Source organism: Saimiri boliviensis, chromosome 3, assembly GCF_048565385.1.
Source record: "Saimiri boliviensis isolate mSaiBol1 chromosome 3, mSaiBol1.pri, whole genome shotgun sequence".
In the NCBI taxonomy this organism is placed as follows: Eukaryota; Metazoa; Chordata; class Mammalia; order Primates; family Cebidae; genus Saimiri; species Saimiri boliviensis.
In genome coordinates, this window is record NC_133451.1 from 148,642,105 (window position 1) to 148,745,939 (window position 103,835).

Sequence of the window (103,835 nt, forward strand, 5' to 3'; positions counted from 1 at the left end):
TATTCCTACTCTTTGTAAGAACAGGTGAGTGGAGGTGGTGGCTTCTTTTTAAATAAAGGAAATTTTCAGTCTCATAACCACTTGTTTCTCATTCAACACTGTAAATAGGTAACTAGCAGTTAAAAAGTCAAGAAAATCAAAACTTTTTTCTGTATATTCTTTTACTTATAGCAACACGGTAAAAAAAAATAAGAAAAACATTTAATGAGCATGAATGACTTACGTTAGGGAAGGAGAATATGGAAAGAAAGAAGTGTCAACAGATAAGTTTACAACAATTTCAATGTTTTTTATTTGCTTACTTAACATTCCAAACAAAATGACATTTTACACTATTGCTTTTACTTAAGAACTCAACTGCCTTATCCAAAGTAAACAAAAATCCCAATTCCTTTAAGTATCCAAGTGGTACTTTTTCCCCCAGAGAAAGCTACTGCTTAAATATTTTTTAAATACTTTAACAGAAACATAGAATCGTCCTGTAATAGTAAGATAGTAGTTGGGTCTCAACTGTACTACATTTAAAACTTTTCCCATTAAAAACTGAATATAGGAAAAAAACCAAAACACCTTTGGTCATGATTCCTCTCAGATTTTTAACAATTCCACCAATCTCCATTAAAAATTGCTTTTGTAGAGAGGTGTATAAATATGAAAATGGAAAGTAAGCCTCTCCACGCCTGTTCAGAGAGAAGTGGGCTAGAGCATTTATCCTGAGAAAAGAGCTGCTGGTCCCCATTATTTCAAGAAGGATAATAAACATTATGGCCCTCCAAGTCAAACCTCCTATCTTCTTTGCCACGATCATGTGGAACCTTTTCTGTTCTGGCTACAAGCATCTTTTCACACTCATGGGATGCTTCTCCTTTGAGCAAATCTTTGATGAAGTTGTATCCACTGAATGTTCTCAAAGGGGAGAAAGAGTGCATGAGTAATTACAATATTGGAACAAAAGTGAAGAATACATATATTTTCACATAGAAAAAATACTTACAAATCCAAGTAGCTCCTAAAAATAGAAAAAAATCAGATGGACTTTTTTTTTAAGAAAAAGATTGTTTTCTAAACTGTAAATGGTGCCAGGAAGACACTGACTTTTATATCTAGCTACATCACTGTATTTATGTACACAGAGAGGTTGATATAGCTTCACTGATCCCCCCTGATTTCTCCCATTTCTTTAAAGATTGTCTTTGAGACCCTATTAAAACCATAACTATTAAATTTATAGACTATTCCAGTCACTGGCACACTCTCTTCAACCTGGCACATACAAAAATTCATTTCAACATTTATTTATTCCTTTGATGCTAAAACTAACATAATTTTTAGGCTACTTAAAGTGCCATAATATTCTATCACTACTATGGCATTTTACTAATTATTACAGAAATAGGTAAGATTCTAAATGTGGATTTTAAGACTACATAAAATTCCAACTACATATGTCAAAAGGGAAAGTAGGAAGGCAGACACAATTTTTCTTTCGATGTATCTCACTATCATGAGTCTGAAGGCTCATGCTGCATTCTAATTTACAACTGACATTGGTGACATTTTGCTTGGCTTCTAGACTCAAACCCTAAAATTTGTTAGTGGCTTTTAGATCAATTTGCTGTAAAACTATCTGAAATGCTTGCAGATTATTTTAAGTCAAAACCAGAATGTTATCTATAATGTACAAATGGAGGTGGATTTAAAGAACATATTATTGCATAAACTTTATAATGATATTTTCTTAATATCATCATAGCTTTTCTTCCTAGAAGGGAAAAAACTTAATTACTTAAAATTTTCCCCTTCCATACTTGAAGCATTTTTAAGTACACTGGCAAAGGTTTAAATCAGTTCAAGCTCTCAGCTGTTAAAAGATCAAAATACAAAGATAAGCATTTTCAGCACAAACATCAAAAGATGAACAGAATTACTTTCCATGTAATAGTGAACACCTTAATAAAATGAACTTGCCAGGATTTTGTGACAATAAAGCATGAAAATATTTTTTAAAAATTAAGTGAAGATATTCCCAAAGTTGAGACGTCCCCTACAAGAAACCAATTTTCAACTTCCTGTAATAGCAAAAAGCGAAATTGTCACTGTTATAATAAAGTGAACCAGATTTTTAAAATAATTTTATCTTATTGAAAAACTAATTTTAACACATGCACTTTAAATGTACATGCTATACAACACTGCATCCTATTTTCCAAGTGGATATGTCTTACCACTCTTTGACAAGTTTGAAAAGAGAGAGGTCTGCCAACAGACATGAGCAAACACTGAAAAAGTCTCAGGTCTTGCTCTATCACATATGAACTAGTCCTTTTAACGCTTGATATATACCACATTAAAAGGTGTGCTAAATATCATCATGTTTTAGATCAAATTATGTCTTTAAAAGGTTGGCTTCTGTAGGATTCAAGGATAACTTGAACTTTCCTGACTTTAAACCTTAGTTTTGCTATCAGTACAAATGTGTAAAACACACCAAGAAGAAATCATTCCCGTAAGATTCTCATCACTATATAATCCTTGACAGCACTTGCTGCTCTCCTGAGATTTTAGGAGAATAAAACTATATAAAACGCACAGTCGTCATGTCATCTTCAAGCTACTTTAGTATTCCACAGACCGTTAACATAAAGTTCATACATGGTTATCTAAAAACACCATGGAGTCAAAGAGAAGCAAGAGTTAACAGTAAGTCAAATAAACCAATGATGTTTAACTGAGATTTTTTTTTAAATTTAAGTTTTCTTAAGTTTCAAAGACAGTTTTATTTAAATAGAAACTGTCTTTAATAATCTTTTTGTCTTTTATATGAACAAGATTTTCTCAGCAAATAATCTCTTTTCATAAACATACATTAAGTAGAGAAGCCTGATAAAAGGCTTCACGCCAAACACTAATGTTCTTTTCTACAACTGACAAAAAGCAAATACTGAAGATGAGAAAATGTCTTTAAGCTTTCAAATAACACCATAGCATTTCAAAGGGTGTTATTTAAAAACAAAAAAGCTGGTCACCAATACTTTCATTCTCTCATCACTTATGCTCAATAATCACAGAAACCCAAAAGGAGGCCATGATTCTTTATTCTCTCTGCCATATCTCTGCTCTATTTGCTGCTAATGAAGCAATGTTATGGCATGTAATTAAGATGCAAACAAAGAAAACCATAAACACTCTTGCTGTTAATTAACCCAGAAATAAAATCATACAAAGAAAATTAAAAACAGCCATTTCCAAACTAAAAACCAAAAAAACTTAAAGAACTTTGAAAAAGATACCAACTTGATCCTGCAACACATAAAAATGAAAACTGATTTTACACATTTTAATCTACCAATTTAATACAAATACCTGATTTATACTTTTACACTAATGGGCTAAGTCCCAAGTTCCAAACTGTAGTTTGCATGACTCTACAGAGGGAATCTTTGGAAGGATAAGGTACCTTTGGAGAACAGTGTATAAATAACTGTAAACATACACTGATTGTCCACCAGCTTTCTTAAATAGAATTTCTGAAATATTTTTGTAGGAAATTATATATAAGAGTGTAAATTGATCAGATAATTTCTATTACAACATATAAATTCTGTTGAATGTGCAAAATGTGGTAGAAATAGAAGATACAGTGGATGATTTATACTTTTAAAGTAAGTGCTACATTACAATCCAGTAAAAGTCCTTTAATCTTTTCATGAAACTTCTCTCTATATAAGTTGAAATACATAATGCTTTCTGGTTTTTCTTCAAACCAAAACTTGTCAAATTCATAGACAAGATAACCTGCAGTTAAAGAAAAACAAAACATATAGTCCTCAAAATTGAAATCACATTCAAACCATCTCATTTTTACGAAGTATATAACTATCCTTTAAATCTCATATTAGAATAATCAAAAGTAATCTCAAGACTATTGGAGGCCTGAGGGACTTAATAAGAAATGTTTCCAGATGTTCAAAATAAACAGCAATTTCAATAAACAATTTAGTGTACATTTACTCTTTGTCTCAAAAATCAACAACATCCTTCAAGCTTATAAGATGTAGTACTTTCAGTCAGGAGCAGTGACTCATGTCTGAACTTTCAGCACTTTCAGAGTCTGAGGTGGGCAGATCACTTGAGTCCAGGAGTTAAGAGACCAGCCTGGACAACATGGTGAAACCCCATCTCTGCAAAAAAAATACAAAAATTAGCCAGGCACGGTAGCATGCACCTGTAGTCCCAGTTACTTGGGAGGCTGAGGTGAAAGAATCACTTGAAACCAGGAGGTCAGGGTTTTAGTGAGCCGTCATCACATCACTGCACTCCAGAGCCTGGGTGACAGTGAGAAAAGATGTAGTATTTTCAAAAGATACCTTGAGAAAAGTTTCCTGAGAAACCCCTGAAGCACAAAAATAAAAGTAATGAGAAAATGTTGGATAAGGCTAAAGTGTAGGAAAGCTATTTTCTACTCGATTTCTAAATCTAAGAGTTATTTCTACTTTTTTTCAATGAACTAGCAGCATCTTTTCTTTTTTAAAAAAAATACATCCCCTCCAAATCAGCTTAATATTTTTCATTTTCAATATCCTCATTATGGTAGCCAAATTAACCTTCAAAATGTTAAAAGCATTTCATGAAACTGAACTTGTTTATATATACACACATACATATATATATAAGCTTAAATGTGAACTTAAAGCTACCCAACATCAAAATATCAATCAACAAGTACATAAACAATGGGTAGCATATAATGAAATATTGCTCAGTAATAAGAATAAATGAACTAATCAATTAAAAAATTAAAAAAAGCTATTAATATGCACAACAAATTATGGAGAAATAAAGCAGACAAAAACGAGTAAACACTGCATGTTTCCACTGAAATACAATTCTAGAAAATAAATGCAAACTCATCTATAGTGACAAAAAGATTGTGGTTGCCTCGGATGGTACAGGAGGGGCAAGAGGCATGGATTACCAAGAAGCACATAAAAACTCTCAGGGATGGTGACTATATTCACCATTTGGATCATGGGAATGACTTCACAGGTATATACATATGTTAAAACTTACCAAATCATACATGTTTATCAGACATGTATAGTTTATCATGTCATATATATGCAGTTTATCATGTACTTTAATAAACTGTTAAAAAGTAAAAAAATAAATAAATAAATAAAGCCATCCAGTCCTACTTTGTATGCAACCAAATGTACTTACTGAATTATTTTTTAAAATATTTCTACAGTGTTCACTAAATGCTCACATGCTGTCAGAGCAGCCCTAGGATACAAGTACTATGTTGTTATTCCCATCTACCAAAGCAGAAACAGAGGTGCAGAGAAGTTAAATGGTGACCAAATTACACAGCTTGTAAGTGGTCTCTGTTGCAAAAGCCAATGGCTTTATACAAAAGGATGGCTAGACTATCATGATTGCCTACTATGAAAAAAATGGAAACCTCATTTTAATAATATTGGTCATAAAGTAAACATTAATGGTTAAAAACATCATATTCCAACACTGAAATATCCGTTCATAAGAAAGCCAGTTTAAGAAAGATTTTTGGATTATTCTCAATATATGATAAAACAGATTTTGGTCAACCATGATATACAAGTAAAATCAAGGAATGAACTCTGGAGAAATATCATCTGCTATCTCTATACCCCATACAATGTTAGGGATATACAATAAATACATTTAGAGATTAACATTCTGTGTAGTATGATAAGGCAGATAGCTATCCAAATTTTATGGCCATACCATTTGTTTTAGTATTTCTGGTTATTAGGTTTTAGATATTTACAATTCTTATGTCCTTTAAATTGGTTTTTCATTACTGTCAGTAATGTAGCCCATTCAAATGACTACGTGGGCCTGGAACAAACTGCTCAAGTTAAAGCACTAGGAACTTCTTGCTTCAGAGTGAGGCTGTTGGTCTATAATATAAACCAGTGTCAGAGAAAGACTAACTTGAAGAACAGAGACTATAATAGCTAAGGTGATTTAATGTGACATCAGGAAACAGCAGGAAAAAATACTGAAACTCTAGGAAACTGGCAGGCTATCCTTGGCATAAGTCTCCCAAAACTTTGCAAAACGTGATGGAAAAGAGCTGTTTTCCATGATGTAAATATTTTTTCCTTGAGTCCAGAAGTTTGGAACACTTAGACTCTGAGAAATCACCACACGAAATGTCTAAACCTGAAATTCCCTGCATGTATCTACTATAGAGGTTAGGGATAAGAAAACCACAGGAAAGGGGATTAACTGTGAACTTGAATGAGGGATCTTACTGGGGTGATAACAATGTTCTAAAAGGGGATTATGATGATGGCTACACAATTTAGTTCATTCAAATTCATTTAAGTGTAGATTTAAAATGGGTAAATTCTATGGTATATAAATTATACCTCAATAAAGTTGTTATTGAGGCATAACTTTTTGTTATACAAACTTGAGGTGTTACTATTTTTTCTGGAACCAACAAACCAGAAGTCCAGGTAAAATTGTGACCCTACAAAACTAGAATGGAGACATGCTAGACAGGAATATGCAGAAGACAGAGGTCCTGAAATCCTGAGCCCTCCTGCTGGACTAGCGGTTACTTTCCAGAATCACAGCAGATACCTGCTCACAGCTGAGATATACAAGATGACAATGGAGCTGAGAAGCTAAACTAACAGTATTTCCAGCCTTTCCTACAAAGGATGCATTAAAAGAAAGGCAGAGAGGTCAAAGGAAAAGGGGGAGATGAAGGCAGATCGCAGGGAAACAAAAAATGTGGAAACTAATCTCTTAACTGTTCTTTCTTCTGGAGAGAAACTAAGACCTTGGAACTAATTTTTGCAAACTAATTGAGCCCACTCCTCTAAAAAAAAAGTATGTACATTCAAAAGATAAGGTTTCAAATTATTATCCTAGTTAGAATAGGTTCCTCCTAAGAAGAAAAGCAGAACCTTACTTAAGATGTAAAGCTTCCAGTGGTAATGGGTATAAAAATCAATTTTCTGGGAAACTTCTGCTTAAAAGTACATAGGTATATGTGAATGTGCATTTTAATGTCTCAAAAAAAGTGAAAACTATAAGCTTCACTGTTTTCAGGATGATCTACAGCTCTTATATGAGCTGACGGAAGGCAACTGAAAAGGTTCTCCAATGACTTTTCTACCTCAGATATGACACTTTAATGTCCTTCCTATAGAGGAGCCAGCCCAGATGGTATGAGGCTGCTGAAGAGCAACAGTTCCCACAGATCCTCAAGTGTCCCAGTTTTTAGGGGAAAAAATACTGCACAGAGGTCATTTTGCACTGCTTTCTAACCTACCATTCTCCTGTATATATTGAGATATGGGAAACTGCTTAACTGTTTTGGGAGTTTTTAAATTTTTTAAAATATATATATTTATGTTCAATAGGTAGCTATTGAACAGGGAAAATAGTTCATTTAAAAAAAAAAAATCAGAGGCAAGTTAGCAAAGTCCCAGCAACAACACTTTGGAATGGTAAAAGAAAGCATCTCATGCCTGCTAGAAATCTTCAGTACACTTGAGTAGAATCATCAATGCTGTCCTTAGGGACCTGAAACCTGTCCTGCCATTTAAAAACATGTTGCCAGGTTCATCCATGTCCCTACAAACTGACACAAGAGCAGAAAATCAAACACCGCATGTTCTCACTCATAGGCGGGTGTTGAACAATGAGAACACATGGACACAGGGAGGGGAGCACTACACACTGGAGTCCTTTGGGGGGAAATGGGGGAGGGACGGGGGGTGGGAAGGTGGGAAGAGATAGCATGGGGAGAAATGACAGATACAGGTGAGGGGACGGAAGGCAGCAAACCACACTGCCATGTGTGTACCTATGCAACAATCTTGCATGTCCTTCACATGTACCCCAAAACCTAAAAATAAAAATAAATCTAAAAAAAAAAAAAAAAAAAAAAAAAAAAAAAAAAAAAAACATGTTGCACTGGCTCCTACTTTGTGTAGGAGAAAATCCAGGAGAATGTGGCATCAGAAAAGTCATGATAATAACCTGTGGTCATTTATGCCCAGTGCCACTAAAAGGATCAAATAACATGAAGAAAAAACATGGCAATTGTATTAGGCAGCAAAAAAAAAAAAAAAAAAAAGGTGTCTGAGAAAAGTCAGCATCATCAGAGTCGTGGAGAGAGAAATCAAATTGGAATTCAATAAAAATTGGAGATGAAGAAATGTAAAACAGCACTTATTTAAAAGTTTCTTAAAGAAAAGGAGCAGAGAAATGAAGTAGTATCTGGAGGTGGGCACCGCACTGGGGGAGGTTTGGATTCTGAAGATGACAGCTCCTCACTGAATGCAGTGACCCTGATTCTCTGCTACAGCCCCAGGGCCTAGAACAATACCTGACACACAGTAAATGAATCATGAATGGAAGGTACAGAGGCAGGTGTGTAGTCTAACTGATTAGTAATGAAGACAGAAATGGCTAATTGAAAGAACAAAGTCTCTGGTAAGACTTCCCAGAGAAGAGCACGCCTAAACCGAGATTTGGAAGATGAGAAGACATCACCTGGAAACAACAGAGGGAGCTGGAATAGTGTTCCAGGCTAAGTGAATGTCACTTGCAAAAGCATAGAGTCAAAACAGAGCATTATACATTTAAGCAACTAAAAGAAGATGGGGATGCCTCCAGTATAGACTTTTTGGGGGTAAGAGAGGGGCTAGTATATGGCAAAAGATGAGTCTGAAGAGGTTATCAAGGTTCAGATTATGCAGGGTCTTATAATGGGAATCCTTTGAAGAATTTTTGGCAGTAGAGTAAAATGATCAGATTTTCATTTTAAGTAACTATACTTTCAATGTGGAGAAGAAATAGAAGAGAGTTACCATAAACAGACAGCTAAAGACTATTACAGTAACCTAGTAACAAAGGCCTGATACTGCGCAGTTACAATGGGGATGGAAAGAAATAGACAACCACAAGAGAAAGTTAAGATGCAGACAAAACTGGAATTAGAGTGTAAGTAAAGGCAGGAAAGCTTCTGTGAAAAAGAGACATGAATAATACTTTCAACAATGGAAATGAAGAAATTATGATTTTGCCACCTATTATCTAAGTCGTTCCTTATATGCTACCAACATGCAAATGACATTCTAAAACCACAAAAAGATCAAGAAAAATAGTGGGTGAAGATAAACTAGATCTGAAATATTCGCTTCTGAACAATAGCTTCAGAAGTTGGATTCCTTCAATTAAACCTTCAGTATTCAAATATTGTTACTAAAAGTGAATGGAATAGAGAGAGTAAGGACAGCTTTAGGAACAGTTACTAAAGTACCCCTAACTTACAACAAGAAAATTTGGCCTTGAAATTTAAGTTAGGGGGAAGTGAAAATTTCCTCTAAATTAAATTTCCTTCCAAAAATAATAAAATAATCTGCAAACGGTCTGTCCTTAACAGCATTCATTAACCAGCATCCGAGAGGGAAAATTCATTTTGTAGTTAGCTGGAAAATGAATGCCTAAAGAAAAATTACATGAATCTTAGATTTGTCTACATGTGAAATATTATCTTTTATAATCAGCAAATATAAAAACTGAAGCACAGAATACTCCTGGGGACTCGTCTTCCACTATTTTCTTGTTTTTCAAAGATCCTAAGTAATAAAATTATAAACATAAGTTATATACTTCATAGAGACAATAGATTAAAATATATATTATACTTTCCTAGCAGTTTAAGAATTATTTTAGAAAGATCTAGTTTTAACTCATTTTAATACTCACAATAAAACTGATGAAAGTGTTCCATTGTTGGTATACCAGGAACAAAGTTATAGAGATGAAACTTCAAAGCTTCACTCTTCAATAAGCTATAAGCCATCTCTGTAAGATTGATTCCAACTATTGCATAAGAATACCTATGTCAGAAACATTACCAGTTATACCAGCTAGTCAAATAACTCATAAAATAACTTAAAAATTATGCACAGTATTAGTAGAAATTGATTTTGCTTCAGGTTTAACACAGTATTGATATTATGATAATATCTACATAGTAAGAAAAATATACTAGAAAGAATTTAACTTTTTTGCTTTTTAAAGCCTGTTTATTTTTCTGGATATAATCTAAGAAATAAAATGAATGCTGTGTTCACATGATATCTAAAGCTAAAACTCTTAAATAAAAAAGGAGTGGGGGAGACTACATACCCCAAATCTCATTGATTTCTAAAATATAATGGACAATCTGATATTTTCTTCTTCATTATCATGGTATTTTTATGATCTAACATTGTTACTATGCTTTTTCAAAGATTAGATACCATCAGAATACTTTAAAAAATAACGATAAGGCTAATAAAACCACATCAATTTGCATTTCACTTTACAATTTTCAAAGCTATTTCCCCATTTTCCTACTGCTTTTCCAAACGATTTCCTCTTCCTATCTTCAAACCTAGTTCTCAAAAAGATTTTATAAGGGCCCTTATCTCCATTGTATAGATCAACTATAGCTTGTGATAAAAAATATACTGAAATACATACAAAATTGGTTTACAATCACATTTTTCCTTAAAAAATAATGTATCATGTAATATCCTTTATAAAGTTATTAAAACATCTCATTTTAAGAAATATCTTGATATATCTTCAAATTCATTAAATCATCTAATCATTGTAAATGCAAGAGATTATGGGTTCTTTAATATACTCAGCTTACCCTAATTTTGGATGATTTGAACGGGAAAGAATCTGATGAGCTTCACTAGTGTAATTTTCACTGAAATACCTAAAAAGTTTAAGAAAAATAATCAAACTAATATACACCATTCAAATGTATGATATATAGAACCAATTTAAAAATCTACTGTCAAAATGATAGTCCCAGTGCTGCCATGACCATTCCGATGTCTATCTCAAATCACTTCAGTGATTCACAAATGCTTCTGAATCAAAACTTCCCAAGCTATCGGGCCTATCTCGTAAAGAATGCAACAATCTTGCATGTTCATCACATGTACCCCAAAACCTAAAATGCAATAAAAAAAATAAATAAAAAATAAAATAAAATAAAATGAATACAGGTCGTTGACAAGACTGTACAGTATTTTAATAAATAGGTAACATAAAAAGAGACTACCTTAAAAAAAAAACAAAAAACTAGAGTTCTTTTTGTTTCTTTGCCTGTTCTCTTTCTATAAAAGAGTCAATATGTACCTGTTAGGACATTCTTCCTTTTACTTAGGGTTCATTTCTTCTGCTACAATATAAGACTGTATTGTTTAGTGCCATTTTCAGTGCAGTCAGAAGGGAGTCAACAATCTTTTTGCAATGAGAAGCCTCCTTCATCAATCATATAACTAAAATACTAACTATAAACATTAAGTATTAGTAGTACAAGAGAGATGTATATCTATTGTATATAAATATATATTAGTAAATACTAAACTATCTATTTTTAGGCACATACATCCTTTTGGCCTATAACAACATCCTTTTGGCCTATAACAAATCTGTTTAATCTTTGGATCACCTCAGAATGACAGACACACACACACAATGACTGACTAGATGCTCACGTGAGGATAAAAAGAATAAAAAATAAATTTCCATGATTTATTTACATTTTAAAGGACATAATCCTTGAAATTTTCATAAAGCATAGAAATTTCTAATTAACGCTTCCCTCTTTATTCTTTTATAGAGTATTAATAGACACTTCCATATTTCTTCACTGGCTCTAGTTTTCAACCTATTACACCAGGGGCTAACTTAGAAGTCCATGAATCAATGATAATTTATGGATGAAGGGGAATCCAGAAACCATCCTACATTATGCCCAACATTTTCTGTGTATGCATTTTCTGAGAGAGCATATATAAAGCTTTCCTCAGATTCCCTATGGGATCTACAAACATCAAAACAGTTTAAAAAGTTTGGCTGAATGCAGTGCTTTCCTAAGTGCTCTAATTTTCCTACTTTATCCCTAGTTGACTCTAAAATGCCTTTAGTTAACTATTTATGTTTCATTTTTGTAATAATTTAGCATTACATTTTAATAGTCAAACTACTCTTAAAATATTCAATCTGTAAGATAGAACAATTTTTAATTTCCTTCCTGAATTTAGTTAGCCTCTACCTTAACAGTATCAAATGGTGAAAAATATACATCTATATACAATAAGAAAAACCATGAATATCAACCGAATTTAACCAATTTCAGGATTTTTTCACAGTAAGAATTATCCAAACTTTAATAGGCTAGCCTTCCCATTCTAGACATTTTACAGTCTATAAATCACAATTTCATGAACAGACCCAAACACTACAATTTGTACATTTGCATATCATTATAGGAGGAAATTAATCTTCCAGGTTATCTTCTAGAATAGTTTTGGCTATCAATTGTGATTTGAGTTATATATTTGGGGATTTCATACATGTAGCTAATCATAAGTATTAAAGAAGATAAAGGAGAGAAAGTCCATAGGGTAGTCTATACGTATAAAGTCAGGAATGTAGGTAGATCAGTTGTCACAGGTGGTGAAGAACATATATGAAGAGACTTTATTATCACCTTACTTGGTTATATTTCCCAAAATAGAATCACAGAGCCCAGAGAGAAAAAGCAGTAGGAGTATACATAATTCTTTAAAAGGTATCAAATGGAGATCAGAAAGAAAAAGGAGAGGAAAGCATTGATAAGTAAAGAAATCACACACACAAGTATATTTCCACCAATGTCTCTTTTTTTTTTTAAAGACAGGGTCTTGCTTTGTCACCCATGCTGCAGTATAGTGTCGCAATCATGACTCACTGTAACCTTGAATTCCTGAGCGTGGGCAATCCTTCTGCCTCAGCCTCCCAAGAAGCTGGACTACAGGCAAATGCCACCACACCTGGCTAATTATTTTTGTAGAGAGAGGGTCTCACTATATTGCTCAGACTGGTCTCAAACTTCTGGCCTCAAGTGATCCTCTGGCCTCAGCCTCACAAAGTGCTGGGATTACAGGTGTGAGCCACTATGACTGGCCTCCAATATCTTCATATTGTTGCCAACAACATTAGCAAATACTTCTAGCATTGTAGTTATTAAAATTCAGAGATAGTATGAATCAACTAGATCACTTTTTATTAGAAGTAACTAGATCAGAGATTACATGTAATTTCATTTAGCGAAAAAAAGAAAGTCTACTTTCACTTACACAAGATTGATTAATCCAAGTATGCCCATGCCTCTGAAGTCCGTCTTGGGATCATCACCCTGGAAACCAATATCAGCCCACTGCTTGGAGATTCTAGCCTTTAACTTCTTCGTGGGCATTAGAAGATTCCAAAGCTGTACAAACATATTTCCATTATTAAGACATTTTCCTTCTTATGGCTTATAACTAGTAATTTAATGCTATCAAATAACTTCTGTAGATAAATCATAGGTTAAACAAAGACTTTATCTAGAACATTTTTCAATTATCCTAAAACATGCAGCACATTTATTCCAATTAATAAGACTGCTATAAACAACAGATTTTGAAAAGGTAACAAACAATTCACAAAAATCTAAAACAATGACATGTCTATTTACTAATTAAAACAGATATGCCCAGAACTGGTAAGCAGCTTGCTTGAGAAAAATATGGTATTTTAGGAACTTAGCCCTTGCTTCAGATACTGTATAAATAGGCTCTATTATAATGGGTGGGTTATTAGTCCCTAATCAGAATGATAATAGGTCTAAGACAGAAGGGCATGAAGAAATGATAACATTCCAACTTGTTTTACAAGTTTTCAGTTTAAAAAAATATGATTTGGTTTTAAATAAATATCTTTAAGGACGAGGATTTGAGAATAGCTATCAAATATTACATACCAACAAGCCAATGCAAAATAAAGAAAACTTATTGTCTAAATTCAATATCACAAGAATCCAATGAAAGAAACTTATAGAAGTTGACTAAAAATGGTTTGTGAAAACTTGCAAAACAGAAATACTTGCATTTTTTTTCCCATTTCATTACCATTTCAGGCATTGTTCAATAAAGACCCCTAATGAAAGGAGTATTCTGTTACCTAAAATAAAATGAAGACTTGTGACCTTGCCTTAAAACAGGGTCAGGATTCTGGGTCTGAAGCAAATCCAATCATTAGATTAGATTTACTTGGTCACACTTTTATTACCAACACATGTGACTTGCTTACATTAGCCTCTCTCCATGAATTCTGCAAGGAGTTTGATTATGCCACTGATAAGGCCTCAGTGATGTGGTGAGAGCCACAGTGTAGAATCACTAGTATTGAAAATGTAATATGCATGAATATTGAATTTCTGGGTTCCATTCCTGGAGATTCTAATTTTGTAAGCATAAAGTGAAACTTTGGATTCTACATATTAAACACTAGTTAACCCTGGACTACACCTAAAGAAGATGGATTACATAGCTCTTTACTCAGTAAGACTGCTGAGTATGTGTAGTATAGAACTGAATTTCACCACGAAGCACCAAGGTAAAATTCCCTAGACTGGAAGGTTAGGATTTGTACTTTTTCCCGAAAGTGTAGCAAGGGCCTAACATTAAGGGAAAAACAATGACCATGGGGACAGAAATAGTTAATCCTCAGTGCCAGGTACTATGTTAAATATAAAAACTCCATCCATATGATAACCCTTTGAGATACACATTTGCACTGTCCTCATTTAACAAAATATACTTTTCCTGAAAAAAAAAAAAAAAAAGGTTTTATTGTTTGTAAACTTGTGTCTCTTACAGTTACTTAGATAGTATCGTTTCTTTCCATAGTACTTTTCATTATAACAAACTCCTAATTCTAAATGTAATGTGCTATTTTCTTTAACCATTTTAAAATAAAATTGGAATAGGTGTAGAGGATGGATGGGCAAGAGATTCATCTCTGTTCCAGACCCTACCATTCCAGTACTAACAGAAATTGCTTCATCTCCCTAGTCCTTAGAATCTTTATCCCTCAAATGAAGGTACTAATCTAGATGATCTGTAAAACTTACTCTAGGTCTATTACTCTTTAATTTTGACACCTCATTGGACTTAGGCATTTATACTTCAGAAAAAATAGAAAAATTCTAAGTAAATAATTTTTACTTTCTTAAAGTTTAAATCTATTGTGGCATTACTTGGCAATTAACATTCCCTAAGTCCCAAAAGATTGGACGTAATAACCCGAAAAGGGATACACACATTTGCAATTTGTAAGTAGCTGAAAATGCCTAACTTACATAAGCAATTTGTATAAAAAGTAGGAGAAAAATCTGAAACTTGTGGACATGCACTTTTTGGTTGAAAAGATCTCTCTTTATAGATTTTTATTTCAGAATTTAAAACATTAAAATTTATTTGAATATATTTATTCATATAAATATGTATTCATTATATATTTATAATACTTATCAGAAAATTATAAAAATAGCTAACTAAAAATCTTTCCATATCAATGAAATCCAGCATAATAAAATTCTCTAAGGGTAAAGAAACTATATAAGCCTAAGTATATAAGCCTCTAGAATTTCACAGAGACTTTACTTAGCTAAAGCCTGATACATTTTTCTAGCGGCCAACAATTCCGCATAAAGAAAACAGAAATTTACCTTCATGAGTAACTCTTCATGTTGTAGGTTGTCAGAATCATATGGCCTTTTCCTCACACTTTCTACATCCAAAAAGAGCTGTTTATAACCAGTTATCTGCAGTAAGCACATCTTCATGCAGATTTTAAAACTAAAAATGATAAAATTAGTTTTTAAAAAGCATACCTTCTTATCACAATAAAGTAATGTCTTTCATAGACTGTGGTTTGTATGTCTATTTAGAAAGCATTTCCTGGCTTTCAGTTTAAAACAAGACCCGACCAAAAGCCTCCTTAAACACAAAACATTATGCAAAGTATTGCATAGGATACAAGGCTCTAGATAGAAGGCACGACATGGTAGGAATGGCAAACTTCACAACTGTAAGGATTTGTGAAGGATTTTCTCTTCATGTCTTCTCTGGGCAATTCTATACATTCCTAAATCTTTATTGCCAGATACCACCAGTAGACTTAATTTTCCAAGTATATATAAAACAAATAGCTCCACAGTAGGTTATCTCAGCTGTAAATACAACTGTTTATCTTCCCTAACAAAACATGCTCCTTCTTTAGTCTCTAAATCTATTAATGACATTGCTAACGATTAGTTCCCCAAGTTACAACACTCCAAGTTCTGACCTGCCTCTCTCCATCAACAATGTGTCAAAAGATCCCCACATCCTAATCCTTTCTAGCTCTGAAATGCCCTTCAAAGCAATCCTCATATCACTCTTTCTGCTACTGTATTTATGCCTTTGTCATTTCTTGCCTGAATGACTCAAGTTTCCTATTCTTTATTCCTTCTGCCAGCCTCTCACATCATCAAATCTACTCTCCATCTTCCTAAAATACCTATCTAAAAACGTAGCTTGTTTTTGCTTAAAAACCAGAGGACAACACCTACATCCTTCAGTATGGCATACAGGACTCTGCAATGTATCATTCTAGCATTTCAATCATTTCTCCAGCCACCACTCTGCTCATATTCAATGCTCCAGCTACAAATGACTCTGTATCACTCCAGATACAAAAGTATTAATATTTCTATGTCTCTGTGCCTTGCTGGCACTGTTCCCCTACCCTTTCAGTAAGGTCCAGTTTAAATGTCATCTCTGTATGGAACAGCCTCATAGTTCCCTCCTAGATCCTTGCTCATCTCAGCTGAAATAAATTGTTCCTTCCTCTATATTCACATAGAAAATGCTGAATGAAGGAAATAATGTGAAATACTATGTCAACATACCAGCACTGGGAACACAGAAATGGAATAAGTCCTCTTCTAATGGAATTTAAAATTTACAGGGGGAAGGAAAAGAGTTAATCAATGACTATAGCAAAATGGGTTAAATGGTATGATAGCACTGCGAGATGCCACAGCAAGGCACCTAACTCAGAATGGAGGAACCTGGGAGGACTTTACTAGAGGAGGATATAGGAACTATATTTCAAAGGACATAGTACCTAAAGTTATTAACCTGGGAAAGTGATGGTTAGACACCTTGAAGAAGGCAGATGATATAGTGGCATTCGTACTGGATTGGAAACCAAGAGACAGAGGTTCTAGTTCTAATTCTATCACTGTCCTCTCTGGATCTCAACTGCTCATCTTGTGAAGTGACAGCACTGAATCAGATCATCTCCACAAACCCTTCAGGTCTAAAGTGTTACAGCAGTGTGTGATCTCCACACCTCACAGGCTATAAATGCATAATAAAAAAGAATAGTGTAAAAACAGCACACCTGGAATCCTTCTCAGGGTTAATATTCTTTTCCTTCATAATATCTTCTACACATTTGTCCACTTCATTCTGAACAACACATGTCGCCTTCTGTAAAACCTATTTATGTGAAAGAAAGCCAAATGAGAAAAATTCTTTATAGCTGAAAAAGAAGTAAGTTTTGAGGCATTTTATCAACCTTACAAAGTTGACATTAAAATGCAAAACAAACTCAAGTTTGTTTCCATCAGCTTATTTCAAATTTTCTCTAGGGCTAAACTCATACAGTTTTATAATTTAAAAAAACAGCAACATGATGTATCAGAGGAAGCCTTCCTCAACTGAGTCAACAGGTTCTCAGCTGATGAGTTCTTAGCAAATGGGCTGACACCAGTGTGTTTATGAAGCAGATATATTAATTACATAAAATGTTAAAAAATCTTGAATGTATAAGTTTAAAAAATTAAATGAAGAAAAGAGTTAAATTTCATAATCTTGTTTCCAGAGATCACCACTAGTAACAAACACTGACAAAACCAAAATCAGATCAAATTTGAAAACTGTAGGAATTTACTGTGCATACTGAAGAACAGTTCACAAACTGAGACTTCAAATAAAAACTGATAAGACAAATAAAAATAGAGGTCTTAGTTTAGATACACCCCAAGATGAGAGAGAGAGAAACAGAGAGAGAGGCAGAGAGAGAGAGAGAGATTGATTGAGATTGAGATTTCCCCAGAGAAAAGTAAAAGGTGAAAAGAAAATGGTCAAAGATCTATTAATAGCAATCCATAAAGATACAGATATGGTCAACAAAGTCTAGTTTGTCCAATCCTGAGATAAGAGGGGTACAGGAAGTGTACTGAAGCTTAAATACCAGTGCTGGTAAAAGGACTACCTTCACCATAGATAGTCTTTCGCCATACCTTTTGCATGTATTACAAACTCCTAAAACGTTAAAAATCCAGTTCGATGTCACCTCCTCTGCGAAGTCTTCCCCAGCTCTAGAGTTACCTACTTCCTTTTACAGTCATACTTCAGTTAGAAAGTACTTACCACACTATATTTTGTTTCTCTATGTTCTCTACCAGCATTTGTCTCTCTTATTTAGTCTTATATCTTGAGCGTCTAGCATAGCACAGTACTGATTATATGCTCAAAACTTGGTTAAATATATTATGAATAAATGACTGATTGAATGAACTTGCCCAAAGCATACATAAATTTAGGGCAGAGTTAAGATGAGAAACCACATCTAGTTTCTAAGCAAATACTCTTTTCTATATATCCTATTCCATTAATTTTTTTAAAAAATGATTTATAATTTAAATACAGTGAAAGACACAGATGTTTGATCCATTTTAACAAATACATACGTCTAGATAATCCACATTCCTACTAAGATACAGAACATTTCTATCATCCCAGGAAGTTCCTTTATGCCCCCCCTTTTTTTTTTTTTTTTTTTTTTTTTGAGATGCAGTTTTGCTCTTGTTACCCAGGCTGGAGTGCAATGGCGCGATCTCGGCTCACCGCAACCTCCGCCTCCTGGGTTCAGGCAATTCTCCTACCTCAGCCTCCTGAGTAGCAGGGATTACAGGCACGCGCCACCATGCCCAGCTGATTTTTTTGTATTTTTAGTAGAGACGGGGTTTCACCATGTTGACCAGGATGGTCTCGATCTTTGACCTCATGATCCACCCGCCTCGGCCTCCCAAAGTGCTGGGATTACAGGCTTGAGCCACCATGCCCGGCCTATGCCCCTTTTCAATTAATTCTTCCTTCAAGAAGCAACCACTGTTCTGATTTCTATCATCATAGCTTAGCTATGTGCACATAAATGGAATCCAAGTATGTACTCTTTTGTGTCTGGCTTCTTTTGTTTAATATATGTTTCTAGAATTCATCCACTTTCTTACTCATAGTCACATTTTTTAACTTATCTGTAATTTGCCCCTTTTAATTGTTGAGTTGTATTGCATGAATACACCTCAATCTGTTTATTCATTCTCCTGGTGCTAGAAATTTGCATTGTTCCCAGTTTGGGGCTATTGTGATTAAAGCTTTGTTTGAACATTCTTTGTTATACATTTATGAACATTCTTTGTTATACTTTTGGTATCTATTTTCATTTCTTAGACATCTAAGAGCAAAATTACTAAGATATAGGGCAGTATGTGTTTAAAATTGCCATAACTACTTTCTAAAGTGATATCATCTTATACTCAAACTGGTGTTTACATCATCAGTGTCATTAGTCTGTTTAGGTAATTTCATTACCCCATTCTAGTAGATATGTAGTATCCTCTCATTGTGATTTTAATTTGCATTTCCCTGATGACTAATAATGTTGAGCACTATTCCAAGTGTGTATTCACACACTCACACACACATACATATGTACCTTTGTCAAGTGACTGTTCAAGGCTCTTGCCCATTGAAAATTCTGTTGCCTTTTTATTAGTTATAAAAGTTCTTTAATAGATACAAGTCCCTTATCAGATATATATGCTGCAAATATGTTCTCAGGTTGTGGCCTGCTTATTTCTTTTCTTAAAGGTATCTTTAATAAGCAGTTTTATTTTGATGAAGTTTAACTTTCCAATTTTTTTTAAGTGGTAGCATAACCCAAGGTGAAAGATATTCTCCTAAGCTTGCTTTCAGAAACTTTTAAAGTTTTAGTTTAAAGATAGGTCTAACATCCATATTAAATTAGTTTTCATGTATGGTGAGAGATTAAAGGTGAGGTTGGTTTTTTCCCCCATATATATCCAGTTGTTATCAATGCTGTTTGTTGAAAAGATTTTCTTCTCCTCATTGAATTGCTTTGATACCCTTGTTAAAAACTATACAACATCTTAGGTGTGGTCAATTTCTGTTCTCTCAACTCTTATATTCACCTTTTGACTGGAAAGTCTTAAAGTCAGGTAGTGGGGGTCCTTTAGAAGATTACTTGGGCTATTCTAGGTCCCTCCCATTTCTTTATGAACTTTAGAATGAGCCTTTCAGAATCTTCAAAAGTAATCTGCAGGGGTTTTTACTAGAACTGCATGGAATCCATACATCAATTTGGGAATTAACATCTTAATAATACTGAGTCCTCCAATGGATGAATATGGTATACGGTTCCATTTTCATCTTTCTCAGCAATCTTCTCTGGGAGTTTTACTGCAGAAGCCTTACGTATCTTTCATTAAATTTAGCCCTGGATATTTTATGTTTTCTGGATGCTTTTGTAAGTGGTAATGTTCTTGTTTTATTTTCCAAAAATTAGTTGCCAACATACAGTAGTATACCATGTCCTGTAACACTACTAAATTCATTTACTAATAATGCCAGTAGTTTTGTAGATTTCTTAGGATTTTCTACATTCACAAAGTATGTCATCTGTTAACATAATTTATTTCTTTCCAATCATTATGTCTTATATTTCTTCTTCTTGCCTTACTGCACTACTTAGGATCTCTAGTATGATACTGAATAAAAGCACAGACCGTACATACATTTGTCTTGTTCCCAGTTGAATGTGGAGAGTATTCAATATTTCAGTGCCTTTCACAGCTTTTCATAGGTGGAGAAAGTTCCTTCTATGACTAGTTGAGATTTTTTAATGATGAATTGGGAATGAATTCCATCAAAACAGTTTTTTAGTATCTGCTAAAATGTTCATATTTTTCTGATTTACTCTGTTAATATGGTTAATTACATACATTGATTCCAAAATTCAACAAGACAGGCTGGGCACAGTGGCTCATGCCTATAATCCCAACAGTTTGAGAGGCAGAGGTAGGCAGATTACCTGATATCGGGAGTTCGAGACCAGCCTGGGCAACATGGTAAAACCCTGTCTCTACTAAAAATACAAAAATTAGCTAGACATGGTGGCATGCACCTGCAATCTCAGCTACTAGAAAGGCTGAGGTGAGAGAATTGCTTGAACTAGGGAGGTGGAAAAAGCACCACTGACTCCAGCCTGGGCAACAGAGCAAGGCTCTCTCTCTCTCTCTCTCTCTCTCTCTCTCTCTCTATATATATATATATATATATATATATACACACATACATACACACACACACACACACACACATATATAAACTCAATATGACACATCATGACATATTATCCTTTTTATGTATTACTGGGATCAGTTTGCTAGTATACTGTTAAGGACTTTTGCACCTATATGCATAAAGGACATTGAATTGTAATTTTCATATACTGTCTGTGTCTAGCCTTAGTATCAAGGTGATATTAGCCCCATAAAGTGTGTTCCTTTCTATTCTGTTTTCTAGGAGTTAATGTAATAGTGGTATTATTTCCTCTTCCTTAAATGTTTAACAACACTTCACTAGTAAAGCCAAGATTGGAGATTTGTGCAAAAATTTTAAATTGGTTTCTATTTCTTTTTTAAGTATATGGTTATTTAGATTTCTTTTTGTGTTAGTTTTGATAAATTTTCAAGGACTTTGTCCATTTCATGTAAAATGAAACAATTTACTGACATAAAGTTGTTCATAGTATCGCCTTATTATACTTTGAATGACTATAGGCTGTAGTCATGTCCTTTCTATCATTCTTCACATTGGTAATCAGGGTTTTCTCTCTTGCTTCATTGGTGTTGCTACAGGACTATTAATATTTGTACTCTTTTCAAATAATCAGCTTTTCAGTTTTTTTAAAATTTCTATTTTCATGTTTACAATCTCATTAATTTTTATCTTATTTTTATAGTATTCCTTCTTTTACTTATGTTAGCTTTAATTTGCTCTCTTGCAGCTTCTTAAACATAGATAATTAATTTTAGGCCTTTATGAGCTGCTTTTGTACACTCCACAAATTTTGATGTGTTGTGTTTTCATTTATTTTCCCCTTGTGAATTTTTTGACCCAAGGGTTACTTAGATGTTTAATTTTCAGATATTTGGGGATTTTCTTATTTCTAATTTAGCACTGCTGGGGGCAGAAAACATACTCTGTATGAGTTTAATAAGTTGAAACTTATTGAGGCTTATTTAAAAACCCAACATATGATGTTCTATACAAATGTTCTCTGTGTACCTTAGAACATGCATTTTGTATTTGCTAGGGACAGCATTCTATAAATCTTAACTATGTCAATATGGTTGATAGCACTATTTAAATCCTATATATTTCTTCTGATACTTTTAGGGTTTCTTGCAGTTCTGTCAATTATTGAGATAAACGTGTTAAATTTTCCAGCTACAATTGTAGATTCATATATTTCTCCCTTTAGTTCTGTCCACTCTTGTTGCATGTATTTGGGAGCTTTGTTAATAAGTGCATAAATTTTTAAGATTTGTTTTCTTGGTAAATTAATCCTTTATTACAAAAAAAAAGTTTAGTATTGGGTAGTACTTCAAGTGTACGTTTTCTGAAAGCCACAACAGCTTTTTTATACTGTTTGCATAATATGTTCATTTACTTTCTATTCATGTTTGGGATATGTTTCTTGAAACAACAGTTAATTGGCTATTGCTTTTTTATCCATCTGTCAATCTCTGGCTTATTCTCTAATCTTGTGGTAAGTCTTTAGTTCATCAAAAACAAAATGAAGGCTGGGCGCAGTAGCTCATGCCTGTAATCCCAGCACTTTGGGAGGCCAAAGCGGGCAGATCACTTGAGGTCAGGAGTTCGAAACCAGCCTGGCCAACATGGTGAAACCCCATCTCTTCTGAAAATACAAAAATTAGACAGTTGTGGTGGTGGAAGCCATAGTCACAGCTACTCAGGGGACTGAGGAAGAAAAATCGCTTGAACCTGGGATGCAGAGGTTGCAGTGGGCCGAGATTACGCCACTGAACTCTAGCCTGGGTGACAAAGTGACACTCCGTCACAAAACAAACAACAAACAGGTAGATGGAGGATAAATGAAGAAATACAATTCACTCATTTTTTAAGTTCTCACGTATTCGACTACTTTGAAGACATTTTCAATACTGGAATATATAATACTTAAAGAATTTCTTAGGATAGCGACTCCAAAACTTTTTTCTTTTAACCGCAAACCAAGCAAGCACTCAAAGACCATCTTCTCACCCACATTTGTTTTTTAGCTAAAGAAGAAATAGGTGATAATGAAGAATGGTGGAACCACATATATGAATCATATATTTTGTAGGAAAATAATATGCTTATGCATATAATTTTATTATAAAACTATTTAATGAACATAAAAGTAATGCAATCTTTTTATTATATCTACCTTGATAGGTTACCAATTAGATGACTAGCACACATTTACAGGCAATAAACATCAACAGTGACTTTCACTACACAAGCAAATTTGAGGAGACTATATATACTGTTGAGTTAGTATATTCACAGAGTGTGAATGCTTCATTTTTGAACTATAGTGCCTGTGTTGCTATATAAAGGTCAGGTACTTAATGTCTAGAGTAAGTGTCCCCAAACTTTTTACACAGGGGGCCAGTTCACTGTCCCTCAGACCGTTGGAGGGCCGCCACATACTGTGCTCCTCTCACTGACCACCAATGAAAGAGGTGCCCCTTCCTGAAGTGCGGCGGGGGGCCAGATAAATGGCCTCATGGGGCCACATGCGGCCCGCGGGCCATAGTCTGGGGACGCCTGGTCTAGATTTTGGAAAGGTAGAGGCCCAAAAATGCAAATGTGCATCACTATAGCATTAAAAGAAAACTAAACAAATGCCATAAAACTTATTTATTATTCAACTATTCAACAGCTACATTATTTAAAACCTAAGATGGCAGTTGGAAAAAAAAAAAAAAAAAAAAAAGATAGCCACCAAAAACACTAATAGATTGCCAAAGTATTCCTCCCGAAATTTTGGAAATTCAAATGCCTGTATATGCATAAGTACAGTGGAGCTTTGCAACACTGTCATAAATTGCATGGCAGTCAGACTTCTTAGCAGAATACTGAATTAGACTCCTCAAATTCAAGTAAGTCATTAATTTTTGTTTATAAATCCCAAAGTTTAGTAATCCTTAATATCTAATGGATAGTCCCTAATCTAAAATATAAGCAAATGAGACTCAATTTTTGTTTTTATCTATTTATTTATTTTATTTTGAGACAGAGTCTCGCTGTTGCCCAGGCTGGAGTACAGTAGCACGATCTCAGCTCACTGCAACCTCTTCCTCCCAGGTTCAAGAGATTCTCCTGCCTCAAGCCTCCCAAGTAGTTGGGATTACAGGCATGAGCCACCACACCCAGCTAATTTTTTGTATTTTTAGTAGAGACAGTGTTTCACCATGTTGGGTCAGGAGATGGAGACTCAATTTTTAACAAAGAAACAATGTACACTGTGGGACAGTTCACAACCCAACAGGATAATAATTCAAGATAACTTAAAATCACTTTTATTCATAGAAATCATTGGTAATGCTAAGTAATCTGAAGTACCAAAGAGGCTTTCATGAACATCAAACTTCTAAAATGATTATGGTATATTGTTGGCTTAATTCTATTATCATTAGTATTATTAGTAACCATTATTTGTTGAATACTTATCATGTATTGGCATTCTCTCAGACTGCTTTAATAGTAATATCTCTAATTTCAAAACAATGATGTAGGTATAAATATCTTTTACAATGAGAAAATAAGTTGACAACTAGTAATTAATATCAGGATTCGAACCCAGACTTTTTCATAGAATAAAAATGTAATTAGGTAAACCAAAATATCACAAAATAAGAAATAGATTTACCCTACAAAGTAAACGGAATATGCAAATTAGGTGTAATACACATAAAAATTATATTTTTAAATTGATAAGACTATCTCTGTTTATTGGAAAGTTTGTCTTGGATTTAAAACTTTAAAAGAATAAATCATAAGTGATTTAATTTCAGTATTTACCCATTTGTTGACCATTCTCTTTGCAGGATGCCCTCCAAAATACTATCAGCAATTTCTATTTTTGAATAATAAAGCTATAGCTTCATTTTAATGTTTACTTTTCAAGAGAACTTTTTAATAGCAAGCAACAGAGGTAAAAAAAATAATAAGCATTTTATTTTTCTTTAACTTTTAATGATTAAAGTCCCCAAACACTCTAGTCTACATTTACCTCTTTCTTCTCTAAACTTCTGTTTATAATTACATTCAATTCCAGTCTTTCCTTTTGTGTATCCCAAAGACTCCATTTGAATGTTGAACATATGGTAGTCATTCAAATCCTTGAATGGATTTGACCAAGACACTACAGTTCTTAAATGTAGCATCTTACGTACTGTTCCACTTAAGCTTGGCATGACTTTACTACATATACAACCTCATTAATAAATTCTGTGACCAAAACTGCTGTTACAAATGCAGTAATAACAAGTACACTGACAGATGTGATACTGAGTCCCTAGTTCCAGAACCTGTATAGTAAATTAGTATATAAACACTACAGACTCTATTCTGAAAACAAAGTAAATTTTCATTTACTTATTCTTTATCCTTTTATATTTCTTACTTATTCATTCATTCACTCAATAAATATTCACAGTCCTTAACACATTCCAGATACTGTTTCAGGTACTAGAAAAACATCAGTGAACAAAACAAAATGTATTTTTCTTTTCAGGAATGGAAAAGTAAGTAAAATATTTCATATGCTAGGTGATGGTCTGTGCTATGGTGAAACAACCAAGGAAAGGGAATGATAGAGAGAGACAAGGGTGTACCCTTAGGTAGAGAATGGTCATGGAAAATCTCATAGAGAATGTCATAACTGAGGAAAAACCTGAAAATGAGGAAGTGAGCTAAGCTTTTAAGTGGAAGATAATTCTAGTTACAGGAGAACTGGTGCAAAGGTCATAAACTAGAAGCATGCTGATGTGTTTGTAAAATAATAAGAGCACAGTGGTGATGACCAGTGAGCAAGGCAAGAATAGTAGTAGATAAAGTCAGAGAATAATGAAAGGGGCCAGAAAGAGTTTAGTGGACAGCAGTGGTAGCGTTGGTCAACTTCCAGGCTGAGAGATGTCAGAGTATTTGAAGAAAACACTACTGAAGAATTAAGGTTGGAGGCTGGGGATTGTGGGTATAATATAAAGAGCTCAGCTATGGTTTCACTTTCTTTACAATGTCTCGGCTTAAAGAAAACTGGCTTCACAGAACAATTTATTCTAGAAGCTTCAGCACCCAAATAGTTCCAAACCAACCTGTTTAAGGTCAGTTTGAAAAATGCACACACTGTTTCCTATGGAAACAAAGAGCAGTTACAATCCACAATAGTTCCAGATAGCATACTAATATGCTATCAGTGCCTCAATTCACTGCTCCCACCAGCAGGAACAGCTACAGAACTACCACCTGAGAATATGCCAGAAATAGGATCAGAACCAGATCAGAAATTTTGGGGATGGGGCCCAATAATCTGTGTTTTAACAAGCCTCCAGAAGATTTTGATTCATCCTTAGGTTTAAGAACAATTCTTGTAATGAACCAGAAATATAACACCTCCTCAAGTACATCTGCTACAATTTATAATATTGTTATTTTGGGAAACTGCATCCTATGTTTCAAATAAAGGAATTATATAAATAGATAAGGTAAATAAATTTTTAGAACTAGCAACTTGTTAGCTTTCAGGACCTCCATATTCTCATTTTTAAAAAACATACTGGCTGGGCATGGTGGCTCACGCCTGTAATCCCAGCATTTTGGGAGGCCAATGCAGGAGGAACACCTGAGGTCAGGAGTTTGAGACCAGCCTGGCCAACATGGTGAAACCCTGTTTCTACTAAAAATGCAAAAATTAGCCAGGTAGGGTTGTGGATGCCTGTAATCCCAGCTACTTGGGAGGCTGAGGCAGGAGAACTGCTTGAACCCAGGAGGTGGAGGTTGCAGTGAGCCGAGATCACACCACTGCATTCCAGCCTGGCTTACAGAGTGAGACTGTCTCAAAAAAAAAAAAAAAAAAAAAAAAAAAAAAAATATATATATATATATATATATATATATATATATATATATATAAACCACTCTCTAACAATTCTGAACAAAGGAGTGTAACTCTGGACTCTCCCCCCAAATATTCACTTATATGTATGAGTTACTCTTACATAGACCATTCTTAAAGAGTATAACTAAATCATGAAAGTACCTAATTTAAAGGCTACTCTCCAGAACATAACAGATATGCTTGCAACACTCAAGAAGGTCTATTTTATTTCTGACATGATTCAGTACCTCATATCACTAGATAGTAGCAAATCAACATTTTTGACCTTGAGCCACATTTTACATCATGACCAAGAACAAACATTTATGTGGATGTCTAAAATATATACAGATGCACACATACATATTAAAAATAATTATAATAGTATAAAAAATTCCTAAAACATATTTAACCATATTATGACCAGTGATTTCTAAATATTTTCTATTCTATTACTATTACTGTTTAATACTAGTTGTGATCTATTATGGGATTTCAAACAATGGTCTAGATGACCCATATTCTATTCTTGCCACATCAAATAATTTATGTGTAGACAAAATTGTGAACTACAACAGGGAAGTAACAGCTTCTGGCAGACTGCATTATTGGTCCCAATTCTTCATTACCCTGTGATTGAATTATATAACCTACTTCCTACCATAGCCTTACGGTGGGCATATCATATTTCTCCACCCCTTGACTTGGCTTGGCCACGTAAGTTATTTTAACTAACAGGTTGCTAAAAGATAGGACACAAAGAGACTTAAAAGATGTTTGTGTGGTTGGGCCTTCAGTTATCCATGGTAAAGACATTCACCAGATACCTGCTAACCCCCAACGTGAGTCCCAGATGAGACAAATGGAGTGGACAAGAATCTGGCCCCAGCTTGAAGTAAGACTTCTCCAGCTGACTCATAGACATATAAGCAAGAAACAGCACATCGTTTTATGCCCCTGAGATTTTATAATAGTTTGTTACACAGCAAAAGCTTAACTAACACACAGCATGAGTTACAAATTATTTTAGCCCAAAAGGTACACAACCCAGGGTTTTCTTTATCCTAAGTTGCTTTTCTCTCATCTAATCTATCCTGAGGACAGGCTAAAAGAATACTTTCACCCTAAGGTCCTGCTTTCCCAAAAGCTATCAACTTTTAAAGCAAAATAAGCAAGTTACAACCTCAAAACAGGACAAATTATTCAAGTATTTTCTTTGAAATACACAAGAAAAACACACATACATAGAGAAATGTTTGAAAACAGAATATTACCTCTAAAGGGGGAAAATTTCACTCAATGCTCTTTATAGAAAACACTTGTCTAACGAGGCATTTTATTTTTTTAAGAAAAAATATGTCCAAGTTAAGTTTTTTAAGAGTTATTGCCTTTGTATTATCCTACCTTATTCTTGGAGTATGTCAAGGAATTTTCTGAAATGACAAAATAAATAAATAAATAAAGATGTTACTATTTGAGTGCTATTTGTAAATTACTCCATAATAAACAACTAGTAAAAATATAAAACCAGTAATAAACTAATAGTTCAGGAGATATAATTTCTACATAACAGCAAGCATTTTAAAATTTAATCTTACAGTATAAATCTGATTTCAAAAAGCTCAACCAAACACAACAACAGTCCAAAGAGGTGACACCAACCTCATTACCTGGGATCATCTGTTTCTGTGTAGACCCCAAAGTGTCTTACTAATCCCTGCAAATTCACCCATGACTGTGTCACAACAGCTCAGGTCCCAGAAACTCATCTTAAGACTATGATGCAAGTGCTCTCTGCTGCATTTGCATTTGTTAGCCTGAGCATTTAGATCTGAGGTGATAGCAACCTAATCAACAACAATGGAGTAACAACTTCAGATTATCTGGTCAACCATTCTGTCACCAGATAAATAGCAAATAGCTTCTCCATTCTTGGTTTCTATATCAAGAATGACAGGAACATTTTTATTGGTCTCTTCAAAAAATTTACTGGCACATTTAAGAATAATCTCCTTTTCTCAATAATTTGAAAAATTTAAGAAAAATGCTTTTGCCACAAACGAATGCCTTTATACATATATTCTTCCCCCACACTATAAAACACCAACCCATACTGTCTGAAGAGATTTCTTATCAAGAGGTACTTTGTTCTTCTGAATGGTCAAAAGAGCAAATCAAAAGAGCGGCAATAATGTAAGTCAGCCATGAAGCTGTAAGAAAACTAGGAAAATTAATCAACCAGCTGCCCGTGAGGCAGCATCTGTCTGTCATTCTTCCAATGTTGTCTTGGATACAGATTCCAATTGCCAGTACTCCACTCTCTCAACCTTACAGGGGTTGACTTCTCAGTCAAAGCACACTTGGTCAACACAAAAGGAAATCTGGCTAATTTACAATTTTCCATTTAACATAGAACATGAGCTACAGCACTTTCCTCATCTTCCTTACCCTGGCTGAAAAGAAGTGACTTCAAACCACAGTTCTTACTCATCTGTGTTCAAATTTTAGAGTAATATTTTCAATGAAGCACCAGAAACTGATCTATTTTAGAAGGTAACAGAGCAAAACTGTTCCACAGAAATATGATGCAAGCCAAAATGTGAGCCATTTGTGTACTTTAAAATTCTCTATAGCCACATTAGAGTAAAAAGAAAGATAAAATTAATTTTAATATATTTTTAACCCAACATATGCACAATATTACCATTTCAACATAAAAAGAATATAAACAATTACTGAGACTTTTTTTCTTACAAAGTCTCTGAAAAGCAGTTTTTATTTTACACTTACAGCATACCTCAATTTAGACTAGTCACATTTCAAATGCTCAATATAATGTGGCCACTGGATAGTGAGAATGAGTCTAATAATCTTTCCCACGGACCACTGGATACCTAATTACTGTCCTTTCATAAGTAACAGTAAGAAAGTAAAAGACGGATGAAGATGCTAAGCATAAAAACGGATCTAGACTGAGGAACTCATTCTTCCCACCATTTGAATGACATTTTCAAAGGGATTGTGTAAGTATAGAGATTTTTCACCAGAAAATAGGTTACAACTACAGTCTAAGGAATTACTGATAAACTTCAGGAGTCAGAGAAGATAATTCTTTCCACAAATAAGCAATTAAATAATCATTCTTTTTCTATAAAGTCATACAATTTTAGAGCCAAAGGAGTCAAAGTGGGATTTCAAAGCATATGAAATTCAGTTTAACTGAGTTGTTAGGATACACAAGAAATACATCTGTCACTGTGAGTGATGAGAAAAACATTCAGTTAAGCTTTTATTAGTATTTTTTCTTTTTCAGATAACATTACCTATCCTGTGTGTCCTTTGTGCACCTACATAGGTATCAAATATTCGCTGCAATTCACACTTTCCAGTCATCTGTCGTAAGAGCCATTTCATCCAAAATCGAAAAAAGTGCCCATAGAAGAACTCCCACAAAGAAACAAACATTTTTTTTTTCCTGGAAGAAGGAAATATACAAGACAAACTTAAATGACCTTAAACTGAATTTTAAAATTAAAAAAATTAGTTTATACAACTGATCAAATCTCAAATCATGTTAGTATCTATTATTCCATTGTGTTTGTTTTGTGACAGTGTTTAATTAGGCATCTAAAAACAATGGCAGGTGTAATATATACCACTTAATTATCACTTTTTCAAAACTAAAATTCAAACAACTTAGTCAAACTATTCAATGGCTTGACAGAACAAAATAATGGCTTGCACTTTTTGCTACATAATTGTATTTCACATCTAAGTTTCCTAATTTCTCATCCTTTGAGAATTGGGCTCAATAGTTCAAGATCAAAAAGACCTCAATTAATCAACAATTAAAATATACCAAAATATCAGAATTGTTTTTATACAATACGGTCTTCTTATCCCTTGTGGATAATTCGCTACAGCTGTCCCAGTCAGGTGATGCCATTAAATAAAAACACTACTTATGGCTAACAAACTTAAGTATACAAATTGAACACGGAGTATATAACACCTTAGCTCATTCTTGATTTTCTGTTCAATAGGTCAAGGGCAGAAATACTAACAAGTTTTGTTGTTGTTTTTAAGTACACACTCGATACAACTGGATCTTATGTCATAAGAAAATGCTTCAGCTTCTAAATGAGAAAGTCGGGGAGATACTAGTGAGGGGGAGATACTTAAAAACAAAATTGCTCGTCTCCTTCCTGCCTTAAACATTCCCACAGACACGTCATCTCTGGACTCGGGCCTGAGGGACTGTCACACTCCAAGTCCCCGCAGGTCAGTGCAGAACCAGCGCATAGCCAGCTGGGTTGATCAGTATCTTCGAAACCAATCCACCTAGTCCGCGCTCATTATGACAAAAGGTGCGCAACTGCCCAGTGGGGGAGACGCACGCGGCGCCAGAGCACCCCAGGGGTCTGGGCGTCGCTGCGCCGACCCCCCTAGCTCGCCGCCCGCGAATGGGAGGCCAGGGATCGCACAAAGACCTGCCGGCCCAGGCGCCCTCGGGTTCCCGCAGAACCCCGCGGGGCTCGCCAGCCCGCGCACTCTCAGCGCAGCCGCACCGATGCAGCGCTGGGCAAGAGGAAAAGAAACAGCAGCCACCTCACAGGAGCGGAAGAACTAGGGAAAGCAGGAGCTGCCTCGGTTTCCCCACTGCAAACAGCCGGCAACGGAAACGACGGAACTCTCCCTGCAAGCACCGCGACCCGGAAGTCAGGGAGCGAGACCGCGGACCAGCCTACCCCGGGCCACTGCCCGTCCCGCCCCTCCGGCCTCTTCTGATTGGCCCGCGCTCCACCTATTGCTAAGACTGGAAAGTGGTCGAGCAGAGCTACTGTGGACGCCCGGACGGTTTCCCCGGCAACGGCGGCCAGGAGTCCAGCCCCGCACCAGAGTAGCGTCTCTTAGAGCTGCGCTGGAGGCTTTTCCCTCCTTAAACCTCAGGTCCCTCGCGCTGCTGGACAGTATATACTATTCCTAGGCTCCAAGCGCGGAAGAAACCTCGTGCTTATGGTATCTTATAGTGCCACGGTTAAAAAAGCGCTTTCATCTGCATTGCATCTTAATTTTGTAAAGTAATTATTAATGGCCCCACTTTATGCATGAGAAAAGGGAACCGGTTACTTGACTGTGGCCAAACACGTGACAGATAAGGAAAATCCATGTGTTGAGAAAAGAAGTTTGGACTTTATCCTACAATACTGTATATCTGAAAGTTAATTTATCAAATGTGTATTCCCTAACTGGTTGTTTTTGTTGAAAAAGTAATTTTGTGATTACTTTTTTAAAAACCTCAAACAATAAGTTTCTTAATTCAACAAGTATGTGTTGTTTGTTAGCTCAGGCAGTGTTCCGAAAGGCAGTCAAACACTAAACAAACAGGTAAATATTTAATATGTCAGATGCTGCTAAATGTTAAAGGTATTAGGGGTTGTTAGTTAAGGGGTAATGGGGAGTCTGTGGGGAAAAGTTATTACATACTGTGTGGTCAAGGAAGTCTCAGGATTAACGTGGCATTTCGGCCTTATTGAATAAAGTAACGGAGTTTACCGTGGGTGTACCTGGAGGAAGAGTGTTCCAAACACCAGAATGACAAATGCAAAGACCTTGAGTTGGGAGGTTTTTGAAATGTTTGAGGAAGAGCAAGAAGGCCCATGTGCCTGGAGGAGAAAGAGCAAGGAGACTAGAATATAAATAAAAAGACAACTGATACTGAAAAAAAACTTCCCCATTCACCAAAACTCGTGGTCCCTCAGTCACCTTGCTCAGAAGCAACCAAGCATTACTTTCTTGTTTCTACTTCCAAAAATATATGCAAGTGTATATATGTATATTCCTTCCAACTCCTTGAACTGAAGCAAGTGCTACATACTTTCCCCCATCTGAACCAGCATTTTAAAAATGGACTAATTGTAGAACACTAGCCATGTGCAGGGTGCATAAACCATCATCCCTTTCCCCTAGAGGCAACCAACAATGAACGTGGTAATGAAGTCTGGATAGACACTATAACAGTAATATCACAGAACCTTAAATCTTAAAGAGAACTTAGAAGTACCATCTAATTTAATTTGTTAAATTGTAGATTAAAACATTTAGAAAGGCAAAGTGCACAGTTAATTTGGCAAATTGAGATATAAACTAACTTCTATTTCAGGACGCTCTCTGTTATTCCATAAACTTTTACACAGTAGAAGGTGAGATAATTCTATGTATAATCTTTTTGCCTTTTCAGACTGCTACACTGAGCATAGGCAGTGCAGGAGAGGAACTTTCTGCTCCTTGTTTTCCTGCTGCCTGTTGGCCCACTTCCATTCATATTTTTCCCCAAAAGAAGAGAATGCTAATATGTTCTGTCAGAACATGAGAAATTGATTAAACTTCATTTATTCAAAGCAGGTTCACCGTACATTAAAATTTCTTATGCATACCAATTGCCTCTTCTCTTTTCCACTATTCACTTACATGTAACTGGCAGATATATTAAACCAATCTTGTTTCTCAGGAAAGATTGTCCATCTCTATTTCTTATTCTCTCTGTTTTTTGTTTGTTTGTTTGTTTGGCTACCTAAAGGGTAATTATATTCTAAGATTAAGATTCTGGTTTCATAGAGAAAGTGGGACCTTCTCCACCTAAGTCCCTAGGTCTCTCAACCAACCTATGTGCATCTGCCTGGACTTATCAGATACACCTACATATAAACCAAAGGCAATAGTGGAATGAAATTTGGAACGAAAAATATATTTTTGAGTAGTACTGAGGAATCTCCACTTTCTTGAATTCTCAGAATAAACAGCAATGGAACTGCTGATTTTAGAAACTGCTTAATGGAAACAGTTCTTTGGTATGACTACTAATCATCAACTTGTTGCAGTGGTCAGTATTTGATCCACAGAAGACCTAAATTAAATATCAATGCCCCTTTTGGAGTGTGCGACATCTGAAATACCTTAACTTTATACTGAAAATAAAAACTTTATATGCATTTTGTTAACAGGGCTCTGTGGAAGCATTAAACATATAAAGGGCAGTGGCAACCCAGCTTGGTTTTATGATAATCAATGTTGAGCTTCCCTGAATTTTATGCCTCTGCCCCTAACTACTGTAGACATTGTGATGAGGGGAAACTCTTCATGATTCCCCGTATGATAGTCCTAGTGAGAAAACAAGGATTCAAATACACAGAATGCCAAGGCAGATTTGTTCTCACAGCTACTGATCATGAGCTTTGTCAACAAAAAGAAAGTTTAAGCTGTTTAGAAGAAAGTTAATGGGCTGGGGTGGAGATAGTAACCAGAATAAGAGAAAACAACACTGAATCAGGTAGAATGATTTTTAAAACTTTTTTGAAGGATGGGTGTGGGAGGGAATAGAGAAGGAAGAAATTGACAGGATCATTACAAAGGGTTTGACAGCACATTAACAATAGCTTAGAGAAAGGAAACCTACTCTAGCTCCTGCATCCACTGTACCTAAGTTACCCTATCAGATCTGTTCTAATTATCCCAACCTCGATGAGTTTAAAGGCAGCAAGGATGAAAAAAAAAATTGGAAAATGAAGTGTATTTAGCACAGGATAATGATTTTAACTTGTCTATTAAGGTTGTGGGTAAAAGGATAAATAACAAGGGAGGCCTGGGTGCAGTGGACATGTCTGTAATCCCAGCACTTTGGGAGGCTGAAACAGGAAGATCTCTAGAGCTCAGAATTTCAAGACCAGCCTAGCGAGACCTCTTCTCTACAAAAAATAGGAAAAAAAATAGTCAGGTGTTGTTGTGCACACCTGTAGCCCCAGCTACTTGGGAGGCTAAGGTGGGCGAATCACTTGAGTCTGGGAAGTTGAGGCTATAATGAGCCATGATGGCATCACGGCACTCTAGCCTGGGCAACAGAGTGAAACCGTGTCTCAAAAAATAAAAAGAAAAAAAGAAAAAGAAAAACTTGAAGGAGAAGAAATCCTCATATGACCTCTGGTGGGGGTTCCAAGATTGTGTGATATAAGTTAATGTTGAATGGCAGAGGATAGTGAAAACCTTTTTTGGAATTACTGGATGTACCATAATCATGATGTAAAATGTACCATAATAGCAGGGGAATAAAAAGACAATATTAAGGTATGAAAATGGAAGTTTGGAGTATATCGAAATGTTACAGTAGGTAGCACCAGAATCACTACAAAACTACAGATGAAGAAATAAAAAACAAAAATCCAATTTCTGTCTTTACCTGTGTTGATGAAAAGCCAGACTCAGTAAAATACTTGAAGATTATTTATTCTGAGCCACAAGTGAGGACGATGACCTGTGACATACTCCCAGGAGGTCTGATAACAGGTACCCAAGGTTGCTGGGTTACAACTTGATTTTATACATTTCAGGGAGACATAGACTTCAATCAATACATGTCAGGTGTATATTGGCTTGGTCCAGAAACGTGGGACAATCTGAAGTTATGGGTGTGGGGGGCTTACAGGTCATAGGTAGATTCAAAGATTTTCTGATCGGTAATTGCTTGAAAGAGCTAAGTTATTATCTAAAGACCTGGAATCAACAGAAAGGAGTGTCTGGGTTAAGATTAGGGGTTGTGGAGACCAAGGTTCTTATTACGTAGATGAAATCTCACAGGTGGCCACCCTTAGAGGCAATAGATGGCAACTGTTTTCTATTTAGACCTTTAAGAGACGCTAGACTCTCCGCTAATCTCTTTAGGATCAGAAAAACACCTAGGGAAGGGGATTCTCTACAGAATGCCAATTTATCCCATAAGAAACAGCTGTGCAGGGCCATTTCGACGTATTTTGAGATAAAATACTTTGATACTTCTAGAGCCTGCTTTATCTGTTGTGTGATGCCATGCTAAGAGTAAGGTTGGAATTTGGTATCGTATTGCTACAAAGAGTCTGCTTTTTCAGTCTTAAGATTTCTGTTTCAATATTAATGCTTGTCAGTTGTGCCTGAATTCCAAAGGAGGAGGGTATAATGAGGCACATTTGACTCCCCCCCGCCACTTCCCATCATGACCTTATCTAATTTTTCAGGTTTCTTTGAAATCCCACTGACCAAGAGGAGGGGCCATTCAGTTGGTTGCAGGGGTCTTAGAAATTTATTTTTGGTCTACACCTGAATATGTAATTCTCATGGATGTGATGAAAGCTCTTGTCTTTACCAGCTTAAAGCCAAGCAAAATGTCTTTAAAAGATAGAGGAGTCTGCCCTCCACTTGGTTTTAATTAGTCAGGCAATATGGAAGCCCTGAGTCTCACACACACTCCTCTTTGTAGTAAATAATCAGGGAGTGTTAGATTCTGGAAGGACACAAGAAATATTATCTTTCATTAAGAAACAATGGGAGGGAAAGTGCTAATCTCCACGAATGCTTTCTATTAATCCTGTGTGACCCAGGAGAAAAAGAGCAGGCTTTGGAGATAACAGTTAACTATTATGATTTAAACAAGGTAGTTCCCATGATTTAAACAAGTGTCTGTTGTGCTAGGCATTGTACAAGTTATACAAGAGGTCCAGCAAGATAAATATGACTGTTTTTTTGTGTGCTACATTAGGCTAATGTTATCCTCTTGATCTTACTCAGAGACATCAACCACAGTTTGCTTGTACATGAGAAGGAATATAACATATCTTTAGGGTCCTTCCCCAAGGATATCCATCTGCTCCAACTCGCTGCTACAATTTGGAGGAATTAGATTTCAACATGATCATTATCAAATTAAGTTAATTCATTATATTGATGGCACTAGGAGGATTTCCTGCTTTGAGGGAAAAAAAACCTCAGAATTGGGGCCTACAGTGGCAAATAAGATGAGTGGGATGGTTAATCAATTCAGCTGAGATTCAGTCTAGCCCAATCCATAAAATTCGTAAAAGTACCTTTGGGTCACCAGAGATATTCTACAAACGGTATTATGTTCCCTTTAGGACTCTGCCAATAAAAAGAAAACCCAATATCTTAAGGGACTGTTTGACAAGCTATGAAAATTTGTAATGGGCAGTGGCCCAAATATGCTAGGGGGACCTCAGGATTCCAGCACATTCACGCATGATTTTAGAAGTTTCTGACACTGGAATGCAGTACATGCAAATTAGAGGCTTTGACTAAAATATAATACTACCACCTTGTGGCGGCCACTGGGATTTTTTTGACACAAGAAGTTCCTGATAATGGGGCTAGAGAGCCCATTTACTGGCAAGCTACTGGACTCCACTGAAAACAGTCCCCATAACTTAATATCATCAAATTATATTAAGATCTGAACTGCCTATTATATCACGAGTGATATAAAAATTAGGTTGTAATAAAGAGAAATCTGCACGATACAATTTTCAAAAGAATTCATGTCACGAGAGGTGTCTCTGGGGAATTATAATCCATACACAAGGAGGTAGCATCCTTGCTTTAGAACTAGCTAATTAGCAGACCCCTTCTGTTGCTGAATGATCTAAACCTCATGACTCTCTACCAAATAAAACATTTTTTTGGGTTTATCCATGAGAGTTGCTGTATAGCAGGACTGCCAGTATAAAAGTCTGCTATGATTTGCTATACCTGGTAAAAACCAAGTCAAATAACACAACAGTAAGTTCATGCAATAGACTGAGTTGAGAACAATGTTCATGACAGTGGAAGAAGAACAACTTAGTTTTTTTAACCTCAGGGCAATGTTTGGATATTTACAGTGTCAGATAGTAACTAATTATCTAGTAATGTGGTCAGAAATTTGATTTTTTTTTTTTTTTAAGAAATGCTGTCTTGCTCTGTCACCCAGAGTGGAGTACAGTGGCACAATTATAGCTCACTACAGCCCTGAACTCCTGGGCTCAAGCACTCCTCCCACCTCAGCCTCTCAAGTAGCCAGGATTATAGGCACGAGCCACCATGCCCAGGAATCTGAGAATCTTGCTAAGTTAACACTAAGAATACCCCAGTGCAGGAGATTTGACTGTGGAAGGCCCCATGGGATTTCCATGGAGGACGATAGTGGGTCAAACAGATGCCCACAATAATAATCAAATTGATTCAAAAGATGAATAAAATGTGAAGATGATCACCTGCCATTTCCTAGAAGTAGTCACCTCGGCAATTTAAGTAGGCACAGTGATGCCAAAGCCATGCAAGAATGGATGAAATAATTATATATTCCACCTCTTCCTTACTAAGCCACTAATATGGTGAGAGACAGATGAATGCTAACCCAAAAATAGCCATTTAAAAATGCCCTTTGGGAAAATCTCCTGGACACAGAAGTCTGAGCATATGGGCCAATGGACTATACAGGATTACTGTTTGTAGCCCCCCAGAAGATTCAAATAAGTTTAATGTATATGTCATCTTGGGCTAAGGCTGTAGCCACAAACACTATCAAGGACTTGGAACAGGGTATTATACAATCATTTGGTTCGCTATCACACATCTCACTGTACTAAAGAAGGTATTCCATATAGCCACTGTGCAGAAGTAGCCCCTTCCCCCAGAAAGAATCTCAACATGATTTGGGCATGTCAATAACATGTTCTACCTATGGAGTAATTGTCAAATTGATATGAGAACAGATAATTGAAATATTTGTTATTAAAAATACAGTATAAAACACAGGCCATGAAGAGCTGGCTGGCTCATTCAGGTGACTGTGTGCTCTGTCCAAATATGAGGGTAAGTAATGGAGAAACAGATTTAAAAAGGCTTTTAGGTGCTAGAGGAGGGAAGGAAGTCTCTCTCTCTCTCTCTCTCTCTCTCTCTTCTCTCTCTCTCTCTCTGTCTCTCTTGCATTTGGGTGATCTAGTGGAAGGAAAAGTTGCTGCCCAAGACACAACTTCTATTGCTTTGAACATACATGTACATATTTTTCAGGAAACCCCTATGCTGGGTAGTGTCTTCATATCATGTGGCCAAACAAGGATTGGCCATAAGTTCATCAACTTCCCCCACTCACCTCATGTTGTGGGAATATAACTATGTTGTACTTGACCAAGGCAGCCCTGCCACTTCTTCCCAAGAACGGACAAAAGGCAGGGCCCTGGCAAGCTTCCTACTGCTGTCTTCTCTGTGGGTTGACAATATGACTGAACAAGAGGCCCCTGCCTAGGAGACCACGTCTGTATTCTGACAGGTGACAAATGGAAAAAAGGTGAAATATTAAGATAAGAAAAACAGGAGAACAAATAAATGATGTCACTGGGGAAAGTACTGTCACTCTGTACCCTCTTGAGTGTCTCAGGGTGAGAGAATAATAAACCTGTGGCTCAGGTGTAAAGCCACATCATGGTTGATGATGGAATAAACCTTCAGAACTGTTCTCCCCGCAAATCAAATTAAAGCTGATGTACATGTTTGACCTGAAAATTCTGCATGTAATCTGGAGAAAAACTGTGACACAGAATCCCTGAACCCCTGTCTGAATGGTAGCAGGCTGGCACTGTTTCTCTCAGTTGTATTTATGGGTTATGCTTATTTTTTAGTTCTTTTCTAGGCACTTTATGTGGGTTCCCAGATTTCATTAGGACCAGGACTGTGCATGTCAATAACATATCCTATCTGTAGAGTAATTGTCAACTTGATATGAGAACAGACCTCCTGGGGCTATGTCACAGGTCATGGTCCTCACATGTGGCTCAGAATAAATATCTTCAAGTGTTTCACTGAGTTTGGCTTTTCATCAACACAGATAAAGGCAGAAATTGGATTTTTGTTTTTTATTTCTTCATCTGTAGTTTCGTAGTGATTCTAGTGCTACCTTAATATTGTCTTTTTATTCCCCTGCTATTATGGTACATTTTACATCATGATTATGGTATAGCCAGTAATTCCAAAAAAGGTTTTCACTATCCTCTGCCATTCAACATGAACTTAATATCATACAATCTTGGAACCCCCACGAGGGGTCATATGAGGATTTCTTCTCCTTCAAGTTTTTCTTTTTCTTTTTTTCTTTTTATTTTTTGAGATACAATTTCATTCTGTTGCCCAGGCTAGAGTGCCGTGGTGCCATCATGGCTCACTATAGCCTCAACTTCCCAGACTCAAGTGATTCGCCCACCTTAGCCTCCCAAGTAGCTGGGGCTACAGGTGTGCACCACCACACCTGACTTTTTTTTTTTTTTCCTATTTTTTGTAGAGAAGAGGTCTCACTAGGCTGGTCTTGAAATCCTGAGCTCTAGTGATCTTCCTGTTTCAGCCTCCCAAAGTGCTGGGATTACAGACATGCCCACTGCACCCAGGCCTCCCTTGTTATTTATCCTTTTACCCACAACCTTAATAGACAAGTTAAAATCATTATCCTGTGCTAAATAGACTTCATTTTCCAATTTTTTTTTCATCCTTGCTGCCTTTAAACTCATCGAGGTTGGGATAATTGGAACAGATCTGATAGGGTAACTTAGGTACAGTAGATACAGGAGCTAGAGTAGGTTTCCTTTCTCTAAGCTATTGTTAATGTGCTGTCAAACCCTTTGTAATGATCCTGTCAATTTCTTCCTTCTCTATTCCCTCCCACACCCATCCTTCAAAAAAGTTTTAAAAATCATTCTACCTGATTCAGTGTTGTTTTCTCTTATTCTGGTTACTATCTCCACCCGAGCCCATTAACTTTCTTCTAAACAGCTTAAACTTTCTTTTTGTTGACAAAGCTCATGATCAGTAGCTGTGAGAACAAATCTGCCTTGGCATTCTGTGTATTCGAATCCTTGTTTTCTCACTAGGACTATCATACTGGGAATCTATGCATGAGGAGTTTCCCCTCATCCAATGTCTACAGTAGTTAGGGGCAGAAGCATATAATTCAGGGAAGCTCAACATTGATCATCATAAAACCAAGCTGGGTTGCCACTGCCCTTTATATTTTTAATGCTTCCACAGAGCCCTGTTAACAAAATGCATATAAAGTTTTTATTTTCAGTATAAATTTAAGGTATTTCAGATGTTGCACACTCCAAAAGGGGCATTGATATTTAATTTAGGTCTTCTGTGGATCAAATACTGACCACTGCAACAAGTTGATGATTAGTAGTCATACCAAGGAACTATTTCCATTAAGCAGTTTCTAAAATCAGCAGTTCCATTGCTGTTTATTCTGAGAATTCAAGAAAGCGGAGATTCCTCAGTACTACTCAAAAATATATTTTTCGTTCCAAATTTCATTCCACTATTGCCTTTGGTTTGTATGTAGGTGTATCTGATAAGGCCAGGCAGATGCACATAGGTTGGTTGAGAGACCTAGGGACTTAGGTGGAGAAGGTCCCACTTTCTCTGTGAAACCAGAATCTTAATCTTAGAATATAATTACCCTTTAGGTAGCCAAACAAACAAACAAACAAAAAACAGAGAGAATAAGAAATAGAGATGGACAATCTTTCCTGAGAAACAAGATTGGTTTAATATATCTGCCAGTTACATGCAAGTGAATAGTGGAAAAGAGAAGAGGCAATTGGTATGCATAAGAAATTTTAATGTACGGTGAACCTGCTTTGAATAAATGAAGTTTAATCAATTTCTCATGTTCTGACAGAACATATTAGCATTCTCTTCTCTTGAGGAAAAAACATGAATGGAAGTGGGCCAACAGGCAGCAGGAAAACAAGGAGCAGAAAGTTCCTCTCCTGCACTGCCTACGCTCAGTGTAGCAGTCTGAAAAGGCAAAAGGATTACACATAGAATTTTCCCACCTTCTACTGTGTAAAAGTTTTTGGAATAACAGAGAGCCTCCTGAAATAGAAGTTAGTTTATATCTCAATTTGCCAAATTAACTGTGCACTTTGCCTTTCTAAATCTTTTAATCTACAATTTAACAAATTAAATTAGATGGTACTTAAAAGTTCTCTTTAAGATTTAAGGTTCCGTGATATTACTGTTATAGTGTCTGTCCAGACTTCATTACCACGTTCATTGTTGGTTGCCTCTAGGGGAAAGGGATGATGGTTTATGCACCCTGCACATGGCTAGTGTTCTACAATTAGTCCTCAAATATGTATCATTTCTATATATTGGGAACATTTCATGTCTTCTATTTTCAAACATGCAATACACTGTCATTAACTATATAGATAGCTACTCTGCTATCAAATATTCCTTCAATTTAACTGTATGTTTATAACCATTAACCAACCTCACTTCATCCTCCTTACTGTTTTCAGCCTCTGGTATCTATCATTCTACTCTGTCTCCATGAAATCAACTTTTTAAGCTTCTACATATGAGTGAAAACGTGGATATTTGTCTTTCTGTGTGCCTGGCTCATTTCATTTAACACAATGGCCTCCGGTTCCATACATGTTGTTGCAAATGATATAATTTCATTCTTTTTTATGGCCAAATAGTATTCCATTACTAAATGATTGTGAATGTTATTTAATCTTAACCAACTTGAACAGCTATTATCCATCCCCCTCTTACTGATCAGGAAGCCAAATTTAGGGAAGATTGAAAACTCTTCCAAACACTATATTGTTAGTGAATGGTGACACTGTTTACCTTCAAACACGGTGTAAAAAGTAGTTAGATTTTTAATGTGGACATTCTATTTTCCTTTCTAATAGTGCTGTACTCCTTAATCATACTAATTTCTTGAATCCAGAAATGAGTAATTGGCCTATTTGGGGGAGAGGGAGATGTTTTGGAGAAACACTATCATTTTGATTTCAGTTTAGGTGATGTGGCAGAGATGGATGGCTGACACTCAAGGTCTGTAATCTGCTTGTGTGGCAGAGGTGTGGAGGGGAAGCAGCTACCCAACCAGGATCTATAGTTTCCACTTCTTTTGCCTCTAGTTTTCTCACTAATGTAATCTGAACAGAATTAAGTTGTGTCAATTCTGGTCAAACTTTCTTCTACACATGCTTTTTCCTAATCCTTTAGTGGGATGAAGAGGATTTCTAAACCCTAGAGGAGAGGAGAAACCACAGAACAGAAGGGGCTGTGCCTCTGATCATGTGGAAAGCTACAAACCAAGTGGAAATGCTGGGATTAGACATTCCTTGAGCAAGGAAAAACAAAACAAAACAAAACAAAATTCTATTAAACCATGGAGATTTAGTTTAGTTGTTCCTGGAGCTGGTATTAACTAATTAGTCACTGATATGTTTAAACCAAAGCCAGGAAGCAAATAAATAGCGAATATGAAGAAAATGTGTTTACTTGGATTTGTGATTTGTATTATATAAAGATTTGATTTATAATGGCATGTAGTTTATATTAAAGTGCCAAGTGTACAGAAATTTTAAAAAAGCAATAAGTTTTCCTTTCTATTCTTTGGATATAAAAATGTTTATCCAGTTACAGTGTCGCTGCATTTAAAGAATTTGTCACATGAAGTCTCAGTGGTTTAAGTATTCTTCTATGCTTAGCACCATGGTCTCTTCAGGTTTTCCACAGAGATGGACTATGTGGATAAATTAAAGCACTAGTTTTAGATAGCTCTCCTGGTTTTCTCCCTCTGATACCAATGAAACTACTGACACTCAGAAGCAATTAGAGCTCAACTTAGAAAGATTCAATAACTAGAAGCTCTTGACTATTAAATTAATTTTCCTTAACTTAGCAGTGGAAATGATCCCAGAACTTTCATTTTAGGCACATATACTTATCCTAGTAAACCTATGTACAACTGCAGTTTTTCTTTATGCAACGTTGGCCTTGTAAACTATTGAGATGATTAAGCTTATCAAAATTTGATTTGGTTCCCACTGTTTGCACTGACTCTACCCGCAAGGTTTATGTATGCAATCTTGTTTCAATTATTTATTGTTTACTTGATGGCATTAAAGTCTCTTTTAGAAATTTCTTTCTTTCTAATAGACAATAATTATATACATGTAATGGGGTATAGTGTGAAGTTTTGATGCATGTATACATTGCGCAATGATCAAATCGGACTAATTAACGTATCCATCATGTCACATGCTTATTTCTTTGTGGTGAGAACATTTCAGGTTCACTCTTTTAGGACTTTTGAAATATATATTACATTATAATTGGCTATAGTCACCATGCTCTGCAAGAGATCATTGGAACTTATTCCTCCTGTCTAACTGAAACTTTTCCCTCTCTGCTTCTCATGCTTCCTTGTAGAAATGGTAAGTCAGCTTCTGCCCACAGACAGGTCTTTCTAGGGCTTGTCTATCATGCATGACCACACAGCAAAGAAATAAGGGAACCCTCTTTTCTCAGGCATCTAGCACAACTATCCTTCCCTAGACCTCCATAACCACTGATACTAACACATGTAAGGGCATTTCTTAAGACAACTACCATTAATTCAATCTGCTTTGAATATATTTCTCCCTCAACCATGGGTGTAACTTAGAATCGTTTTGGAAGTTCCTATCCACAAGGACCTAGGGATAGATATCAAAATGAAAGACAGAGACCTTACATCACACTTGTCCAACCCATGGCCAGCATGTAGCATGTGGCTCAAAATGACTGTAAGAAGAACTATGATGTCACTGATAAAATCAAGGGGCTCTGGGAAAACAGCTATTAATAGCTTGATGAGGAAATTTGGACATCTTGAATCTGATGTGGGACATCCCAACTTAAGGGCTGGGTAGGCGGTTGAAAATGCAACACAGGACCTCAGGAAGGCAGTGAAATGCCAAGTGTGAAGATACCTCTTTGTGCTGAATAGCTTCCTTCTCCCACCCTAATCTCTAGTTTTCTCCAACCTGCTCCACAGTCTAGAAGAACCTCCCCAGGTTTGTACCATCTAGTACATCAAGCTGAAGTTCCCTGTCTTCTGGTTTTCAGCACAGCTCAGCCAAAGGCAAGCGCCGACAACAGACTGAAGGGGTGAAAGAGAACACAATTGAGGTGTCTCTTTCTCTGGCTCCTTGTTTTGAGATCCAGCTGGGTCCCCGCTCAGTGGAAAGTCTCAGCTCCTAGTAATTAGCGCATGAGGACATGCAGGCTATAATGGCATCCTCAGGCTGGCCTATGTTCAAATCTTTCTTCCCTCTTAAGGGGACGGAAACGAGCCCTTCCAACGTGGAGTGCTGATTTGAAGGAGAATGTTTATAACCAGATTGCCAGTGAATCCTCAATAAGAGGAGTGATTAGAGGGGAGAGGTCAAGGAGCCCATAGAGAGTCTCATCCTACTGAGGTTCTAGTGTTTCCCAGATGGGGTAAAAGTTTGATAAGCTGCTCCAGGAAAGTCGCCTAACAGTTACTGCGCAGCCATCACGGGCCAGGCAATGGGGCGCTTTCCCTACTTTGCCGCTTTTAACGACCAGCAGCCCTGGCCAACGGTTCATAGCACGCGCTGAACCCTAGAGCAGGAAGCAAAGGGTGCAAAAGTTCTGCGGGAAGGCGGCTTCCCGGGGCGGGTGTGCTGGGGACCCACGCGGCACCGGGGGGAGGGGGATCCGCGCGCTCACCCGGTCCCGGGCGCTACCCGCCACCTCCGCCCGCCGGCCGCCCGCAGCCCGGCCGGCGCCATGAGGATCAAGCCCGTGAACCTGCCGATCGCCCTGGTCGCCTTCGCGCTCTTCAGCTTCTCCTGCTTCTGCATCTACAAGACGACTCAAACCAGTAAGCAGCTGGGCCTCCTCCCGCCTTCTCTTGCGCCTCCGGGGCTTCGGGGCTGCAGGAACGCTGGCGAGGCGGGGTCGGCGAGTGCGGGGGCGATGCTGGAGGCTGGCGGCGGCAGCGGGAGTTGGCCCTGGAGGCCCGCGTCGGAGCCTTCCCGAGGCCAAGGCCACGCTCGGGTCAGCGGCGGCTGTGCTGCAACCCGCGCCCCAACCTCCTCCTCCCCGGCCCCGCCCAGCCGGCGCGCGCGCTTACAGATCTAGCCCCGAGGACCCGCCGCTCCGTTTCTTCAAAGGTTGAAGGGCCCCATCTGTGCCCTGCTTTTCCCTTCTCCTCTTCTTCCTTCTCGAAACTGTGACTGTCAGACCCCAAAAACTGCTCTTACACAGCCAGCATCTTTCCTCTTTCGTGGTCTTGATTACATCACCAGGCCACGCTTCCTGCCTCCCTGGAGTGTTTTTTTGCGGAGCTGAAAAGGGGTGGGATGAAGGAGAGGGACGTCACTGACCAGCTACAGCCGTGGCCCAGCGCCTGGACTTCGATGGACCGCCGGGCTGCGTTCCGCTCCGACGCAGAAGATGGAATTCCTCCTGGCCCATAGAAGTGCCAATTTCAATTTCAGATAAACAATCATTTATTAGCATAAAAAATGCATGGGACGTAACTATTCTAAAATATGTGTATCTTGTTTATTTGAATTTCAAATTTAGCCAGGTGTCCTCTATTTGATCTTTCAACCCTAGTTGTCCGCAGTGTAACATTTGAGCATTCAAGTAGTTGAATTTTTCAATTTTAAGACTTACGAACGCTGTAAATGATGAACCCAACGTTCCAAGGTTGCTCTTGGTTGTTTTCAGTTACATTTTCATTTTTATTATTGAACACATGAATGACTTAGGTGCATACAAGATAATCTTGGTAGGAGTGGCTGAGGTTGAAGTTTGGGAGGGACTTCATGTTTTAGTCTTCAAGTTAATACTAGATTTTATCATCATATACACCAAATATTCTATACCCTACTTGTTTCAAAGACTAGAAATGTGTATTAATTTATCTGTGCTATAATATTTCTACTGATCTTTATAGTCATTTTACATATTTTCCCTCCTCTTCATTTTCAATAAAGAACATTATTCAAATGTCTTTTTTTATTTTGCCACAATGAGCAATAAGCACACCTGTAACAAAAACTAAATGATTTCTTGTAATTAGAAAGTAAAATGAAAAGTTTTGTAGTAATTTTTTTTTAGATGAAATTTTGTTCTTATTGCCCAGGCTGGAGTGCAGTGGCACAATATCGGCTCACTGCACTGCAACCTCTGCCTCCTGGGTTCAAGCAATTCTCGTGCCTCAGCCTCCTAAGTAGCTGGGATTACAGGCATGCACCACCATGCCCAGCTAAGTTTTGTATTTTTAGTAGAGATGGGTTTCACCATGTTGGTCAGGCTGGTTACAAACTCCTGACTTCGGGAGATCCACCTGCCTCAGCCTCCCAAAGTGCTGGGATTACAGGAGTGAGCCACCACACCCGGCCTAGTAATTTTGGAAGGTAATTTAGAATGTGAACCTCAGAAGAAGTTTTAATACCACTAATGATTTTATAATGAAACTGAAGACTTTGAGATCCTTATAATCATTTTGGTGTGTTTTCTAGTTATGACAAGGAAAAAGAAGTTTGTTCCTCAAAGATTTATATTTTCATTATTCATATGTTCAAGTTCAGAAACAAGATATAGTTCTTGAGAATTAAACACTCTTAAAATAACAGACAAATCAGATTTTTCATTTTTTTAGGTATATGTTTCTGCTCTAAAATAATTAGGATATCAGTCCTATAATGAGATGTCCTTACATCAACAAAAGAAAACACAGACTTCACTTGGTTTCTGAAGTAATGATTTTTATAAAGCACCAAAAATAGTCCCAATGTCTTAAAAATTAACCTATAGTTGTTATTTCTATCAATGAAAATTTGGGAATGTTTATTAAAAGATGGCCACCACCTAGTGTTTTATTCTTTCTCCCAATTAAATTTTGCTGGGTGCAGTGGCTCACACCTGTAATCCCAGCACTTTGGGAGGCCAAGGTCACAAGCTCAAGACCAGCCTGGCCAACATGGTGAAACCCTGTCTCTACTAAAAATACAAAAGTTAGCAGGGTGTGGTGGTGCATGCCTGTAAACCCAGCTACTCAGGAGGCTGAGGCAGGAGAATTGCTTGAACCCAGGAGGTGGAGGCTGCAGCGAGCCAAGACAGTGCTACCCTACTCCAGCCTGGGTAACAGAGTGAGATTCTGTCTTGGAAAAACTAAAAACCAAAAGAAGAAGAAGAAGAAGAAGAAGATATTAACTAAATTTTATGGGTAGATAACCTTTTTGCTCATTTCTATAAGCTCATAGTATTAACAGTTCATAATTTGACCAATAAATATGCAAGCTGTATGAGGACAGAACGTGTTTCCTATTTTTACCTGTTTTGCTGTTTTCACTACTGCATCCCAGCATGTGGAAAACTACATGGCATGTAATGAGCATGCTAAATATTTGATGAATAAATGAATGGTTGAAATAATGAAAGAATCAATGAGTTTAATAACTACCTATTCATATCATAGGCACCAAGTGAACAGCATCAAAGAACACCCCCTTCCTTTCATGAAGCTTACATTCTTCTTAGGGGAAATAAACAACAAACACATGACATAATTACTATATGATATTAGATGTTGGCAGAGTTAGGGAAAGGTAAAGTGCTGTTTTAGACAGAGAAGGATTATCTGAGCAAGTTACATTTGAGCAGATTCCCAAATGAAGCAAGGAAGCATCATATGTGGAGATCTGGGGGAAGAGTATTTCAGGCAAAAGGAAATGCAAATACAGAGGCATTTGGTATAATCTCCTTGATTTGTTTGAGAAACAGCCAGGAGGCCAATGTGAACAAGGAAAGTGATAGTATTATAACATGGAGACCATATCTGCATTTTATTCTGAATAAGATCAGAAGCCGTTAGAGTTTTGTGCAGAAGAGTAACATGATCTCACACATACATTGAAATGATTATTGGATGTGTGCTATGAAAGAAAGAAAAGAATCATGGATGCTCCAAAAATTTTTAACTTAAACTAGGGTTTCTCAACCTTTGCACTGCTGACATTTTGTGTTGGGTAATTCTTTGGGGAAAGGGGACTGTCCCATACATTGTAAAATGGTTAGCAGCATCCTTGGGTTCCATCCAGGAGATGCCAGGAACAGCACCCCTCTCTGTTGCGACAGTGTCTCCAGGCATTGGCAAATGTCTCCTGAGGGAGAAATCATCCCTGATTGAGAATGAGTAGCTTAAATAATTAGAGAAACGGGTTTGCCATTTACTGAAATGGCAAAGATTGGGGTTGAAGCAGGTTTGAGGGTAAGTCAATATTTCTGTTATGTATGAAGTGCCTACTAGAGATTCCAGTGAAAGAGTTGAATAGGGAGTTGGCTATATCAGCCTGCATCAGGATTAGCAGTATAAACTTGAGAATTGTTACCATATAGTATTTAAAGCCATGAAATGGGATGAGATCACCTAGCGAGTGAAGGAAAGGAGTAAGTCTTGGGAAATTCCAGTATTTCAAAGTCAAGGAAAAGCTAGAAAACTGAAAGAGCTAAGCCAAGAAGAAATTTCAAGGAGTAGAGTGTAATAGTGTGAAATAATCCTGAGAATGGTCTCTAGTGTTGAAAAGCCATCTCACCCATAATCCTTGAAGTTATCATTCCCACATTCTTGGTGAATGCAGCAGGGCCTTGATCTGAATTTGAGTGGGTACTTCATCCCAGTCAACCAGAGATGATAATGAAGGGAACTGTTTTGCCAGTGCATGTCATGGAATTCTAGTGTCCTATTTTCCATGGGCAGTGTGGTGGCTCATCACTGCATTTAAGCCCAAGAACATCAGGTGACCGATTCCAGATTTTCTTCTTTGTGAGTGTTTCCTGGGTAATGCAACCAGTCTAGGAGCCCCTAATCATCTGCTAGCTACCTCCCTTGGAAAAGCCAACATTCGCCCTCCACTGTCATTGACAATCCTGGCCCTGTGGCCGGCCTGCTACTACTCTTGCCTCTGGCCACTGCCTCAATGTCTCTCACTCCAACAAGAGCTGGCAGTTTGGTGGAAGAATTGCCAAAAGAAGAAATACTATCTCTTTTCATACACCTTCTACTATAGCACAACTGCCTCCCATTGGGAAAATATAATGAGAATACCACTGGCAAGGAAATCTGGGACAAGCAACAGGGTTCTAGTTTTGATCATACAAAGGAAATTTAGAGGGGCCTATAAAGACAGAGTGTCAACAGATACAATTTCTAGAAAGTCCAGGAATGAAGAAAACTAAACAGCATCTTATATCGGGACATACATAAGTGTGATAAAATTACATTTTAAAAATTAAAGGAACAATAAGAAGATACAGTTTGGGAGAGTACTGTAGTACTGTAGTAACATTATGAGATGGGGTGGGAGAGGAATCCGCAGGTGGAAGCAGCGGCATTGGGTAACTTTCAGTTATTAGTTTGGATGATATGCTATTAATATTACATTATGTTGCAGAACTTACCTATGTATTACATGTCTTCTTCTGTATATATCATTTTTAATTGATTAAAAGAATTTATATAGTGGGAATAAGGAAGCAAGAAACTGGAAATGATAGACATACAGTACCCAATTCTCTTCAGGATATAGAAACCATAAGACTTTATTTTTGAAAAAGTTCACTTGGGATATAAATACAAATGTCTTTTTATTTTTCCAGTAACTCCTCACATGTGTTCCATTGAGCCCCCTTTTCTGCTTAGAGGTTTAGAGAGATAATGAACATTTATTCTGTGTCCTTCTTGGTCACTTTTGGTTATTCGGTCTCATTCCTGTTTTTAAAGACCCAGTTTCATTATTTTTAAAACTTTAATCTCCTAATCAACTTAAAACTTTCTTTTCCTTTCTCTGTTGGACAGGCAAAACTCATGGTTCAAGGAAAATGGAATGGCAGATGAAAAAATGGCAAAACTGTCACAAACATTAGTGGCTTAAAACATCACTTTATTTGTTTGTTTGTTTACTGAGACAGTCTGGCTCTTTCGCCCGGGCTGGAGTGCCACAGTACCATCTCCGCTCACTACAACCTCCACCTCCCAGTTTCAAGCAATTCTCCTGCCTCAGCCTCCTGAGTAGCTGGGAGTACAGGCACATGCCACCATACCTGGCTAATTTTTGTATTTTTAGTAGAGATGGGGTTTCACCCTGCTGGCCAGGATGATCTTGGTCTCCTGACCTCAAAACACCACTGTTTTTAAACTCCTGATTTAGTGATCAGGAATTCACACAGGGCTCCACTGGTCAGTTTGTCTGTAATTCGAGGTGGTATCAACTGGGACATTTGAAGCTGAAGACTCTACTACTAAGTCTTTTTCTCTCACAACTCCGGCATCTCTCTCTCCTCTCCCCACACAGCGGTGCATCCTCCAAAGCCTCTCCTCATGGCTTCGGTTTGTTTCTCACAACATTGTGGTCTTAGCAAAATTATACTACCCCCACCCCACCCCATAAGGCAACTACCTTTTAAAAGGCAGGAAGTGGAAACTGCCAAGCCAGTTAAAATCTATACCCCAAACTAGTACTGCATTACTTTTGCTATGTATTAATATAGTGAGAGCAGTCACAGGATGAACCCAGATTCAAGGAGGTAGAGAAATTGACTTCTTGATGTGTGACAGGGAAGGTCACAGTGCACACCATTTGACCTGGAAACCATCTTTGGATAAACAGTCTGCTGCACTGCCCTCCTCCTTTCTTGTGCTTCCCTGTGGTACCGAGGTGGGAAAGAGCTGGGGAGGCAGAGGTTTTCTTCCATGACATCAGCCTGGTGGTTTCAATTTCTCTGGAAGACTCTTGTATGTGGCAGACAGCTAATGCTCCTGCAGAGGTAGTTTGTGGCTGCTTCTGGGGGCTTGCTGTGGTGTCTCTGCTATCTATTCCCTTAAGAGATATCCATCTCCTGCTTGAATTCTTCCTCCCTAGCTCTGCTTTTGTCACAGCCCCTTGTTGCTGGGATTCTTCTGCCTGGCGGATGACCTTCCTGCAGACGACCTGCAATATTCACTTGAGCCACTCACGTCTTTGCCGCTTCAAGCTGCCTGCCTGCCGGCTACTTCATATGCTCCCCCTATTGCTTAGCAGCGTCTCTCCCTTCCTCCTGCCCCTTTTCGTCTGGCAGCATGAGGACTTTGGTAGGTCTAGCAGTTCCACAATTTTCAGGGTAAAAATGCTCCACAGCCGCTGAATTAGTGAAGAGAGGACTCATCCTAGAGAACCCAACTGTAATTCTTGGGGATCTCTCTCTCTCTCTTCCCTTCCTTGATGGAGGGAAAACATCCTCATCCCCATCCAGATGGGGGAGTGCTTCACCAAGGTGTATGACTTTGCGGGAATATGCCAACAAAATAGATTGTTATTACTGTCCATGGGGCAGAAAAGGAGCTCCCAGATGCAGCTCTAAGTCAGCAGAATCCAAAGTCCAAATGTGGCCTCTTCAAGAGAATAATTGAAATGTCTTGTGGAATTTAAAATATATGTACAACAACAATGCATACCAGCAATTACAAGAAAAGGCAAGAGGGGGAAAGTGGAGTTAAATTGTACTAAACTTGTGGAACTATTGAGAAGAATGTAAGAATTTGTATTTGACTATTAAGTCAAGGATTCATGTTGAAATATCTAGCTGAACCACTAAATAATAGTATAATAACATAACTATATACTAACTCTACTAAATGTGCCAAAAAAGAATTAAAATATTTCCTGATTGAATATACAACAAAATTGAACTTGATGATTACTAAAAGAGACACAATTGAATTTTAAAGACAGACATTTTTGAAGAAAGGGGATGGAAAAATACATACCCACAAACCCAAACCAAAATAAAGTTGATGTAGCTGTATTCTGTTATCAAGCAAATGGGCTTGTGGCCCAATGTATACAGAAGCCAGTAAGTTTGACACTGGCTTTTGAAAAAAAAAAGGTTTTTTGTTTTGTTTTTGCAAAACCAGCTATCCAGGAGATCAGATGCAGGCTCAAATCTGTCTTTCATTGGGTCTGGGCCAAGTTTTAAGGGGTCATAGGAGATGGGAAAAGATTTAGGAACATTGGCTTGGCAGAGTCTAATTGGAGGGCTTCCAATCTGGCCGTTGACGGTAAGGTATGTTGAGGCAAATTTCAGCTCCATATCTTCTGGGCCAACAGATCCCTCTCATCTGAAGAAGTTCCAGTGTTCAGGTTCAGGCTGCTTGACTCAGAGGGAGGATTCAATGGTTTTGGGTGTGTTTAAAGGTCACAATTTTGCTATTGCACTTGCCCAGGCTATATGAATTGCAGTTTTGGGCTCTGTTATACCTACAAGGTAACTAGACATTTTTCAACGGGGTAGGTCCAGTTTGGGCTGGTCTTGTGGTTATATTAATATCAGCAAAGTAGACTCTAAAACAAAGTGCAGCATAAATGTTGAATAAACAGAAAAACCATTAGCAATTGAGAAAATGCAAGTTTAAAACATGAGTAACCATTTCATACTATTCTGTTCTTTAAATTAGGAACTTGGACATTTAGTGAGAATATGGAGCTTTGGGAACTCAAACTTCCCTTGGAAGAGTATATATTCATTTGCTTCTGTTATGAAACATATGCCTTTCCTATGTCTTAGGAATTCTACTAGTAGTAGGGTTAAAATTAGTGTACAGCCTTATCCATGGTTTATGGCCAACATTTGTTCTCACTGATCAGTACCTATCCCATGCATGTTGTTAAATACTTTAAGTAACGTCTCTACCACCAGATATATCCTAGGGAAGCCCTTGAACATGTTTACTAGGAGACATGTACCAGAATATTCTTGGTGGCATTTCTTATAATTGTTATCAACAATAGAAGAGACAAATATGTTGCAGTATATTCAGTACATTGGAACATTTTACAGCAGTAAAAATGAATGAACTACGGCTTGATTCATCAATATAAATAAATCCCAAAAGCATAAGTTGAGCTAAAAAAGCAAGTACAGAGTTTTATTTGTTAATGTATAAAACCAAGTGTAAATCATCTCGCAAAAATAGTAAAACTATAAAGGAAAGCAATAAATGATTAATACAAAATTCAGGATTCTGCTTATCTGGGGTGGGGAGGAAGAAGAATTGGATTTGGGAAGGAAACAGGTAGAATATCTAAGGCTAAGGTAGTTAGCGATGGGCTCAGGAACGTTCATTTTTATTATCCTTTAAACTATCTTATATACTCTTTGTAATGTCTAATATATTTCATAATAAAACCTAACCCATAGAGGGGCCACTCATAGGGAATTTAAAGGGCTTAGTACATAGTTTGATTTGATTATTGCAAAGCATACTTGGTGGGGGGTGCGTAATCGCCTAGTAATTGTCTTAGGTATTCTTTCTTTGGAAACACATTGGGTACAAGCAAACTAATAATAAATTTAAAGTGGCCTGCCAATGCTTTAACATTATACCTTTTCCCCTTCTATTTACTCCCTGAGTGACTTACATACTTTCCCAAAGATAAACTGTAGTAGGCCATTCTTGCATTGCTATAAAGAAATATCTGAGATTGGGTAATTACATTATAAAGAAAAGAGGTTTAACTGGCTCCTGATTCTGCAGGCTGTACATAGTGCCAACATCTGCTCGACTTCTGGGAAGGCCGCAGGGAGCTTTTACTCAGAGCAGAAGGCTAGGCTGGAGCAGGTAGGCACATCACATGGCAAAAGCAGGAGTGAGAGAGAGCGGCAGGGAGATGCCACACACTTAATCAGGTCCCAAAAGAACTCACTATCATGAGAACAGCACGAAGCCATGAGGGATCTTCTTCCTCCATGACCCAAATACCTTCCACATTGTGGATTACAATTCAACATGAGATTTGGTGGGGACATATATTCAAATTATATCATACACCATACCATTTCATACTCTATGCACTTATGGTGTTGTTTTCTGAGGCTGGAATGCCTTTCGCTTTCTTCTGTTGTAGGCAAGCTTCTATATATACAAGTTCTCAAGTCTTCTCTCTTCTCTGAAACCTTCTCCACCTCCCTCTCCTACTCCTCAGTTCTCCTTAAGAATGAATCATTCCTGTGGCACTTTGAGGATAATTCTATTTTAACAATATATTATAATTAGTAATGTTTAAATACATTCCCACATCCCTTGCAGCCTGATTGTTAGGAACCAGATTTTATTTATATCAGTTTAATTTAGACCAGGAACCGGATTTTATTCATGTTTATTTACCTACCACATAGCACCTGACAAGTATTTAACGGAAGAATGGAAATCTCAGCATGCTTCCTGTTACTGGAGGTGTTTAGTGAATGAAATGAGGTCAAGTCACGTTCATGGCCATGTTGTAGAGGACCTGGTAGACCAAGGCAAGTAAGCACTCAGGGAACCATTTATTGTCTTTGAGCAGTGTTTCCAGAAGATTAATCAGGATTGGAGGTGAAAGACCAATCAAGAAGCAATTATAATAATGCAGCTAAAGGCAATAAAGCTTGAACTATGGTAGTATCAATGATGATAAAGAGAAAACCATGAAAGTGGTCTGTAACAGTGCTTCTCAAATTTTAATGTGCAGAGCATTCACCTGAGAATCTTATTAAAATGCACAATCTGATTCTAGGGTGAGGCCTGAGAGCCCACAGCTAATGCTGGAGATTTATGCCAACAAGCATGGTAGTCAGGTGGCTTGGAAGCACCTGAAATGCAGCTAGTGAGTGCAACTAGGAAACTGCATTTTTTATTTTATTTTAACTAGTTTGAGTCTACATTTAATAACTGAAATGGTGTAAAATATTTCTCCATTAAGCAAAATTGTACTGTTTTGGTAGGATTACATTTCACTGCAATTATTAAAATTTAGCATCTGAATTGAGATGTGCTGTGAGTGTAAAATACAGGACTTAGAATATTTAGTACAAAAATGTAAAATAGCCCATTGTTCACTTTCTTGTTGAAACAATATTGTGGGTATATTGTATTAAATAAAATATATTGTTTAGTTTCACTTGTTTCATTTGTTTCTTTTCACCTTTTAAAATGTGACTACTAGAAAATTTTAAATTACAGATGTGGCTTGCATTTATTTCTGCTGGAACACAATGCCTTGAAGACTTGCTGTGAGAGGCACAGATAAGTGGCACTTAGGATCTAGCCTAGAACCTATTTTTAATGGGCAGAAGTTGCATTCATCCATTGCACACTTGAACTGGTGTTTGTTTTCACAATTTCATTACAGAGATGCCCAATTGACTCAAAGCATCTAATTATTGTTTATTTCAAACCTTCACAAAATAGTGTTATAACATTTCATCTTTACTAAATACCTGAGTATATATGCAAGTAATATCAATATTTTAAATAGAATACTGATGAATGAATTACCAGGGAAGAATGTACAAGAAGTAGATCTAAGATTAAAGATTATATCCTTTAACATTTCTCTATAGTTGTTGCTGTAAAAATACTGCTTCCTCTAGGGAAAACTTTCTTTTTTCATGTTTACCAAATTGATCCCTCAGGGACTGGCCTACAATGTAGAAACCCACATAGGTTGCATCACCCATGATACATCAACTCAGAACAATGCAAAGAAAACATTACCTGGGAAACCCTAATAACATGAGCTTAAATGACATCTCCCTCTAAAGTTTGTAAGCATCTTCAAATAGAATTTACAATATGAATATTCAAGGTTTATCTGGATAGTTGCAGCTCTTTTGATTAAAGCATGGTTTAGTTTAAGAATCACTAAAATCATTTCTTATACTGACAAGTCCATTCATTTCATTAATTTATTTATTCATTAAGCATATATTTGTATAAGAGCTATCAGCAAGTCACTGTTTCAGATAGTTGGAATTGAGTAGTAAAAAGTTCTTGCTGCTCTCAAGCTTACATTTTAGAAAGCTCTGGAATGAAACATAAAAGCAGTCAATACATAATATGAGGTGAGGTGGTGATAAGTGATTTTTACAGAAAAGAATAAGGGAAGGACAAGGGTGTGCTATCTTACAAAGGATGGCAGGGTAGGCTTTCTTAGCAGAAAACTGAATGAAATTAGGGGGCTCCTGCCATAACAGGATATGTGATAAAACAATGAAAGGATATGGTGGAAGAGCATTCAGTGCTGAAAGCACTGCAAAAGCCAAAGCCCTAAAGTGAGAGTGTTTGGTTCCTATGAGGAACAGTAAGGAGGCCGGTGTGGCTGATGCTGGGCTCCCTCAGAGTGAGGTAGGAAGGGCAGGAAATGAGACCAGGGAGGAACTCAAGGACTGATCAGACAGGACTTTGTGAGTCATGGTAAGGACTTTGGTTATTTTACTAAGTGTGATGAGAAATATTTTGGAGGGTTTTGAGCAGGGGAGAGGAATTATACAATTTTTGCCACAGACTATCCACTTGTGTGGTCTTGTTCAGGCAAAACAGATGAGTGAAAAAATGGTAAATGTTTCAATCCAAATGTATCACCATTTTTTTTTTTTTTAAGAGACAGGGTCTTGCTCTGTTGCCCAGGCTGGAGTGCAATGGTTCAATCATGGCTCCACTGCAGCCTTGAACTCTTGGGCTCAGGTGATTCTCTCACCTTGACTTCCCAAAGTGCTGGGTTTACATGTATAAGCCATCATATCCAGCCAACATGCTGACTTTATTTCCTTTGAATACATACCCAAAAGTGGAATTGCTGCATTATGCAGTAGTTCTATTTTTGTTTTATTTTATTTTATTTTATTTTATTTTTTCAGACAAAGTTTCGCTCTTGTTGCCCAGGCTGGAGTGCAGTGGCACAATCTCAGCTCACTGCAACATCCACCTCCTGGGCTCAAGTGATTCTCCTGCCTCAGCTTCCTGAGTAGCTGGGATTACAGGCGTGTACCACCATGCTCAGCTCTTTTTTGTATTTTCAGTAGAGATGGGGTTTCACCATGTTGACCAGGCTAATCACCAACTCCTGACCTCAGATGATCTGTTTGTCTCAGCCTCCCAAAGTTCTGGGATTAGAGGTGTGAGCCACCATGCCTGGCCCTATTCTTAATTTTTTAAAGAGCCTCCATACTGTATTCCATAATGGCTATACTAATTTATATTCCTGCCAACAATGTACAAGAAAGAGTTTCTTTCTCTCCATATTCTCACCTTTGGTCTTCGATAATAGCCATTATAACAGGTGTGAGGTGGTACCTCATTGTTTTAATTTGCATTTCCCTGATGATTAGTGATATTAAGCACTTTTTTATATAAAAACTTGGCCATTTTTATGTCTTGTTTTGACAATATCTATTTGAATCTTTTGCCAATTAAAAAAAAATTTTTTTTTTTGCTTTTGACTGTTTGAGTTTCTTATATATTTTGGATATTAATCTCTTATCAGATGTATGATTTGCAAATATTTTCTTCCACTGGAGAAATTTCAACCCATACATTGTCTCTTTGGTTCAAATATTTTCAATCCATGTTGTCTCTTCACTCTGTAATTGTTTACTTTGCTGTGCATAAGCTTGTTTAACTTGATGTAATCCCATTTATTTATTTTGGCTTTTGTCTGTGATTTTGGAGTCATATCTGAAAAATCATTGCTCAGACCAAGGTCATGAAGCTTTTTCCCAATGTTTTCTTCTAGTAATCCTACCGTTTCAGGTCCTTCAACCATTTTTAGTTAATTTTATACATGGGTTGAAATAAGGATCTAATTTCATTCTTCTGCATGTGTATATCTAGTTTTCCCAACACCCTTTTATTGAAGACACTGTCCTATCCATAGTGTATATATTCTTGGAGACTTTGTCAAAGATTACTCTAAACGTGTGAATTTATTTCTAGGTTCCCTATTTTGTTCCATTGGTCTGTGTGTCTGTTATTATGCCAATACCATGCTATTTCAATTACCATAGCTTTGCAATGTATTTTGAAGTCAAGTAGTGTGATGCTTTCAACTTTGTTCTTTTCATTCAAGATTGCTTTGGCTTTTGGGGGTTTTTTGTGGTTCCATATGAATTTCAGGGTTTTTTTTTTCTGTTTCTGTGAAAAAATAATTGGAATTTTTATAGGGATTGCATTGGGTCTGTAGATTGCTTTGTGTAGTATAGATGTTTTGATAATTTTCTTCTAATCCATAAACATGTGATATCTTTCCATTCATTTCTGTCTTCTTCAATTTCTTTCACCCAGATTATATAGTTTTCAGTGTACAGTTCTTTCACCTCCTTAGCTAACTTTATTCCTAAGTATTTTATTGTTGCCATTGTAAACGGGGTGGTTTGATTGATTTATTTCCTGGATAGTTTGTTATTAGTGGATAGAAACTCTACTGTTGATTTTGTATCCTGCAACTTTAGTTTACCTGCACCATCATCATTATGTCTTCACAACATCTCTGAGGCAGGGTTTTTTATGTATGCATTTACACCAAAAGGAGCAGAGGCTAACAAAAATTAAGTAATTTTCCCCAGGTAACACAAATATTAAGCAGAAAAACTGAGATTTAATTATACATAATTTGACATTAAGGCCATCAGAACTCTTAAAAGAATATACTGTAATTTATTTAGCAAATTTCCTACTGTTGGGCACTTTGGTTGCTTCCAATTTAAAAAAATAATGCTAAATACTACTGCCTATGTTAAATATCCTTAGTCCAAATCTGTGTCTATATTCCTCATAATTTTCTTCAGGTAATTTCTTTGAAGTACATTTGGGGAATTAATGGGGTTACACTCAAATCTGATATATGCACACCTTGGAAAACAAGGAAGAGCACAGTGTAATAAAGCAAAAAATCCTTGATAATCTCACCTTTCTCATATCACCATTTTTAACATTTTGTTCTTTCTTTCCAGTCTTTTATAATTGTACCTATGCACACATTATATGTATATAGCACTGTATATATATATATATATATATATATATATATATATATATATATATACCTATAATACCTGCATACATAGTACTATATATATATATAAGTATATTGAAACTTACATTTTACATTCTTATCTATTATAGAAAATTGTGTGACACCATTGCTACATGTACTAATATATACACATATGTTTTCATTGCAGATAATAAATTAATTAATTGTAGAAACCATATTTTGGAGTTTAAAGAAAATATGCTACACTTAAGAAACAAGACTGAAAAAAATACCCAAGAGATGATGAAAGTTTGGAATCGAATGAAGTATGAAATTATGAAGAGAGAAAATATGTCAGGAAACTTAGGTTTGTGTTGATTTTGTTTTTGTATATTGTGGTTTATTTGTTTGGTTTTGTTTTTGGAAAAGTAGATTCAACGTCTTACGATTTTAGGGCATTTTCTCTCTATAAACTTCACTAAATCAGCACTGGTTCTTTATCGTGAGACATGCAAAAATAAGGTAATAGATATCACTGACCTACTTCCCCTCATCTTGACCTCAAAAGTAGTTTTCCTGTGCTTTCTGGCTCTGTGAATTGCACTACCATCCATAATCCATCTAATAGATGCAACCAGAAACCTGAGCATCACCTCTGACCCCTTCCTCTGCCTCTTGCATATTTCCAAGTCAGTAATAACCAATCGTGTTGATTCACCATTCTATGTATTTCAAAAATTTGTCCACATTTTCCATCATCATCTCTGCTACACTGGTCAGGCAACATTCTTGCCTCATCTGGGTGACTAGTAGCATACACCTAATCTTTCTTGTATAAACCTTCAGTGGTTCTCCATTTCTCCAGAAAAAAAGTCCTGCCTTGTGCATCCCCTTTGTACTCCAGTCCTGCCCCTACCCTTAATCCCTGGCAACCACCGATCAGATCTCTGTTTCTATTGCTTTGCCTTTTCCGGAAGCCATACAAACGGAATCAAACAATGAGTAACCCTTTGAGACTTGCTTCTATCACTTAGCATTGATTTACCCAAATTGTCGTGTGACCAATTGTTCTGTTTTTAGTGCTGAGTAGCATTTCATTGTATCAATGTACAATGGACATATTGTTTATCCTCTCACCAATTGAGGGCCATTTGGGTTGTTTTCAGGTTTGGGCAATTACAAATAGATGTTACTACAAGCATTCATGTACATGTGTACATGAATATAGCCATTAAATTTTGGTGTGAAGAGAAGTTTTAATTTTTTTTAGAATTAATATGTAGAAGTAGGATTGGTAGAGTATAAGTACATGTTTAACTTTGTGAGAAACTACCATACTGTTTTCCAGAGTGGCTGTACCATTTTTTTTCACTCCCTCCAGCAATGTATGAGAGATTTAGTCACTTCAGTTTATTATAGCCATATTTTTTTTTTAAACAGGCTCTTGCCGTATTGCCCAAGCTGAAGGTCAATGGTACAATCATGGCTTATTGCAGCTTCCAACTCCTGAGCCCAGGCAATCCTCCTTTCTCAGCCTCGCAAGTAGCTGGGACTACAGTCATATGCTACCAAACCTGGCTAATTTTGTTTTTGTAGAGATGGGGGTCTCTCTATGTTGCTCAGGCTGATCTCGGACTCCTGGCCTCAAGCAAGTGTCCCATCTCAGCATGTCAAAGTGCTGGAATTATAGGCCCATACCTGCCCTATTATAGCCATTCTAATGTCATGATATCTCATAGCTCTATGTTGTATTTCCCAGAAACTAATGATGTTGAACATTTTTTACATGCCTATTTGCCATCCAGGTATCTTCCTTGGTGAAATGTCTGTTCAAATGGGGAATACAATGGCACAGTCATGCAGCCTCCACCTCCTGAGCTCAAGGGATCCTCCCACCTCAGCTTTCTGAGCAGCTGGGATTACAGGCGCATGCCACTATGCCCCACTCTGTGTGTGTGTGTGTGTGTGTGTGTGTGTGTGTGTAGAGAACAGAAGATGGGGGTCTTGCTATGTTGCTCAGGCTGTTCTCAAACTCCTGTCTTGCCAGTTTTTTCAATTGAGCGATTTTGTTTTCTCACTGAGTTTTGAGAGAGGTCTACACATTATCCTGGATACATATCAGATGAATATATGATTTGGAAATACCTTCCTCCAGTTGGTGACACCCTTTCTTTCTCTTTATGATGCTTTCAGGGAGCAAGCATTTTAAATTTTTGATGAAATCCAATTTATGAATTTTTCTTTTATGTATTTTTTTGTATTGTTATATTTCATCTAAGATCTCTTTACCTATCTCAGGGTCATGAAGGTTTTCTCTTTGTTTTTTTAAAAAATTCATAGGTTTATGTTTTACATTTATGTCTACAAATATTTTTTAGCTAACTTTTATAAACAGCATGAAAAACAAGTCAAGGCTCAGTTTTTTCCACGTGAATGTCCAAGTGTTCACGTACCTTTAACAACTGTCTTTTCTGCATTCAGTTACCTTTGCAACTTTGCCATCAGTCAACCACATTTTTGTGAACCTATTCTGTATTCTGTAGTCTGTTTCATTGTCTATGTATCTATTTTTTATATAATATCACACTATTTTGACTACATTGTTATGTATTATGAATTAAAATGGGTAATGTGTGTCCTCTAACATTTTCTTTCTCAAAATTGTAGAGGCAAATTCTAATGAAGGTTACAAATACAGTCATTAAATTTTAGGGGCTACAAAGCAAATTTATAAAGAAACAAACTTTGATAAAGCGATATTAATCAAAGTAACAAAGTAAACCAATTATAGCATGTTTCACTTATACTTCTTTCATTTGGGACTGATGCTTCTATTGTCCTCTGTGTAGCTTATAATGCTAGGCTTAAATTAAATATCACTTTATAAATAAATATGAACCAATAATAATTGAGCTATATTTTTAACATTATTGTTTTGATGATTCACACTTGAGTATTTTTATATGTTGAATGCTAAATTAATCTGTGAGTTTATTAACACCCCTTAAAAAATTATTCCAGAGGAAGAAAAATCCCTATAGTCATATACTCAGAAGGATTTTTTTTCTTTCAGTTGTGCACAAAGCAGACGTATTAAATAAAAGTGAAACAGTATCTAATACATTTGAAGACTTTAAGTTCTTTTTTCCACAACTAAGGAAAGAAGGTAGAATTTATCCTAACGTAATCATCAGCAAAGGAAAAACTGGTGGTAAGAAAACTTATAATAGGAAAATTAAATACAGATATTTTGATCTTTGGGGACATACTTTTAAGGTTTAAGATATAATCCATTAATGTCATAGATTGATATGCAAACTATCGACCTATCTGACATTAATTTGGATTACCAGAAGTCAGTATACTGTCTGGCAGAAAATAATAGTTCTCTAAACATTTGGTGACCTGAATTCAAATTTGGTGTTAAACAAATGCTTTGAAAATAAGTAATGTAAGTCAAATATACATTAAGCATATGCCAAATATTTGGCAGCTCTTTTCTCCTTGGTTTTGGTGAATCTAATCTTACCTGGTTATTTTCCTATTTCCCAGTCTTTCTGGACACCAAGATCAGCAATAGTTTTAGAACAGGTGATGTTTGAGGTAAGCCTTGACAAATGAGTTTAGGTTCACCAGGTATACAAGACAAGAAGAAGCTTTGTAGTTTAAAGCAGGAATATTAAGCTAAGTCTCAGGATACCTCCCATTCCCATAAACCTCACTCATTCCAGTGAGTGAGTCACTCCAGGCCAGGCCCATGGGCTCCATGTTTTAACATGTGGTTTTGTTGGGAAATAGTTATGCTTATCCACTTACTTGTTGTCTGTGTTTGCTTTTGTGCTCCAATGGCAGAGTTGAGTAGTTGCAACAGAGGTGGTGTAACTCAACAATCAAAAATGCTTACTATCTGCCCCTTTACTTAAAAAAAAGTTTGCTGACCTCTGCTCTCAGAGGTTCCTTGGGAATAAGTTGTATTGTTTTGTATCACATGCCTCTGATGACATTGTTTATCTATTACATTCTGACGGTGCTCCACTTACTGAGTTCTATGTTTTCTTACATTAGGTCATTTAATCTTCACAATCCAATGCAGCAGGGTCTATTATTGTCATCTCTATTTTACACCTGAGAAAACTGAGGCTTAGAGACATTAAGAAACTTTTTGAGTTCATACTTATAAAACTCTTTACCTATATACACATATACATGCATACATGTGTGTGAATATATGAGAAAGTGCATGCTAGACAAAAGCTATAGTTTGTAGGAGGAGGAGAACTTGAAAGACACATGCAAGAAAAACAATGCATAGCAACTCACAGATCTTAGATACCAAGAATAAGCATAGCCTTACATAAGCATCAGCAAATATAAGCAGAAGCCCATGACACAGAGTGAAAGGAAGGAGGGAGAGACACGTTGGTGGTTGGGAGGAGCAACAGACCTCCTTGTGTAGGGGACTGGAGGATTGAGATAACCCAGTTGTCAGAGCTGTGTTAAATCCAGAATAATTTTCTAATTCCCCAACTATTTCCTGATCTCCAATCATAATGTATTTATTTATTTATTTTTTGAGGTCTTTTTGGTGGCTTTTCTCAATTACCAAAAGTGATTTAAGGAAGATTCTGTTCCAGGCAACTAAAAAAATCTTAACACATGAAACATATGTAAGAGGAAGCTGGTGACAAGGCCTACTGGGGAATCCATCATCAGTTTTGTTTATTCTGTATTATGAATAAGTCTCAGATAATTTCTGCTCTCTGTAGTCCCTCTATAACTATATTTTGTTGAGTCCCCTCGTCATTTTTTGTCTGGTTTATGGAATATATTTATAATTTCTCTCATAATTTTAGTATCACTAAAGTTTATCCGTTTTTCATACTTTCCTTGAAGATATATTAGTAAAATTCATCACTGATCATACTTGACTTCTGCTTGAAATTTATCGGTAGACCCTCAGTGTACATAAGGTGAAGTAAACCCCTTGGCAGGATATATATACAAAAGGCTAAATTTTTCAAATCTCAGTCTCTGCCATGCCTTTCCTTTCCAGCAACCACAAACCACTTGCACTTCTCACAGACAGGCCAAGCTCTTTGAGAACAGATAGGACAAGCTTCATACATTCTGCATGTGCTAATCACTGCCTATAATGAACATACCCCCTTTGGCAAATCATAACTGATTTGTAATGTGACTCCACTCAGTAAGTGGAGTCACATTACAAATGTGAAAAGTCATCCAATATGACTTTTCAGCTTAAATGTCAACTTCTCTGTGAATTCCTCCATGTCTCCTCATTTAATAAGCTTCTACTCTGTTATGGGCACTTCTTAGGCCCTGGGATGTAGGGTGAACATGACATAGACCCCACCTTCATAGAGACAAAAGATAAGGTAATTATAATAGAAGTTATGATAAGATAATTATAATAGAAAGTGACTGGTGCTGTGATAAGGGAAATACCAGGATGAAGCCAAAATTCTATGCTATGCTTTCTGGAAGAAGTGTCGTATGAGTAACATGAAGGGTAAAATAACTGGAATAGACTAAGTAGGAAAAAGGTAGGTGGTGGACAGTGTAAAGTAGAGGATGGTCGTCCAGATAGAGGGAAAAAAATGCGCAAAAGTCTTACAGCAAGAAAGCCTAGAAAGGATGTGTGCCATGCACAATGGGGGCTGGAGGGTATTCGTAGCAAGACCATGGACACAGGCCAAATAATGAAGGGGCCTGGCCATTTATTTATTCATCCATCCCCAACTTATTGTCAGCACCGTGTGTCAGTCTTCATATTAGTGCTGGATTTATAATGTAAGCACATGTGAAGGTGTCCCTGCTACTACCAAACTGACATTCTAGACAGGAATGAGTAACAACAGAAGGGGTGATGAGTATTATGAAAGATAAGATAAGACTATATAGCTGGTGAAATCGACCTAATTAGAAAGGGTTAAGTATCAATTTGTGATCAGAATGACTAATATTTAGTTGAACCCTGAGGAATAAGTAGAATTATCTAAGGAAACTAGAGGAAGAAGATTGTTCTAGGCAAAAAGAATGGTGTATGCAAAGGCTTCGAGGTGAAAGTAGTATTTGGTCAATTTGAAAAGCCTGAGTAGTTGAAACAAAGGGATATATCAGAACCAGCTCAGTAAGGGCCTTTTAAACGCTTGTAAATGCATTGTAAGGCATAAGAAGCCATTCGAGGAATTGCCTTTATACTGTATCTTTCAGCTTGAAACTTGATTCCTGCCTCACCCTATCTATACAAATCAATTCCAAGTGGATTGCAGCTCTAAATATGAAAGGCAAACTATAAAACATCTAGAAAATAACACAAGAGAATGTCTTTATGACCTGAAAATAAGCAAAAATTTCTCAACAAGACCCAGAAAACCCAAACAACAAAGAAAATGGTTTACAAATTGCACTACATTAAAATTAAGAATTTCCCTTCATCAAGGGGCAAAATCTTGAAAAGAGAACTGAGAACCAAGAGTGGGAGATGATATTTAATAACACATATAACTGATGAGGGGCTCATATTCAGAATATATAAAGAGCATCAATAAAATCAGTAAGAAAAATGCAGACAAGTCATTAGAGAAATGAGCAAGCGTTTACACAAGGCTTTTACCAAACAGAATATCCAAAGCCAATAAGCAGCTGGGCACAGTGGCTCATGCCTGTAATCCCAGCACTTTGGGAGGCTGAGGTGAGTGGTTCACTTGAGATCAGGAATTTGAGACCACCCTGGCCAATATGGTGAAACTCTGTCTCTACTAAAAATACAAAAGTTAGCCAGGCATGGTGGTGCATGCCTATAATCCCAGCTATTTGGGAGGCTGAGGCAGGAGAATAGCCTGAACCCAGGAGGTAGAGGTTGCAGTGAGCTGAGATCATGCCATTGCACTCCAGCCTTGGTGACAGAGTAAGACTCCACATCAAAAAAAAGAAAAGCCAATAAACATGTGAAAATATGTTCAAACTCAATAGCAATCATGGAAACACTGATTCCTGCTCTTCCCTCCAAAGTTCCATAGCTTTTCTTAAATAAATGCTTCTCAGTTTATCAGGCCCTGAAATGACTGTTTTTGACCTTTTTTTTTTTTTTTTTTTTTTTTTTTCAGTTTTATTACTGCTTTTTAGAAAGAGGATTTTCTGGGTTTCTCACTGAGCCATTCTAGAAGTCCTTATCCCTATCTTAAAGATGGAGACATAAGGCTGGAGAGGGAGAGGTTGTGTATCCTTGCCTAAGCCCATACAGCCAGGTACCGGTGTAGCTAAGATTGGTACCCTCCATCTTGACTGTACCCATACAGCCAAGATGTGTACCTCTTGGAGCCCTAGTGTTCCAGCCATTCTTGAGCAACAAAAGTTACTTAGGGGCATGGATTCATGCCATCAAATCATTTAGAAATTACTTAATACATTTTTCACAGATGAAAATATTTGATAATAATCTTTTCCTCTTTTGGGTTCCAATGTCTCATTAGGGTAAGAAGAGATTCTCCAATATGTGACATTTTATACCCAGTTAGATGAAGCTATAATAAGTGGAAAGTGGTTAGTTTTATTTTCGCTACACCAAAATGTTTTAACATGAGAACATCTTAGTGTCTATTTAGTGCTTTTACTAACAATCCACTGCAAATTTCCTTAAAAAAAATGAAATATCTGATAAAAATTAACATAGTTTGGATTATTTTTGTAATACAGTATCAAACATTCATTTTATTACCGAAAGACTAACCCAAACATAGATATAAGCATAGAATGAATGCTAAACTATGTTTTTCTCTATGGTTTGGAATGACGCTTTTGTACTCCTGTGTCTGCAGTTTCTTTTGCACTGGGTATTTCCACTGTTAACAGAGGAAATTATAGTTACCTGAAACAGACGCTGACCTCTGTTGTCTCCAGGATGACACTCTCTGAAGAGAAGGATTCTGTAGTGATTGTCTCTATCGCAGATGTATGTATACAAAATGAGCTCTCCTTACTTTCACCCTATTGTCTCCAAATTCCCTTCCTCAATGGTAATAATCATTGTACCATGTTGAAAACTGTTTTCTTAATTTTAAAAAGCAACCCATAGATACCTTTTTTGGATACCAAACAATATACTTAGTACTTACTCAATACTGCTGAGAAGAATTTAAATATGTAAATCTAAAAAGACAACATAATGGCTTCATGTGGGAAATATAAGATTGCTAAATTTGAATTGCATTTAATATAGAATCCCTAAATCCCTGCCTACTATATGGCTCAGAAGTTGTATTTACAAACAGAATTAAAATTATTAAAAGTGGTGCTAGTAATAAAACGTGCTCAGTCCACTAAGAGGTTTGTATATGAATCAAGAGATAATTTATATTAAGTAACAACAGCTATGATTAATTGAGAGACTTTCTTATGCTTGAGGGATTGTAGATTATTTTTGTGGACATATAACCTGCAATTACATCCCTGTGAAGTAGGTATTACTGTCCTAATTTTAGGGATGATGGATCTAGAACTTAAAGAAGGTAAGTAATTTGCCCAGTAATTAATAGAGCAGATTCAAGCCTAGGTTTCTGTAATGACTCCAAAGATTTTCACTTTGTTCCCAACACCATTTATAAAGTAAAGTACTGTATAATTTACATAGTACTGTAAAGTACTATGTAAATATTAGCACCTTAAGACTTTTTGGAGAGAAATGTGGCAACCTGTGTTAAATTTAAATGTATATATACTTTGTCTCAGAAATTCAAATTCTGGGAACTTACCCTAAGAAAATAATCAGGAAAGTGTAAAAAAACAGTAAAAATGTTTGGGCATGGTGCTTCACAACTGTAATCCCAGCACTTTGGGATACTGAGGCAGGAAGATCACTTGAGCTTAGGAGTCTGAGATCAGCCTGGGTAACACAGTGAGACCTCCATCTCTACTTTAAAAAATTAATAGCTAGATCTGACGGTGTGCACTTGTAGTCCCAGTTACTTGGGAGGTTGCAGCAGGAGGATCATTTGAGCCCAGGAGATAGAGCCTGTGGTAAACTGAGCTCCAGAGCAAGACCCTGTTTCAAAAAACAAACAAAAACCAGTAAAAATATGGCAGTATAGTATGGAAGTTGAGAACAGACTCCGGATTTAGATGACCAAGGTTAAAACTCCAGCTTCTCTACTTCCCAATGAATGAACATGAGCAACTTACTTAACTTCTCTATGCATTATTTTCCTTTATCTCTAAAATTCTGATAATCATATTGTCTGTATCACAGGGTTGCTGAAGGATGAAATTAGCTAATATATTTAAAGTACTTAGAATGATGCGTGATACAGAGTGAGTGCTCAATAAATATTTCAAGGATTTTCAGTGCACTGTTGTCTTATGAAAGCATAATATTAGAAACAACCAAAATATCTACTCATAAGAGGCTGATAAAATACCTTGTTATATATCTCTACAATGCAATACTCTGTAGGCATTGAAAGAAGAATGAATATCTATACTCACTGATATAAAGTGATGTTCACGTCCTATTGTTAAGTAAAGCATCATGTTTAACATAATGTTATCTATGTAAAATAGGAAGGAAGGAAGGAAGGAAAAGATGGAGGGAGGGGGAAAAGATATAGAAACAAATGAAATGTATGAAGAAAAAGGAAAATGAGCAAACTTTGAAATGATATAAATTTATCATTAACATAAATAATGGCTATTTCTGAATGCCAGGATTAAGAGGAATTTTTGTTACCTTTACTTTATTCTTTTTGTTATTGCTTGAATTTTCTATAGTAAAGATGCCTTTGAAAGCAGAAAAAAACTCTAAATCAAACAAGTAATAGAAGAACTATCAGAAAAATAGAAATAAAAGACTAAAGTCATGGTATCCCAGTTTAATTTCTTAGTATTAAAAGAAACCATGCACACAAGCTTCAAAATTTTCATCGTATTTCCTTATTTTATATATTACAATCTTCATTTCTTTGCTGTTAGCACAATGCATGTCTGTCTAAAATACTTTGATTCATAATAAAATACTGGAGGAAGATTTTTAAATGGAATATAGAATGCTTATGAAATAGGACTGTGATGCTGTGTTTCAAATATAATATGTTTCAATGTATGACAAATAGCCAATGATTCAATTTATGGTTAAGAACCTCCAGTATAAAATAGATTTATCTACATCATGTCTGATATTTTTAAACAAAAAACCTGAGTATATACATTCAGAGCTGCCTTTCAGAGTACTCAGATTCAACAACAGAACTGTCATTGTTCAAAATATTTTCAAAATTATGTATTGGAAATGCTTAGAGCCCCTATGCTACATCTTGTAAATGCCATGTTATTTTTTTAAAAAATTATCCCAAGAGGGTAAACCATCAAAAGCTTTTTGCAGGAGTCTGTCATCTAATCTAGCATAGTGGTCAATGAAGAGCAGGTCCACAAAGTTTATTGTCAGGAAAACCAATGGGAATCAAGCTGAGTAATACTGTCTGGAGAAATATGATGTAATTCTGAAGTAAGATTATTATCATATAATACTCAGGAAATAAACAGTATTTTCAAAAAGAGTAGTTATTTGAAATGAGCCATTCCTAGATGACCATTTTTAGATCAAAACATCTTTAGATATATAAGATTTATTTTATGCAATCTTATATATCTAAAAGATATATAAGATTTTATGTAATCTTGTATATCTAAAGGGTATATAATTTTATGGGTAAATTTTGAAGGGTAAATTTTGGATTGTAATATTTCATATTGTGACAAAGGGAAAAGAATAAAATATTTCCTGTATTCAAGTCAGATTTTTAAGAACACAGATACTTTTAAATCTTTTATAGACAGTAAAAACACTAGAAATTATTAGTACATAATAACATTTCACACATAAATAAGATTTATATGTAGCAAAAAGAGTTGTATTAATAGAACTATGAGATATGCTTAGTTTCAGTAAAATATTTTTTCTCATTTTTAGAGTAATGAAGATTATTTACATGCTGTTGTTAAAATGATTAAAAGAAAGTAAGTACTGTCTGATATATTTTTAAATTAGCCATTCTTTCATTTTTCTATCCTATATCTTCTGCCCAATTGTATAATTATTTTCTTAGTGATCATATTCTTTTTAATGATTATAGCTGTGCAGAACGAACCTGTAGTCCTTTCTAAGCTGTGATGAAGTATAGCTTATGGTTTTTCCCAATTTTGCTGGACATCTAGCAATTAGAATTAATGCTTTTATTTATGCTATTTATCCTGTATGATTACCATTGGTACTGAGATAAGCCAACTGAGTTATTTTTAAAACGTTCCTGTATCATTTACTGTATGAAGTTACTTCACCACTTCTGCTTACAATCTCTTTAAGCAGCCAAAACACACCTGGATTAACCAATATGAAGTTCTTTATCAAGGAAGACACTGTGAAATGGATCCTGCCTTCCAAATTCTATGTTCAAATGGGCGATACAACTTGAAAAATAAAAGAAAGAGAGACAGAGAAAGAAAGAAGGAGAAAAGGAAGGAAGGAAGAGAAAAAAAGAAAAAGAATGAAAGAAAGAGAAAAGAAATAAAGAAAAGAAAACACAAGGAAAAGAAGAGAGCCAGCCATGGTGGCTCACACCTGTAAGGCCAGCACTTTGAGAGTCCCAAGTGGGCAGATTGCTTGAGCCCAGGAATTCGAGACCAGCCTAGGCAACATGGCCAAACCCCGCCTCTGCTACAGAAATACCCCCTGAAATTATTGGGGCCTGGTGGTGTGCACCTGTAGTCCCAGCTACTAGGGAGGCTGAGGTGGAAGGAGTGCCTGTGCCTGGGAGTTCGAGGCTGCAGTGAGCCAAGATCATGCCACTGCACTCCTGCCTGAGTGACAGGGTGAGACCCTGTCTCAAAAGCAAACAAACACACACACACACACACACACACACACACACACACACACATATATATATAAAGAAAGAAAGGAAGGAAGAGGCTAGCATTATCTTAGGGGTAATGGGGAATAAATATGAGAACATATAAAGGAAGAAGTATTTAAGTATTTAACTCTACATGGAAATATCAAGAAAGACTTTCTTAAGAAGGTAATAACTGAGCAGAATCTGAAGGGATAAGTAGACATTCTTCAGGCAGACAGGGGAAAAGGTCATGCCTGACAAATAGAATTGCTGGGGAAGACAGAGAGACCGAAGAAGGAGCATGCTAGACTTTTGAAAATGTAAGGCTGTTTTGGAAATGGATATTTGAAGCTAAGGCAGAAGGACTGGTGGGAGACAAGGCATGCACTGATGACTTCACGAAGGACCTATGCTGTGCTGCAGACCAGGGCTGCAAAGGTGGCCTTCGGTCGGAATCCGGCTCCTGTTTTGTTCAGACAGTGAAGTGTTTTGCTTCGTTTTATATTTCCTCACCAAATAGCTCTAGTGGCTGAGGCAGTTAGTTGTTCTAGTCAAAACGATTCCAGCTAATAAGTGTGGATTGAATGGAATTGGAGAATCACCGTTTTGAAGCCCGTCATTTAGTGAGAGGGTAAGGGGAACTTTGTGAGGAAGGTATGCGGGTCACTGTCCGCACAGGAAAACAGGTCGTTTAAATAGAGGAAACAGGGAATTTCAGACAAAGAATTGATCAATACAAGTTTCAGATGACTGAGAGCACAGAAGGGAGAAGAAAGAGGACAGAGCAGCGTGAAGGAGAGGGCGTTAAACCCGGGGATCTGAGGCTATGGAGGTCGGCCTCCTCAGCCGCTGGAACCTCCGCCCCCGCGGGAGCCGCAACAGGAGGAGCACCCTGGGTTTCTACTGCCTTCGTCTCTGGTCACGTACTGCTTCCCGCAGGCAGAGGCCAACCGGTATCCCGCCAGCAAGGGCGCCCCGCTGGACAGGACGCACAGCAGAGCAGAGGGGTGCAGTGTGAGCTGAGAAAAGCCAGGGCCCAGGGGCCCCACCGCACCTCCAGCAGCTCGCGGTCGGTCGCTGAAAATCCAGCGACGAAAATGATGCCAAGGAAAGAACTATAGTTATTCTTCCGACTTAAACAAAATAAAACAAAACAAACCTCTGAATGCAATCAAGCCTTAGGAGCTGAATTCCAGTTTACAGGCTACACAGCAAAAAAAGGACGAGATCTGGGGCAAAACAATCAAGATGTGGGACATTCTGTAGAAAACTGATCCAGATTCTTTAAAAACTGGAATGGGGGTGGGGGAAGAAAGAAAAATGAAGGTCACTTGTCTAGATAATAAATTTTGAAAAGAAATAAGGGATAATCAGTTACAATGAGTGACCTTATTTGGGCACCTATGTGAGTGCATGCTCCCCCGCAATAGGCACCTTTAGCCTTTTGGGGGCAATTTGAAAATTGACTAAGTATTATGTGATGTTAAATAATCATTTATAGTTTTGCAAAGTGTGAATAGTGGCATTGTGGTTATCTAAATAAGAGTCTTTTCTAATATTCACACTGAAGAATGTAAGGGCAAAATGATATCTAGCACTGTTTTAAAATGAACACTTTTACTCTGTTGGTGGGAGTGTAAATTAGTTCAACCATTGTGGAAGACAGTGTGGCGATTCCTCAAGGACCTAGAAATAGAAATTCCATTTGACCTAGCAATCCCATTACTGGGTATATATCCAAAGGATTAGAAATCATTCTATTACAAAGACACATGCATACATATGTTCATTGCGGCACGGTTTACAATAGCAAAGACCTGGAACCAACCCAAATGCCCATCGATGATAAGACTGGACAAGGAAAATGTGGCACATATACACTACGGAATACTATGCAGCCGTAAAAAACGATGAGTCTGTGTCCTTTGTAGGGACATGGATGAATCTGGAAACCATGATTCTCAGCAAACTGACACAAGAACTGAAAATCAAACATCACATGTTTTCACTCATAGGTGGGCGTTGAACAATGAGAACATATGGACACAGAGAGGGGAACATCACACACTGGGATCTGTTGCCAGGGCGGGGGGGAATAGGGAAAGGACAGCAGGGGTGGGTGGGGAGATCGGGGCGAGATAACGGGGAGAAATGTCAGATATAGGTGACAGGGGTTGCAGGCAGCAAACCACATTGCCATATATGTACCTATGCAACAATCCTGCATGTTTTGCACATGTATCCCAGAACCTAAAGTGCAATAAAATACATATATATACATATATACATACATATAAAATACATATATATGTGTATATATATGTATATATACACATATATATGTGTGTGTGTGTATATATATATATATATAATGCTTAAGCAAAAAAGGGGGCAGCTGCACAGATGAAACAACTGTGACAGAAAATTAATGCTTATTGAAGGAAACTGATTTGGGGTTCATTATATTTCTATTTTTGTTGATGTTTAGTAATTTTTATAGTATGTATTTAAAGAATTGGGTATAGACTATTCTGAGTAAGCTCAACTGATAGGAAGAAAAGTCAAAGCACACTGTCTTGAGGGAGACAAATTCTACTGGGGAGGTTTTGAGGTGGAAGCACCTGTAGTCTTTTTGTTTTTTTGAGACAGAGTCTCACTCTGTCGCCAGGCACCAGGCTGGAGTGCAGTGGCACAATCTCAGCTCACTGCAACCTCCGCCTCCCAGGTTCAAACAATTCTCCTTGCCTCAGCCTCCCGAGTAGCTGGAACTACAGGTGCACACCACCACACCCAGGTAATTTTTGTATTTTTAGTAGAGACAGGGTTTCACCATGTTGGCTAGGATGGTCTCGATCTCTTGACCTCGTGATCCACCCGCCTCAGCCTCCTAAAGTGCTGGGATTACAGGCTTGAGCCACCACGCCCAGCTGCACCTGGAGATTTTACCTGTGCTGTAGTAGAGAGAGACTGATGAAGCAAGGCAGTGGAGGAGAGGGGACTGGAGTGGAGACTCAGGTGCAGGGAGCTTTAGATAGGCCTGAGACCAAAGAGGAGATGAGAGCAGATGAAAGAGTAGAAAAATTAATTTGTTGGGGGAAAGACAGTGGAACCACCTTAAAATTCCATTTCTAAAGATTTCTCTTTTCTCTGTGAAGGAGATAGGTCCCTATGTTGAAAAGGAGGGATTTGTTGGCAGTGAAGGAACTTAGGGTAGTGACGGCTTGAAATAGGTAATTTATGTGAAGGGAGAGGGATTAAAGAAATACCACATACATCAATTTTTTTCCTAAAAGACTCCCCAGGAAAAAATGTTACCTTATATTTGAATCCTTAAAAAATCTTTTCATAGTCAAGGATGCTTTCCTGGTTGCTTTAGTCTGAATAATAAACTACTATTTGGAGAAGAAAAATTATCCTCAACTGACCTCAATCTATGTTAGTTTGGTATTCTTATAGGAGACTCTTGACGGAATCAATTAAAAAGAAGGCTAAGGTATAAAACTATATATATATATATATATATATATATATACTATATATAAAACTATTCCTGGGGATGTCACTGCATCATTGTAAGCCTGTGGTTACTTGTAAAGATCTCCAGTGAAAACATTGCCTAATGTATGAGAATACTTCTGATTTGCTCCAAAATTTTTGGAGACAATGTCACTGGTTTTAGAAATTGCTGTACTGTAGTTGGAATTGAAAATCAAGGATACTGGAAACTATGTCAGGTGATTCGAAAAGTGATTCTAGTGGTAATATTTATATTGATTGTGTGATCACAATTGTATTGATGCTACCAATGCAAGATAAAAAGTTGGAAAAAAGGCCGGGCACGGTGGCTCAGCCCTGTAATCCCAGCACTTTGGGAGGCCAAGGTGGGCGGAGTCAGGAGTAGGAGACCAACCTGGCCAACATGGTGAAACCCTTTCTCTACTAAAAATACAAAAATTAGCCGGGCATGGTGGGGAGCGCCTGTAATTCCAGTTACTCGGGAGGCTGAGGCAGGAGAATCGCTTGAAACTGGAAGGCAGAGGTTGCAGTGGCCCTTGGCAACAAAAGCGAAACTTTGTCTCAAAAAAAAAAAAAAAAAAAAAAAAAGAGTTGGAATAAAATTACTTTTTGTGAAAGTAGAATAAAGCAAAAAAGTCTTTTCCTAGGTCTTCTCATTAGGGTAATGAGAGATTATTCTATATTTGGATTAGTCCTAAATTGAGACTATATAATTTTTAAAGGACCCATCTATGTTTGTATATAACCTTATATAAAACTGTATACAACTATGTACTTTATATAAAACTACAGAGTTGTAAGATTTCCACTATTATATAACTGTAAGGTAAAATCACTCATTTTTAATGGCAACAACCTAGAGTTATATTATTTTCTCCAGTCATTGGAAACTAGCAATTCCCGTATGATTAAGTCAAGGTTTTTGATGCTGTATATAAATAATTTAACAAGCTAGAAAAGTTTTAGATAGTCTTAAAAAGGTGTCAACACACAAAATTTCAAGTATCTTGCTTAAAACAGATTGAATAAAACCAAAACTGGACTCTTTCTATCACTAATGGAAAATTATATCATCAAAATAGAAATTGTTATAACTTAACTTTTGGTGCTTTTTGGACTTTAGATGGAATTTTCTAGAGAATAAAATTTGTGTATCTCTGCAATTTAAGCTTTTTGATGATTGAGTATGCTGCAACATGATGTTATTTCCATTTACCTCTACTATTATAAATTGCTGCACAAGATCTTATAGTTTAAAGTTACAGAAATTCACTTAAAAACTTAGATATTATGTTACTTTTACCACAAAGCAAACAACCAGACTCTTCATTTGTTTCCTGTGCTAGTATTTTCTATTCCCCAAGGAATATATTAGAATTAATTTTTTTAAAAATTTTTATTTAATATATCATAAAATCAGTGGGCGGCCAGTAAAACTTTTACTCTTCCGCTTACAATCCCACCAAAACAAGTGACCAAAAACCTTTCCACTAATGTATAGAGGTTGGGAAGAATTCCAGCATGTATTTTGAACAGTTCTTTGCCCACAAGTTGTTAAGCTGCTATTCCAGTTTTACAGATGAGGAAATTAAAGATCAGAGAAAGTAAATTACTTGCTCAAAGTTAGGAAGTAAAACAAGCATAAGTGGTTTGGAGACTTTTCTAGGTCTAAAACTCATATTCTCTATAGCATGATATCCTACTCCAACCCCATTCTCATGATACGTACCCTAATTATAAAACATGAGCTTTCTTCCATGTGTGTTTGTGTGTGTTTATACATACTCAGGCAATCCTGATTTGCAGGATAACATGGGGCCATATAAAATGATTGTGCAAGTTGAAACCATGCAAGGAAATATTAACAATGGAAAAATATCATAATTGTTCTTTTCATGCCTTTTAAACATGTGTTAAAACATTACTCTCTGTCAACTATAAATACATAGAAAAATAAAAAAAATTGTTAAGCTAATTTATTACACTGTAATTTAAAACACTAAAATTATTGAGTATTAAGGTGTTTGATTTCTTTTAGAAAAATGTATCAAGAGTAGTTTAAATGGTGCTTGCCTTTTTCTTATCATAGAACTTAAAACACTGAGTAAATGTCTTTTCTATGCTTCAGTAAATTGTTATACTCCTTTCTAAATTTAGATCAGTTTCAGCATTTTATCATTTGTGTTTTCAATGTCATAAAGTATTTCTGAGAGTTCCTCTAACGTGAAGTTTTTCAGCAGCATCATTTTCTGTGTGACATAATTTCACCACAACCATTTTTCTTATTTGTCATTTAAGTTCACCTTCACTAAGTTCCCTTTGTTGCCTCTCTAAGAGCTTCTCAAACAATAGAGGTGTCAACATTACCACGATCAGCTGTCTTACAGCACATCCAGATTCACTTCCAGCATTCACTTTCTGCATTTTTATCTGTCAGCTAATTCCCTCTTTTGATTACCTACTTTTTAAAAATATTATGTAGGCTTATCACTAGGAGGCAAGGCAAGACAACCACATGTTTTACTGTCAGCAAGTGAACTAAATAACTAAATAAAACGTATAGTGACCAGTCATCAAAACACTTTGAAAGAAGTGATGTAATTAGTCACTAATGATGATGTGCATCTGCTATTTATATAGTGATTTGTGCACTGAAGAGCTAGCAGTGAAGTTTGTACTTTACACAATCATTCACAATTAATATATCATGACTACAGTGTTGTTGGGGGAGACTGGTGTTATTTAACTAAAGCACAGTAACTGAAATTTATAAATTCAGAATTGTGCAAAGCAAGGACTGCCTATTTTGCACATGATGGAAATTATGCATATAAAACTGTAACCTTTTAAATTTTTTATGTAGTATAAACATTTCCTTGCACCTTTAACATTTTAATAAATTCATTTAAAATCATATTATCTCTGAAGGAAGACCATTTAAAATTTTCTACTTGGTTTCCCATCCTTTACCTTATGGTACAAGATTTATATTGGAATTTTTATGAATTGTATTTTATGTAGTTTAGTGATATCCTTGTTGGTCTATCAACAATAACATTTAAAAAAAAAAGATGTTGAAGAGTATACATAGTTCTCCAGTGAATTGTGGACAAGAGTCTGACTAAATCCTTGCTTGCTATGGTAATCTAGTTTCAGGAGCTACACTGCTATTTAGTAGGACTCTTATTAAATTCAAAATTATGCATTTAAAAATAATCTAATGTTCTTGCTGTCTTGCAGTCACTGTGTTATCACAACCCAAAAGTTTCATTATTTCAAATGTTAGAGTACACATCTTGCCGTAAACTTTAAAAATGTCAAAGTAATTTTTATAAGAAACTAATTTTATATTGTGTATTTTAATATGTCTGTTATTAATTTATTAAAAACATACTTTGGCTAGTTTTATGATGCAGGTATCATGTATCAACATGTGAAATAATTCAAGTCAAATATTATATAAATATGCATAATAAAATTATTTTTAGTATTTGTTATTCTGGAAAATTAAATATTCAATTATAAGTCTGCATTTACTTCTATTTATAGATTCAAAAGGCAAGTGAGGTCTGGATCCTTAGAGGTCATTTCAATACCTGCCTTTTTATATTCGAGCATGTTAAATACCAAGCACTTAGCTGAGTACTCACAAAAATTAGCCAGGTATGTCATATTAGAAAATGGTAACCTTAAATAACTAACTTTATCTGATAAAGTCTTAGAATCAGCTGGTACTAGAAACTATTTCATACTCAGTGGTGTTTTGAAGCTGGCTTCTACTGGCTTGTAAGATTCAACTATATGCATCACTTCCCAACTCTGTGTACAGTAACATCGAGTTGATAGCATGAGCCACAGGAGGAGTATTTACACCATGGAAATGGGCAAGTTACAAAGCAGAATGTCCATCCCTTCACTCCCAAATCAGTTGTTAAATATTTACCAGCACACCACTGATGGTCTATGTTCACATTTATAGACAATAATTAGCAAAGGCATAATGAGGAGGGGGAGAGTCTAGGATTATAAATCATTACAGAAGGATTCTAGTCCCAGCTCTTCTGTTTGCTGGTGGTCATAAGCAGGTAATTTCACCTTTTTTTCCTTAGCTTCCCCAACTTTCTAGTGTGTATAATGAAGTCTATATTGCATAATTGGAAGAGTCATTATGAGAACAAAATATATTTATGAAAGAATCTTTTAAAAAATATTCAAAAATTAAAAGTTTTATACACACACAAAGGATTATAATTTGGGGTATTACTGTGGTAGGTATTATGGAAAATGTAATAATTTGGCCCCTCAAAACTTAATAAAGAAAAAGACATGCCAGAAATCAGAAAAAGGCCTTATTTCAGGAAATCAATCAGCCTTTCTTTGTTTTAAAATTATAAATGGTTTGTTAGAATCTAGGAATCTTAAGCATTTTGTTTTGCTTTAATTAGTGGTCCACATTATGCCCAGTTTTTAGAATCACAAAGCTGGGAGTCATCCTGGATCCTTGTTTTTCCTTCAGCATTTTATATCTCTGTCATTGTTTCTTTTTTAAAATCTCTCCACACAACATCCCTCTCATTCTCCTTCCACTGGCTTAGATTTAGTTCAGACCTTCACCATTACAGAGTCCTTAATCCTAGTCTAACCTAACCTCTCATCCAATCCATTCTTCATGCTGTACCCAGAAGAATATTTTCTCATATTAGATCAAGTCCAAAGTTTCCCACATATCATAAAAGATCCTTCATGATCTGGCCTCTGCCAACCTTGTGATTATCAGCTTCTTTCTGTCAGCTCTCTGTGCCCTAAAACTAAGTGGCATGCTCTTTCACACTTTCCACACCTTTGCAAGCTTACCATAAAATAGTCAACATTGTTGATATCTTCATACAGCACTTATCTAACTGTAATTTTATTAATTTCTTTCTTCATATGAGGTTATGAGATGCAGAAGGGCAAAAATGACCTTGGGTACTGCTGTTTGTATATTCAGGACCTCGGCTGGTATCTAGCTAGCTTAGTATGAGAATAAAGTTTCTTTAGGTAAGTTTATATCCAGGTAGCCCCATGATCAGGGCTGAGCTCTTGCTCCAGGCTACAAGCCTCCCCACTGCAAAAGTGAGCAAGGGCTCTCAGGCCTCACCCCTCCCTGCCTGCCCGCACCTTTGGCATTGGCTTCTGTGCTCATATCTGCACTTCCCATTTACCCTGCTCCCAGATTCTGCTTGAGAAAAGTCGTGCTCAGTCAAAATTATTACAAAGTTTAGCTAGGAGCTTCCCTCATCCTGTGACCCCTTCCCAATTTCACTGGCTGCTTTCCCTTCCCCAAAGAACTCTGTGAGATAATGCCAGGAATGGCTTCCCTGGGCTTGAGCTGGGGACCAGGAGTGCCTCTGGGGCTCTTCCTGCTGATCCTTCTACTTTTATATTTCACTTGGCTCCCTAAATTCATTTCAGCTATAGGTAAGGTTAAATCCTTCTGTGATTTGGATTCTCAGGTTCTCCAGTGGGGATGTGTGTATCAAGGCCAAATATTGCCCCTTATACTTTGGGAACTCACAGTTTTTGGTCTGTCTCATGGAGTTTGCAGTGGCAAGCTGGTTCTTTCAAAGGGTCTATGAATTCTTTATGTTTCCCTGGTATGTTTCTGTAGTGTTTCTTGGAGCAAAAGTGAGTCTCCAGGCACTGTTATCCCTCGCCAAGCAGGAGCTGCATGTTAGTCCTGTCTCCTAGCCACAATTTTTTCTGTAATTCTCTCTTTAATTCTCTTCAGTTATTATTGAAAATTTTTCACTCCCTAAAATTCAAATTGCCTCAAATTTGGCCTCAAAAAAATCAGCTGGAGAGTAGCAATTCATATAATTACTCTATACATTAGGATTGGGAGAGTTAAGGCAATGTGTGCTCACATATTTCATCAGAGGCCACACATAAAGTCAGCTTGTGAAGGGAGTTACACTGGGTTTCTTCAAGAGGATCATGAAGAGTTCCAGAGGCTTGTGGAGACTATTTTCAAAATAAAATCAGAAAAAGCAACCTTTCCCTTCCAAGTAAACCAAGGGATAAGACTTAGGAGAAATGAATTAAAGACCCCCTAAAAAGAAATATTTACACTCTGTAGCAGATAGTCAACCCTAAGAATTGTGGAGAAAACTCTTGGATGATAGAATCAATAAGCTGTTAGGAGAGACATTGAAAAAAAAAGTTTCTTTATACTTTCATTTGAGCAAAACCTAAAATCAGAAAGAATATTAACACTGTTATCTAGATCAAAACTTATCTAGAACAAAATGTAAACAAATGGGTTATGCTTATTCTAGTTTAACAATGGCCAACACTGTTCATTGACTAAAGATGGAAAACTTTTTAAAATAAGCATATTCAATTTTACTTAATGTAACTAGTACTCTGTTAGTAAACTGCAAAGGAGCTTTTGATTACTAAAGTATGATTATAAATAAAAATTAAATAACAATGACAAATATTAACAGATCTTACTGCTTACCTTTAGTTGGCAAATCAAACAAGTATTGGATTTTTGCATTTTGATGCTGTATGCTCAGCCAAAGGCCAAGTATTATTTACAGGTAGGAAACTGGGGTGTGTATGGGTGTGCATGTATGTATGCCTGTGTGTGTATATATGTACATCTATATATAGTATACACCAATGATATCTACTGAAAAATATAATTTAAATTGAAAATATTATTTTCTCCTTCCCTGCTGTAATTTCATTTCTTCATTGTGTTCCTCCACCTTACGTTATACTCAAAAAACAGAAAATACTTGTTGTATTAAAATGCCAAAGAAAGTTTAAAATTGATTATATGTGATTATTCTTGCTGAGTTCACTGTTACAGAAAAAATTATAATTACATGAATCAAACTGAAAAGAAAATCTCAAAAAAATTATAGTGCCTACATTTATTTCTTGGCCTTCAATTTTATTAGATTAAGCAAATGCATTTTGAGCATTTGTCAGGCATTATATATACTTATCATTGCTACACTACATTTACTCATGCTTTATGAGTAACACAGTTCTCAGTGCCTCACTGTATTTGTAAAACTGAATCAATCATATGTAGTTTGTACCCTCTAAATCCCTGCACATTGTTAAATAATAACGTTATGTTCTAAATAGCAATAGCAATTTGAACTTACTACATAGACAATATGCACTTGTGAGAAGAATTTGCAAAAGACAGTTGGAGACTAGAGAGAAAGTTAGAAAATGCCTAAAGCAAGGTCTTATCTCTTACTGGAATAAAAAAAGGTGTCTTTGGATTCCCAGTTAGGGGCAATGTCCTGGAAACACAAGATCCAGCCAATGTACTCTTCTCAATTTGAAACATCAGTTCTATTCTGTGTCCTCGTAGTGTGCCTGAGGACTGCCACGTTTTTTAAAATTACTTATGAGGCCCTCTTAGTCCACAGATTATGCATAATATATATAAAATAAAAAAGAAATCTCATTTCCATTGCCCCCTCTCTCTTGTGGAGGATATTTTTAGGCTTACACCATTATTCTAACCAGCTAGTTGTGGAGCTGTGGATGAGAGTGCCCAGTTTCTTTTTGTCTTCTCTTTGCTGGGAACCAGTTTGTCAGCCACAATATCTGGAGATAGAACATGGCACCTTTCATCACAAGCATTAAGCTAGTTCGTCTTAGCTATGGTCTGAATGGTTGCATCTCTCCCAGACCCTCCCCAAATTTTGTTTTTGTTTTTTGTTTTTTGATTTTTCTGAGACAATGTCTTGCTCTGTCATCCAGGTTAGAGTGCAGTGGCATGATCACAGCTCACCGAAGCCTCAAGTAGCTACAGGTGCACACTACCACACCCAACTAATTTTTTGTAGTTTTGTAGAGGCAGGGTTTGGCCGTGTTGCCCAGGCTGGTCTTGAACTCCCGGACTCAGGCGATCTGTCTGCCTCAGCCTTCCAAAGTGCTGAGACTACAGGCGTAAGCTAAGGCTCCTGGCCTCTCTCCCAAAATCAGTATGTTAAAATTCTCATCCCCAAGGTGATAGTATTTGGAGGTGGGGCCTGTGGGAGGCAATTAGATTATGCAGGCAGACCCTCATGAATGGGATTAGTGTCCTTATAAAAGAGACCTCAGAGAGCTAGCTAGCCCCTTTTACTGTGTGAAGACACAGTGGAAGCCATCATCTATGAGGAATAGGCCCTCAGCAGACACACACCTGCTAGCACCTTGTTCTTGGCCTTCCCAGGCTCCAGGACTGTGAAATATAAATGTTTGTTGTTTATAAACTACCCAGCCTGTGGTATTTTGTTATAACAGCTCAAATGGACCAAGACAGTCTTAAACTAGAAACTGAAGTATTTGTGAGGATGAAAGTGGATTTGGATAAGGAGACTATTTCAAAGAGGGATCTAGATTGAATGTTTAGTATTTAGGAAAGAAACAGATAATCTCTTGTCTGGTTAATCTGAGAATCAAACGTGGGGCAGGGTGTGGTGTCTCATGCCTATCTATAATCTTGGCACTTTGAGAGGTCAAGGTGGGAGGCTCACTTGAGCCCAGAAGTTGGGAGGCCATGCAGGAGTATCAGTTGAGTCCACTATGTTACCCAGCAGTTTGAAACCAGCCTGGGCAGCATGGTGAACCCCATCTCTACCAATAACATAAAAATTAGCCAGACATGGTGGCACATGTATGCAGTCACACCACTGCACTCCAGCCTGGGTAACAGAGTGAGACCCTGTCTCAAAAAAAAAAAAAAAAAAAAAAAAAAAGAAAGAAAGAAAGAAAAGAAATCAACTAACTGTAAATACCCTCAATTAATTGAAATTGAAATAAAATTGTTACTTTATAAAAAACATTTTCTTCAGTGTATTCTATTATATTTTTTATTTTCAAGCTAATATAGCTTGCTTAATGGAAGCGTCAAAGGTACTAATGTCTTTTTGGTATTTTTCAGCTAGAAGATGATATCATAGCTAAAGAGATGTACTTTACAAAAATAACAGATTTTGTACATAATGTCAGTTCCGACTGGTTTTTTATTGAATTTTCAATGCTTGGATTCATAGGTAAGCAGTAGATCTACTTTGCTGGATCAAGTTTTTTATGGCACATGACATTATTGATTCATGCAGGAGCTCTTCCTTATTTATTCTTTCCTTTTATTCCCAATTCCTATACCCACTTCCTGCCACTCTTCAATATATTGTTCATTCTCATATGTTCAAAATACACATATATATAATATCCATGTAAAATATTTGGTGTTTCTCATATTTGTATATTCCTATTCCTTATTTTTTTGTTCTTAAAACTTGATTTCTAAGCTATCAGCATGTTGTCTTATGTTCATTTAATTTGTTTTTTTACTGCTGCATAAGTACTGTGTAATCATGGTCACTGAAAGTTACACATTTGGAATTCTGCAAACTGAGGACTACCTATTTTGCCCTTAACTGAGAGATCATGCATATAAAACTGTAACCTGCTTTTAAATTTTTATGCCAACAATCCCATGATCAGTTGTCTTATAGTCACATCTAAATTCACTTCCAGCATTCACTTTCTATGCTTTCATCTGTCAGCCAGTTCCTTCCTTTAATTGCCAACTTTTGTTAAATCCTTCCTTAATTACCTACTTTTGTTTATCACCAGAAGGTAAGGCAAGATAACCACACATTTTGCTGTCTACAAGTGAACTAAATAATGGATGCACAGTGACCAGTCACCAAAAGACTTTGAAAGAAGTGATGACTTATCACTCATATTTGACTATCTATTTCCTGCGTGGCAGACTTTAATTGCTTCCAATTTTTTTGCTACCACAAAAAGATGAAATGACATATATGTCACCTGGAGTGGACCACTGAAAATTCACATAGCTCTAAGTACTGCCAGTGGCTTTACAGATTGGCTGTATGGTTTATGCTGTCACAAGCAGTGCATAAAAGTTCATGCTTCCCATGTGCTTGACAACATTTGGTTTTATCTATTATTATATGTATACATTTGTCATTCCGAGTAAAGCATTTCTGGGATTGCTAGTGAGGTCCATCTGTTTTTCATGTACTCAGCTGATAACTTTTGTTTTTCATGTTTTCCGTAAAATTTTAATAGCTCAAATAAAATTTGATTAAAATAAGAAGGAAAATTAAAATAAGAAGGAAATAAAATAAGAAGGAAAACTATAGTTAACAATAATACCCAATGAAAAGCTTGAAGAGGAAATAATCTTGGTGATGGATTACTCTGAGAATTTAAAATTCTCAAAAAAATTTATCTTTCTCAGCAAAGTCAAGTAGGAGACACATAGAGAATTCTTACATCCTAATCACAAGATCACATTGAACAAGGACCACTATTTATGGGATGCCAAATCTTATTCAAGCTTAAACTTAACAAAAGTTTTGCTTTTAGTTATCATAAAAGCAACTCAGTTATTCATTATTTGCTAAAAATATGAGCTTGCCAACTAGAACTTTATAGCATGGTGACAGCAGGTTAGGAATTGAATCGGCCATTTTCATCGTTAAATTACTTGCTTTGGTTACTATATAAATCAGTGCCAAAAATTAAAATACAGTTATACATTTTATTAAGTGACCCATATAAACTCAAGTTCTAGTGAAGAATGCAGCATGCTTACATCCTACTTTCATACTTATCAAATCATGAGATGTATTTTACATTATTTACTTTGAAGTGACTATATACTTGAATCTTATCCCTTCATTTTAAAATTAAAGGTGTAGTATATTAGAAAAAAATTATTAGACTTAATGGATGAATACTTTAAATTATATAGTAAATCTTTAAGAATCACAAATAGAAAAGTAACATCCTGTTAAAATAATGCTCAAATATTGAAATAAGACTGACTTAATAAAATTAAGTACTAAAAATAAAAAATGTAGTAGATTGATAAAGTGCTACAAAAATCAGATAAAAAATACAGTTTGTAAAAAATTAAGTAAAAGATTACAGTGCCTACATATTTCATTCTATGCACTTATCTTTCACTTGATTTAGATAATTGATCCTCATTAGTTATCAGAATTGATTTCCTAAAAGTATTGACTATTCTAAACCTGCTTATATTCTCTTTCATAAGTGACAATCCTTAATACTTAAGTAGATAGAGTGTTAATTTTATCATTGTCCAACTTCAGTAGTGCTTTAATCTTTATTTCTAAGGAATGGGACATACATAAATTTTAATAATTTTTGCTTTTTTCCCATGTTAAAGCAATATATAACTATATATGAATTAATTATATCTAATTATTTTTCCCATAGGAAAGCTGTTTAGATCTGAGGATTTAACTCACTTTGTACGTTTTTTTTTAATGTTCTACAAAGATAAACCCATAGATTGGCTCTTGGATGACATTTTTCAGGTAAAGCTGTGTGACACAGGAGAAGATCTTGTGAGTATTTATTTACTTTAAGAATACCAAATCTTTTAGAAGAAATATTATCTACCTGATGTAATTACCTAAAATTTGTCTACCAAACTAAATCTGATAAATGCATCAAATTTTAAAATTTCTAATATCCCAAATTTTGATCTTTCCATCTATTAAATGAAATAATGAGAGACCACAAAAATGCAGTGAAAAGTAGAAATAGAGGTACAAAAACAGAATGAACAAATAGAAAAAAAAATGTAGACATAAATTCAAACATGCCAATACTTATATTAAATATAAATGATGAAAACACGCCATTAAGAGTTCATGAGAGATTTTTTTAGTAATGCAACTACTGAAGTCAATACTCAGTTCAAATATTATAGATACATTAAAACTTCTAGATGAAAAAAACATATACCATACAATCACAAATCAAAGGAAATTTGCAGTAGTAGCTATATTTTGTTTATTTATTTGTTTAGTTACAGTCTTATTCTGTATGTCAGGCTGGATTGCAGTAGCACAATCAAAGCTCACTACAGCCTCAACACTTCCCTGGGCTCAGGTGATCCTCCCACCTCAGCCTCCCTAGTAACTGGAGCTATAGGTACATCTCATTAAACCCAGCTAATTTTTGTATTTTATGTAGAGACGGGCTTCTGCCATGTTGCCCAGGCTGGTCTCAAACTCCCAGGCTCAAGCCATCTGCCCACCTCAGTCTCTAAAAGTATTGGATTACAGGCTTGAGCCATGATGCCCAGCTTTTAGTAGCTATATTAATATCAGAATAGACTTAAAAGCAAAAAAAAAACAGAAACCAGTCTAGGGATCAAGAAAGATACTATATATAATAAAGGGTGAAATTACCAAGAGACAATAGAGTCTTGAAATACATGAAGCAAAAACTGACAGAACTCAAAGAAAAAAATCAATTGATCTACAATTACAGTTGGAGATTCCAACCATCCTCTCTCTCAGTAATTAACAGAACTGATAGGCAGAAAACCAGCAAGGAGATAAAAGAACTGAACACCATCTGCCAACTGGATTTTATTGACATTTAAAAACCACTACATCCAATAACAGTAGAAAATACATTCTCTTAAAAAAGCAGATAAAACATTCACCAAAATAGCCACATCTTGGATCATAAAACAAAGCTTAACAAATTTATATTGAAATAATTTTTTTAATGTACATTCTTGTTCCACAATAGAATCAAATTAGAAATCAACAACATAAAGACAACTAAAAAATCTCAAGCACTTGGTAATGAAACAACACACTTCTCAATAAGCCCTAGGTGAAGAAATAAGTTTCAAAGGAAATTAGCTCTTTGAAATGGATGAAAATACAATGTTTCAACATTTTTGGAATGCAGCTAAAGTCCTGGTTAGAGAAAAAGCTTATAGACTTAAATCTATATCTTAGAAGAGAAGAAAGATCTCATATTCATAATCTCAACTTCTATGTTAACAAACTAGAAAAACAAGGACAAAATAAAAGGTCAAGAAAGAGATGGAAGAAAATAATAATAAAAGAAAATAGCCAAATTAAAAGCATAAAAACAAACGAGAAAACCAATAAAACCAAAAGGTTATTTAAAAAAAAAAAAGCAAGAAAACTGCTAGGTTTCTAATAAGAGTGACAAAAAATACAGGTTATCAATATTAGAAACAAAGCAGAAGTACCACAACATACTCCACAGATACTGAAAGGATAATAAAGGAATACTACAAGCACTTTCATGCATGTAAAATGAGCAATTTAAAAATGAAATCCATTGGCTGGGAGTGGTGGCTTATGCCTATAATTCCAGCACTTTGGGAGGCTGAGGCAGGCAGATCACGAGGTCAAAAGATCAAGAACATCTGGCCAAAATGGTGAAACCTCGTCTCTACTAAAAATACAAAAAAAAAAAAAAAAAAAAAAAATTACCTGGGCTTGGTGGTGCACACCTGTGGTCCCATCTATTCGGGAGGCTGAGGCAGGAGAATCGCTTGAACCCAGGAAACAGAGTGCGTTGCAGTGAGCCAAGATCATGCCACTGCACTCCAGCCTGGCAATAGAATGAGACTCCATCTCAAAATAAATAAATTAATAAAAATAAAATCCGTCAAAAAATTGTAAACTATTAAAACTCATCCAAGATAAAATAGGCAATCTGAATAGTCCTATATCTACTAAAAAAAATTGAATTATTATTTTTAAATCCTGAAGAAGAAATTTCCACATCCAAAGGGTTTAAAGGTGTATTCTACTAAATGGAGAAGAAATAATACCAATTGTATGTAATATCCTCTCCAAAATAGAAGAAGAAAGGGTACATCCCAATTCTTTTCATGAGGCCAGCATTACCCTGACATGAAAACCAGACAAAAACAGAGCAAAAAAGAAAACCAAGAACAAATACCTCCAAGTATATAGATAGAAAAATCTTCCAAGTAATAGTAAATTGAATCCAACAGTATATAAAAAGAAAAATATACCATACTAATTGGTATCTATCCTATGAATACAAAACTGGTTTAATGTTTGAAAATCACACAGTGTAACTCACCAATCTAAGATTCTAAAGAAGAAAAACCACGTTAATATCAACTGATGCAGAAAAATCATTTGACAAAATTCACAATTCATTTATAATAAAAACTCCCAGCCCATTAGGAACAGAAAGAAACTTCTCTGACCTGTTGAAGAGCATCTAGAGAAATCCCATAGCCAACTTCATGCTTTGCTGTTGAAAACTGAATGTTTTCACTCTTAAGATTAAGAAAAAAAGTAACAAAGTCTGTCCTCACCACTCCTATTCAATATTTTACTGGAAATTCAAACCAGTGCAATAAAGGGAAAAATAAAGGCACATGAATTGAGAAGCAAAGGCGATGATTGTCTACATAGAAAATCACAAAGAATACACACGCGTGCGTGCACACACACACACACACACACACACACACATCCTAGGACTGATAAATGAGTTTGAGCAAAGTTGGAAGATACAAGGTCTATAAAAATCCATCATTTTTCAGCAAAATAGCAATGAAAAGTTGAAAACCAAATGTATTATTCCATTTTCACACTGCTACAAAGAGACTGGGTAATTTATAAAGAAAAGAGGCTTGACTCACAGTTCTGCATAGCTGGGAGGCCTCAGGAAACTTACAGTCATAGCAGACGGTGAAGGGGAAGCAAGGCACATCTTACATGGCAGCAGGAGAGAGAAAGCCAGCAGGGAATTGACATACATAAAACCATTAGCTCTCATGAGAACTCACTCACTATAATGAGAACAGCACGGGGAAAATTCACCCCCATGATCCAATTTCCTTCCACAAGCTCTCTCCTCTGAAATGTGGGAATTACAATTTGACATGAAATTTGGTTGGGGACACAGAGACAAACCATCTCACCATTTCTCAACATTTTTTTTTTTTTCGAGACAGAGTCTCCCTCTGTCACCAGGCTGGAGTGCAGTGATGCAGTCTTGGCTCACTGCAACCTCTACCTCCCCAGTTCAAGCGATTCTCCTGCCTCAGCCTCCCAAGTAGCTAGGACTACAGGTGTGTGCCACCACACCCAGCTAATTTTTGTATTGTTAGTAGAGATAGAGGTTCACTATGTTGGCCAGGATGGTCTTGATCTCTTAACCTTGTGACCTGCCTGCTTTGGCCTCCCAAAGTGCTGGAATTACAGGCATGAACCACCACTCCCAGCCACCAACATTTTTAAATTATTTACAATATTTAAAAATATTACATAAAAGTATTTATATATCTCCATGTGTATAAATTTAATAAAATATGTACATTATCTATACACTGAACACCTCAAAATGCTAATACTGAAAGGAACAAAGAGACATACCATAATCATAGATTGGGAAGCTCAACATGGTAAAGGTATCAATGTAACCCAAATTGGTCTATGGATTTAACACAGTTTTAATCAAAATCCCAGCAGGAATTTTTTGGTAGATATTCTACCAAAGCTGATTCCAGAATTTTTAAGAAAAGACAAAGGAAGTAGATCAACTAAAATAATTTTTAAAAAGCACAATAAAGTTGGGAAAATCACATTATTCATTTTTAAAGCTTACTATAAGGCTACAGTAATCAAGACAAGCCTTTATTGGCAAAAGGATAAACACAAAGGTCCATGGAGCAGAGCAGTCCAGAAATAGGCCCACAAAATATAACCAACTGATATTTTGCAAAGAAGCATATGAAATTCAGTGGAGAAAGAATAATCTTTCATAAATGTTTGCTGGATCAATTAGTGCCCTATCTCTAAACCATACTTCAACCTAAACCTCACACTTTATACAAACATTATTTCAAAATAAATCATCTATCTAAACACGAAAATATAAAACTCTTGGAAGAAAATATAGAAAAAATGTTCAGGACCTAGGGCTGGGTGAAATTTTTTTAAATGACACTAAAAGCATGATCCATTTTAAAAAATGGATAAATTGGATCTCATCAAAAGTAAAAATTTTTGTGTTGCAAAAGGTACTATTAAGAGGACAATAAGACACCATGGACTAGAAGAAAAAATTTGTAAATTCCATATCCAACAAAAGACATGTATTCAGTATATGTATAGAACTTTCAAAACCCAACCACAAATAAACAACCTAATTTTAAAAAGGGAAAGAGACTTGAACAGGCACTATCCAGACTCCATAAAAGTAGTGATTGCCCTTAACGGCGATATGAAATAAGCTCAGCTTTATCAGCAGGTTGTTTTAAGGGTGTATTTGCAAAACCATTATCTTATTTGCTAAACTGTAACTCCTCAACCAATTTTATCTGATGCTAATTTAGTTTCAAATTGAATTAACTCTACACCATTAAATTACTTTACAGTTAAAAGAGAAACTCAATATTTTCCTATGTGTTAGTACTATGTAGAAATGCATTTAATAAAACTGCTATAAAAAAATTACTATATAAATTTTAGATTTATTTTTCTGAATCTTCTATGTATAAAATTATATAAAATAATTCTTAGTGATCATAATTATTTCAATCATTTGTGGGGTTTTTATTGTTTGTTTTATTTTTGGTTTTGTTTATGTTTAGAGGTGGGGTCTCACTGTATTGCCCAAGCTGGTCTCAAACTCCTGAGTTCAAGCAATCCTCCCACCTCAACCTCCCAAAGTGCTGGGATTACAGGCATGAGTCACCATGCCCAGCCTTCAAATGTTTGTTTTTAATAGGAGCGGTGCCATAGGTCATCCTTCTTATTTTTATTTTTGAGAAAATTATCCAGATTCTTTTTCATTGACTATAAATTGGTTCCGTAATAGCATATTTTTTACTATTTAAGAAGAAATTGAGGAGATGTAATTCAATAGAGAACTCAGTCAATGAACATGGGAAGTGAAAGAATACTGTAGATATGGATAGAAAAATACCAAGCATTTTATTTTAGTTATTGTAATTTAAAAAAAGAGAGGAAATATAGTTAGTACAATACTAACCTGGTTTTCTAAGACAGAGTTCATGAAAATATATGTTGGAACCAAAACTGTTTTTTATCCCAACTCCTTTGCTTTATTCTTGTGAAGAAAAAGGTAAGAATTAAATATTTTGTTTATATTTTTAAATATGAAAATAGAGCTCTAGCAAAAACTAATATATAAAAATTCTACCATCGGTAAAGGCACTACAAAGCAATATCTGGGTTTTTACAGAAGATTGTTGTTTCTCTTTTTCCCCAGAGAAACTGTTTAAAACGAAAGAAGCAAATACGTATTCGGTATAAACCTTCTCTTTTCCAACATGTGGGTATACATTCATCACTTTCTGGAAAAAAACAATATGAAAAAGTAAGATTTTGAAATGTAACTTCAGTAACATACAATGTTTCATAAACTTATAAAATACTATTTAAAAATGAGTGGTGACATAAGAGGCTATAAAACACGGTTATTAAGCAGAATTTATCTTATGATAGAACTGTACGTTGTAAACAATATTTATAGATTAAGCAATCATCTTTTAAAGCCCCAAGTTATTTATCATGGTAAGAAAAATTCAGCCTATGTAAACTATTTTCCTTACTGTTCCCAGTTGTGCAATTCAAAGAAGAGTAACAAAGTGTTTTGAAAATTATAATAAAATTCACTATTTTAGTCTAAAATTCAAAATTATCTAGAATATTTCAAAAATAAAATCCCTCTATTATTTAATTTAAATGTATCAGGATTTTTATTTCAGACCACTGTTTGTTTTACCAGATGAAGAATATTTTAGCATTGCTTGGATTTTAGTCATTCTTAAAATTTTTCATCATTTTCAGATACAATATTATTGATAATTGACTTATCTCCTTAGTGCAGTAGAAGAAACAAAGAATTCAAGGTCAAAGCACCTAGGTTTCAGTCCTGGTGAACTAGGGAGTACATATATGATATTGGGCAAGCTCTAACACTCCTTTGAGCTTTCTTCATCTATAAAAGCTTCAAAGAGTTTAAATGATCCTTAATGTTTCCTCCACCTTCGACACCTCTACCCTTAGTGTCTATATTATGAAAGACATGCTTGCTTTAATCCTTTGTCAATTGAACGAGAGATGGACATACACAACTTTCCATCATTCATGACTTGCCCTCTTTCTGCTTTTTCTACCTTGTATATTGTACTACACGCTTTGGAACCATGCCTAAAACATAATGTGAACTCAGTTAAGTGTAAGCTATTGGCTATCAGGCAAGGCAGACTCCAACAAAGAAAATGTGTCAAACAAGACAAATAAGTGCCTGGAATGATGAAAATGTAACTGTTGTGAATCTTTGAGCAAAAAAATTACACCATCAGAATACATAGCTGCAGATATGATGCAGAAATAAATTGATCCATACCATTCTCTTTTTTGTTGCCATTATAATGGGATTCTTCTATTATAGTTTTTTTTACCAGATATGATATTTTAACTTCATTTTTGTAAATTCATGGCATGTCAAGTAAAAATGGACATTAACAGTCATATTTTGATGTCATAATGGTGACTTTTTTCCTTTTTATACTTCATACCACACAAAATAGAAATCAATAACAATTTAATAATATGCCAAATGTGATTATATTTACATTATTTTTAAAATTTTTAACAGGATATCTATTATTAGGAGTTTGATGTTTCTAAAACTTCTTTAAAAATTATCAAAATCATTCTTTGGAAATAATGACATAATAAGGATTAGACTATTTCTCAAGTTTCTTAAGAGACTACATCATATTTTAAAATATTAATCCTTCAATAACATAGAGGTAAGTATAAGAAAAGTTAATAAATGTCTGATGATTGTCTATATGTTTATATCAACTTTTTTCTAGTCCTGTTAAGGATGTCATTGGTAGTTTGACAGAAATAGCACTGAATCTATAAATTGCTTTGGACACTATGGCCATTTTAACAATATTGATTCTTCTTATACAGATGCATGGAAGTTTTTCCATTTGTTTGTGTCAGCTCTGATTTCTTTGAGCAGTGTTTTGTAGTTTTCATTGCACAGATCTTTCATCTCCCTGGTTAGCTATATTCCTAGGTATTTTATTCTTTTGTGGCAATTGTGAATGGGGTGTGTTAGTAATCTGGCTCTCATGAGTCAGGAGTTCAAGACCAGCCTGGCCAACATGGTGAAACCCTGTCAGTACTAAAAATACAAAAATTAGCTGGGCATGGTGGTGCACGTCTATAATCCCAGCTACTCAGGAGGCTGAGGCAGGAGGATTGCTTGAACCCAAGAGGCAGAGGTTGCAGTGAGCTGAGATCACACCACTGCACTCCAGCCTGGGCAACAGAGCAAGACTCCATCTCAAAAAAAAAAAAAAAAAAAAAAGCCAAAAAATAGGACCAGGTGTGGTGGATCACACCCGTAATCCCAGCACTTTGGGAGGCCGAAAGCTGAGGTGGGTGGATCACCTCAGGTCAGGAGTTTCAGACCAGCCTGGCCAACATGGTGAAAAAACTCATATCTATTTTTTTTTAAATACAAAATTTAGCCAGGCATGGTAATCCCAGCTACTGGGGAGGCTGAGGCTGGAGACATGCTTCAACCTGGGAGGTTGAGGTTGCGATGAGCTGAGATGGTGCCACTGCACTCCAGCCTGGGCAACAAGAGTGGAACTTCATCTCAAAATTAATTAATTAATTAATTAATTTAAAAAGATGCTGGAGAGGCTGCAGAGAAAAGAGAACACTTATATAGTGCTGGCAAGAGTGTAAATTAGTTCAACCATACGGAAAGCAGTGTGGTAATTCCTCAAACAACTAAAAACAGAACTATTATTTGCCCCAATAAACCCATTACTGGGTATATACATGAAGGAATATAAATTGTTCTACTATAAAGACACATGTATACACATGTTCATCACAGCACTATTCACAATAGCAAAGACATGGAATCAATCTAAACGCCCATCAATGATAGACTGGGTAAGAAAAATGTGGTACACATATACCATGGAATACTGCACAGCCATAAAAAAGAATGGGATCATGTCCTTTGCAGGCACATGGATGCAGCTGGAGGCCATTATTGTTAGCAAACTAACACAGGAACAGAAAATCAAATACTGCATGTTCTCACTTATAAGTAGGAGCTAAATGATGAGAATGCATGGACACATAGAGGTGAACAATAGACACTGGGGCTTATGTGAGGGAGGATGGTAGAAGGAGGGAAAAATCAGGAAAAATAACCCTTGGGTACTATGCTTAGTATCCAAGTAGCAAAATAAGCTGTACACCAAACCACTGTGACACAAATTTACCTATTTAACAAACCTACACATGTATCCCCAAACCTAAAATAACAGTTGCGGTTTTTTTAATGCTTTAACTGAATTATTACTTAAGGTCATGCTCTTGGCTTTTATTAAAGGATGATATATTAATATTGTATAACATTTTTGCATTTTCTTCAAATTGTTATTTAAAGTTTTATGCTTTCCTTTTATGGAAAAATATATGTGACAATTCTCTTATAGAATTTGATGCTAGGAAAATGTATTATTTCTCAAATATTGTCATGATTCCTTTGGTTTTGTGTGAGTTTTCCTCTTTGACTAACAAGAAATTCAAAACTCATTTCATATGATATATAGTATCCATTTATTCTTATATTAACAGCAGAATTTTTTCACTCCTCATTTTATATTTAATCTCTGGCTTTCTCTTGTATATCATTATTAAAGATTATTGTGTTTTCACTTTAAATTACCCTAAATCTTTTTTATATTTTTATTTTAAATTATAAAAATCAAATAAAATAAATGTTTTAAACTATTTATACATTACCTACAACGTTTTGTTGGTTGCAATGATTGTCTGACTATAAAGATTTCCCTGGAATCCCACAGATGGAAATCTGCTTTCAATCATTTAACACCAGGAGAGTATTAAAATTGGCATTGTCTACTACATCTTAAGAATCTTATCTTCCACCAGTATAGAGTAATCTTTTCTATATAAAAAGAGTAGGTGTTGTCAAAGAGGATACAATAAGGATAATATGATTAAGATATTGTTGTAAAAATAATTTCATCTTTATGAATTAATATGTTGTTTCTAGATGTTATACTTTTTATTTTTATTTCAGAAAATATGAAGATAAATAAGCATAAGAAGAAACTCCCTAATACCTGGAACCTCAGATAACCTTGATTTCTAATGGCATGTTTCAGAAATTGTAGTAATGACAATACATAATTATCTAGCAGATAAGTAAACAATGAATAAACTAGTATATTTCAAAATATTAAATGACTTCTTATGTCAAGAAAAAAATAGAACATTGATTTATAATGCTTTTACCCTATTATAATTTAATTTAAAAATGCTAAAGTCAGGGAAGTTTTTTTTTAAATTAAGAACCATATTTTATTGACTTCAATAGTGAGACCATCATAATCTCAATAAACAGTTAAAAGTTCAGAAGCTTGATATTATCATGGAGAAGTTTTGGGTGAATTGGTATATGTTGTTATCCATTTTAAAGACACTAAAGAAATAGAAAGCACAAATTTAAACAAGCCTGGACCTGGCAGTGCCACAATGTCTTCTTGTCTTTTAATAAATGCATTTAAAACTATAAACTTATCCCTATGTGCCATTTGGCTGACCATCAAACATCTTGATACATATGTATCCTGATAATGGTTTAGTTCTAACAATTTCATAGTTTCTCTCATTATTGCCTTCTTAACACACAGATTATTTGGGAGTTTTTTCCCAAATATATTGGTTTTCTCCATCTTTTACTGTTAATTTCTAAATTACTTACATAGTGGTTACAGAACTTTATCTGTGTGATAAAATTTTGAGAATTGTTGTGAATCCTTGTGTTCCACATGACTTTAGAAAGAAGGTATAGTTTCTGTATACTCCCTTTTAAATATGTTATATTTATTTGTTTTTAAAAGTGTTGGTTTTGTGCTTTAAAAATGTATTTCAAAAGTATTTCTATTTATTGGGTGCAAGATTCTCTTATATCAGGCTTTTTAATTTAGTTGTTGAAATCTTTTCACTCCTTACTAATTTCTATATGCTTGATCCATCAGTTTCTTACAGGGGCCCATTAAAATACCTTTTCTCTTCTTGATGCTATTTTATAAGGTATTACTTATGTTGAGCAATAAGAAGAGATATTTATTTGTCATCCTTTAATCGAATATTGTGAATGTCTTAATTTCATACTGTTGCCTTATTCTTGAGTGCCAAGATCTCAATCACCTCAGTGTGAACTGTAACAAATACCAATTTATAAAGAGAATATGAAAGATGAACCATTTCTGTGTGTCCATTTCATTTTCACCTTTGAGAAGAAAATAGGATATTGTATGTATGTTACAAAGATTTTAAATTTGACTTAAATTTTGAAATTAAATCTGCCAGAGCATAGTCCCAGAGAAGATGAAGAATTGAAACTAAGTCCAGGAACAGTATTTCTTGAAAAGATAGAAACAGTCTTTGAAAAGGTGCTTACTTGGACTTCTTAGCCTACCACTGAAGACTAGAACAAAATATCTAAAAAATGGGGAGCATAAGCTAGGATAAATATTGAAAGAGCCTATCCCATATTCTGGTGAATGTCTAGAGAAAGCTGAGATGATTCCAAGGGAATGCTGCTGTGGTGCTCAGAAAGAGGCATTTGAACCCTGAAGGAGATACAGTGAGAGTGAAAGATGCTAGAAGAAAAAAGGGGAAGAAAGTTAAAGACAGCCTTAAAAGTCCAACTCAATTACCACGGTCCTTAAAGAAGTGATCTGCGATTAAGAGTGTTTGCGTGGTCAGCGCAAGGTATTTTTAGAAAACATTTCTAATGTAGCCAAAAGAAATGCCCTTAACTTCCATCCTCACCCCTGCTTCTTGCAAATGTGAATGTTTGGAGGATCTCACTCACCACCCAGGTCTTTGGTCTGAGATATATGAGGAAGGGGAGATTTGGAGAACCCCAGACACATATCTGGAGTACAACAGAGCAAGTAGTGCTTCATTGGTTGGTTTGAGCATTTGTTTTATAGCATTGATGCTGATTTTGCTTTATTAAAATCACTCTTCTTGAAACCTACATGAAGAGAAATGATAATGTATAGTAGATAAGTTTGTAGAAACCAGATTCTCCTGAAATCTTTTATCATAAGACTGCTTTTGAAATGAATAGAAACTCTGCAAACATTACAGCCATAAGTAAAACTATCTCTAGTGCCAAAATTTCTCTCAAATATTGATATAAGAAAGCCGCTGACATCTGCATTATTATTCACTATAAAGTAAATAGCTATGTAGAAATATTGCTACCAATAATTAGTAATTAATAGAAATAGTCAACGTGGCTCCACTCTTGGGTAGAGGAGAAAGAGATACCCTCAACTCACATAGCTGTGTAAAAATGTCTCAGGGCTTATTGTGTACTCTGGCATAGACATTTCACCCTGTGGTGGGATTGTGACAATTATGAATAAATTTACCAAGATAAATCTGAGCAGGCATTCCCATGAGAACACATCTTTCTGTGTTTCCTTTTCTAAAAGAAAAATAATAATAATAACCTTGGCTGACATTTTTAGATACTGCATTCATTTTAATGGTAACTCAGGTAATGAATTATGAGAAAATTTACATAATCTGACTGATTTTTGTTGTGCTGATATTAGTTTTCTTTCTATAAGCCCAGATAAAATGTATAATTTCTTAGGAAACAGTTTACCAAAATTAATGCTAGCAGAGACAGCTTAAAACAACCAGTTTTCATAGAAGAAATATAGAAAGTTGTCAAGAAAAAACAAATGAGCACAAAGAGTCACCAGACCCAGATGAATGCACAGAGAAATTCAACCACACTTTTAAAGACCAAATAGTCCCAATATTTTTAAATGGTTTCAGAGCATGGCAAATAAGGAAAATTTTCAAATTGTTTTAATGATATAAATATAATATCATTACCTAATCCTTATAATGACAGCACAAAAAAGAAAAGTATAGAACGATATCATTTATGACAATTGATGCAAAAATCCTAAATACAATTTAGAAATAGATTTCCAAGCAATATTTGAAAAAAACCCAGCACACCATGTACTAAAAATGCCAGAACCTGTTAGGATTCTGTTAGGAAACCTGCTATTAGAGTGTACAATACTAATAGGACTAAGAAGAAAAATCACACGATTACCTCCATAGATATTTAAATAGCCTTTGAAAAAATTCACTTGTTTCCTATAAAAATATTAAAGAAAATTTCAATGAATTGGTACTTTCTTAACATGTGGAAATAAACACTCTCATACACTGCTTGTGGGAACAAAATATGACATAATTCCATGTATCTACAAGACATCCCAGCCATTCCACTCCTAGCTAGTTATTCAAGTGACTTGAATAACTTTGTATTAAGTCATTTTTGCATTACTATAAAGAAATATCTGAAACTGACTGGGTAATTTATAAAGAAAAGAGGCTTAATTGGCTCATGGTTCTGCAGGCTGTATAAGCATGGCACCAACATCTGCTTGGCTCCTGCAGAGGGCCTCAGAAAGTTCACAGTCATGGTAGAAGGGGTAGGGGAGCCAGCATATCACATGGCAAGAGCAAGAGAGTGAAAATGGGAAGGTCCCAGACTCTTAAACAACCATAACTCAGGTGAACTAACTGAGAATTCACTTATCACAAAGGGGATAGTGCTAAACCACTCACCAAGCATCTGCCACCATGATCAGTCACCTTCCACTAGGCCCCATCTCCAACACTGGAGTCACATTTCAATATGAGATATACAGGGGACACACATTTCAACCATATCAGCATCTTTATTTATAACAGCCAAAACTAGAAACAATCCAATGTCTATTAAATGGATGTATAAACAGTTTCGTATCTGTATGGTAGAATACTACTGAACAATAAGAAGGAGCAAACTATTGATGCACACAAACACATGTATGGATCTCAGAATCCTTATGCTGACTGAAAGAAGCCAGACAGTACTCTAAAAACTCTAAAAGGTCTGAATATTTCCCTTCAGAGTGCATAGTCACCCTGGTTGCTCTGGGGAAAGTTTGAGGAAAGACTCACAATACACGTGACTATTGATATTGTAGGCTCCTTCCTCAAGAAAACAGCCTTCCCTTAGCACAAACATGCATCCAATAACTTTTACTATCTCATTCTATGAATGGTTTTTTGGAAAAAAATATTTAAAATTTTATAGCAGGAAGTAGAAAATATGAGTAATAACTCAAGAAAATTCAATGAACCAATCTACCAAAAGATTAATGCCCAAAAAGTTATACTAAACTTTTCAAATTTTCAAAAAATATATAAAAGTTTATACTACAAAAATTATTCCAGAGCATGGGAGAATTCTTAAAACTTCCTAATTCGTTGTATAAAATAAACTTAATTCTGTTACCAGATTCTGGCAAGAAAAATTATAGACTATCTCAATTATGGATACACGTGTAAAAAAGCCAAACTAACTCTTCATAAATACAACTGAGAAACAAAATAATGGAATAATCAGTTATAAATAGGTTAGTGTCTTATTCCATTTGGCTGCTGTAATAAAATGGCACAAACCACATGGCTTATAAAACACAGAAATTTATTTCTCATGGTTCTGGAGGCTGGGAAGTTTAAGATCAAAGTGCTGGTAGATTTGGTGTCTGGTGAGGGATTGCCTCCTCAAAGATGCCACTTTCTCACTATGTCTTCACATGATGGCAGCGGCAAGAGAGTTCCTGGGACCTCACCCTCGTGACCTAATCACCTCCCAAAGTCCTGGCCTCTTAATACCAGACTGGGTGGGGAAAGGGTTAGGATTTCAACATATGAATTTTGAAGCGACATAAACATTAAGACCATAGATAGAAGTTGTCTTTGTTCCCCAAATGCAAGGTTGTTTCAAAGTCAGGAAATTTATGTGTTAATAATCTCAACATGGGTTGAAAAAGCATGTAATGGAATTCAACAGTCATGTCTACCTATTGAAAACTACTGAAAAATAAAAATAGGAAATTTATTTTATGCAAAGAACAATATTATACTATGATAACTTTTAATGTTATTCTATTAATTATATAATTCATGCACAAAAACATCCCTGTTATTTAAAAAAAAAATTACCAACCAGGCAAAAGTTCTACCTGACAACCAACCAAAACCCTAGTCCTTTTCCCAGAAATTATTTCTGCTTTAACTTTGGCATGAATACTACCATATCTTTTCCTATGCATTTATATACATATGTACTTATTAGAATATATGGTATTGCTTTGGATTTTTAAAAGCCTTTGCTTAAAATGACAGTTGAATTTTCACTCAATATTTTTTCATTTTTTTTCTGTGTCACCAACATGGATTTAATTCTTTCTTTTTAACATCAGCATAATATTCTAAAATATGAATAGATTATAATTTATCATTTCCTCCTTTATTGCAGAAATTGATCCATTACTATTTAAATTTTTTTTAGTGTTACAACAGTGTTTCAATGAACATTCTTCTGTCTGCCTACTTGAGCATAGTCTTTTTCCTAGTCTAAATACCCAGAAGTGGTATAGCTGGCTCATAGGATATGAACATTTTTAATTTTAACAGATACTGCCAAATTGCCACCAGAGTAGCCAAATCAACATATATCCCGAAGAGTAGTGTTTGAAAGCAGCAGTTTTTCCAAGCCTTGCTTTTCTCTGCTATTAGCGAGCTTTGAAATTGTTGCCAGTCTAGTGAAAGCAGTATCTTCTTATAATCTTAGTTTGTCTTTCTCAAATTACAAGTAGGGTTTACATTTTCTCACATATTTACATCTTTCCTGATTTTTTAAATGAGTTGTCTTCTTCTTCATCTAAATATGAAGTTCTTGAAACATTCTAAACATTAATAGTTTGTCATATATGTTAAAATTACCTTTCTCAGAAAGTCTTTTGTCTTAAACTTATTTTGTATTGTCTTTTGACATACAAAAGTTTTCAATTTTGAGATCGTCAAATATATCAATAATTTCTTTTATAACTTTTGCACTTTGCATATTGTTTAAAACAATCTACTTACCCACCTCAAACGTATAGTCCCATATGTTATAAAATTACTATAATTTTCAAAGTTTAGGTCTCTATTTCCATTAAAATTTTGTGTGTGTGTGTGTGTGTGTGTGTGTGTGTGTGTCTGGTGTGTGCGTGTGTGTGTAATGGTGGAAAATTCAACTCTAAATCGTTCCATCCCAAATGTAGAGCCAGATGGCTTCATTGGTTTATATATTTTTTAGTCCATTTTCATGCTGCTAATAAAGACATAGCCAAGACTGGGAAATTTACAAAAGAAAGAGTTTTAACTTACAGTTCCACATGGCTGGGGAGGCCTCTAAATCATGGCAGAAGGTTAAAGAGAGGAGAAGTTGCGCAGGAAAACTTCTGGATTTGTTTAAACCATCAGAGCTCATGAGACTTACTCACTATCACAAAAACAGCATGGGAAAGATCCATCCCATGATTCAATTACCTCCCACTAGGTTCCTCCTACAAGATGTGGGAATTGTGGGAGTTACAATTCAAGATGAGATCTGAGTGGGGAATACAGCCAAACCATATAATTCCACCCCATCCCTCCCAAATTTCATGTCACATTTCAAAACCAATCATGCATTCCCAATAGTCCCCCAAAGTCTTAATTTATCTCAACATTAACTCAAAAGTTCATGGTCCAAAGCCTTATCTGAGACAAGTCCCTTCCATCTATGAGCCTATAAAATCAAAAGTAAGTTAGTTACTTCCTAGATACAATGGGAGTACAGGCATTGAGTAAATACAGCCATTCCAAATGTGAGAAATTGGTCAAAACAAAGGGGCTACAGGCCCCATGCAAGTCTAAAACCCAGCAGGGCAGTCAAATCTTAAAGCTCCAAAATAATATCCTTTGACTCTAGGTCTCAATATCCAGGTCATGCTGATGCAAGAGATGGGTTCCCATGGTCTTGGGCAGCTCCACCCCTGTGGCTTTGCAGAGTATAGGCTCCCTATAACACCAGCTTTCAGAGGCTGGTGTTGAGTGTCTACAGCTTTTCCTGGTGCACAGTATAAACTCTCAGTGGATTTATCATTCTAGGGGCTGGAGGACAGTGGCCCTCTTCTCACAGCTCCACTAGGTGGTGCCCACAGGGACTCTTGTCGGAGGGCTTTGATCCCACATTTCCCTTCAGCACTGCCCTAACAGAAGTTCTCCATGAAGGCCTCACCCCTGCAGCAAACTTCTGCCTGGGTGTCCAGGTGTTTGCATACATCTTATAAAATCTAGGTGATGGTTCCCAAACCTCAATTTTTGACTTCTGTGTACCCACAAGCTCAACATCACCTGGAAGCTGCCAAGGCCTGGGGTTTCCACCCTCTTATACCTTGGCCCCTTTTAGCCATGGCTGGAGCAGCTGGAACACAGGTACAAAGTCCCTAGACTGCACAGAGTAGGGGGTTCCTGGGCCCAGCCCACAAAACTGTCTTTTCCTCCTAGGCCTCTGGGCCTGTGATGGGAGGAGCTGATATGAAGACCTCTGACATACCCTGGAGACATTTTCCCCATTGTCTTGTGGATTAACATTTGGATCCTCATTACTTATGCAAATTTCTGCAGTGGGGATTTTCATTTCTATCACATTGTCAGGCTGCAAATTTTCCAAACTTTTATCTTTTGTTTCCCTTTTAAAACTGAATGCCTTTAATAGTACACAAGTCACCTCTTGAGTGCTTTGCTGCTTAGAAATTTTT

The 103,835-nt window shown here is 36.1% G+C and overlaps 2 protein-coding genes across 4 annotated transcripts; one reads left to right on the forward strand and one right to left on the reverse strand.

The window, feature by feature from the left end:
* Positions 1 to 264: 264 nt before the first annotated feature.
* Positions 265 to 31,978, reverse strand: ELMOD2 (ELMO domain containing 2). 3 transcript variants are annotated; one of them, XM_003928025.4, is made up of 9 exons: positions 31,861 to 31,977; positions 30,576 to 30,727; positions 28,657 to 28,685; positions 17,335 to 17,432; positions 15,614 to 15,743; positions 13,200 to 13,333; positions 10,715 to 10,783; positions 9,778 to 9,911; positions 265 to 3,795 (listed from the first exon to the last, which is right to left on the reverse strand). In XM_003928025.4, the coding sequence occupies exons 2-9, from the start codon at positions 30,715 to 30,717 to the stop codon at positions 3,650 to 3,652; spliced, it is 882 nt and encodes a 293-aa protein (XP_003928074.1). In that variant the 5' UTR covers positions 30,718 to 30,727; positions 31,861 to 31,977; the 3' UTR covers positions 265 to 3,649. The 3 variants fall into 3 exon arrangements, with proteins under 3 accessions (XP_003928074.1, XP_074252988.1, XP_074252989.1); XM_074396887.1 differs by lacking the exon at positions 31,861 to 31,977 and adding an exon at positions 31,317 to 31,825; XM_074396888.1 differs by lacking the exon at positions 265 to 3,795 and adding an exon at positions 7,907 to 9,647 and having other exon boundaries at positions 31,861 to 31,978.
* Positions 31,979 to 45,608: 13,630 nt separating this feature from the next.
* Positions 45,609 to 97,367, forward strand: MGAT4D (MGAT4 family member D). Its single transcript, XM_039479154.2, has 11 exons — positions 45,609 to 45,790; positions 59,956 to 60,114; positions 62,821 to 62,958; positions 67,589 to 67,722; positions 70,732 to 70,778; positions 78,719 to 78,832; positions 81,678 to 81,753; positions 84,111 to 84,222; positions 86,450 to 86,580; positions 92,294 to 92,401; positions 96,182 to 97,367. The coding sequence occupies exons 1-11, from the start codon at positions 45,697 to 45,699 to the stop codon at positions 96,188 to 96,190; spliced, it is 1,122 nt and encodes a 373-aa protein (XP_039335088.1). The 5' UTR covers positions 45,609 to 45,696; the 3' UTR covers positions 96,191 to 97,367.
* The last annotated feature ends 6,468 nt before the right edge of the window (positions 97,368 to 103,835 follow it).

Bases quoted from the DNA above. Each gene is read 5' to 3' on its own strand.
- MGAT4D (XM_039479154.2), top strand. From the start codon at position 45,697: ATGAGGATCAAGCCCGTGAACCTGCCGATCGCCCTGGTCGCCTTCGCG. The intron at 45,791-59,955 runs GTAAGCAGCTGG...TTTTCATTGCAG, and splicing joins CTACAAGACGACTCAAACCA to ATAATAAATTAATTAATTGT. The intron at 78,833-81,677 runs GTATGTCATATT...GCTTACCTTTAG, and splicing joins TACTCACAAAAATTAGCCAG to TTGGCAAATCAAACAAGTAT.
- ELMOD2 (XM_003928025.4), bottom strand. From the start codon at position 30,717: ATGTTTGTTTCTTTGTGGGAGTTCTTCTATGGGCACTTTTTTCGATTT. The intron at 13,334-15,613 runs GTAAATTTCTGT...ATGTTTGTACAG, and splicing joins ATGAAGAGTTACTCATGAAG to CTTTGGAATCTTCTAATGCC. The intron at 3,796-9,777 runs GTGAGTATTAAA...CTTTAACTGCAG, and splicing joins ACACTTTCATCAGTTTTATT to GTTATCTTGTCTATGAATTT.